General features: G+C 42.5%; 3 protein-coding genes across 10 annotated transcripts in view; 1 reads left to right on the forward strand and 2 right to left on the reverse strand.

Annotated features, from left to right (window-relative positions):
- Positions 1-7,207: 7,207 nt before the first annotated feature.
- On the reverse strand, positions 7,208-116,880 carry EIF4E3 (eukaryotic translation initiation factor 4E family member 3). Of its 7 annotated transcripts, XM_074313293.1 has the most exons (9): positions 116,761-116,880; positions 83,938-84,074; positions 83,346-83,493; positions 64,960-65,032; positions 35,956-36,050; positions 34,389-34,449; positions 32,087-32,153; positions 28,533-28,688; positions 21,454-24,257 (listed from the first exon to the last, which is right to left on the reverse strand). In XM_074313293.1, exons 5-9 carry the CDS (start codon positions 35,979-35,981, stop codon positions 24,211-24,213), a joined length of 357 nt encoding a protein of 118 aa, XP_074169394.1. In that variant the 5' UTR covers positions 35,982-36,050; positions 64,960-65,032; positions 83,346-83,493; positions 83,938-84,074; positions 116,761-116,880; the 3' UTR covers positions 21,454-24,210. The 7 variants fall into 7 exon arrangements, with proteins under 7 accessions (XP_074169389.1, XP_074169394.1, XP_074169395.1 ...); XM_074313294.1 differs by lacking the exons at positions 83,938-84,074; positions 116,761-116,880 and adding an exon at positions 116,563-116,700; XM_074313292.1 differs by lacking the exons at positions 83,938-84,074; positions 116,761-116,880 and adding an exon at positions 115,879-116,017.
- Positions 116,207-118,846, forward strand: GPR27 (G protein-coupled receptor 27). Its single transcript, XM_074313287.2, has one exon. It carries the CDS (start codon positions 116,401-116,403, stop codon positions 117,523-117,525), a length of 1,125 nt encoding a protein of 374 aa, XP_074169388.1. The 5' UTR covers positions 116,207-116,400; the 3' UTR covers positions 117,526-118,846.
- Positions 118,847-138,386: 19,540 nt separating this feature from the next.
- PROK2 (prokineticin 2) overlaps positions 138,387-144,179 on the reverse strand; it is a 14,185-nt gene continuing 8,392 nt past the window's right edge. Inside the window, exon 3 of one of the 2 annotated variants that reach the window (XM_088798544.1) lies at positions 138,387-140,199. In XM_088798544.1, the coding sequence (XP_088654670.1) occupies positions 140,081-140,199 (119 nt within the window). In that variant the 3' untranslated portion in view covers positions 138,387-140,080. The remainder of the gene's footprint in view (positions 140,200-144,179) is intronic. The other variant, XM_019746853.3, reaches the window with a different exon arrangement.

A 144,179-nucleotide genomic window follows, 5' to 3' on the forward strand; every position in this document is an offset into this window, starting at 1 on the left:
CCATGTCTTGGCCACCGTAAACAAAGCTGCAATGAACATTGGAGCACAGTTGTCTTTATGTATAAATGTTTTCAGATTTTTTGGGTAGACACCCAGGAGAGGGATTGCTGGGTCATATGGTGGCTTTCTTTTTTAACTGCTCCATTTTCAGTAATTGTAGGGATCACAGTTTTAACATTCAACGGATTCGGAATTTAAACATTCCTAACACATCATGGTGGGTTTTGTTTGGTGGTTTCTGCTTCCCTTATTCTCTCCTTGAGTTCTCCTTTCCTCCCCACCCCCAAACCTGTTTTACTATCAACTTACCTTTGCTGACCCTCCTCCCTCTCCTGTCTGGGGGCTGTTCTTGCTTCAGTCCCTGTACTTGAAATGTTCTCTCTTCAACTGTCATCCTTAAATCAGCAGGGACACTCCTGGTGCCCACATTTTCCCCATCTTTTGTTGAGTGTGTTTGTGTCTGTTATTGTTTTCCCCTTTAATCAGAAGAACATGATCAGAGACTCCAACACATTCAGCTCAGAGCCTGAACTAGCTGTACCCATTAGGAATTCTTACAGTGCAGAAGGACTCTACAAAGTGACTCTTTACAGATGCAAAAGTGACATCATAAGTGCCTCACCCGCACCCCACCTCCCAACATGGATGGTTTTTCATTGCTGTCCTAATTTAAATTTCTCAGTTTACCAGTCAAAAGAGATGATTTTTCTAATATCTATCCTGCAAACTCCATCTGGGATCCCCCAAACAAGCTGTGTTCTTCTGCTTTTCTCACAGACATGAATTATAAAAAGTCTGTGATGGGCTCAGGGACGAGGTCAGGCCTTCTTGATCCTGAACCATGAGAGTCTCAGTGGCGGAAACACACAGGAACATGGGAGAGGAAGTAATTGCCTTCCTACAAGGGAGTTTTCCCCACCCAGCCTGCTGACCCTGTGCAAATTACCCCGGGGAAGCTGAAGCTAGTCCTCAACAGCCGGACTGAGGAGCGTCTACTATAATCACAATCCCCTGCAATGTTCGCGCACGGCAGGCAGGATATTAGGACCCTTCCAAGCTCTCGGCCTAATGTCTTGTGTGAACAGAGAACCAGATGGAAGTTTGGTGGCTAAAATGGTTACACCAATTATTTATAGATTCGGACTGAAAATCACGTGAACTGCCTTCTGTGGAGTCCCATCTTTCCGGAACAGACTAGAAATAGACATAGTTGTGGAGAGTCTCAGAATCATTTAGAATAATCCTAAACATGATATTGCAAGTAGGGAATGGTGGAGTTAAGCCTAAAGAATGTTAGAAACCCTTTCTTTCATAAAGAAGAGCATCATTTTAGAAATCTCTAGAATGAGACCCAGTGGTTCAAATTTATATCCTGTTGGTTTTAGTAGCATTGCCCCTAGCCATTCCTTCTTGCGGGAAAAATCTTTAAAATTAGACATGACTGCTTGCATAGCTAGGTGTCACCAGCTCTGGCGCAGAAGGAAATTGTTCCTAGTGCCGTCCACATGATAGTCACTCAATCACTATTTACTGAAAGGTGAAAGAATAAAAACAGAACTTCTTTTATTAGTACTAAGTATATAACTATGTATCATTTGAGAAAGCTTCCTTAAGTTCTCCATTTATTTTTTTAACTTTGACACGTATGTAAATTATTTTTATTTCGTTTTTGGGAGGTGGGAAGGGCAACATTTCTTGAAGGATTCCTTTGTGCTAGGTACTGTCCTAAATACTTTACCTGTGTGGCTTTAGTTCAACCTCACGCAATCTACAATCTTTTGCATCTTGCAACGCGAGAATGACTTAGCTGAGGTTAACCAGTGTGCCCGGGGTCGCCCCACCAATCAACTCCAGAGCCCAAGCCCCAACTGCTCCCCAACATGGCCTATTCTGCTATGATTCAGAACTGAGAAATGCTGCTTTCTGTTATTACTCATAAATCTGAAAATCAAGATGGAAGACATTTTTAGAGAATGGCTGAGTCCATTAACATTTTTTGGGGATGCTTACATTTTCATAGCCAAAAACCGTTTAAGGGAATCAGCAAAAGTGTATGCTTTTGTTTCTTTCTTTATTACTTTAATAAAGAGAGTCTGCTGGAAGACATGAGCAAAGGTCAGAGGCAAAGGGCTCCGGGTGCTCGCTCCAGGCTCTCCTACTAGGCTCACTTAGTCCACAAACTACCTAAAAAGCTTAAAAAAAAAAGGAAAATTTCAAAATGAATTTATATCTGGTGACATCAATACCTGAGTTATGGTGCTAATTCTAACCTAAGATATTTGTATTGACTTAATTTTTATTGATATCCATTTGAACATATATAACATTGTTAAACATGTGAGAAATTAATAACTTGAATTACCCTTTACTAGGAAAAGTTCTTGTTCATCAAAAAGTGAAGATTCTGCCACTCTATCAAACTTGCTCAGAATCAAAATAAACTTTTACATTTTCCTGGTTAATTGTAATTCTCAGATTGTTTCTCTGGTGAAAAAAGCCCGACGGTCTTCCAGGTCATCCTGTCCCCACCTCCAACCCCACGTGTACATGTTAACTGGGCTGTGAACAAGGCTCTTGACAAATGATACAATTCCAGGCCCTCTGCTCCATGTGGCTGGAATAATGTCAGTTGGAAAAAATATATTTTATAAAAATTACAATAAAGCAAAAAATTACAATAAAGCATGCATTGAGTTATCAATACTCAGTTTGCATAGGGGAGATTTCCAAGTCAGTCACCTCAAATTAAGGAAACCCCTGTTTTTATGATGCTTGGAAAGTTGCAAATGTGGAAATATATCTTTCCCCTTAGGTTTAAATCACCATATTCCACAATTAATTTTCCCACTGCCATGGCATGGAGTGTCACTGGACTGTGTGTGTGCGTGCGTGCGTGTGTGTGTGTGTGTGTGTGTGTGTGTGTTCTTTGTACTTCAGTTGAACACCACCTTAGATCATCCTCGACAAGAGAGTAAAGGTTACCATTAGCATGTTGAATAATGGATGGCATCCATTGTATTTTCTTGTTTAGGAAAATAAATCATCCTGAAAACTTTTATTATGTTCTGTGTAAAATGGAAGCACATCAGCACTTGTTATGTTTTCCTCTCCTGAGTCGGTTTGGCAGGGTGCCGCAGGCTGGAAAGAACAGCCAGGGGTTGCCAAGCAAGGGCTGGCTTGATTCTGTGCCCATTCCTCTAGGGGATGTAAACATCCTGCCCTGGAATACTTCACCAACCTGTAGCTAGAAAACTGCTATGCACAGCACGCAGCTGGGAGGACTGGAAACCATGACTCACAGCACCACCCAGGCCCTGCTGGGTAATGAGGAGTTCAGAGGTTTAAGCTTTATGCACCCCACCCAGCCTCCAAGACAAGGGGAGCACCGAATTAAGTGGGGAAACATACAAGAATCAAGTGTAAGCAAAGGGCAGAGAAGACTGAGACTTCCTGCGTACCCACCAAGCACAGGCCTGGTACTTTCACATGAATTATCTCATGTCACATTGAGGAGGGCACCACAGTGAGTAAGTCTCCAGGATAAGAGAGCCCTGAGCTACCACTCACTGGCTGTATAGTCCTGGGCAATTTGCTTAATCTGTCTAATTCTCAGTATTGCATTGGCCAAGTGCGGAAGTACCAGTTACAATACTGAAATCCTTTTCATACCACACGGTTGGGAACAGTTGCCTTGAGTCCCCAGAACACACACCCTTCCACTCTCTTGGCTGAACCAGCCCCCTCCCTGGGAACCACCCCACCCATCGTGGGCCACTTTGCAATCCAGGAACTAAAGGGAGAGGAGGGCACAGCAGACCCTCTAGGGCCTGTCCAAAGGCAAGGCCAGGTTTGCTCTCATTGGTTGTACTCATGCCATACCAGTGGTTAGGTAGCTTTATAGGGCTGTCCTACGGACAGGGGTAGATCCTGTAGAGCCTATCACACGGTAAACCCCAAACAAATGATGGCAGTTATGCCCATTGTACAGATGGGGAAAGCTGGGCTAAAGAAAGTTAAATAACATGGTGAAAATCGTGTTATGGAACAAGGATATAAACTTAGTTGATAGAGATTCTCAACTCCCTGTCTATCAACCATGATGTGTCAATAGGGGAATCACAGCCCATTTAATGATGACATAAAAGACCATCCCTTCCAGAGAGCCATCCCATCAGCTAGATCTCAGATGGCCAAGTTCATCTTGAACATCACTCGTGAGGCTTCATTAAACAGTAAGCATGGATCCAGTTGTGATGACACTGTTTTAATTATGTTATCAGACTTCTTATATGGAAATTGCTTTTCTCAAGACCAAGTGGAATTAGCTGGTCTCAGCTGAGAAATGGAGTGTGACAGGTGCACAGTTCGTCTTCTCAAACACGGCTGACGTGATGCCGCTCTTATGTTTGGGTGCTCTGAGTGACTACCAAGTTGTACCTCTGTGTCTCTGACAGTGCGGAAGAATATGTCTAAAAAGATTCAGTACCTAATTTCATATAGTCAATAAAATTACTCTTTTAAAACTTTTATCAAGGATATTGTCAGGATACATGAAAAACAACAATGGCGCATCAATTGGAAATACAATTCTCATGTAAGGTCACAGCACAGATCCTATGCCCTCCTCTCTAAGACAGTCTCCTAACTAACTCTGCTTGTCTGCCAGCTATTAGCACCTGAGTGTGAAATAGTCAGCTGGAGGCTGGAGGGTGAGTCTATAGGAACAGAACATAGGCAGGTGGTTTTAAGAGAAAGCGGAAGGATAGGGACATTCTAGGGGAAGGCCAGACTGGAGATTATTCCAGAAGTAATCTAAGACTTTGCTACTCAATGTGTGGGTAGCCTGTCAGATAATCAGAATCTGAGGCCCACCCCTGTCCCACACAGCAGAGTCTGCATTTTAATCGGCGACCCAGACGGTTTGTACGCACACTGCTGTTTCAGAAGCGCTGCTCTAGGGGTCCAGCCTCTGCTCACTCGGTGGATAGGAATTGGTAGGGGGGGGGGGGGGCGGTGCAGAGCAGAAAATGAAGTTGTAAGAGACGGGAAGGTGCCCAAGTGTTTGCCTAAGACGTTATCCTGTCTGAATTGGCTGGAGGAAAAAAAAAAATCTGTTCTCAGATGATGAGCAGGCCGTGGAGGCAGTTGCACACAGCATGATGGCCATCTGTGTATAAAAAGAAAAGAAACGCTGTGCAGGGTGTGGGATTGCTGCAGAGGCTAAGCACGGCCAGGTGCTTAAGCGGGAAAGCCAGTCGTGAAGATCAAAGGCAAATCGGTTGTAAAAGAGAACATCTTGCCCACCAAACCCAGGCCCTCTGAATGGGGAGAGGGCGACATCTGAGCAGACCAGATGTTAGCAGCCGAGGGATCCTGAGAGCCCAGAATAAACTCGCCGAAATAGCTCTGTGGCATCAAAACCTCATTATCTGCCAGGCCCACCGCTAAATACAAACACAGGTTCTATAAGAAGTGAAAGTCCTTCACGACACTCAGCTGAGGAGGCAGGAATTTTCCGTCCCTGTGTTAGATGGGCAGTCATTAATTATAGGACAGACGCTGAGGCCCCAAAAGCAAGCTCTCTTTTGTGGATAACAAGGGAGTGTGGTTTGGGGAAAGAGCTGTGTGAGCATTTCACATTAGCTAGTCTGGGGTCATGACAGGTGCCGTCTCCTGCAGGCCTGAGATGGGCGACAGTTATTTTTGTACTGAAGAATGGGTGGCTGGGACTGGGAAGCTCCCACCACTTGTGACCGTTCTTCCGATCTGGTACCAAGACACTGTCATGCCAGCAGCAGCCCAGCAGGATCGTAGGGGACTGGCAGGGATATGGGTGTTTCGTCAGGTTGTGAATTTTCCACAAGTACAAGCTGGTCTCTTAATTGCTCCACAGAGATTTTCATAAATACATTATAATAATTATTATTGTTATTTTACTTTGTACTTCTAGATGGCACCTTTCCTTCAAGAAGCTCAAAGAACTATTCTGAAATTATCCAATTAATCTTTGCAAAATTCCTGTGAAGAAGGTGGGTGGCAGCTTCTCTACATTTCTGGAGGAGACAGGAGAAACAGAGGGAGGTCATGGGCCTGGAATAACATGGGGATGGTGCAGGAATGGAAAGCGGACTCCCAAACCCCGTTCTCCCATGCAGTCCCCTCAAGTTCAGCATCCTCCAAGGTGCCCATGTGCAAGGCCAGGGCCTTGCATACAAAGCACATGCATTCACATCCTGGCTTCACCCTCAGTAAGACACAGGGCTTTGTGCAAGCCACCCGGCCTCCCTGGGCTGCAGGCCTCTGTCAGGGTCTCAGTGAGACACCCACGCGATGTGGGATAGCATGGGCAGCTGTAAGTAGGTGCACCACGCTCTTTTCGCACTGGGTGGCACAGCTTCTGGGGCCCACCCCCAAGGGCTCTTTTGCAGTTGTATGCATTGCAGAGTAGACAGCATATTTTGGCATGCAATGGAGCAGGAGGGTCCAAGGTTTGGCTTGGAAGATGGACAGCCTTTTTTAGATCCTGACTCCAGCACTTCCTAAGTCTTAGGACTTTGGGCAGGTCACCTAAAGACATCGACCTCTGTTTCCTCGTCTGGAAAATGGGGATGGCTATCACTCACTGAGGTAGTGCAGATAACAGGTCTGGTATTAGGAGGTGTTTTATAAGTACAGAGAGAGTGGTTATGAGATGAGGGGCTGCCCTCAGACTGCCTGCATTGGAATCCTGGCTCACTACATTCTACCTATGTGGCCTTGGGCAGGTCACCTCACCTCACTGGATAAGGAAGGTTCCTGTGAAGATTAAGGAAGGTCATACACGTAATTTATAACAGAATTGGCAGAGTCTGTGCTTGATCAATGTCATTAATTGTATTATGATCATTGCTTAAGTTTGTAATTCTATTTTATCTGTGGAGACATGAACACTGGCGTCCACCCCAAGGAAAAAAAATGGCTCCACAATCTGAGGGGCACGTGGAAGGGAACGAGCTCAGTATCAGGCCACTCTCCCCCAGTACTTGGAAGTGTGTCTTAGCTGGAAAGTGTTCCCTCTGGAATCAGATGGGCTATGGTCTACCCCTCACTGGCTAAGTGATGCTGGGCAAATATCTGCATCTTTCTCTCAGTCAATACATCTCAAAACTATGGTAACACACTGATCACCTTGATTTGTTACAGCTACAGTACACAAATACACTTGGTAAATTCTTAAATACCACATATATTTTAACAGTTATGAATGCAGAAACACACATGCTTTAAAGGCACACAGAGATCTGAATTTTCATTTGAAGAAGGGGAAACTAAACACTTAGATGTGTGCTTCTATTTTTCATTCCTTTAAATTAAAAAAACAAATTAAAGCTGTTGTCTCAGGTAGGACAAAAATGAAGAGACTTTCATTTCTGGTGGCGCTGGCACCTTTGGTTTGGGGTTCATCCCCACCTACTGTAAAACCAGACCAAACCAACAATACGTCCACCCACCCGGGAAACTCAAAGTAACTCCGGTTTCTCTTTGCTGTCTTTCCTGTGGGTACTTCAAAGCCTGGAGACTCCGCAGATGTCTTGGTGGTGATATCTCTTTAGCAAACACATGGGAAGTACTCCAATAAGACAGACCCCAGCTCCACAAAAGGAAATCTGGGTCCAGGAACAGAGGGAAGGCGGTTTGCAAGCCGAGCCTGAGGAGCAGTTGCCTGGCATTTGTGTCTCAGACAGGCGACACGCATTGGCAGCTGGGGTCCAGGGCTTGAGCTCACCTGCATCATTTACAGCAAGGGAGCATTTCTTGGGTTCTAGGCAGTAAACAGTCAAAACTGAACTCGACTAGACAGAGTTTAATACTTCCCTTTTGCCAAGACCCTCCCTGAAAACGGTCACCTCCATCTGAAGATAAGAACAGTAGGCCCTCCTACTTGAGAACGCGGAGGAGGGGCAGGCAGAGGATGGGCCCAAACGCAAGTTGTGCGATTTTAAAATTTGTGTTTCTTTTACATTTTTGATTCTCCTCCCAGAGCAGATTTCCCTGGACATGTATTCAGGGACATTTTTACCTTGAGCAGCTCTAAAGCTCTAACACAGAAAGTAAATCTTTACTTTCAGGAAAGTTCTTTGGTGGATTAAAATCTGCTTTTTGAATCAAGAAGCAGCTCATTTTGTCAAAATAATAATTTATTACAAAAGTACATTGTCTAAAAGCCTAGACAAGGCGTGTGAAGAGTGCGCAGTCAGCAAAGCAACTGTTGCCATGCCACCTGGCAGGACCACTATGGGGAAGGGTGCCTGGGTGGGGGGGTGCCTGGGTGAGGGGGTGCCTGGGTGGGGGAGTGCCTGGATGGGGGTGCCTGGGTGCGAAGGTGCATGGGTGGGGCATCGCTCTGGGACCAGCACTCCCCCTGGGGTGGCAGGAGGACACTTTGCAGGCAGCGGCCTAGATCGAGGGGTGATGACTGCAGCTGCAGGTCAGAGTGAAGCCACCTCATCCAGTGAGACACCAAACACAGGACTGCCAGGCCTCCAGCTGGCAGGTGCCTGCTGCCATTCGGCGCTGGTTGTTTCATACACTGTGGATCCTTTGACCACCTGCTCTGAGCCAAGCCCTGTGGCCTCCTGAGTAGCCCTAAAGCAATGACGCCTATGGTGACCCTCTCTTACTGTACACCTAGTGGTATAAGCCACTGAAATTGATTCGGTGTGTCCTTAAATTCTTACATTTAAAAAAATAGTGAAAATTTCTAGCATAGAATAAATGGAGCTCTGAAAAGAAAAGCTGAGTCGAGTACAGGGATACGCTATTTAAACAACTGTGAAGTTATAATTGCATAGGAAAAGGGAGCCAGCCGTGGAGTAAGGGGGCTGAAGCACAGCCCCCGCCCTGGGCTCACCAGTTCTGCCACTTCCTCCCTAAGCATTGGTACCTCAGCTATGAAATAAGGGAGTGTCACTGGATGGGCCCTGACTCAAGCTGGTGACTGCTTCCTAGGTTGCTTTTGAATAATCAGATGTTAGCTACCACAGATTTAGGAAGTCCATTCATATCCAAAGGTAAATGGAGATTTATCTTCCCGCCAAGAAAGTCCACACGTGTTTGTGTCTGACAGGTGCCGCTGAGAGAGGCTGGTCACTGGGCTTGTGCCCAGGGACGTGGAATCATGGAACTGCCAAAGCCCAAGGGCCTTCACTTGTGCAGAAGCTTAGAATTGTCAAATGGCAGTCCTGGGAGAGGGTCTCCCAGCTTGCTGTGAGCCCTGCTGTGCTCGAGACGACACTCCACCGCCTGGCTGACAGAGACAGGACTTTCCCAGTTGCTTCTGCACCTTCACGGACTTGCTCACAGCAAAGCCTTCTTGCAGGTCCCCAAGGCGCAGCTGCTCATGGCTGTCTCTTGATGACACCAGCGAGTGAACTGGAAGGCAGCCAGCAGGGAGTCCGTGAAAACCACACAGGTTAGTTTATCAAGGGTGACACTGGCAGATGGCACATGGATGGTGACTGGGAAAAATCTGGTGGGTTGAGTGCTTTATTTACTTATTCCGCTAAAAATTAACCTTAGAATTTCTACAACTTTTAAAAATAGTTTCACCTATTTTGAACTTCATACGATGAAGAAAATATAAGAATTGGAGCTAAGAAGTCTATCACTGTAATAGGTGTTAGCTCAACCTGCCTTTAAAACCTGCATTCCGCCACAGATAAATACATTTTGTTCTCCCACGCTTTGCTCTATGAATTAGGAGGTGTTTTTGTCTGCCACATAAGATTTTAAACTTTGTTTTGTAAAAAATGAAATATACAAATAGATGTGTGAAATGGCTACTGAGATCTGTTAGAACAGGTCACTGGAGGCCCTCGCACAGGCAGAAATCCTGTCCTCAGCCTCAGATCACACCAGCATACTGGCTGGCTCTAAGTCCTGGTGAAGTCCCCATGGGACTTGGACCTTTGCCCTCGAGTTTGAATGACAGTCTAGGGCTGCTGTGTCTGGGGGCTCCACATGGACAGAGAGACCTAACATTCTATTTAGCAGAACAAAAAAAAGAGAACATCAAAGTAAGTCCTATTTTTATACTCTTGGAATTTGATGTATACTCAAATTCTAGCAAAATGTCCAGTAGAAGCTATTAACAGTGCACAACTTTTGTCACAGTGACTATAATTCAGCTACATAAACACAAGAGGCATATGCCATTCTTGAGGACGAGATACAACACTGAAAAGAAAAATAATTAGATTGAAAACCACAAACCTCCACTGAAGTTTCTTCAGGGCCAACAGTCTGCCTCTCGGTGTGGAGATAATATACATTTGTTGATCGAAGTGAGTGATGACTTAATTACCTATAGGAGGTGATTTCTAAACTCTAGAAAAGTCAGAGGCGCTCTTGCGGGTTTTATTTGCCCTCAAACTTCACTTCTAGGTACAGAGTTAAGAAAATCCTATAGGTGTTGGACCCACACAAATACAGCTTAATGGCTACGGTTCCTTTAAACACGGGGAGGAGACAGGTGTTGTTGATAAACTATCACCTGAGGTAAGGTGAGTATCTCTCCACAAGACTCACTGGATTTCTTTGGTCCCTCCTTTTTCCTACTAAATGTTCCTTCCTTCCTTTCTACCGCTGTGCCATACTGCCCTCACCCAATGCTGGCCCTTGGCAGCCCAACTGTCTTGCATATCTTCAGATATCCATAAACACTGTTGTTTACTACTGAGATTATTTAGGAATAAAAATAATGTAGGGGTGGCTATTGTGTGCATTTGTTAAAGTGAGCATGTATTACTTTCATCCTCAAAAAAAGGATTTTTGTAAAAAGAAAAAGTTTCTGGACTCTACAATGTGATTTTAAAACAACTGGCCAAGTACCTAAAATCCGAGGTCTGCTGTGACCAGAATGCTGTAGTACCTACCACAAAGCAGTAACACCGAAACCTATGCTTTGAACAGCACGTCACAGTTTCTGTAGGGCCTTCATCCATATTTTCTCATTGAATCTCAATGCCCACCCAGTGATGGGGCATTCATTAGATCCAGATGAGCGCACTGAGGCTCAGAAAAGTCAGGGAGCTCACTGAAAGTCACAAAACTAGCAGGTTGGGTGCAAGGAGGCAAGAGCTAGTCTTCTCACTTAAAGCGTGGTGCTCTTTCCAACCACAAACGCAGTCCTGCAGGAGTGCAGGGCGGGTTTCTTAAGGACGAGGTCCCTGACAGGCTGTGGCAATGTCACTCCTCCTCCAACAAACAGCAGAGCCTGTGTGTGGGGTGGGGACTCTGAGTGAGGGGTGTGAAAAGGCCTGGGGACTTGCAAGTTAGTGCCACACTCACAGATCACTGGAGTGAGCCTGGGCCATTGGGGGTGGGGAGGGGTTTCGGGGAGGGGGGTACAGGGACATTCAAGTGTCTCCTACGTGGCAAGAAAGGAAGGCTCCTTGCAAGCTTGAAAGCTCAGAACAGACTTCATGGTGGAGGGGACCTTGGCTCACCCTCAGAGACCTGGGAAGTGGGGAGTTGGGAGGGCTAGAGATACCATGGGCTTTCAGCCCACAGCCTGGAGCTGTGTCACAGTGTGGGGAACATAGCATTGGAGCCAGCTCACAGGAGAGGTAGAGTCTTCCACACATTTTGCTCATTTCTGGAATCTAAGATACAGCTTTAAATTATTAAGGGTCCTGGAATGCCACAAACATTTTGAAAACTGCTGTCAGGATCAGGAAGATAATTGGATAAAGAATCTTCAAACCAAGTGTCAGAAACGAAAGGGGCCCATGTGACCCCCCGCCACTGAGGACATCTTGACCAAGCACCCATATCCAGTGGCTCCGCTGCGTGGAAGTGGACCCGACAAACGTATAAAACGGGAACCCACAGTGGGGACATCCACGTGTTTGGCCCACATATTAAAGGGAAAAACCACCCAAGCCTTCTTTCTGAAATTGAAAAATAAAAGTATAAACCCTTCATTTTTCAAAGCCTTTTTGGGAAAGGCATGAGACACGCCCAGGGACAGTCAGGGGACTGTATTTTGTGTAACAGCAATTCTTCTAAATACAGGACACCCAGGAAGGGTGCCAGTGTTGCCCTTGGATGCTGCACAGAACAGGCAGATGAAAGCGCAGCTAAGAAGGCTGGCCCTGAAAGCCTGTGTTCCCCGACTTAGCAGAGGCTCACTTCACTCCCACAAGTGGGCTGCGGGAGCGGGCGCACCGTGGATGCCTTCTGAAACCCCGTCCTTCACCGTGTCCCAGGCCCGCTTTAACAGGCACATAAATCCCCCGGACGCATGGAATTTCCTTGTTAACCAGGTAGAAGTAAATTTCCCTATCCAAACGCGGGCTTCTCTAACGTTTGCCAGATATCATAGGCCGACTTCTTCTTCTTCTTTTTTTAACATCTTCACAGCAGAAACATAAAAGGGGAGATCTATAAACATTTCAGAATCATAATATACTACTTCCTTTAGGTTCTTCTAAGCGGAAACCTTGCTCTTCAGAAAAGGTGAGCATCTACTAAAAAGTAATTTTCTCTGTCAGGAGAGCTCTCCATGCACTCGGTCGCAGCTGAAATGTGTTTTAATAAGGCCTTTCTGCTTTACAAGCCGGCTGGCTTTCAGCCCCAGCCCAGACCGGAGCTGGGAAGAAGCCGGCTCCGAGATATCCTTTTGTTGCTCTAATCAGAGCCAGCAGCGCTGTATTGACTTTCGGGCCTTGGGGAGTTGTAGTTCTTTTGTATCCATCTCATCCAAGAAAATCAAGTTTGATTAATTTGTCATCAACGAAAATGTGTGATCCCTCAGCCCCAGGCCTTTGAAGTAGAAGGAGGAACGTGGGCTGCGAAAGCCCAGGCCAGCGGGCGGAACAGCGGTGCTGCCCAGTTGAACAAGGTCTTCTCTGCACAGCTGCCTGTTCTCATTTACAATAGTCAAGAAAAAAAAATCCTTTTCCCACAAGTGGTCAGAGTTGGAGCACTCCCTCCCCAGGGTCTCCTTTTGTTTACTTTAATTTTGAAAATAGAGTTATCAGGGCTACAAAGCAAGACCCAGAAAACATTTAGCCACGACACAAAGCATGCGGATGGAAGGGTCTGACCTCCTGCCAATCTGAAAAGACCACTGCGAGTGGGAGATGCAGAGCGCTGAGCCCAGTGTCAGCACAGGCTTCTGGAATGAATAATCGGAGAGGTCCCCAGCTGGGTCAGGGGACAGATGCTCACTTTGGAGGTTCTGGTCTCGTTAACCTGCACTTACAAGACTTCCCAAACTGCTGAAAATGCACAAGGCAGTGGCCCTGAGATGCTATTTAATCCTAGAGTTAGTGTCATATTTCTTGTTCAGATGCTATATATACTTTATAGAGAATTACAGGGCTTTAAAAAATTACAGAGTGAGCACTCTTTAGACATTCCACAGTGTAAGAATCCCCATATTTAACATGTTGGTGCACAGGCCTTTGTATGAAGGTTACCCCTCAGGTATATTCATAAAGACGCAGTGAATTACTGAGCAAAAGTCAAGGGCTCGTTTGGCTTTTCAAGATGTTTGAAAAGCACCAACAAATTATAAACAGCTTCTGTGGTTACTGAATTCAGTGTCAAAACTATTATTAGAGAATTTTAAAACAATAATGAGATTAGTGAAAACACTCAGCTTCAGAAATCTAATATGATTTGACTTAAAGAAAACCACTGCTTATGACAACATTCAAACATTCCTTCATGCAAACAAACATGCATTGAGTTCATAGTATATGGGACTCAAAGATGTTTAACATATACTTCCTGCCTTTCTTATTGTCCAGTCATTCAGAAGTTTTAATGACATTTACCAATCGACTACATTGCAAGCTCCATGCAGAAGGGACAATGTCTTGCTTATTTTTGTACCCCCAGCGCCAAGCATATCATAATTGTTCAATAAATACTTACTGAGTGAATGAGACAATATCCCAAACAATCCTCACCTCAGCTCTATTATTGCCTATGAACTTTCCTTCCCGTTAAGGTATCAAGGATTAAAATACATGCAGGTCATGCCGGGAACTCTCAGTGGCGACCTCCAGTGCTCCGCCAATAAGAGCCTACAATCCACAGGGGACAATATGGGACTTAGGCTTCAACAGGAATTTATTCAGCCTGGAAAACATTTGCCTCAAATGAACTTCTTCTTATATTCCTGAGTGATGATGCCAGTAACATCCTTAGAAAATAATTAATTGGAAGGTTCACTCAGGTTTTCAGTTGGTTCACAGCAAATTGACCCAGAAGTCAGGAACAGAGAGCTCAAGTGAAGAAGGCAGATTTCCCCCCAATATGGTTTGATGAGGTAGAAAGATCAGTAGACAAGCAGTTCGCAGACTAGTGGGTTTGGCCAGTGTTACCACCACCAACTTGCAGGACCTCAAATAACGGAAGTTCAGTACCTCACAAGGAAACTGCAAAAGTTGGATCAGTTCGTTCTCTTTACTGTATGGACAAATGGATCCGGTCAACCAATGGAAGCACCATTTACTAACTCTCTACGTGACCAAAGTACTGAGCTGAGTGCCTAAATGTGTTATTTGCTTTGAAGAAACTCCACCTTCTTCACATCTAAATGTAAGGAATTTGGAGCTCAGAGAAGATGAGTAACTTGCTCAAGGCACAAGCTAAAGGGATTTCAACCCAATATAGCAAATTCCAAACTAAGCTCTTTGCATTATGCCAGCTTGTTTCCCTTCTCATGGTTAACATCCGAGGCTCCGTTGGGCATCCCAGAGCGGTCCAACCCCGAGACACTCCCACAGTCCCCACCAAAAGCTCCAATCATTTTACCAGGACACATAACACTCTGCTCAAGAAACAGATCCCATCTTCTCTGCTCTTCTCCCTTCCAATCCCTGGTGGCAGCATTTGTAAACACAAATAGTTAAAGGTCACCAGTGAGAAGGGGAAGAAGGGTGCTGCACAATCCATCTGTGCTGGGAGAATCCAGAATTGGCCATAAATATGTTGAATTGCCCACACTACACCAGTAATTCTTTTTCACCTGCCATCCACACTAGCCAAATGTGTTATTCTCGTACATTCTTTGGAGAAGAGTGTTAGGCATGCGCATAAAGCAAACGTCAACTATAATTTTTTTTTAGTTCCCAGTTAGAACCTTGAGAAAGTAAGCAAGGGGATGGAGTGCCCTAGCTATAAACCGATTTCAGTCAAATCTGCTTTTGTGGAACTGATACAACGAAGCAGTTTAGAAATGTGCACTTTTTCCATGTAAGGGTATGAAATGACGGAAACTCATTGATTTTTAACAGCCAGAAGATTTGGGGATCTGGCTGCAACTTTGCCACCAACTGCTTAAACAAATTATTTATATACTTTCTGGGTCATTTCTTCATTTGCACAAGGAAAAGTTTGAACTAGACCAGTGATTTTTCAGTATTTTTCTTAAAGCTATAGATCCTTTGCTGTAGAAACAAGCTCTTATAAGAAATCTCAAAATTCTCTTCCAGCAGAATCCTTACCTTCCATCAGGGCAGCCTAGCGCTGGGAGAACAGGCTGGGGCGCTACCTTACATGTGTCTTGGTTCTGCGACAGACTGTGCCCTTGGGCAAGTTATTTCACCTCTCTGAACCTTGCTTTCCTCACACAGAAAATGGGGACAACAACAATAGTATCCACCTCATAGGGTTTTAGGGAGAAGTAAATTATCTGTGTGCTTAGATGGCATGGAACTCCATATACGCTAGTTCTTGTCATTGATATGGTAGCTATGAACAGAGCCACACACTACAGCAGAAGCTTGTCAAACTGCCAAATTGCTGATTTATGGGGGTAGCAATTGCTTACAGAGTGTCATTCTGCACTTATCACTTAAGGGGCTTACACATAACCTTTGTGAACCCAACTTTCTTTAGTATAGAAGCTTCTATACAAAATGATAAAAGTGACATTTATCACTTGAGTGATAAAACCAGAAAGAAATGCAAAGACAGACGTGCCTACTGTAAGTCAGGGGAATGGTTATTTTAGGAGGGGAGGCGACTCATGAAGGAGGCTCCTGGGTGATTTGCCAAGATGTATTTCTCAACCTGGGTGTTGTTATAAGAGTATTCTCCTCATAACAATCTACTAAGTTACACATTGGTTTTGGGTGGTTTTTCTGTCTCTTTATTTTATTTTACCATAAGAAGGTTTTAAGAAGTGATGTTTCATAAAATAAAATCAATGACTACATAAATTATGCTTACTGGCTTCCAAAATGTTAACATTTTACCACACAATGCATGTCAGCTTGAGTATGTTATTGTTTTACCACATTTTAGAAATATATATATATATATATATATATATATATATATATATATATATTACAATAGGAGCTTTGTTTTCAGTATCTAAAAGTATTTCTGTAGAATAGCCACCTGGGGAACACTCTTTGAAAGTTAAAAGACTTCTGTTCAATTTTTATTTGTGATTCTATGTTATTTTTTTAAAGATATATTCTGAAAATCAAAGTCCTGTCCTTCCTAACTTGCTATCTTCACGAAACGCCAATTATTTTTGCCTAAAAAAGGAACATGGCTTTAGTGTTTAACTTTCATTTCCATCGTTCTCCAGTAAGAGAGTGAAAAAAAAAACCCAAACTGGCCTAAGACCTGAAATCTTCCTCTAGGTCCATGCTTTGTAGAATTCTATTTGTGCAAAAACAAATGATTTAAGTGTCCTGAGTGCAAGAGAAAATTGGGGAGGAAGAGCTTGTCCACGTCTCTGAGGTTGGGAAGAGCACACACACTTAACCGTACCATCTGTACAAATGGTACCAGAGTTCAACACGCTCATGGACTACAAGGGCTTACGATTTATGTTTGCTAGTTAAATATGCTTATGATTTAAACTTATTTTCTCTGGCAAGAAACAGGCTAGTCAGCACTGCGGCCTAGCCAGGTGCTGGGAAGTAGATGCATATTTCAATGATATACATTTTAACTTGCTGAGCCTTGTCAATGCTACTGTTTTCTAATCTTTCTGTAACAAAAGTCCTATCTTCCTGTAGGACTCCAGAGATTTTTAAAAAATACATTCATTAATGAGAGCAGTTAAAAGTTCTTTAACAGCAGTTACTGCACTAAAAGAATCACTGGCAGGCCCTAAAACGCTACGTCTTATGTGGGAGGGCAGAGCCTATGCTCATAGAAGAGCCAATAACATGCCCCAAAAGTGCAGCGATAACCACTGGATAAGGAGGTCCACACAACATAAGGCAGCGGATGAGAAGGAGACATTAGGAAATCTTAAAGTGTTCACAGTGTTGTGCCCTGCCCCTCAAAGCTTTCATTAAATTCACCACGTTAAAAGCAATTGGGTGTCACATACATCGTCTTGAATTGCTGGCTTCTACAGTGACAGACAGGAAAGTGTGCAGATGAGTGGGAGAAAAAAGTTTGCTGGTATTTTTTGTTTGTTTTTAAAGGGACATACTAGACACCCAGAAAGGAGGAGCAGCTTCACTTTACTCAGCTAAATGGGAACAACTGAATGTTACAGGCCAATTGGAGGACAAAAAGAGAGATAAGAGTACTTGATTCTACAATGAAGGCACTCTTAGTAAAGGGTAAAGAGAGAGAATTAAAATAGGTGAAATGTGCTTTCTAAAAGACCAAGATGAGCCCAGTCGTCGTGAGTGTTCACTAGGGGAGACTAAGAAGCAGACCTCACTGCCCCTGTCAGAGCACCGCAGGCACCGCATGCAAGGGGCGTCACACGCATGAGTTTCGGCATGTGCTGGAATCAGCAGGGTTAGGACTACCACCACACACACACTTGGAACTCCATTAAGATGAAGCAATGTGGTTAATAAAAATGCATGAAACTTTAGACCTGAGGTGGGGAGAACGCCATTTCTATCCTATAGAACACAATCACAGAGTGAGAATTACTAGCAGGAGATTAGAAAAGATCTCAACATAAACTTCTCCAAACCAATGAACACTAAAACACACCCCTCAAAGTTATAACTTGAAAAAGGAAGGAGCACAAATCCATAGCAATACAGTCCCAAATTAGAAAACTGCAAGAACTTTTGCATGAAAATGCTAAACATTTGCATGAAACACATAACTGACTATATTTTCAAGTAAGAAAAGTACAGTCTAGTCTTACCTTATGGCTGCAAAAGGCTGGAATAAAAATTACTGACTTATAGAAGCAACTTTCACATGTATCCGAACATCAAACACAACACACAATATAAAATCAAAAATAACTAGAACAGAAAAGTTTTCAGTGTGACCTTAGAAATCCTGAGCAAATCACTGGATGAAGCCAGATCAAAGGCAGGGCATTACACCAGCTTGGAGCCATATGTGAAGGGCCCAACGGTACAGGGCACAGATGGTATACAATGGGGGTGGGGGCACAAGCAGATCCAAAACATAAGGCAAAGAAAACTGCTTCAACTTACACAGGTAAGACAATTAGAAATAATGAAGAATTTGGAATGCAATTGATAAGATTTTAAATTTGGGACAAATGGTGCTAGATGCCCCACGCTAAAGTACACTCATTAATTTAAGCTCTGAAATCCTTTGTGTGATCATTTAAATGAAACTAAAATTGCAGTGAGTATACACGCAAAGAGATGGTGATTTGTTATTAAACAGTTACTGAGAAGATGGTTAAAACTTTTTTTTTTAAAACCATACAGTAATTATCAGCTATATTACCTGATTAAGGTCTGAGAAATTTGGGGGGCGGGGGAGAGTGGGATTGAATGTAGGCTCACAAAATTAACAGCTCTATTTGAAAACAGAAACCCTGTAAGTTTATTTAAATGCTCAAAGTTCCTTAATATTCTCCATTTGTCATATAATGTAAAGTATTAAAAATTAAAATTTTCGCCTTAAACTTTCAGTAACCATTGCTTCTTCATATGTAAAAAGACGAGAGGTACCATTAATTTTCTACAGAAAACTCAGAAACACTCATTTACTTCATGCTCATTTATATAACACTAAGTTGCCAGCTCAATAATTCCCAAAGAAACACTTACTCCAATATAAAAGTTTAAACATTAGACTTAAATATTAGAAGTTGAAATTTTCATAAAGAAAATTTGCATTTCATTAAGTGAGTTGATAACTTTTTTCAGGCAGCAACCCAAACAAAAACATTTAACACAGATTCCTTCAACCTCATGATTTCTGAAGGACACAAGTGCATAGAATATCCAAGAGGTGATTTTTACTGGATATTCTAGTAAGTTACATCCAACACACACATATGCATGGGACTCTGAAGTTTAGCAGCAATGATGGACAAAACAATGTTGACTTTACAATGACTTTTGCTTATCATTCAGGTAGTTTAGAGAATACTTATTTGATTTTTTGGCACTTGTATTCAAGAATCCCTCCAGTTTAGTAACAGCTTTACTAAACTACATCTAGGAGTGACAATTAATTTTAGTGGAAATTCATTCCCAGGCTACTTTGATAGTGATTTGAACAGTTTTGCGTTATTTTACATGCAATTTTATAGCTCTATAACGTTCATTTAATCTTGTTCAATGATGCTGAACCCCAGATGCCATAAGACATTATAGAAAAGTAGTTACTGTACATATGGAGTAACTACTTTTTCTGAACATTAATTTCTTTTTTTTTAACAGACTGAAATGATATTTAGAAAAAAGCCACCACTCTGTATTAAAGGTTTTATATTATGGACTTGCAGACACGGGCGACCTGTTACTGCTGTGGTCCTAGCCATAAAGTTCTTATTTACAAGCCTCATCTTCTCAAGTCTTCATAATAATGGCTTTCTCCAACCTTCATAAGGTTGTTGGCATTAAACAGTCTCATCGGGTCACCTGAAAGGGCTGGGGGAGGACAGGCTTTGTCATTGTCATATGTGGGGTGGATACAATCAGAGGTTCTCAAAGTGATGTCTGAGGACCATCCACATTAGAATACTGGGGAGCTTGTTAAAAAGGCAGATATTCACACCTCCCCAGCAGACTGAATCAGTGTCCAAGTTTGGGCTGAGAAATCTGCACGTTAAACAAGCACCTAGTGATTCTTTTGCATGCTGAGAGGTGAGAAGCACTGGTAGATGATCTCAAAGGCCCCTTCCACTCCGAAATTCTAAGAGTCTGTGAGTTTTCTTTTAAAAATGATGTCGTGTCAGCAGGATGAAGGTACCTCTACCACACAAAATGGTGACTTTTAGTCTGAATGGGTTAACCTAAATAAGAAGTGTGCTTAGATTTTCATGCATATGAAAAGCCAATAGAAAATAAAAACAGAACAGTATAGTCAGATGTGTAAGGAATCTATCTGGGCTTTGTTCCTCATGGGAGAAGAAGAACCCACGCTAGGTACTACACAGGAGCACAGGTTCATAGCGGCTTTCCACTGCACCTTCGTTCCTCTCTCTTTCCTCTTCACCTTCTGAACTCCTCTCAGCTGTTGAGAAAATTATCCAGGCTTTTTACAATCCTAAGTCACCAAACTCTTGTAATTTTCAATTGATGTGAATACATTCTTTTAAGAAATAAACTACGGCAAGCAGTCTTCTACTTATTCATTTGTAATAAATGAAATCTTACAGAAACATACAATATAGGAAAGGTGAACAGTAGACATATTTTTAAATGGGAGTTCCATATTCAGAAAGCTAAAAAAAAAATCAAACCGTAATTTAACTCCCCCCTTTGGGTACAATATTTGAAGAAATATTTTCTACATGTTACTTTATTTCATTCTTTCTCTTCGTAAGTGCTTTTTAGGCTCAATGAGATCCTAAGATTTGAGAGTTTTTTAAATCAACATCTGGAGAGGTCTGTCTTTGACACATTTTTATTAGGTGTAGGAGAGCTAAACTTCTATTGGTAGAATCTAATTTTTATAAAATTATAAGAGCAAAATGCAGTAGACTCTTAATTACACAAGCAGAGCTCGAGAAATTCCGCTGCGGAGCCAGAACCGCCGGCTTGGAGGGCAGCGCCACCATGTGGCCGCTCCAAACGTTGTCAGCCCTGTGTAAGCTCGAAAGGGTGTTCTCTACCAAGATGATTTTCAAACACCAAACTGCAACACTGCTGTGGTCACTGAGAGTGAGAGGGAGAAATGGGAACTGTTGTAAGGAGGACGTCTGATTCTGTACATTCTTATCAGGGGCCAGACTGGATCAGATAATTAGTGTTTGATTGGGGTGACTTGTTGGGGGGTTAGGCTGACAGACTTTGAGTGTTCTTGGTTTAAGGAAGCCTGGAGGAGGATGTAGCCTGCAGACATTTGTGCCCAGCTAGCCCCATTTCCTTTAACAAAAAACAGATTTGGTGAAGGTCCTGTTGGTAGATATTACACTGTGTCTAGTGGACCTAATTTTTTTCCAAGTTTCTTTAGAATATAAAGTCTTGTGACTAAATAGATACATGATGTAGATATGAGCTAGATTCAAGAAGAAAGCTGAGGTTAGAGTCAAGTTAAACTCATTTAAGGTTTATTAGAGCTGTGTTATTCTTTTCGTGTTTTTTCCCCTGTCAGTTGTACCATGAATTCAATAGCCACATTACGTTAAGTATACATGTTCACTGTAAACTACACTCTCATTTCAGAAATGTGAAAAAGTGGCGGGGGTGTACGGAAATGCAGTCTTCAAACTGAGAAAGTCAGCATTTCAGGAAGTGCTTGCAAAAGCAAATTGAAATACAAGCAAGTTACTTGAAGTGAGTATTGTTCCTCCGCATTTAGCAGCTGTACTTTCTTGATGTAAGAAGCCCCGAGCTCGGACAACCTGGGGAGTAATGGGAGGAGAAAAGCACACTGGTCTCAGAGTCCCTGCCTCTGCATCACAGACCCTGAGGAATTACAGACAAGAAAGCGAGCTCTGGTTTCTGTGTGTCTCTGTGTGGAGAGTATAGGCTGCACCTGCAAGGACTTCGCTGAAAAACAAAAACAAAATAGGATTCTACTGAGACATCTCACTTTCCCCAGCAGCGGTCGAGATGAGTACACTGCCCTAACATAAAAGTCACATGATCCACAAAATATTCCCTGGGATCTTAAAAGAGTATTGGATTCTTTAATCCAAGAAAGTAATGAGAGGGTTTTTTTTTTAACTGATTAAATCAGCTTAGTTCATTCAGCGTCTCTTATGAACTAAAAATTCAATTAGAACAATTTCCAAAGCAAAATCTGACAAAATCCTCTCTTAAAGCAATTTAGATGATAGGTTCTTAACTTAGGCAAATTAAATCCTTCTTACAGTTGGTATTTTCCACAGGGTCAGAAACAGTTGCACGAGTTCTCTGGGACAAAAATCTACTTTGTGTCTTAAGCCATGTTTCATGATCATAAACAACAGAAACTAGAAGACATTAATGTGAGCCTAACATTCCTATTTATTTTATTTTTACTTCAAAGGCTACATACATGCAAAAGTTGAACATGTCATCACAATGCTTTTAAATAAAGTTCAAAAATAAAAATACTTCAAAATCCACTTATTATGGAATATATCTGACAATTATAATGAAGGTAATTCAATTATATCCTTTTTCTAATCTATCAGAAAAATAGTTATATTATAAAAAAGAATTTTAATTCATGTCCAGAATACCTTTTTTCAATCCTCGATGAATAATTTAAAAACAAGTTGGATGTTAGCACAATAAGTTAAATAAGTTAAATAAGTTCCAGCTTTTGGGAAATGGGTCTGACATCCTTATGCCTCATTTTGAAATCACTGAAGAAACTCAAATTTAGAAACAAAGCCTTTTTAAAAAACTGATCGTTGCTATTATGGTTGATGTGCAAGTAGTAATGCAAGTGAAGGGGCACAGCTTTTAAAAATAGATATTATTGAAAGTCCTTTAAAATGTCTGAAAGAAGACTTTTATTTGCACACACAGGCAGGACTTGAAGCAGCCCACCGGTCTCTGCTGGCACTGCAAGAGGAACGTGAGATCCCGGACCCAGGGAGGTCTGAGCGCGGGGCCCTGGCTGCACTGTCTGAGCCGGCGCTGGCTGCGACTCCACAGACACGCCAGCGGGAAGAATCTGCAAGTGGCCCCGCCCTTTCAGATGAAAGCTGGGGGCGCGGGAAGGGGGGTGCACATTCTGAGCATGGCTCCATGCTCCTCAGGGAGGCTTCTGCTTCTTCTCAAACCAGTGTTTCTTTGGCAACATAGTAGGTGATGTATTAACAGTTCCAAAGAATTAAGATGAGCAGAATGCACTCGAAGTTCAACTTTGTGCGTGTTCACTTTCATCCTGGAAATGAGATTGAACTTCCTGCTCTTGAATGGAAGGCAGGCAGTCCCGGGTTGGAGGACTGCCGATTACCGGAAATGACATGCATTGACGTGGAAACCCTTACATGCAGGGTTTTCCTCACAGGAGAAGCTTGATTCAGACAATTAAAATATTGCCTCCTTTTTCAATCAGAAATATAAGGTTTCCTATTTGGAGGAATCCCTTGCTACCCCTTAAACCTTCCTTTGGAAAGGCCAAATGAAATTCTGGTTAGAAATATATTCATAGAATCCAAAACCTAGCGTTTGATTTATATCCTGATTTATCAACTGTGATTATAGTTTACATGTTAGGCAACCCAACTATTATTTTCCTTTTATAGCTAAAAATAAATAAATAAATAAAGTTTTAAAAAGGAAAAATAAAAGATGTGTGTGCCGTCAGTGCAAAATCTGATTAAGTATGTTTTTTCTTTTCCCTGGGACAGAAAAAACAATGCCCAGTGCATAGTACATAGGAATGTGTCACAACAAATAATCAAGACAGGTTCCACCAGCTAGTATTCCTCAAAGTACAGTGTGGTTTCTCAAAAGCAGTATTGTCATGATTATGCATCTTCTCATTAACTAGGTACAGCAGAGCTACTTAAAGGGAAACCCATTTCTTGTGCCTCAATGAAAGGGGAGTGTAGAAAACAATAATTAGACCGAATAAGGAATTTAAAAGGGGAAAAAAAATTGGAGTGAACAGAACATTTAGAAAGCAAATAAAAAAAAAATATGATGGTAGAAACCCACACAATCTCCCACACCCCACCTGCCACTTTGAGCCCTAATTGCCCAATCTGCAAGGACAGAAACCCACTCTAAATTGACCAGCATCGGACTTCGGCAAGTCTTCTCTTCACTGTCCCTCCTGTTAAGACCGTTTCCAAAACCAATCAGCAAAGCACAAAGAATTCTTTACAGAGTGCAATTAGTGTTTTCCACGTCCACCTTCAAAAGCATGATGCTCTTCATGGGCTAAAGGACAGAAAAAAAAAAAAAAAAAGAAAAAAAGGAAAGAAAACTTTAAGCAAAGGATGGGGCAACCCTTCTCTAAGGCATCTCATTCAGTTTTCCCAAATGTTGGCAAGAACTCAAATACCTTTTTGTGCCAGTAACTGTTAGCTAAGGCGAGCATTTCCTGAGAAACGTAATAATGAAAATTAAAACAAGGAATAAACAAGCAATGGGCATGTTGCCTGTTTCTTCTTGCTGTGCTGGAGACGATGAGTAATCCAACAAGCTGATGAACAGAGTATGTTGGGCTCTGAGCAAATGCTGCAGGGAAAAAACGCACCCCACAGAATGCATGGGTAGGCAGGGGCCTCATGTTAACCAAGATGGGCCATTCACAAGCCTATCTTGAAAAATAAAATGGAATAAAAATAAAAACAAAGAACAACACAAGGGTGGTGACAATTATGTCTCCCCACCTTTGAACACCCTCTGTGGGACATGAAGTTTCATAAAATTGATGGGTCTTTTATTTTGCCCAATGATTGTTTTTCCCCAGCTCTATTGTCTGGCTTGCAAAATTACTAATTACAATTAAAACCTCTAGAATAAAAATTATCAAAAATACTTTTCAAAGATTTAAAACTTTAAAAAGTGGAAGTGGGAAATGGGGAGACCTATGAAATACATAACATTTCCTCCAAGGCAAAGGGGCCAAGACTGAAAATCTCCTCTCTGGACCTTGTTTAACTATCACCATGAAGCAAGGGCAGCCTCCCTTCTCTCAAGTGGACAAGTCTCCATTGCTTGGGTCTGACAAGCCAAGGGTGACTCAGGATCCAGTGCTTTGTCCCCGTGACCGGACCAGCAGTAACGGTGTCCTTGGAGGCACACGTTGGGTGGCCCATTTCCTCTTATCCTCTCCCAATTCTCTGGGTTTAATACGGACTAAATTCTTCAGACTAGTGTGGGGTGCGGGGTGGGGCACAGACCATCTTCCCTAAAGGCTCATCCTGGATGTTCACCCCGCCCTGCTCTTCACTAGGATAAAACCTTAGAAGGACACCTGTAACTCCGCAGATCACTTCTGGTTGGCTGAACTCCTAAGGGAGGCCTGTAATCCAAACTGATTTAATTGAACATTTCTCACAAGAAGACCTTTGCAAATATTTCACTTATGTTGGTTTTTTGCTCTCTTTTTGTTTCCTTTTAAGAAAGATTTTCAGGGCAGACACTGAAGAAAATATGGTCTGCTCTGCAATAAAATATACAGTGCTGCTGTGTCAAATGGAGAACCATGAGCTCATGTTGATGCTGAGCTGCATATTACAAAATCAGGACATATGGACTGTCCAAAGATTCGTAATAAGAATGAGGGACACGGTGGGGCGGTCGTAGCTGAGACACTGACGTGCTGCAACTTGGATGGCTCGTGGAGACAGCAGATCAGAGAATTCAGGCCTGGGAGAGCCCTGGGGAGCAGAGGAAGCTCCGTCTACCTCAGGTAAGCCTTGGCAGAAAGGGAAGATAGAAACGCTGGAATCCAGGGCTCAGCAAACTTTTTCTGGAAAGAGGCATGGGGTAAATATTTTAGGCTCTGCCGGCCACAGGGTCTCTGCCAGTCATTAACTCTGCCACTGTCACATGGAGCAGCCACATGCACTAGGCACACAGATAGGCGGTTCTAGTGCCGATACACTTTATACACATGTGGTCACTGAGGTTTAAATTTCATACAATTTTCATGTGTTGTAATTCTTCTTTCGATTTTTTCCCAACCATTTAAAAATGTGAAAATCATTCTTAACTGAAGCCCATACAAAAACAGGCGGTGTGTGTACGCGCTGCAGATTTGGCTTGAGGTTTGTAGTTTGCCAACGTCTGCTCTAAACAATTCTCAGGTCAGAAAAGACATGTCATTCAGCTGCTCTGAATAACCTAACAGCATTTGTGGGGTGGGGGGGGGTCTCTATACACTGGGAGTTTCTCAGTCAAATAACCAATCTTTATCCAATTCACATATAACTTATCGGCAGCCCTCCCCTCACCCACCGTGCTAGAAGCCTCAACAATATGCTAGAGCTCTTTCTACATGGCAATCTGCCATGTCACCCGGCTCTGGTACATGTGCGAATACTTCCACCAAGATCCTATTAACAAGACAGTAAAAGTGTGGAGCTGGCCATTTCTAACTTAACTCACGCTACGACCGTTCTTCACGCTGTGATCAGATTCCTGCCCAAACTTCACTTTTCCAAATCAATTCTGCAGCTCGTGGTATATGACCCGACTGAGAAAAGGACTGCCTGCTTTATGTAAAATAAAGAGAACTGCTTCTTCTTTTCTGACTGAAATTTTTATGTGAATAATCTTTGAGTTTTTAAATGTGAATTTATTCCATTCAACTATGGGTTTCTACTGAGACCGTAGCCAGTTCTGCAGCACCCACAAACCTCACAGTGGCATCTAGCTTTAGGGCGCCTATTCTGCTTGACTCAACTGGCCAAACTGCAACCTCTCCCCAAGTTTGTCTCCTGCCCATCACAACAGCTAAGCAGGGACTCATCCTTTAGTCTCACCTGATGGGATGCCCTAAAATCAGCCCCGCGCTTTGTGGCCTGATTATCGAATTAAACTCTCATGTGTTGAACCTGCTGCCAATCAACACAATACCTAGAAATTTCATCATATAATTTTGAAGTAGAAGGGACCTTGGAGATCATTTCAGACCAAGCTCCTCACCATTTACAGAGAAAATGAAAGGATGATACACTGTGACTTGCTCCAGGTCACACTGTTGAAATGGGACAAAAATCCAGAGTGTCTGACTTAAACGTTCCAAACTGCTCTTCTCTTTTGAGTCACATGTGGAGCTGGTTCAAAAGCAGGAAAGAACTTTTTAGCCCCGTTCATAAATGGCAATGGAACACACTTCCTTCCAGAGTGTCTGCTGCGGTCAGTTTTGTGGAGTAGTAAGAAAAGACCCTCAGTGACCTTTCAATTAATATCTGGAGTGAAAACACAATTAGTGTTCCCTGAGGAATGGAAATGGTATCTACAGATGTGCAGTTGCCACACCACACCGCCAGTAAGCGCCTTCTGCAGTGGCACCATCTGTCTCTTGTATTTAAACTTTCATTTCCAGTTCAGAAGTGGAGGACCTCCTGGACATCTGCAGCGCCTGGTCAGTCTCACTGCTAAAACCTAAATTGTGTGGTCTGTGCTGTGTGGCTCCTTAGAGAGAGCCTTAGTTTTATACCCGCCACCATGCTAAGACAATCATGAAACACAATTGGATTTTTTTTCCCTCTGTTTTGGCAAGGGGTTGAGAAAAGTGAAACAATAAATGAAATGTGTTTTAGCAAGTCTAAGATGTATTCCCCCCACTTCACAGTCCACATCTAAAAACCCCTGGAATCAATACCGTGTCATAGTTTAATTGGGAGCCTTTTATTTTTCTTTCTTAGTAATACTAAAATAATACTTATCATCCAGGGCATCTGATATTCAATGAACTACAGTCATTAAAAAAGTGGGTTACTGACTCTTGGAACAGTTTGGGAAATAGAAAATTTATCATACATGCGTAGGGCTGTCAATCCTTCACTCTAACTTATGTTGAAAGTGTAACCTGAAGTTTGATCTACCAAACATTGGTTTAATAGCACTAAGCTGTTTTCATTATGACAAAAATGACTTTTTCAAGAGAGCACACAAAAGCAATGAACATGAATCATGATGGAAACAATGGGTCCACATACCTGTTCATACTGCTAACATTTCAGCACTGAGCATGACTCCTCTTTTAGGCCTGTGTCCCAGTCACCCGCAATGAGGATGCATTAGCATTTCAGGAGAACAGTCAATCACCCATGCTCAGAACTGTTCCTTCACAAATACAGATGCTACACATTATAAATTCCTGTTCATGAAGGGATGACTGAATATCTACCTGCCAGTCCATACAATAACTTTTGTTGTTGTTATTATTGCTTCAAATAGAAGGTAATTTTTTTTCTGAGAATGACAAACGTAAGGTCAGGTTTAAATGTCTGAAATAATAAATACAATGTGTATCTCCTTTTCTGAGCCATGCATTTAAGAGACAATTAAATCTCATTTTAATTTCTGAGACTGAACTTGCTTTTTAAAAAAACACTTAAATGTATTTTATTTAAATGTTTTCTGGATTATAGAATTTCAAGTGATTCTGCCTTCCCCTCATTTGCAACACAGTTTCTATTTTTAAAAGTATGAAAGAATTATCTAGAAGGAAATAACTGGAAATGAAGCACTTACGTTTATAAAATACTGCTTTAAAAGATATGTGGGGCAGAAGTTCATAGATCTTTTCTAAAACGGTTGCTTCACCCACCAAGGAGGCATTTACATTCCAGACTTGGACGACGTCTTCTCGGTCCCGAACGCTCACGCTCACTCCTACCACTTCATCATCTAAGGGGAAGGCAGGGAAGAAGACATGAGTGAAAGCTTCAAGTTTGCCCGCATTGTTTTTACATACTTATCATTGTATCTGTACGTTATAAACCAAGATTGTAAAAAGGAGGTGGCACAAGAGAACCCATAATAAATACTTGTTTCTAAGGAGAATTATTGGACAAAAAGCAAGTTATTGGGCAAAAGCTGTAGCAATCACATCACATTTAACCAGGGACTTAGATAAACAAAGTGTTCCAGCCAAGCAAATTTTCCAGATAAGTAATTTCGCCTTTTTAACATATTACCAAAGCTTTTTGACTATTTCTTACTGTTTTGATGGGACTTTTTCTCAAATGAGTTGTACAAGACTCTGCCCTCTGGAAGCCAAGTGAACTCAAATGAACTTTCTATCGGTGCTTGACTCTCTTTGTTAAGAACAGCAAGTGTTTCTCTGGACTTCCTGCCAAGCCTTCAGGTGTCTCAGGGTGGTTAGCACCACCTGCCCCAACACTAACTGGGCCCGGACAGTGTGATCCCAGTTGCTCTTTCTGCTTTTTCGGGTTTGCTTGTCTCCTTTCCTATCAATTTTCCTGCTCTCGAGTATTTCTCTGTAGCCTCCACCTTCTGCAACTGGGCTTTAAACTGTGGTCTATGGACCCAAGGACCATCTGTTAGCACTGTGGATAAAGGAAGAGTAAATATGAATACCTTCCCAGTGTGGCTCTGCTCTGACAGCACTTCAGGGAATACCCATTAAAGCATTTACCCACACGAATTCATGTAGATCTTTCTTTTTTTAACTAAATTTGGATTTGTGATCCAGACAATCCTTGTAGATCCTCGGGAATAGTGGTTGGATACGTAAGGTTTGTTTACTAGCACAGGCTCCCAGGCAGCATATGTGCTCTGTGGACACTGATTTGCAGCCAAGTGACAGGAGTAGACTTTGGACTCCTGGTTTACATGGTCAGTACATATTAAAGATGTGGGGTGAGCTCTGTTGTGTGTACTCAGCATCAGTAAGTAGAACGAGAAAGGTAAGCATCAAAATTAGGAAATGTTGCTTTAATGACTATGCTTTGCCTAATTTGCTGTAAATCTGTAAATCTAAATATTTCTGTCATCAGTTCTTCCAACTGTCTTCTGGACGTTGAAACATTCTAATATTTATATACAATTTAGGTAAGCACATCCTATTTACTAAGGGAATTCCTCTGCAGTAAAATAATTCCTTTCTTTCCTCCTTCCTTTCCTTCTCTCCCTCCCTCTGTCCCTTTTCTTTTTAAATGAATTTGATCATGGCTGAATGAGTATGATTTGGCACTAAATGATTCCATTTACATAAATGTTTGAAACTGGCAAAATCAGTCCTATGGTGTTGGAAGTCAACTGGCGGCCACCTTGGGGTGGGGGGGACGAGGCAGGATTCCGGGAGGGCGGTGGGTCATGTGCTGCCCCTTGATCTGGATGCTGGTTACAGGGATCTGTTTCCTTTGTGAATATCTATCAATGTATACATATTACAGCTTGTGTACTTTTTTGTATATATGTCACAATTAAACAAAAAAATTCCACAAAAAATAGTATCTGATCATGGCTATCTGACAGGAACTTATTATTCCATCAAAAAAATTTATTTTATGTACAGGTTTCTCATTTTTTAATTTACACCTTCAAAATATACTTGTTAGAGTTCAATGTTAACTTTTATGTACACATTAAGTCATCAAGTGAAGAGGGAAGGTTTTCAGTTTACTACTTTCAAGAATGGCCATGAAGTCACTAGATGAGACTTTTAGGAAAATCTTGGCCTTCCCAGTCTTTCAGTGTTGTCCACCTCTATGCTTTTGGTCAGAGGGTGCTATAACTGATGGATGCTGAGTATGACCAATTGTCCACATTGCAGTTTGGCTTGGCTTTTGGTAACTTGGCATAGCCTACTATACTAGCATAGCACTTTTAGAAATGGCGTAGTAAAAAGGCTGCCACTCATATGTACAGGCAGATCCACCTGCAAACGTAATATTCATAAGCAGAGTCAACCGAAAAAAGCCTGATTATTTTAGGGTGCTGGCAGCATATGACATTAGAGCTAGGAGGAGCCACTGTTTAAAGATAGAGGAAGTGAAGCCCAGAAAGATTAGCTGACTTGCTTCAAGTGGCAGAGCCAGGTTAATGGAAGAGCTAATGGTTAATGGTGGTGTTCTTGTCTCCTTAGTCAACCACAGAACAAAGGATCTTCTTTACTTAATCCTGGCTATTTATTATTACTTAGATAATTTTCCCTGGTTCTGGAAACAGGAATAATTCATACAGAAAACTTCCTCTCCCAGGGATTTCTGTATTTATAATTATACATAGGACGTATTTTTGGCCACATATTGTGAAGTTGCTAACCACTCCCTATTAAAACAGAAGGAATCTGTGCTTTTAAAACAATTTCATCTTAACCCCAGTTTTGTCTTAAGTAAATAAAAAAGTGGTGTAAGAAGAAACCCAAACAACAGCAGAATTATTGAAACCACTAGTGAGATGAATCTGAAAGTTGCCATCACACGGGCTAGGCTTACAAGGGCTTCTAAAGATAGACCATCCAAGATGTCTGAGGGCAAATTAGTCAATACCAAGTTATTAAAAACAAATATTAACTGGAAGCTGAACAGGAAAAATGTTGTCTAATGTTACCTCAGAAGCATCCAGAAAGAACTACCCAAGAAAAATAAAACTTTAAACAAGCAATTTAATTTCCCTCTTTGAGTGATTTCATGATAAAACAAAAACAAAAACAAAAAACAAAACAAAATAAAAATGCACTCAAAGGGGCTCTCAGAAATTGACTAAATATTTGAAAGTGGTCTCCAAAGTCCTGAAGACCTTATATTTTAGCCTCACTTAGGGGGGTCGGGTTACAGTGCTGGGTGTACCCTGCCTACCTTTATCACTCTTTTTGAGCAGCAGACTCAGAAAGGGACAGGAGAAAGGAGAAAAGGATTGAGAGGGACAGAAAGAGTTGTGTCTTCCTAACTACAAACTTCACTAGACACCAAAGGCACTTTTCCCTTCTGGAAGAACTGGACTAGGAAACCAACCACAGTTCTGTTAAGAGCCCAATTAATACCAAGTTTTCTTTTCTTCTGCGTATTTATTTTGGACAGATGGTCACAGATACTAATAAGATGAATTATGAGGGAAAAATACATATGCATATACACAGACGTATATACATATAATATACACATATAACACTTAAATGCCACAATCACGCACGTAAAAAAAACCTAAGTACCTTCACAGTTACAAAATAGACAACTTCAAAACATGTGAAAAGTCAAACACACAAAAACAGACTTCTGCAAGGAATAAGCACATGCCGAGCACACGTGAGCAGATGGCTGGAGCTGTGGCTTCTTTACCTGCAGCAGCACAATCTGTGAACTGCTCCCCGATAGTCGCTAACAACAACTCTTTCCAAACTGTGGACTGGGATGGGAAAAGAATAAAAAACAAAAAACAGAAACCAAAAAAAAAAAAAGAAGAAAGAAAAAGAAAAAAAAAAGAGAAAACAACACACATATATATTTTTAGACAATTATCTCCAGAACTAAACAAGTCATATTTTCTGCAACTCCACACATACTCCCCATGCCCACACGTGGCGCCCACAGACTTCTCCACATTACAGCTGTGAACATTCACAATAGGGGCAGGTATCGCACTGTTTGACAAATAACTTTCCACATAAGGTACAAGTGATCCAAAGTCACACATCTTGTGTCCAGAAACACAAAGCTAATCTCTAGTGGAAACCTGACGAAGTTCAAGGAATGGGGAAAAATGCTTTCAAATGACTTATAATTTTCTGATTTCTTTACCACTCTTGGATTTATAATGTATCAGCTGGTTACATTTGAGCACAATTAGTAAAAGCCTTCTCTTCAAAACCCTTTCCTTTGTTTTTCTTGTAGTTTATAAGGTACTCCAAAAGTTACACAGTAAAGAACACTGAAGGTTATCAACCTCTCTGAGCATCAGTTTCCATAGGTGAGCAGGGAACGGTAACAGGGCTGACCTCCCAGGGCTGTGACCATGAAATCAGTCACTAAGTGCATTCAAAGGACTGAGCACTGTGATCGCCATCGCAGGACTCAACCATCCCACAAATAGCCATGTGCCAGGGCTCTGTACAAATCCACGGTGCTAATAGTGTTTAGTATTACGTCCTAAGGAGCTGAAAGCAGCATAGCTGAGTTTTTCACCAAGACAACAGCAGTTTTAACCATTGTGACCTCTCCCTCTCAAGGAGGATCTTCTTTTCTCTTTCCTGGCCCCTCCCTTCTGGTCTACTTGTCTCCTATCTCGAAATCATCCCTTCCATTTTTTGTCTGTCCCAATTTCAGTCTCTTACACTGTTTGGAGAGAGAAAGTGAGGGAGTGAGAGGAAGTGTTCTGAATTCAGACGAGGCTGGCCTACCAGACTCCCACTCGTTGACAATTAAGCATGCGCCGAACTGTTTCAGAAGAGGACACATGTACAGACATGAGGAGTTCTTCTCTGTGACTGAATGTGGGCAAGTGGGTTAACAACAGACAGGAAAAATGTGCCTTTCAGCCCGTCTTCACTGAAAGTTGGCATCATGAATGTTTCTACTAGAATTCAAAGTCTAGTGTTAGAAAATAACATGAAAGGAAAACTTGTTCTTACTGAAATTGAAAAAAAAAAACTTACATTCTCTTCTCTTATATTCTCTGCTTTCTCTCCTTTTTAAGGGGGACAGAGCGGATTCATAAGCCTTACTTACATGATCTGTTATTTGCTCCTCTCACATTTTTTATTATGTATGCCAAAAAATAGGACAACGTTGGAGGTACACATCTTGACTGATACTTGTGTCTTTAAGAAATAAATCTGGCAATATCTTCAGGTATGTGCTTATAGGGAAATGACTCCAGCTCAAGCCTATGGGTCTCTGGAGACTTTTCAATGCTTTGAGCTTATCCACATGAAAGAAACCATGAAAAGGTGAGAATGGGTAGCATTTGCCCTTTCATCTATTTTCAAAGAAGACTTTTGGTTTCCCAGGGCTTAGGAACAGATTTGAACATTCATCTTCAGTCAGCATGATGAATCAGAGCCCATCCCTGGGAACCCAGGATTCTGAGTTTTGGCCACTGCAAACCAGGATCCCACGAGGCCATCCTTCCAACTAGGTTCTCATCAGCGCCAGAGCGAGGCTGGCATAGCCTCACGTGAAATCCCAAAGGATGGTGAGATGCGAGGCCACCCCAGCATCCCCTCTCTGTACCATGGTTATTCTCAGAACCACTTAGCCCCCATTGGAGGAGGGATGAGCCTTTGGTGGGAAGAGCCCTGCTTCTCGCTATGTAAACGAACTTCTACATGTTCATTAGGACTTGCTGAGGAAAGGATCCCCATAGAGATAAGGAGCTTTCTGTAAAGGTTACAGGCATCTAGCTCTTCAGACTACAGAACACAGTAAAACCATTCCACCACTTCTATAGAGAAGCACAATAACATAATTTCAAAGGGAGAGCGTAAGTCAGAAAAAATCACCCAAGTCAGAACTGAATTTCTCACCCCCAGTTCTGTTCTGACACCACCAGGCAGACCATCTGAAAAGCACAAAATTAATGCTCATCGTTGCAGTCGACACTTGCAAGCGTAGCCAGGTCTAGGAAAGAACAGGACGAACCTACCGTGCTCTCCTTGGGCACTTTCATCTTCCATACGCCACCCTTTGCATTACTGTCCTCTTCCCTGGATCAAAGACCAACATCTAAAGTTACACTCAAGGATTAAGTGGTTCTACATACATTTACTTTAACAACAGATGACATTGAAAACAAAAAAAAACCCCCAGTATTCTTCAATAAACTCTCTCCTGGTCCTTTGACTAGAAATAGAAGCTGAAGGGGGTTGGGAGGGAAGAAAATGGAATTCAGTGACCAGGAGGGCAGGGGAGGTGATGGGACACTAGGTTCTCTTCCTCAAGGAGGTGGTGAGGAGAGGTTCCCGAGATCATCTGGGGATGGACAGATTAATATAAATGCTCGTGTAAAGGCCTTTACATTTCAGTATCACAATCATGGCATCACCTTGTATGATTCTCGTACCAACCTTGTGTTGTGGGTCTATTAGGAGACCCAGCCCTGTGGTGAGAATTTGCTGTGTTTCCCTGTTTAGCATCTGCTTCCTCTTCTGCTAAGGGCATCCCAATTTCGCTTTACAGAGCTACCTGTACCCTACTCTTATGTCAGACCCGTTGAGAGAGGGATGATTCCACACCCTAGCTTCAAAGGTGGACTTGTGACCCACGTTTGCCAAGAGAACACTGCCTCTTCTAGCATTTGTGACTAGCTACAGATGGAAGGGGTGACCCACGAGAGCCAATGAGAGCCAGCTATGCCATTCTACTGGGGCTAGTGAGTGCTGATGCTGACATCCTTGTAGGGTGTAACACAAGCTGTTATGAGCTATTTTGCCACCACAAATGGGACAGGCTGGAAATTAAACCAATGCAGAGGAAAGCAGAGTAAATCAATGAACAGCATCAGGTTCCTCATAACATTTGAGCACCCAGTTCTGCCAAAAATCAGCCCTGCCCAGTGGACTTCTCCGTTATAAGGGCCAAAAATCTAATTTTCTTTCTCATGTTAGGTTCTTGTCATTTTCTACCAAAGGAGTTGAGGTACATTTTCATTTTATTAATGAATACATAACTTAGAACAGTTGAGGGACATAATACGGATTTATTACTAACTGGGACTCCAGCCTAGGCAAACCACCTTCATCGCTACAACCAGCTACTGAAGGAGGATACCTTCCCTTGGGCCCTGAGCCATGGTCAACTCCACGCTAAGGGGTCCATCCAGAGACGGTCTGAGGTGCTATGGTCGTTGTTCAACCATCAGTAGATGTGGATACCACATCTGTCCCCCTGAGTTCCCACCGGCCTGCAAGCTTTTTCACTCCCCTGCCGGGGTCATTACTGAACAACTGATGCAACACCCTGTAGAGAGCACTGCTGAGGACCTCTTGGTGGAGACACTTCGGGCGCTTGGCAGAGGGGCATTGAGAACCTTCTCATGATCCTGAGCCCAAGGTGAAGGGCTTATTCCATAATTAAGTAATAGCTATAATCACTATCCAGCATCACCTGGAGAAAAGTGCTGTGGCATTCCAAGTCAACACGAAGTAAGTATTTGATGAGGTTTACCATCATTTCCCTCCCACCTTAACCTCAAATTAAGGTGAGACACTTACCAGAGTGGTCGCCTCTCTCCTCTCATTAAATGGTAACTACATCTCAAAGGCAGGCTAGTGACAGGAGGGATATTATTGTACACACTCCAGAATATCTTTAAAAGAAAAACATTTAGTTTAATATACCCAGTTTTGATTTTCACTATGCAACTAGATTATAAATTAATGAAGTAAAGAAAAAAAATCAGATTCTCATTAAGTCCTATCCATTCAAAATACATTTTTCTTGGTGTTCTAATTTTCTGCTAGAAAATGTACCCTAATGTTAAGGAATGTGCCCGCTGAAGTCGGACCAAATTCTGTGCTCCAGGGTGCAGTGGTTATTAAGCAAACATTCCTAGCAGCGTATCTCCACATCAAACTGGGATCTTGCTAATTAGTAAGGATCTTGCTAATGATTCTTCTGACAGGTAGATGGCATCGAACAAAGCCTGTAGTGCTGTACGTGCACTGGTACATAATGCAGACATGCTTCCTATAATGCAGACTGTGTCTTCCATCTAAGCCTGGAAGGAGTCTGTTATGCTTTGGACTGCGGGTCAGGTCTCATGGAAGACACAACGAGGAGTCGAATTAGGTGCTCTGTCCCTTTCCTCTTCCCTCCTAGAAGTAACAGGGAACAGCTCAGTTGCCCAAGATACAGGGTCTTATGGCTACTGTATTCTCCTCAAATTCATATGGTGAAACCCTAACCCCCAATGGCGTAGTATTAGGAGGTGGGGCCTCTGGGAGGTAATTAGATCTTAAGGGTGGCACCTCCATGATGGCACTGGTACCCCTGTAAGAGGGACAGAGCTAGCCCATCTGTGCCCACCATGTGAGATTACACCGAGGAGATGGTTCGCTGCCTATAAACCAGGACCAGGGCTCTCACCAGACTCTGATCATGTTAGCACCTCATCTTGGACTCCCAGCCTCTGCAACTGGAAGGAATCAATGTTTGTAGTTTAAGCCACCTAGTCTATGGCATTCTGTTAGCAGCCAGAACTAAAGAAGACACACACAGTGGTAGACAGAAACAGGTTATATAAAAACAAGAGTAACAGTAACACAGTAATAGTAATAGCAAGAATAGTGCCAGGTTGTGGGCTATGAACTTTTACATGTTTATGTAATTTATCCTACTGATACCCTCATTAGGAGGTACAATTATCCTTTTTTTATTAATGAGAAAATCGAGGCACAGAGACCAACCTGCCCACTGTTTTGTATGACCATCAGGCTTAGGATGAGGAGTAAGTTTACAAAGAAGAAAACCCTTCCCAGTTTGTTTGGACTGGGCCATTGAATCACTCTGTTCTGAATTCCATGCATAGCACTACTACCCAAAGGAGAGATCTCATTCTGTGTGGGGAGGTAAGTGGAGGGTGACTGTCTGTGTCTCCTAGTGGGTCTGAAGACACCTGCACAAGTAACAGAACAATTAGAGCAATGAAGCCCAGGGCATCATGAATGGAGTAGCATTGGTGGAATGACATTTTATCTATGTTGAACGATAATCCTTACTTGTTGTTTGAGCCTGTCTTATGTAAAAATTAAAGCTGAATTAATTGCAAGAGCAGCAACAATAAACTGTAAGATAAAACTGAGGGCAAAACCTACCTGCTAGCAGATTTATTATGTCTTGGATCCCTTGTACTAAAGCAGTGCCAACATGGGGAGTAGCTGAAAACAGATCTGCAGTAACAGGAGGTTCTCAAACACCATAATCCCTAGGGGAGGCTGAGGGGGCCTGGGGTTTCTCACCCCAAAATATGCCTTTCGGGATACTGATTATTCAAGATGGTTATTTTTAAGAGACAAAAGACTCAGAAGGAGCCTTTGCCCCTCCGCCCTCCCTGCCTGAAGGAATCAGGTACCAGAACCTGCCTCAGGAAGGCAACCTTAGCATATTCACTCAGCACACATGAATTAAGTGTGGCCGACAGGGAGCATCCAAGCAAGTGTATGTGTTCCATTCCCCTCTGTGTCCCATTGTTTCTGGGTGGCCCCGCATGAGTTTGTTTACACGTTTGCTCATTCTCGTCTTCCTGAACTGCCTACTTTCTCTTTGAAGTCCCAGACCCCTGCTCCCTCTCCTTAGTCCACAACGGCACACAAGCCTCAACTGTCCCATGAGTCCTCGAGTCTCGTATTCTTTTGGAAACCCCGTATGTACATACATAATGTTAGGTCATTTTCTCCTGTTAGTCTGCCTCATGTTAATTTTCTTAGTCCAGTCAGAAGTTAGAAAGGTGGGAGGAACATTATTTTTCTGCCCCACAGTTCTGGTGAGCCAGACAGAGCTCTCTGGCTGGAATACTGCTAGCTCCCAGAGGCAGCTGCAACTGAGAGATCATGGAAGTCTGACTTATAGCTGGCAGGAGATAAGCATTCTTACCTGTCAACCTCCCAAAGTTACAAGTGGTGAGAATCCTTTTCCTCTCTTCCTAATTTTGATTGGCAGGAGAAAATACGTATTTCTGAAGCTAGCTTCTTGGGCCTAGCAACCACTGGGTCTTTCTTTTTCTATTGATCTTTCCTCTCAGAGATTGTCGTTGTTGTTTTTTGTCTATGTCTCTTGTCTGTGTCCTAAGAGCTTGGCTTGTGACCAGCAAACATCTTTTCTCTGGTCTCCAACATCTGGACAGTGCCCTTACTGGGGTGCATCTGGTGGCCAATTGAACAGATTGGGGTTCCAAGCATCTTTTTTGTCTGACTGTGCCAGCTCTTAGGGAATTTGTCGTGAGAGACCTCAGCCCACAAAGGGTCTTTGAAATCTCAGCCTTTGTCACTTGCGAGTGCTGGAAAAATCCCATTCCAGTAGCACCTGCCCAGTGCCACAAATTAGCAGGTTTGTGGCTGGAGGCATCTCACATTTTTATCAGAGACCAGAAACATGGGACCCACTATGCCATCCTAACCGCCTATGCAACAAAGGTCTTTGCTTTGTCTGTTTTGGGGAGTGAAGTTTTAGCTCACGAGGGCTGCACTGTCTGTGCCCACTGCAGGGACACCTGTAGCGTCTATAGTAAAAATTTACTCTAAGCCTGGCAAGTTATCTCTTTCCAGAAAATGCGTTATTGGTTTGAGTTACTATTGAGATTAATAGATCCTACCATCACTGGCCTGATGATGGCTTCTTTGAATTAGAAAAACTTTTAAATTGGAAATATTTTAGAGAGCTCTCTGTAAACAGCTGTTTTATTGGTATCTATAGACCAAATTTTAAAAGTGGATACAGGAAATATAACGACTAGCCTTACAAACAAAAATAATTAGGGAAGCCTTACTGAATTTGCTGTCTCAGATTCCCTTCATAGGTCTCATAGATACTAATAAAGGTATTAGGTTAATTAACAAGAGAATTGGGAAAAATCAAAGGGAGCATCAAATGCTGCTTCCCAACAAGTTGGAAATTTATAGATGGTTATTGAGAAATGAAGTGAAAAATACCGATGGGGCAAAACAAAGAGGAAACTGTATGGGGAAAGTCACAGGACTTGTCCCAGGAAGGTGGAAATCTTTAGATGGTAATTAATAATGGAACAAATAAAACAGATATTTATGGGGTTAAGACAAAGGTTTTAATACAACACTAGCAAAGGCTGCGCAGGCCAAAGGAACCCGGCTGGTCTTCAACACTAAAGGGCCCTAAATAAGTCTACTCTGTTTATCCCAGTTTGGAAAAATCCCTGGAAGCACAGGTTACAATGAGAAGCGTGACCAGCAATTGCTTGGGGCAGCAGTCAGGCCAGCTAATCAAGTTACTCCTTGGTACAGGGCCTGCATGAACTGTGGTACCAAAGCCTACTGGTGAAGCCCTGATTCAGATGACAGTGAGATTGGCAGAATGTAAAAATGTAATGGTTAAGATTATGAACATGTAGACGGAAAAGGGGGCACAGGTTAAACCTGACAAGCTCAGGAGACTGAAAATAACCACATAGGATGGCATGAACATAAAAATTCCTAACTAAGTTGGGCCAGCGGGAAGTCACATCTTTAGCCTGAAGCTTCCTTGACAAAGGTCAATCTTTACCTTAAGTGAGCATGTCTATTGTCTTTTTGCATCTAGGATAACCTGCCCTTGGAATGTCAGTAATCCCTTTTTTCTCAACCAGAGCAGGAAACTACATAACCCCACATTGTTATTCTTGTCCCACGATTACCATCTCTATATGTGCTGTAAAAAGTCAACTATTAATTATCCTGTACCCACCTATGTGAAAGAAACACCTGTCTCTCCAATTTACCTTTATCTAATCCCAGAGATTTTCCCACTTTGCTTTCTCCCACCCCCTTAATCTACTACCAGTGAATTTCATGTAACACTCCTCCTTGGATTCTAATGTATAAAATAAGCTGCAAACCGCCATTTTGCAGAGCACTTTCTCAATCCGTTGAGATTTTGCTTCCTGGCAATTGTCACTTTGGCTCAAATAAACTCTTACAAGCTTTTTCTTAGGCTGGATGCTTTTTCATCGACAAAAATTATAGTGTTTAAAGAGGACTTATGTAAAGAAGCTATATTAGCTTTACCTGAATGTTTTGTGGACATGAATAGTAATTGTAGCTTAGGAACACTTTTCCCACCCGCATTGTCAAACTGAAACTTGTTTATTAAGCCTTTTTGAAGACTCTAGATAGGCAACATAAAGAGTTGATGAAATTAAGGTAAAAGTTCCTAGGAAAAATAGTATATTTGAATTGGCTTTAAGTGAAGTGATTGTGTCTTCTACCTGATTGTATCATGGAGATGGAATTTTTATCTGATTGGGGAGCATTTCCAGTACCTAGTATTGTAAAGCAGAAGGCCTTCAGCAATATTAATTAGACACACCAAACGGGAATCAGTAAGATGCCTGGAGACATAATGTAAAACAGAAGCTATGGGCTTCTATCAGGGGCTGATAGGAAAAGATTTTCTGAAGCTTGTAACTTGGATACTTTCTCTGTGCCTTTCTGAAGTAGATTTTTCTACCCCCATCTTCTCTAGGACCTAAGAGCCATTCCTTAAGATGCAAATGATTCTTGGAAATTAGGCAAGTGAAAAAAATCTTAAGTCTTCTCTATAAATATTAGTAACTCTGTGTTTGTTGGTCCGTATGTTTTACATATAACATGGTATTTTCTACCTCTGGATGGTAATGCTAATTTCTAAAAGAGCTTTATTTAATTGGCGTAAACAAATAAGCACTTAAAAAGTCTCAAAAAAATAATAATAGAAAGTAATCCAAATGCTTTTCAGGATCACATGATCTGGGAAAATATTTGATATTAAAACTGGTTTAAGTTTGGTTTGGTTAAAAGACACGCCTTTACAGTTATCAATATTAAACATAATATTTTTATTTTACCTGGGTTTACAAAAATAAGTTCACATTATCTATTACAAAATTTGTCAGCAGGAAACATAGCTTGGGATAATAACTGACTTTATCTGATGTCTCATAGAGTTTTCATGAGTAATCTAAATATAATTGTTAAAGAATAAATTAAATATATATAAATAGAAATAAAAGATTATGGGTGAAACTTTTGACAATAACTATATGGTATATGCACTTCAAAACAGTATTCCAAAATCTTTCATAACTTGAAACTTTAGACTTTTGTTAACTTAAATGATGGAAATTATTGAATACATAGATCATTTCCAAATAAGATAAAATACTGAAACATGAATTATTATTAAGTCTAAATTGACCTAATTTTCTTATTACAAAGAAACTAAAAGATAAATTCAGATCTGTTAACGAATATGTTTTATGCTTTGTTGAGGAAGCATGTCTTTCTAAAAATTATGAAATATATTTGCCAGTAAAAGAGCCTGTTTCTTGAAATTATAAAATTTTCCAAACTAAAAAGTACTGATGTAATAGTTCACAATTACATAATTTTCATTATAAATTGAGGTTTTTAGGGGTTAAAAAGTCCAATAAATATAACTGAAACTATTAGGAATAATGAGGGAAACAACTTCGAATGCAAGGACATAATATGTTTTTAGTAATAGAAGGTATAAGGTATGGAAAAGCATTTTGAGGATGTTATAAGAAAATGGTTTTCCCTAAAATAAGTTAGTTATTTCTGAATGGGTAAGAGAACAACAGACAAGGTAAATTGGACAAGGAAAGTTGTACAAGGTTTATAGAAAGGAATCTTGAGAAAGGAAATTTTTTGTGTGGTTAAGCCGAATAAGATTGGAATAAATTTAATTAAGTGAACTTAAATATCAAAAGAAAGCTGATACAGAATTAAGAGTTTGATCCTGTTTCATTCTGTTAAAACGACAGTTATCTTGTACTGTTGGTTTGATGCTGATAAGATATTGTGAAAAGTTTTCCGCCTAGAAAGAAAAGATTTTATGTTTTATAAAAATAATTTTGTGTTTTATGTTGTCTTAATCAGGTCCTTGATAACTTCAGAAAACTGAATCTTCTCAATAGTAAGAGCAAACATTTTGCTAACAATTACGTAAACTTCTGTTTTTCTTTGAAATCTTTTATTGTCACTTTTTAATTTTTTATTTATTAATTTTATTGGGGTGACAATTGTTAGTAAAGTTGCATAAGTTTCAGGTATACAATTCTGTAATACATTATCTACATATCACATTGTGTGTTCACCACCCAGAGTCAGTTCTCCTTCCACCACCGCTTGATGCCGTTTATACTCTTCTACGATCCCCCCACCCCTTACCCTCTGGTAACTACTAAACTGTTGTCTGTGTCTATGAGTTTTTGTTTCTTTGTCTTGTTCGTTTGTTGCTTTCAGTGTTATATCCCACATATAAGTGAAGTCATATGGTTCTTGATTTTTTCTGACTTATTTCGTTTAGCATGATAATCTCAAGATTGATCCATGTTGTCACAAATATCAGTATTTCATCTTTTCTTATGGCCAAGTAATATTCGATTGTGTATATATGTACCACATCTTCTTGTTACATTAATTTTTTCTATTGCCTTTTTTGTTCTTCATTTCATTTAATTCTGCTCTAATTTTTATTATTTCCTTCTTTTTCCTGACTTTGGGTTTCACTTGTTCTTCTTTTTCTAGTTCTTTAAGATGTAATGTTAGGTTGTTTATTTGGCATTTTTCTTGTTTCTTGAGATAGGCCTGTAATGATATAAATTTCCCTCTTAATATTGCTTTTGCTGTATCCCAATAATTTTGATATGATGTATATTCATTCTCATTTGTTTTTATGTATCTTTTGATCTCTCTCTCCCCCTTTTTTTTTTAACAGCTTTTACTAAGTAAGAAGTCTTTTTTTAATTTTTTTTATTTGGGAATATTGGGGAACAGTGTGTTTCTCTGGGGCCCATCAGTTCCAAGTCGTTGTCCTTCAATCCAGCTGTGGAGGGCGCAGCTCAGCTCCAAGTCCAGTCGCCATTTCTTCAATCTTTAGTTGCAAGGGGCACAGCCCACCATCCCTTGTGGGAATTGAACCGGCAACTTTGCTGTTGAGAGCTCGTGCTCTAAACAACTGAGCTGTCCTGCCGCCCCTCCAGAAGCTCAGTGGCAGCTCACTGCCTTCAATCTTGTTGTGGAGGGCGCAGCTCACTGGCCCATGAGGGAATTGAACCAGCAACCCTGTTGTTCAGAGCTCACGCTCTAACCAACTGAGCCATCCGGCCACCCCTTGATCTTTCTTATTATTTCTTCTTGACCCAATTGTTCTTTAATAGCATGTTGTTTAATCTCCACGTATTTGTGGTTTTTCCTGCTTTCTTTTCGCAGTTGATTCCCAGTTTCAAAGCATTGTGGTCGGAGAGTATGCTTGGTATGATTTCAATCTTCTTAAATTTTCTGAGGTTACTTTTGTGTCCCAATATATGGTCTATCCTTGAGAATGTTCCATGTACACTAGAAAAGAATGTATGGTCTGGTGTTCTAGGATGAAATGCTCTGTAAATATCAATTATGTCCATTTGGTCTAACGTGTCATTTAAGGCTGATATTTCCTTACTGATTTTCTGTTTGGATGGTCTATGTATAACTGTCAATGGCATATTTAGGTCTATTGCTATAATTGTGTTTTTGTCAGTTTATCCCTTTAGTTCTGTTAGTAGTTGCTTTGTATATTTTGGTGCACCCTGATTGGGAGCATATATATTGACAAGTGTTATGTCTTCTTATTGTATTTTCCACTTTATCATTGTATAGTCCCCTTTATCATTATGAAATGTCCATCTTTGTCTCTTATTACCTTTTTATCCTGAAGTCTGTTTCATCTGATATAAATATGGCTACACCCACTTTTCTCTGGATGCCATTTGCTTGGAGTATCGTTTTCCACCCTTTAACTTTGAGTCTATATTTGTCCTTGTGACTGAGATATGTCTCTTGAAGGCAGCATATGGTTGGGTTTTGTTTTTTGATCCAATTTGTTATTCTGTGCCTTTTTATTGGTGAGTTCAGTCCATTTATATTTAGGGTGATTACTGATACATGAGGATTTCCTAAAGCCATTCTATCTTTTGTTTTTTTGGTAGCTCAGTGTCTCTATTGTTGCTTTTGTCTGTGTTTCTGTCTGTTATGTTAGTTTAGTGGTATTCTACGATTTTTTCCCTCTGTTTCCTCTTATTTTATGTGTCTCAGTTCTAGATTTTTTTTGTTTGTTTTTTTGAGTGGTTACCATTAAGTTTATGTGAAAGAAAGTTTCATATGTATAGTAGGCCTTTTTCTTCAGCACACATCTTATTTCCATTCCCCTTGGCAAATTCAGACCTTTACCCTCTCTGCTTTTATATTTTTGTCACAAATTATCCCTATTTATGCTGTGAGTTCATTTCTTAGTTGCAGTAGCAAACTGTTTTCTTCTCTTTTTCTTTTTTTGGTTTTTATCTCTTTTACTCTTTATGTTAAGTGCATAGTGCCCTGTTCTGTGTAGGGGTTGCCATTTCCTATTTCTATCTGTTAGTAATCTTGCTCATAGTTTTGTATACTTTTGTCTTTTTGTTTCAGGTCAAATAGCCTTCTTCAGTATTTCCTGTAACACAGGCCTGTGGCAGAAAATTCCCTCAGCTTCTGTATATCTGGAAAAGCCTTTATTCCTCCTTCATATCTAAAGGATAATTTTGCAGGATATATTATTCTTGGCTGGTAATTTCTCTTTTTCAATAGTTTGAATATTTGATGCCATTCCCTCCCGGTTTGTAGAGTTTCTGCTGAAAAGTCTGATAATAATCTAACGGGCTTTCCTTTGTAGGTTACTGTCTTCTTTTCCCTGGCTTCCTTGAGAATTCTTTTTTTTATTTTTTATTTTATTTTTTGTCATTAATTTTTGACAGCTTCAATACAATGTACCTTGGAGAAGGCCTGCTAGGATTGAGGTAATTAGGTGTACTGTTTGCTTCTTGGATTCAGCAGTTCAGTTCTTTCCTTAAGTTTGGGAAGTTCTCGTCAACTATTTGAATAGACTCTCTGTTCCCGTCTTCCTCTCCTCTCCTTCTGGTATACCCATCACTCTTATATTCTTCTCTCTGATGAAGTCAGATAGTTCTTGTAGAGTTCTTTCATTTCTTTTACCCTCAAGTCTCTCTCTCTTCTTACATCTGCGACATTCCTAGATTTCCATCTTTGATATCATTAATTATTTCCTCCATCTGGTCAGTTCTACTTCCTAAGCTGGCTATTTCATTCTTCATCTGTTTTATTGAGTTCTGCAACTCCAGAATTTCTATTTCTTTTTAAAGTTTTAATCTCTTTGGTAAATATTCATTTTGTTTGTTGATTTGATTTGAGTTCATTAAACTGCCCAAATGAGTCTTCTTGCATCTCTGAGTTTTTTCAGAACTGCAATCTTGAATTCTCTGTCATTTAAGTCACGTTTCCATGTCTTTAAGTTTATCTTCTGAAGATTTTTCATTTTCTTTCTGAGCTGCCTTGTTACCTTGGTTATTTATGGTAATTAATGGATTATTTGTCTTCTTGGGCATCTACAGGACTGAATTGTGCACCTTAATATACAGAGGTCTTTTGCTTTCCAGTAGGTAGCACTGGAGTGTTTTATGTTTTCTCGTGCTGAAGCATTTTATTTTCTCTTACGCTGTTCAGGTTTCTCACATGATGGGAGATTTCCTGGGGAGGTGTGCTTCTCCTCTGTGGCGAGGTTGCCTCGGTCTCAGTGCTCCACCCCCATGGGAGGATGTGGTAGGCAATGGGGTTCTGAGCCTCTGAAATCTCAGTGCTGTCCCTGCAGCGAGATGCTGAGCTGTGTGCCTCAGCAGCCTGGGGTGCCCCTGCTGCAATCAGCTGTGAAAGAAGGGGGCGGGGTGGGCTGGGAGAGGCAGCTGATGTGTTTGTGGCTTAGTTCTCTTCCAAGTAATGGTGACTGCCAGACCACAGCTGCATCACTCCTATAGCTCCTCCCTTGTCACTGGGATAAGCCACGCTGTGTGTCTGCTGCTAGGAACTGTCTCTCCAGTTCTCAGGGCTGTAGACATTCTGCTTTTTAATGCAACATTGCTACCATTTTTTTCTGGGGCCCACTGCTAACATTGGGAGGGAGTGGGGGAGGCAAGCTCTGGGATGGTGGGGAGAAGCGACCAGGCTCTATGGCTTTGTTTTCTGCCTGGCAGTGAGGCCTGTTAAACTGAAGCTGTCCCACTTCTGTATTCAGTCTTTTCCCTAAGGCCTCTGCCATATTATATGCTGATCCCTCAGGCAGAATTGCTGTGGCCACAGAGAGTGCACCTGTAGTCTCAATTCTCCCCTCCCAGGACCACAGTGAGTTCCAGGCAGTGGCCTGCAGCCCTCTATCTCTGCACTTCTCCTTTCCTTCCTCCCTTACTTCCCCCTACTCAGCTACCTTCAGCTGTTTCAACGTGTGGAGCTCTCAGATAGGTTTGTGTGTTGTGTAGGGAATCCTTTGTTGAATTACAGCTGTTCAATTTGTTGTAACTTTAAGGGGAGATATCAAGGAGAACCCCTAATGCCACCATGTTTCTTTTATTGTCACTTTTTTTAAAGTGGGTTAATTATTGTTTCATAATGACCTGTGATCTTTTCAGTCAAATTTTATTATGCTTGACAAACTTCCCAAAATTCGAATTTAAATAAAATCTTTTTTCTTAACCTGAAAATAACTTTGAGAGTTTCCAAAAAGGGCCACTGGAACATTTCAAAGAATCTCTTTCTTTATAAAAGAGAAAAATTAAACTAATTAGGCTTATTTGACAACTTAAATTGCATGGGGTGCATTGTGCAATAAGTTTAGACAAACTTCTAAGGTATATTGTATGGGTAAACAAGGGCTGTAAACTAAATGAATAGTTGTGGCTATGGGAAACTCAAGATGGCTGCTTGGTTCTTCTTGGCTCCCTGGGAAACCCCATTTTTTGTTTTTTGCATTCCTTCATCCATCACAGTACATTTAAGTTGGACTTCACTCAACATTTAGTATGGGTTTTCGATATGGTTTTGCTGTTGCATGTATATTTTCTGGATGTGTTGAAGCTTTCCTCTGCTGCAAGGCTGATGCCCTCACAGTGTCAAAGAAACTGTTAGAAAAGATATTTTCCACCTTCTACAATCTCTAGAGATCAAGGAACCCACCTCACTGAGTAAATCATAGAAGCCTTGATGAAGGACTTATAAACTTTTTGGAATTATCACTCCCCATATCAACCTCAATCATCAGGCAAGATCGAGAGAACCAATGGAAAAACTGGATTCAAGCAGAACAAGCCTTATTTTATCCACTGGTGAGGATGATTAATTTTTTGTGACTTTTGTTTGGAACATTGCTGATGTTTTCCAGGTATAAGGAAACTTGTTTCTCTTAAGCTACCTAGGACTTAGAGCAGTTTGGTAAATTATACTTTTGTGAGCAGAATTGAAGCATTTATCTCTTTCTCCATACCTCATTCCTCCAGAATTCAGACACTTTTATTGAGTATTCTTATTTTCATGACAATACTGTTATTTGCATAAGTTCAATAAGAATCTGTTCTCTTTGTAACAGGACATAATTGGAAACATTGGTTATATTACCAAGGCTCTGACAGGAATGTTATATTTGAAAGAGAGATGCATAGACTCAGATATTATGAGAAAATTTTCAGGAACTAGATTGACTATAAAAGCCAATAAAGCCTACTTAGAAATATTGGCTTGGAAACTTGCTTACAGGGTTCCCAGCAACCTACCAGATAAGTAAGGAATGTCACTTCCTGGCAAGTGCAGGAAACTCAAGATATTTTAGGGACTTCAAGAAAACAGGAATTCACCCAAATCTATAGGTATTGCAAGGAAAATCAGATGGAAAGTCTTTGGCTTCATTTTTCTGGCCTTCAGAGGCCTTTTAAAGTCCAATCTAGAGATTCCTTATGAACAATGCCAGTAACGCAGATTGAAAAAAGCCTATATGATCAATTGGTATTCTTGTACTTATAAAAACAAACAGGCCAAGTTTATTGAAACTAGACTTATTTGCAAATGAATTAGTCTTAATTTGGCTATCTTTGGCAAAAATGGAAGGTAATTTTAGAGAAGAAAATTGTGTTTTAGTAGAAAGTATAATACACTTACGGATATTAAATTCTACTCTTGTTAACTTCTTTGAGATTTTTGTTATTTATCTGTAAACTGGATCCTCTAACATTTGGCTGCAACTCTCCAAACTAATATTTCCAATTTCCTCCCATCCTTTTGACTTGGAATCACTGAGAACTAAAACCGCCCCTTTTCCTGAAGCTCTGTGAATGGCAACTAGACAGCTTGATACAAACTTTGGAGAAAGCACCACAACAGCTCATACATGGACAATCTTTGTGCCTGTTGGTGTATAAGCCACTTAGAAAGTTTGCCTGAACACCTGATAACATCATTAGAGACATTTTAAACTGCAAAGATGCTTTGAGCCTGACATCTTGACTCATAGCCTCCAAGCTCAGAAACTGGTTTATAATTTGCTCTAATCATTAACCTTTTTCTTTTGTTTCCATAAAAATGCCTCTTATTAAATACCTGATTGTTTGCCTCCACAATATAGGCCTAACTTTAGGAGACCACCTGCATCACTGCCTCCTGAAATGAGACATGATTTAACTGAACTGAGCTATTCTCAGGACTGAGTAATTGGTTCAATGAAATATGGAGCAATCTACTAATTTAGCTTTTGGACTGAGAGACTTATTCAAAGTTTCAAAGGCAGGACTGAGGGGCCCGGAGTTTCTCACCCCAAAATATGCCTTTCGGGATACCGATTATTCAAGATGGTTATTTTTAAGAGACAAAAGACTCAGAAGGAGCCTTTGCCCCTCCGCCCTCCCTGCCTGAAGGAATCAGGTACCAGAACCTGCCTCAGGAAGGCAACCTTAGCATATTCACTCAGCACACATGAATTAAGTGTGGCCGACAGGGAGCATCCAAGCAAGTGTATGTGTTCCATTCCCCTCTGTGTCCCATTGTTTCTGGGTGGCCCCGCATGAGTTTGTTTACACGTTTGCTCATTCTCGTCTTCCTGAACTGCCTACTTTCTCTTTGAAGTCCCAGACCCCTGCTCCCTCTCCTTAGTCCACAACGGCACACAAGCCTCAACTGTCCCATGAGTCCTCGAGTCTCGTATTCTTTTGGAAACCCCGTATGTACATACATAATGCTAGGTCATTTTCTCCTGTTAGTCTGCCTCATGTTAATTTTCTTAGTCCAGTCAGAAGTTAGAAAGGTGGGAGGAACATTATTTTTCATGCCTACAGTTTCTAGCCTATAAGTGGTTTGCTCTTAATGCAAAGAATAAGATTTCTACAAATTTCACTTTCTGCCTAGTGTGCACATGAAAAGATAGAGCTGGAATTTGAAGTCAGGCAGTTTGATTCCAAAATCTGTGTTCTTAACCCGTAAGCGATTTCTTTTGAAGATATTACTATGTGTTTTCGGCACATCTTTCTCCCATCTTGGAAGCCGTGGACCAGGTCATGCAGTCACAGAATGAGGAAATGTTTAAAGACGTTTTCTCACCAGTAGGTGCCCTTAACCGCATTCAGCATGGTGGCTGCCTTAGCTTTAGCCTGGAAAGCTCACTAGGATATAGTAATAACATGTGTTGAATTTATGGCCAAGATTATGCTAAAATAAAAACCCCTGCCTTAGGTACAACTGAAAGGACTTTGGTACTGACAAACTCCAAGTCTCCGAAAAGGCATCCCACATCAGAGCACCTGCCCTCACGCCCTGTAAAAGTTCTTGAATCCTGACTTTTTACCAAGTGTTTTAAGCACCTTGAAAAAAATGAAATGCTTTCCTGTTCCAAAGGTCAGAAAAACACCCTAAGGATTGTGTAAAGCTAAGACTTGTATCTGTAGAAGCTTCTCTGGAAAACAAAAACGAACAACTGATTTTGTTAGTTTTGATAAATCTGACAGGAGGAGATTACAACTCAAGAAGATACAGCAATAGACTTAACTCTGACTTAGTGTACTTATTAAAGCACATATTTGCATGCTTGTGCACGAAAACAAAAGGAGTAAAATATCTTGTGACATCATGGAAAAGAGATGCATTTGAAAAGTACATGGCATTAAACTGGTCTATTTCCTTGTTACAAACCTCGTCCAATATGTGTAATATTGGTGAGGTTTGTATGATGGTGAAATCGCTCAAGGAAGGCTCCTTAACTGTCCTGCAAAAGTGAAAGAACTGTTTCCCTGGAAGCTTGATAATTTATGATTGTATTTCTTGTAACACATTGTCTTTTAAGTTGAAACACCTACATTTTACTACAGATAGAACCTACTAAATAAATTTCAAAAGCGATCAGGCTTATGATTAGTTCTGTTTGGGCCTGCAAACAGTAGATTGTAGTAAAGCTAAAACTAAGCACCATGGTCAACTGCTTTTTTCAAAAGCCTTAATGATAACTTAAGTACAAGGAGAACTACAAGAGGTGGGTATCATTCATTCAGTCAGCATTTGAGACACTGAGTACTCCTTGAGAAACTGAGTGGAACACACGAGGGGCAGCCTTTGCACACAGAGTCCACTCCTCGGTGGGTCAGTTTTTGAGCATCTGTCGTGCAGGGTGGCCTGCGGGGTCTCTGCTCCCACTCCCCACAAGAGAACGCGGGATATGGTGAGGCTGAAAAGGAAGACCCACGGAGCCATAGGTAGGGGAGTCATACCACTATGGTCTCACTGGAGGCTGGGCCCATCGGACGCTCAACCTGCCGTCCGCCTTTCCGCCAACAGACCGAAGGACGACTCTCCTCCACTCTCCTCGACTCTTCCGCTCTCTTCCGCTCTCTTCAGCTCGCCTCTTCCGCTTTCCTTGGCTCTGCTCGGCTCCTCGGCAATCCTCAGCAGTCCTCGGCTTTCCTCAGTAGCCGCAGCAGTTATACCAGCAGCCAATCAGCCAACTGGCCACAGCCGACGGCCAATCAGCCACAGCTGACGGCCAATCAGCCACAGCCGACGGCCAATCAGCCACAGCCGACGGCCATCCACCACCCGAGCCAGCACCCCTCCACGTGAGGCCGAGAGCCTGTAAACTACTCTCTGGGGCTCTGCCCCCACACTCCACCCCTACAGGTTCTCGCCTCACAATCTACGCGACAAGCGTCTTCCACGAGGGTCCCTGTGTCATATTAGCCTACTGACACCTACGGACGAAAAGAAACGGTAGTCTTAGGAACCAACAATGGCAAATCCCTTCCATCTGGGAGGATACACGCTAGCTTTTTGTCCTAGGAAATGAGGGTCGCTGCCACTGGCACCTTTCCCGGTTTGTGGTACCAGACTTTTATGGCAGTACTTGGGGTCCCTTGCATAGTTTCAACATATAACAGAACAGGGGACCCCATAATAGTCCATAGTGAGAGCACATAGGTTCCCCGCAAAATCACCCCGGTATCAGGACCTCCATATATTAGTCACTTGCGGTGGCCACTCAGCCACCACCCCTGGTGTCACTTGCAAATCATGAGTCAAACCGGCCCCCCATGGGGCTATCAGGCCCAACCACCGACAGTGGGGGCTTTTGACCTGCCAGGGCCAAGTCCATTACATAGTGATATGTCCCCAGGCGGACAGTCAGATGATCCATTAAATCATGAATTGAAGGCACTGCAGCGTGCAAGGGTGGCGTCACCTTATTTAACTCCCTATAGTCCACAGTCATTCGCCAGGTCCCATCTGGCTTCTTGACAGGCCATACTGGGGAGTTAAAGGGACTGTGCGTTGGCCTCACAATATGTGCCTTCTCCAATTCCAATATTGTACGTCCAATCTCCTCCTGTCTTCCTGGCAGGCGGTACTGTCGTACTATAACCACGCGCCAGGGCTGTGGCAACACTTGAGGAGGGTGGTGAGCATGCCCACGTGTCACCGCTTTCACCACCCGGATCCGGAGACGGAACTCTCCTACCGACGTCTGTAAGCTGAGGCCATGTAGCACATCCACCCCTAGAATATACTCCGGAACGGGGGAGACATAAACCTTGTAGGTACGAGGAGGGAGCCTTCCTATACCCAGTGGTAAGGAAACGGCTTTCACAGTCACAGTATTTCCCCCGTAGCCATCAATGCAGACTGCTGGTCCGGGGAACAGTTCTGGGTTCCCATAAACGAGACTGCAGTCGGCGCCAGTGTCAACTAGAGCCAAAACCCTCTGTACATTCGAAGGGGACCAATGTATGGACAGTTCCATGTGGGGCCTCCGGTCCCTGCTCATCCCCTCTGACCGGGTACCTTGGCCCCACCCCTAATCAAGCTGCAAGGGGTCAGCCTCAAGCGGCTGCATGAAGTCCTGGAGGGACACGGGTCGCACTTTCCCAGACTCCTCCTTTATGCTTCTCCAGAATTGTTGTTCCAGACGCAACTGTTTCCAAAGTTCCAGCAGGAGTGCATTGGGTTGTCGGTCTATTTTCTTCCTGTCGACCCCTGCTGCCACGAGATCACACCACATCTGTGTGCGTGTTACTTTCTGAGGCCCACGACCTCGCCCCTTTACCTTTGGTTTGGGCTTCCAGGTTTCAACTGTGCGGACCTCCTGTCTTAACTTCCTTCACCTCCGGCTTTCAACATCCCCTAGGGTGGCCATGGCAGTTGTAACTTCATGGATCCGTCGCCCTACATACGGTGTAAGAATAGCAACCAAGGATCCAAAAGCACTCGCAGGTGCAGTATCCAAAACCAGATCTCTTATGCTGGCAGTAAAAAGCTCGTCATCTGGGCCCTGCATGTTGAGGTTAAAAATAGCATGTCTCATACCCATTTCACGGATTATTTGTGTAAATTCTGTATATGACTGCCATTGACTCACAGTGTCTGGCAGCTCGCCAGCCTGTCCCCATACTGTGCGTACTGCAGCAGTGAGCCACGCCATTAGAGAATGGTTGCCCTGGTCTTGGGCCAACCTATGGCAGTTTTGTAACCTTTGTCGCAGGGACGGATGCACTGTCACGAAGGCTAGCTTTTCCATCTCGCCTGGGGAGCAGAGAATGCTGTCTGCTCCCTCATCCCATAAACGTAATAGCCAAGCCGAGACTGGCTCTCCAGGGCGCTGTCGGCACTGCCTCCTCAGCTCCTGCAACTCAGTGGGAGTGTAAGGGGTGTAGGTTGTGAACTCAGTCACAGCTGGGTTGCTGGCAGCAACGCCCCCGGGGCCCAAAGGTTGCTCACGTTTTACCCTTTGCTTCAAGATTGGCCGGGGTTGGGGATTGGGAGCTACATTGTCTCCACTGGCTTCCTCCGCCTCTGCCTCAGAGTCTCCACCTTGGGGCCCCTGTTCTAACAGGCGGACCCGGGCTTCCAGCACCTCCAACCGGGACACCTGGTTCGGCACCCGGGCCATTTCATTAAGCCCATTTTCTGTGTTGAGACTCAAGGCCGTGAGGAACATCCAGCCCACGCGGCCGGCTGTAGCCTTCTCCTCTTCTGGCAACCGCTCAGCCAGAGCCTGCAGGGCCCTCTCCACACTGGTCGGAGAGCCGTCCATGTCCTCCCACCCCTCCTTGGGGGTCCAACTCCTGAGAACAGTGGCCGCTGAACACCGTACACTGTGTGGGGGCCACACATCCTCCTGCCCAGAGTCAGACGCCATTCCTACCTGGTCGGAATCTTGCTCACCGTGCCAGGTGTCTGAGTGGGTGGAGGCCTCGGTGTAAGATGTCCACCACCCTCGGAACTTAAGGCCGCAGCATATCACCAAAATGAAGGCAATGCCGTCCATGGCCAAGTGGGAGGTGTGCCATCTGGAGGCTCGAGTCTCCCAGGCAGATCGTGCCTCCCGCTCCCGGCGTAGCTCCTCGCGGGCCTCCCGAAGCTGGGCTCTCACACGAACAAACCGCTCCACCATGCTTTGGTAGGTTTTGGCCGGCACCATACTCCGCTTACAAAGCTGAGCTTTTATACATGTAAACTGCTCCAGTATATTCCGGAGAGTTTCAGCCGGCACCATACCCTGCTCGCTGCGCCATTTGTCGTGCAGGGAGGCCTGCGGGGTCTCTGCTCCCGCTCCCCACACAAGAACGCAGGATATGGTGAGGCCGAAAAGGAACACCCACGGAGCCATAGTCATACCACTATGGTCTCACTGGAGGCTGGGTTCACCGGATGCTCGACCTGCCGTCCGCCTTTCCGCCAACCGACCGACGGATGACTCTCCTTCACTCTCCTCGACTCTCTTCCGCTCTCTTCGGCTCTCCTCTTCCACTTTCCTCGGCTCTGCTCGGCTCCTCAGCAATCCTCGGCAGTCCTCGGCTCTCCTCGGTAGCCGCAGCAGTTATACCAGCGGCCAATCGGCTAACCGGCCACATCCGATGGCCAGTCAGCCACAGCCGACTGCCGTCCACCACCCGAGCCAGCACCCTTCCCCGTGAGGCCGAGAGCCTGTAAACTACTCTCTGGGACTCTGTCCCCACAGAGCCATAGTTGGGGAAGTTATACCACTATAGTCTCGCTGGCGGCTGGGTTGGAGAAACAGGAAACAGGAGCCACACAATTCGCAACCCTCACTGCACCAATTCCTAGCTCAGCCACCACCTTCTTGCTAGCCCCCATTTTTTCTGCTAGCGTAGCCACAGCAGTTATATTAGTGGCCAATGGCTCACTGGTTACAGCTGACGGCCAACTAGCCACAGCTGATGGCCATGCAATCACAGTTGATGGCCTTTTACTACCTGAGCCAGCACCTGTCTATGTGAGGCCGAGAGCCTGGAAACTGCTTTCTGGGGCTCTGTCCCCACAGTGTCATTCTGGCACCTCTTAGGTCAGATGGTTATTCAGTGAAGTCTCAAGTCCAATGAAGTCTACCTGGATTTAAGACCCAAGGTCCCAGGGTAACGTTCACAAGCCACACAGCCCTTGACACCAAGTTTCCTTCTCTGGGTAACAGGGCCAATACATTGGATAATCCAATTATCAGATGAGAAGTGCATGGGAGCCTCAGGTAAGGAAGCAGGTGTGCTGAGACCTCTGAGATAGTGATGACCACTTGATAAATCCCCAATTTACTAGATTGGAGCAATTACACCCACCCGACAGTATTCTGCCAAATAGATAATCATTCACTACCAGGAAAACAGACAAATTTCCTCAATTTTCTACTGGAATGTTCTGAAGAAAAAACAAACACACTTGAAAATACTTGAGAAAAAAAGATGCCATGTGGTGACAAACAATAAGCTGTAAAACAAAACAAAAACACCAGCAAATACACCTCTAAAAAAAAAAAAAAAATCCACAAAGTACAGGATTTCTTCTGAGGGTCACAGCAGGAGAGTATTTTGAAAAAGTAAACAAATGTTTCCATTCATTAGTTACTTCTAGTGGTGTGGGGTTTGCTTCCCACCAACTGCATCAATGGTATTTACAGGGAGGACAAACAAAGCCTGGGAACAAAGGAGGTTACTGAAGGGCTTAATGGATGTTTTTAACTCACAGGGGACACAATAGGCTGAAAGCAAAGTGCTTCTGATTTGCCAGAGCTGGTTATTTGAGAGAGAAATGGGTTTTGCTGTGAATTCCAAAAGGGCTTGACTCCAAGTGAGAGCCAAAGTTTTGAGGACTGATCATGGAACAGATAAGATGGAGGATAGGATGCAAGGGAAATTTTCCACCACACAGGAAGTCAATGAATGAAAAACAAAGTCTGAGCTGGGGAGCCAAGTGGAGTTGAAACTGAGAGAAAAGAGAGTGCCCCCCGCACCAACCCCGAAAAGTTTGGGTAAATAGAGTAGAGTAGTGTATATCCTGCTAGAGCCCATAGGTAGATGATTCTTTATTGGTGTTAACATTTTTAAGTATACAGGGGCTTCACAGAAAACCCAAAGAACTGGTTGGATTCAGAAGCTTATATATCATTTTAACAAAAGGTGATAAGCTGTGAAGAAGTGACTAGACAAAGGAAAATGGGGTTTGGGTCCTAGAGGTGGTAAATTGCAGGACATGACTAGGAAACAAATGGCAGATAAGGGTTGTTTAGTAAGGTTTGTTACTGCAGACTCAAGTGATAAGAAGGGGAAAACTTTACCAATGGAAATTCATGTTCCCTTTACAAAGAGAAATTTATGTCCTGCTTTTAGGTAGAAAGCAACTCCTACTGTATTTCCCTGAAAATAAGACCTAACTGGAAAATAAGCCCTAGCAGGATTTTTCAGGATGCTCGTAATATAAGCCCTATCCCCAAAATAAACCCCATCCCAAAAATAAGCCCGTTAAGATCGTCAACCAGACAGACTCATTTAGTACGTCTGTTGCAAGACACGACGAACGTATTGAATTATAAAATAATATTATATATAATTAAATATAAATAAATAATATTATTGACAATAATACTTAAAATAAATGATAATATAAATTATAATTAAGTATTTGTAAATACCCAAGCGGGTGCCTTTGGACGAGAGGTAAACGCCTATGTAAACAGATGAACTCAGGACCTACTGTCGAATGACCAATCGGAGTACAGACACAAGGTACGAATAACATGCGCACTTGATAATGAACAGATGTGACTGTGTCTAATATGAATCCTCATAATTCAATATGTCGTGTGTCGTAACAGACGTACTTAATGCACTCGTGTGAAATAAAGAAACATTTTCTGAATTTTGGTGCCTGCAATTTTTCGTCGCTTTTGTGTGGACCATCATTCTTAACTGTCGTCATTTTTGTTGCCACTCCTGTCTTGTAAGTCTTCGATTAACACTTGATTTAATGGTAAATTTAAAGGGAATAATATTTTGACCCCCAGACGAGTACAAAAAGAAAGAGCTATTCCGTCGAGTACAAGAAAGGAATCATGGAGGACTCCGAGGGCAAGAATCTTATGGCTTTCTGCAAAGAAAAGTTGGATCTCTGAATGGTCTGAAAATGACTAGCAGAGTACGACAACCTCAGTCAACAGGTGGACGAGGGAAATGCTAAGAAGCGCAAGTGTGGATCAGGTCGGCAACCATTATTTCCTGAGCTGGAAGACATCATCTGTGAATGGATTGCTGACAAGAGAGCAAAGGCTTTGGTTGTGTGCAGGTCTGATATTCAAGCATTTGCCCTTGCAATGGCACCACAATTAGAAATATCCCCAGAAGATTTCAAAGCATCACAACACTGGCTGGATGGCTTCCTTCAGCGATATGAACTTTCTAAAGTTGACAACACTTGCATTCAAGTCCTTTGTTGATGGCATCGACTTTTCTAAATACCAAATCTCCAACATGATTTCTGTGGATGAAACTGCAGTGTTTATGGGCCAAGGATATCAAACCACAATTGATCAGAGGGGGGCCTCATCAATCTACATTCCTTCCACTGGTTACAAAAGTGCATGTGTTACCTGTATTTTGGCAATTCGTCTGGATGGAAAGAAAGCCCCACCTCTAATCATCACTAAGGGCAAGAAAGATAAGATTGAATGTGTTTCAGGCATTTATGTTCTTGAACCCGAAAAAGCCTGGTGCACACAGGCAGTTACAAGGAAGTGGGTAGATTTAATGCTGCCACTTGTTTTGCGAGGTGGCCAAAGAGGTCTGCTAGTCTGGGATTCAGACAGCACTCACCGCGCTAAAGACATGAAGAACTTCCTTGCAGAGAGAAGAATAGATCAAATAATGATTCCTGCAGGAATGACTGCCTATCTCCAGACTCTCAACATTGCAATAAACAAGCCATTCAAGGACAATTTGCACATGGAAGTCAATGACTACATTGAAAATAAAATGGAGAGAAATCAGCATGGAGCCTAGCCTGCAAGAGGTCGTGACTTGGGTGAAGAATTCATGGGATAAAATCACTGACAGCTGTGTTGCCAATGCACTACGAGCAGCTACATGGACAAGAAGTGCTCATTTAAGGAGAGCTCTGTTGCTGGACATGAGAGATTGGGGCCAATGGTTGTACAGGAAATGGAGTTGCAAGAAATTCAAGCCGAATTCGGGGATTGGAGAGTTATGACGATGTTCCAGAAGAAGATGACATGACTGTATTTGAATAAATGTAGATTGTTGTACATGAAAAAATAAGACAGCCCCTGAAAATAAGCCCTAATGCGTCTTTTGGAGCAAAAATTAATATAAGACCCAGTCTTATTTTTGGGGAAATATAGTATGTCTGCTGTTTCTCAATTACCTTCAGCCTAAAATAATCCTTTTGTATATAGATGATATATTATAGAATTGTACATCTGAAATCTATGTAACTTTACTAACAATTGTCACCCCAATAAACTTTATTAAAAGAAAATATCCTTTTGGTGAGTGGTAAATTTCAGTCAGCATATTCTGATCTCCTTCAGAAGAGAACAAGTTTTACATTTGAAGTGACTACATTACTTTTACTTTGCAAGACTAATCTCCCCCCTCAACGCCTATCTCACCCACACAAAGGGCCTCCACTGCCAGCATGCCAGCAGACATGGAGTGTCATGGGTAATTTGACTGAAGTTCTACTTCTGCACAAGGTTGTGACTATAAATGTTGATCCCATCATACATACACGTAATAAATGAATTAAATGATAATCAAGAATCCTGTTATACTCCTTATTGTCTGTGCCAGACAGCACTATGAAATACACCTTGCTGCAGGCCTCCCTCTCTCTCTTTGGCGTGGAGCTGCTCTCCATCTTCCCTCAGCGCCTCCTTTCACCCCAATGGTGCAGAGTCCAGGTCATTCTACTGCAGGACACAAACCACCATAGGCTGCCCCTCTGTGCAGGGCAGTGAGCACTTTGAATCAATTTTTCCATCATTCTCCACCAATACAGACCTATAAAACCTCTCCTTCTGAAGGGAGATCCCAGGGATCTGGAAAGCAACCTGTTGTCGTGACTGAAGGACCTGTAACAGTGCCACAACTCGACACCTTCTGATAAGGGATGGTGTCTGATATCACTGGCAGTACAGTTACGGAAGGAACATTTTTTCAATTTTAAATACACATATATATGTATATATACACAAATAACTTCTGTTTATGACAAATGATGCTGGATATCCATTTACAGAAGAAATATGAAGTTTCTGTTGTAAATTTTAAAAAGCAGTCAACTTATGGGAAATACTGGGTAGAACGTAGTAGAATTAGGGACACAGTGTGGAAAAACTTGGAGGTGATAACACAGATAACTGAGGTGGGACAGACAGAATGAGTTTGCAGGGGTGGAAGTTTGGTCTTGTGGTAGCAAGGCTGGAAGATACTGGGAATGGGGGAGCCCTCCCTTGCAAGTCACATCTGGCAGGGAGTTCTTCATTCTCCCACAGGTAAAATCAGGCTCGTTCAGAAGCTGTGTTCTATTCTGTACAGCATCCATTTAGGACATAAAAACACAGGAGAAATGTGGAAAAATTGGAAATGTTTACAAAAGAAATCAATAAACGTCTTGAAAACACATCTACATGAAAAATGGAATTTTCCAAGAAAGGCAGGAAAGTAGGAAACAAATTTCCATACAAGCAGAGAGAATGATACCATTAGCCCTGTCGAGAGCGTCCTCAGCAGAGGTCACTGGGCCATCTGGAAGCACCCATCCCTCCACCTGTTAGTCAGGGCAGAATCAGAAAAAGAACAGAGCCAGAAGGGGAAGGAAGCTACGACCCCGGGGACACAGCACGACTGGCTCTTTCCACTGGATGTTTTGGGCCTCTCACCTCCTAGCCTCAGTCTCCCAGCTAATAAACAGGGATAATTCTTCCCCTACCCCATCAAGATCTCTGATTTGCTGAAGGGCCTCGGACTACAAAAAGATACACTGTCTTTATGTAAAGCGATCATCAACAACACCTGCTTCCTATATTTCATCCAAACATAAATGGGGAGTGGGGAACAGACACGATTAGGGAGGCAGGTGTTTAGTACTGGCAGTGAGAGTTCAAAAACCAACCCATAATCACAGAATAAAAAGACAGTGAAACAAAGCCAGTCCTCAAATGAGTTTACGATGGACACCTAGGCTAGTTTTTAAATACTAAGCACAATTCACAGGTAGTGAGGACACTCATGGGCTGAAATTCTAAAAGTTACTGATAAGTTAGATAAGTTTTCATAAGTTAGCTGTCGTATAACGGCCTGAAATAAATAATCTAGAAGTAGTAGTACAGTTTTCTGACATAAAACATGACTGAGCCAAGTATAAAAAGATGTTCCAACAGAAGCAGGCAAACAATGGCAGATGAGCTGATTAGCACTGGGCACCTACTGCGTGCTTTTAACTTCCTGTGCTGTTCCATTCTCAGCCTCACGATATAATCGGTATGAGTGAGCAGATACAGAGAGCTAAAGCAACTTACCCGAGCTAGTCAAGTAGCAGGCATGGGACATAAACCCAGGCAGTGTGCCCACCCTCCACCCCAGCTGCCATCCTCATCAATCAACTGATAAAATGAGGGGTAGAAGACAGCAACACTTCAGTAAAAGCTGCAACACCTGAGTGCTTCCCAAGGGCCAAGCACTGCTAAGAGCTAGGTGCAATCTCATTTAACCCTCGGTCAACCTGCAGGAGTAGGCACTGTTATCACAGCAGTTTTACAGATAAGGGGCAGAGACATCAGAGCTGTGACAGAACTTCTGGACCACTCAGAGTAGTGTCATCAGTGCCCCTGCACCTGAAGCAGCCCTTTTTCCTAATACTGCCTTGTGAAATTTTAATACCACAGGAGACTGTTATCTGTTTATATACTGCATGTATATCTGCACTTTATACATGAAAAGGGGAAGATGCTTTTCACCCACCAAGAATCAGTTTTTGCCCCCACTGAGAATACATGACCCACAGAATCGTAATACGAGCAGTTTGCTCTGACCCAGGAACACGGTTCATTTACTGATTTCTCATTCTTCATTCAATCCTTCAGTACTTATTGAGTACAAAGGAACCACACATAGTAAGTACTGTGTGATCCCATTTATATGAGGTTCGTTAAAAAACAAAACGAATGTATGGTGAGAGAAATGTGAGTAGCGGTTCCTTCTGGGAGAACAGAACTGAGTGGAAAGGGGTACGAAGGAACTTTCTGGCATGATAGAAATTCTTTACCTTGATCTGGGCGATGGTTACATGTATGCATACCTTTGCCAAAATTTATCACACTTAAGAAATCTTCATTTACTGGATATAAATTACATCCCAATGTAGTTTTAAAGAAAGTTTTTAAGAAAGTATGCTAGTGTACAGCCTGGGTACTTGAAAGCGGCCCCTTGAAGACCCTAAATTGCTACTGATGCCAAATCTCCACCAAATGCTCTGTGTCATCCTGCAGAGTCAGTGTTGTGTGGGAGACCCTGCTCGCGGCGCCATTTGTCATGTGGGAGACCCTGCTCCCTGTGCCATTTGTCGCGCAGGGCGGCCTGTGGGGCTTCCTGTCCCGCTCCCCACATAAGAACGCAGGATATGGTGAGCCCAAAAAGGAACACCCACAGAGCCATAGATAGGGGAGTCATACCACTATAGTCTCACAGGAGACACTATAGTCTCACTGGAGGCAGGATCCACACGAACTGCAACCTGCTGTCCGCTTCTCTGCCTGCCAACCGACCGACCAACCAACGCAGCTGCGGCAGTTATATCAGTGGCTAATTGGCCAACTGGTTACAGCTGATGGTCAATTAGCCACAGCTTGACGGCCACCTACTACCCGAGCCAGCACCTTTCCACGTGAGGCTGAGAGCCTGGAAACTGCTCTCTAGGACTCTGTCCCTACACTCCACCTCTACAGGGTCTCGCCTCACAATCTGCATGACAAGCGTCTTCCGCGAGGGTCCCTGTGCCATATTAGCCTACAGGCATCTATGGACGGAAAGAAAAACAGTGGAAAATCCCTTCCATCTGGGAGGATACATGCTAGCTTTTTGTCCTGGGAAAGGAGGGTCGCTGCCACTGGCACCTTTCCCGGTTTATGATACCAAACCTTTATGGCAGTGCTTGGGGTCCCTTGCGTAGTTTCAACACATAACAGAACAGGGTACCCATAATAGACCATAGTGAGAGCACATAGGTTCCCCGCAAAACCATCCCGGTGTCGGGACCTCCATATACTACAGTCACTTGCGGTGGCCACTCAGCCACCACCCCTGGTGTCACTTGCAAATCAGAGTCAAACCAGTCCCCCATGGGGTTATCAGACCCAACCACCGACAGTAGGGGCTTTTGACCTGCCAGGGCCAGGTCCATTGCTGCTGTTCCCCTGCTTTCAAGCATGTGGGTGCTGGCAGTAAAATGTTTCCATTTCTGCCGTAGCCTGGCTTTAACAGAGTCTCACTTGTGGTAACTTGTAATTGAATGGGAGTGGCATTCGATGTAGCAGAGCTTCTACTGGTGCGGGTCCTCCCTTCCGTGGTCTCTCATTCAGGATTCTCAAGACGTCCCATAGACGCAAGGCCCAGTCACGCATCGTGGGAGGGTGGAGTGTGCGGACAGAGTCCCAGAGAGCAGTTTCCAGGCAGGCTCTCGGCCTCACATGGAAAGGTGCTGGCTGAGGTAGTAGATGGCCATCAGCTGTAACCAGTTAGACAATTAGCCACTGATATAACTGCAACGGCTGCACTGGTTGGTCAGTCAGTAAGTCGAGTCGAGGGAGTCGGTCGATTGACAGGCAGAGAAGTGGACAGCAGGTTGTAGGTCATGTAGAGCCTGCCTCCAGTGAGAGTATAGTGCCGCCAGTGAGACTATAGCGGTATGACTCCCCTACCTATGGCTCTGTGGGTGTTCCTTTTTGGCCTAGCCATATCCTGCATTCTTATGTGGGGAACAGGAGCAGAGATCCCTCAGGCCGCCCCGCATGACAGTCAGGGACACTAGTTGACCCTTACGCTGACTTTACCGTATCTGCCTGTCAGCCCTGGAATCCCAGCCACCACGCTGATGACCAATGTCATGATGAAGAGGAGAAAGTCTAAGTATCTCAAAAAATCAGTAGGACCTAAGAACTTCCATCTGAGGACAGGCTTTCAAATCAAGTGCTCTGAGGTTTATACAAAGCTGCTGGGAAGAGGTGACAAAAATCAAAAGTCACCACAGGGGATAAGTGAGGGGACGCCTTTCCTGGGCTGTGAGAGAGTTTGTCCCTTTGGACATTGGCCCACACGCTGCCTGGTGACGCTGCCTGTACTGGGCCCGGAGAGTATATGCAGCAGCACTGTGATTTTGCTTTCTGTGTGCTTCTGTCATTCTCCCAACTAGGTCAGAAATGGCCTTTTACCGCCCTCCCTGGGATCACACAACTAGGAAAACCAAATTTTCTCAACCAGATATTGGCAGAAGTGTCTGAAAAAAAGGTTCTTTCTGCTACTTCTGCATGTAAAAGGCTGCCTAAGAGACACAATGTAGATGCCAACTATTAGAATTTCTAAGACAGTGAAAGACTTAGGGATGAGAATATATAGTGTTTTTTTGTTTTGTTTTGTTTTCTATAAATGTGGGCAGAAAATTTTATTTAATAGTGGTTTCAAACAATAAGGCTCTTACATTTGTGATCACATAAAAGGTTTTATATTCTAAAACATAAGATTTAGGGGCACAACAGAAAAACTATTTAAATCTGGCCTTCTGGGTGCGGCTGGTTAGCTCAGTTGGTTAGAGTGCGGTGCTCTTAACACCAAGGTTGCTGGTTCGATCCCTGCCTGGCCCACTGTGAGCTGCGCCCTCCACAACTAGATTGGAAACAACTACTTGACTTGGAGCTGATGGGTCCTGGAAAAGCACACTTAAAACAAATGAGAGTTAAAAAATTAAATAAGTAAAATAAATAAACAAATAAATAAATTTGGCCTTCTAGAAAATTCAGGACATACAGTCAATGCAATCATGAAGCAGCCTTATTCTCTCTATAACCAGAAAAGGGGAAACTTGGTAGAATTTGCTTTTGAAGAAAACAGAAATGTAACCAACTAAATAAACCAGTTTTTCTAAAGAAATGTTCATCTTACGAGTTGGACAGAGAAAGAACAGAATTGAGAGTTTATATTTGTTGAGAACCTAGTATGTGTTGGGCATTCAAGCGTGGTATAAATACTGTCTTAATCATCAAAGTAGGTGCTAATCATACTAATTTTACAGAAATTAAAAAGGTTGAGACTTGGCCAATTGAGGACAGTGGAATTTGAACATGAAGTAAGAAACTGCTCTTAGACCTTCCACTTCCATGCTCAAAAGTCCTGCTCTTCCTCTGTGACTGTAACCTTGAATCATCCTGCAGGTGGGTGCCAGAGCCTCTCACAGATGGCAAATCAGAGCTCAGAGAGGGCGTGGCGCAGCCGATGTTTGCATGGGGACAAAGATCCATGTCTTCCAAACCACAGCAGGAGTCTGCTGCTCCTGAGGCTCTGTGAAAGGTTTAGGTAGTAGATAAGTTTTAGCAGGTCACCAAGAAAAGAGCAGGCCACTTGGGCACGTGCTCAGCCACCCTCTGGGGTCCACTCAGTCAAGGGCAGCTGCACCAGAATGGACGTGAGAGCCGTCCCAGAGCAGAATCCTGGGTGGGGGCTGCCAGCACAGCAGCCGTTTTCAGGTTGGATGATTAAATGTCAACATATACACCATATACGAAGTTAATGGGGTGTGCACCTTTTCTGATCTTACCTGTACTGTTTGTACTGTGTAGATTTTCTTCAGATTTGATGCACACTCAGCTGCTGTGGCACCAGGGAGGGATCTAAGCAAACATAGGCAAAAGGGCAGAAAAACAAGTAGTCAATGCTCGCGAACTATTCCACTACAAAGTCTGCAGGTCTGCATGCAGAAGGGTCTAAAATCACAGACCTGCACAATTCAGAGACCTAGTTAGAATTAAAAATGTGCATTCCTACTTTGTGAAGTCTTCGGTTTGCTTCTCCTAAAAATAGGCTTATTTATTCTGTGGGAATTCAGTAGAAAAAATCGGAAATGTAAGTAAGAAAGGCACTGAAAACCTTAAAATCACATTTGAAAAAATACTAAAGCAAACATGTAATAAATAACACGCCTTTTGCCTAGGACTTCGGGTAAAAAACAGTGCCTACTATACAAATGACAATGAAAATGTAGGGTCCTAACCTGGTTTTACGTTTGAAAAACTTGTTAGTTCCCCAGTAGTAAATATTCATGAACTCTTGAGAAACAAAGCAATCTTTTGCCAACTTTAAGAAAACACGATGACTAAAAGTCAACTTTAGTTTCACTTGAATTTGGACGTGTTTCCAAAACATTTGCCTTTAGAAAACACTCAATTATTTTCTCTGGGTGATCTAAACAGCTCTGCTGACCTTTGTGGGCACAATACATTAACTTTTAGTTTGCCATATGTTCCACTAGATGGCAACATAGTACAGGTTTATTTACCAGATAGGCAACCTGCGATAGGACTAGCTTCACTCAACACCATTTCATGTTGGTGACATGACACGGCCTCATCAATCCTTAGAAGTTAAGACTCTCAAATACTGACACCTTTTCTTTCTCCCAATACTGCATTAGCAGTTCTTGCTTATTTACGTTGGGGTCCAACTACAATCAAGCTTAAGGAGAAAATTCATCACTCAAAATAATGCTTGCAAGCCCCATGTCCTTTGGTGAGAAACAAGAGGTTTGCTGAGAGAACGCACTGGTTCATGTCTGATCCACGAGGATCTGGAATCTGTAAAAGGACTGCTCTTTACTAGCCACGGACCCTTAGACACTGTCCCCAGGGAACCTCAAGACGTTAACTTTCTGGATAGTCGATAAACCATTGCACACTGGGGTGTGCACAAAACTCACACACTCAGAGGAAGGGGGTAGGGCAGGGATCACGCCCAGGTGTGTATGTGGGGGGTGAGCACAAGATGGAAGTGACAGGGCTCTACAGGTGACATCCCTGGAACTATGGACCAATGGATGCTCCTAGGGTGTTGAACCCGAATATTAAAAATACATTTCAGAAGTCAGCTCCCTAAGGAAGCACAATTACGGACCTGTCTGGGAGCAAACTAGGGACCCCTGTCGAGCAGGTAAAGTCTGATAAATAAATCTACCTAAAAAGCATGGGTTTACAACCATTCGAGTTGTTTTATAAATAAGCAAACCCACAGTAACCACCACGATTGCAGTTGGATGCCAGACTTGATTTAAGCCTAAAGTACCTGGTGAAGAGCATGGTGGAGAGCGAGGTACTTCCACTGGCTGGTGGTGCCCGGGCCGTGAGGCATCATCACTCCACCCGACTGCTGGGCTGGGCGCTAAAGGAGTGGCTCGGGTAAATATGGACTTGTTCTGTAATGCAGGCTTTTATGCTGGGTTTTTTTTTGGGGGGGGAAGGCAGGGGGGGTTAAATTATGGAAAGACTGTGGGGGGGAATTATTTTTTAAAAGATTGAACTTTTTCTGAAGAGGTTTTCACATAAAAATCTATTGCTTTTATATGAAAATCTATTGACATTTATTTCCTTCCTTTGAAAAGTTTGGCTGACCTCCCTGCTGCATATGCCCAGCACGTACTTCCCCAGCTGGAGGAAGCACAGAGGAGTGTTCCCATGGCAGCAGCGCTGGGCTGCCGCGGGCCACAGGGAGGACATGCACTGTGTACTGCTTCACTTTAAACTGTGTATTTCAAAATTTTACTAATTTTTCAAGTTACACTTCAATTTATTATGGTTTAGAACAAATATAATGTTTTGTATTTCCTCATTTTAAACTGCATATTTCAAAATTTTACTAATATTTAAAGTTACATTTCAATTTATGATGGTTTAGAACAAAAATAATTTGAGTCTTCCTCTCATACAACATTATGTCACCTTAAGCAAATACAATTGCGGATAACACCATTTAAACCTAGAAGAAAATTCAGTGATGAACATCTGCTTTACATGCCTTTTTTAAAATGCCTCTGGTCTCTTTTTCACATTCTAGTGTAGGAGATAATTACACAAAGTCATCTAGGTCCCCTCAGTTTCACTTTTTGGAACTTTATTTCTTCAAAATTTTTTGAAGAAATCTAGTTTCTGGAGTCCAAGAAGGGGCCTTCTAGCAACAAGGACGAGGCAGTGCTTATCGGTGTAAGATAACAAGGTCAGCAGCTAGTATGTACTAGCTACATTTTAGCTAGAGTGCTAAGCGTTTTATCTTCATTACAGTACCGAATCCTCACAAACCTATTTATGTAGCTGTCAATATCATTTCTGTCACAGTGGTGAGCCAGCCAGGGCTTACAGATGTTTGGTAACTTGCCCATGGATACAAAAACCTGATCTGAGTACAGGTGACCTATCTGAGATGTCCCGCTCTTTACCCCTGACTGCTGAACTGTCCGGTCAAGCCATACTTAATTTTTTTAATGGGGTTTTGCAATTGACTCTTGGTGTGTTTTCATCAAGGCCCCAATTTATGCTGAATCCCACCTGCTTTTAATATGAGATAGTGTGTGCACATAACTTTCTTAGGACAGGCTTTCCAATGGAGCAAGGTAGGGAAGGTCCTCACTAAAACCCACAGGCTCACGTTCATCAATAGCCCTCTTCTGATTAACATCTTGTGAAGCTGGTATGGGTGCTTGAAAAGAAATATGGCAGGTTCTACGGAAACTCGTTTTCCTAATTTCTTAATGGAGAGATTGGATTCTGTGATCTTAAAGGTTCTTTCCAGCTGCTAGACAGTTGTATGCATATCCAGGTTTCAAAGTAACAACACAGTGTGGTCAGAACTCCTGATGGCAGTGAATATATGGCTGGGCCAGTGCAAGCCATGCCGCTCTTCCATGAGCCAAATCTGATTTTGATAATCACTGGAAAACACCAAAGTGTCTAAATCTCATGTGTGAACCTCAGACATCTTTAACAAGCAAAACTGGGCCATACCCACAGAATTGATTTTAAAATGGGCAAGCAAGCTGAGATTTTTAAATGATCTGCCTTGTAAACAGGTCAGTGTGTATTAGACTTGATGACTGAAAACAGAACCGAGGAATTGGTCCCAGTTTTCACATTCTCTGAATTATCTCCCACCCTCCCACAGTAGACAGCTGAGCTGAGAACACAGCAATGGATGGAACAGGTTAAGGAGTTTGAATTATTCCACCAGGAGTCTCCCCTCTGGTCTAATGCTATTACTGTAATAATGCTTCCTTTTATTGAGCAGGTATTATGTGACAGTGTTTTGCATATATTATTTCTAACCTATACAGCAGTTCTGCCAACTTGGTATCATCATCCTTACTTTACAGATTAGGAAACTGAGGTTCAGTGAGCATGTTTCTAAGTATCAGATCTTTCTTTGGTTTGCCTGGCTCTGATGTCCATGGTCTTCTCATGGACGAAGACACCTCTCAGTGAAAACCAAGCAGTCATTGTCAGCATGCGTGGTCACACAGAGTTCATCTCATGGCAAATCCCTCCCTCGCCCCTTCTCAGTTACCTGCTCCCTTTCCTTGCCCTCCCCACCTCCCTCCATGATCGGGAGGCGGCAGAAGCAGAGATGCAGGACAGGGGCAGATGCCACCAGAATCCCTGGCAGTAATGATATCCCAACATGTGATACAAGGAACACAATTCAAGAACACATCTTCAGGCCATCATTTTCTGGTGCTGGATATGAGAGGAAGATCATTTACCAAACAAAAGCCATAGATGGGCTGTAGCAGGAAGGCAGGAAGGCAGAGGGATTAAGAGGATGGTCTCTGGAATCAAAGATCTGAGTTCAAGTTCCATCTCTGCCACCTACCAGTTGTGTGACTTACCTGACTCTTCTGTCGTCACTTCCCCTCTCTGAGCACACGGTCCCTACCCCACTGGTCTGCTACTAAGGCGACGTCACCCGGTCCCTAGCCCACTGGTCTGCTACTACACTTAGGCGACATGAGCTAATGCTGTGGAAAGCACTGGCACCACTCCTGGCATCTAATAAGCAGCTGTTGCTGAGGTCATCATCATCATCATCATGGACAGAAGAAAGGGAACAGATGTGAAAGCAATTGGAACTAAGAGACACAAAGCACATTTTCTATATGTGGGACAGAGAGTAAAAATCTCAAGAAGTCTGTGAGGGTTACACACAGAGCTGAGAAACTCCTATACCCATCCTCAGAAAAGCAAGCTCAGGAAGAGCCAGTCTCTCGGGCGTAAGGCCACAGCTACAGTGAGGGCTGCCTCTGCTCAGACTCGGCCAGCAGAGAAGCTTGATGTTAAGGCCAAAGTGGGAAGCGACCCTGCCAAGTCTGCCAAGCAGATGATTAGCATAAAGATGTCAGGGGAGCATTTAATGGTACTTAAGAACAAAACTCCAGCTTTCTATTACTCCTGTGTATCTTCAACTTAATAATGGAATAATAGGAAATGCAGCTTCGGATTCTCTGAGGAAAACTGATTAAAAGTCCTTTTTACTCGTGGAGTTGGTTTTGATAAGACTGCACCAATTGTTCTACTTGAATGGTTCTGAGGTACCTGAGCACCACATACACGCGAACATTTAATGTGCTATTTATAAATCATCTTTCTCTACTCATTAAAGCACATTCCTGAGAATCTCAAGCCAGAACTCTCTGAGCTCAATTTAAGTCTGAAATGCTTCCAAGCATTTCATCCTCCTTCTTACTCAAGAAATACTTTCTGGTCCCTAATAGCGAAAAAGACTACCCATCATGTGCTACATGCATGGTCTCTGTTCATCCTCACGAAATACCACAAGGGAAATAATGGTTGCAACCCCACTGTGACCTGCCCACAGACACACAGCTGGATAGTGGCCGAGCTGGGACTTGGACCAAGATTTCTCTTAGTCACTAGCCTAAACTGATCATTCCCTGCGTGACCACTACTCTGCGTGGTGTCACTAACACAACTCTGAACAAACACAGTCCCAACTCTCTTACAGCTTGCAATCCTCAATCTGATGCTCCAGCAGTCCAAATGTGCCTTCTCCATGAAACCCCTCCTTAAAGATATGGTTGCTGCAAGCTAACCTCGTGAATAGTCCACTAGAACTTTATAAGCACCTAAGGAAATTACCTAGCTAGCTCTCAGCGGGCCACGGCACCACTCACTAGTAACCTGGATACGTGGAGATGCTTCTTACAAAGAAAAGAAGCTGAAAAGTCTTCCCCAAACCCTGCCTCCATTTGTGCCACTCAAAGTGTGCCTCAGCTGACAGCTTCACCTGGGAGCTTGTTAGAGATGCAGAGTTTCCAGGTCCCTCTTGACACCTGCAGAATCCCAGGTGATTTGTGTTTAAAGTTTCACGTGTGCTGGCCTATGTCATTTAAATCAAGTCACCATAAGAAGTGCTAACAATTCAAGAATAAAAGCTAATGAACTATAGATAGCATTGTAAGAAAAAATGTAAACATCGCTACTCTAACAAGAATGTTTTTCATCATTCAAAGAAATCATCAAGACTGTTTTCATTAAATGTGAAGGGCAATCCTAAAAGGCACTTAAATATGGGTTTTAGGCAGGGCTCTTGTCTTTCTCTGCAAATTGTGAAGCAGGAAGTCTTTGGCTTAATTGTCTCTGATGACACGGGCCCCTGGTTTCCTTCTTTGTGAAATTCAGCGGTAGGCCCAGGTGACTTCTCATGTCTCACCCAGCTCCTGTATTTCAGGATATGAAATATGAGAGAATTGTTTCCCGTTCATTGTTCCCACTCACAGGGAGGCACTGTTCAGGGGGTTAGGGAGACCAGGGCGTCACACCGTCCTTCATTCAAATCCTGTTTCTGTTCTGCATTAGCTGTGTGACCTCAGCAAGGGACTTCTCTGGCCCCAATGTTTTCATTTGTAAAATGCTGCTGATATGTCCTACGTCAGTATTGTGGGGATTTGTGGGTAATTCTGTCCAGTACCCAGTCCAGGTCCTAGCACACTGTAGTAGATGGTGATTAATACTAACAAGTTAAAGTGGAAAGGGGTGTTTAAAACTTTGTATGTGGTAGAGTTTATCCAGCTAATGGAGACACATGCCCAGTGCACATGCACACAATAAATGGTTGATGAAAAAAATGAATGATGACAATCCTCAGCCTAATCTGAGAGAGTATCTCATTTCAGAGAAGAGAACCAACTTAAGGGGAAGACTGTGTTTCCTACGTAAGAGCCAGTCTTCCTGTTGCATTTCCTGACATCAGGCTCAGCTGTCCGAGGGAAAATCTGCACAGGCCCAGGTATCTGATGAAGGGCATCCCTTACACACCATTCATTCCCATAGAGACGGTTTCATTTTAATCGCTTTTAGCTAGATGTGTGGCTTGTGGTTATACCAGCTTGCTGTTTGAGAGTCACATACAAAAATGGTCCAGGGCCTATTATTAACATTTAATAACGCGTCCATTAAAACCATCTACATAATCTCGATGCTTTATTTTTGCATGTGTATTTGATTTTGACTTTTTCCTGCTTCCATCTATTGTCACTCCAACCCTATGAGGTCCTTGGTAGTAGCAACTGGGACTCTTTTCATCTTGATATGTAATTAACCTTCAGTCTGTGGAGGTTGGGTAAGCGAGAGGTCTAACCATGTTAGAGCTGACAGAACTAAGGAAGACCAGGTGTGCAGTGCTTATCATGCCAGAACACTAGTCTTGCCAGCTGTCTTAGTTTTGGAAACAAGGAAATGGCATCTGCAATATTAAAAGAAGGAAAACATGTTTCTGAGCAGTTGGTGCTGGGTAAGAACTAGTGACTTCTCTGAATGATCATGCTGAGGGTTGTCAGTGCTGAAAGCCACACCGACAGGCAGGCAGACTGGGGGTCCCTCTTCAGGGCCTTTTCCTGCCTAACCTCCCCAGAAGCCTTGCCCCTTACAGAAGACAAAATCCTGGGCCTTTAAGAGAGCCTGTGGGTTCAGAAAGGTAAGAATGGGGCAAAAAGAGATGGCAACCGCAACCACCCTCCCCTGTCAACCACGGCCTTCATGCAGTCCCTGCCCTCCCTCGTCCCCAGGAGCCAATCTATGGACAAAGAGGGCTTGGGATCCTCTCTGTCAAGCCCAACCCCGCCGTCCCATAGCAGAGCTGTCAGGATGGCGTACAGGACTGGAATGCACCTGAAAGCCTCATGCCCTGCGAGGCAGGTCCCTCTAGAACTCGGCACCTCCCTGAGCTCGTCACTGATGCTACTGAAGCACATGGCCTGGGAGCCAGCCATGCTGGGGCCCAGGTCCAATGCTGTCATCTTTGCCTTCTCAGCACCTAGAATAGTGACTAGCAACTAATATGCTCCATGAATTTGATCAATAAACAGAACAGTAATTCTCAGGTTTTGATCCCTAAAGCATTTGTGACAAATGCCCACTCTACCCCAGGGGTCTAAGTCTGGACAGGGTTGGAGCCTGAACTTGAAATAAGCACTGCCAGGTGATTTGATGTAAGTGAGAGGGAACTACACTTGGAGAGACACTGCCTGGGTGGGGACTAAGCCCTGGTGGGGTGGGCTGGTGGGAGGTGTACAGGATGATCTGCCGTTATGACTGAAAACACTAGAACACAAAAACTCACAAAGCGCCTACTCTGTGCATGTTGATGTGCACTCCTGGGAGTCAGACGTGAGGTAGTTAGAGCTCACAGTCAAGAGGGCTGGACAGAAAAGGAATCAATGCTCCTTACATCAAAGGCGGGGGGCTTAATCCTGGGCCAATGGCAACTGAAGGACAAGGACAGCCTCAGCATTTTAGCAAGGCCTTGAAAGATGCATGGGCAGCTTCTAAGTCAGACAAGGGGAGAAGGGCACTGTCATATGGGGTGTCATGCGGGGTCTCTGGTCCCGCTCCCCACATAAGAACGCAGGATGGGGTGAGGCCAAAAAGGAACACCCACGGAGCCATAGGTAGGGGAGTCATAGCACTATGTTCTCGCTGGCGGCTGGGTTGCTGTGCAGACAGAGCCCCAGAAAGCACTTTCCAGGCTCTTGGCCTCACATAGAAAGTTGCTGGCTCAGGTAGTAAATGGCCATCAGCTGTGGCTGGTTGGCCGTCAGCTGTAACCAATGAGCCATTGGCCACTAATGTAACTGCTGTGGCTACGCTAGCAGAAAATGGCTGGCAAGAAGATGGTGGCAGATCTAGCAAGTGTGGATTGCAGTTAGTATGGTGGATTGCAGCTAGCGAGGGGAGTCGGTCAGTTGGCAGAAAAACGACAGCAGGTTGCACATCGTGTGAATCCAGTCTCCAGTGAGACTATGGTGGTGTGACTCCCCTACCTATGGCTCCGTGGGTGTTCCTTTTTGGCCTCACCATGTCCTGCGTTCTTGTGTGGGGAGCGGGAGCTGACACCCTGTATCACAAATGGCTCAGCGAGCAGGATGTGGTGTCGGCTGAAACCCTCCGGAATGTACTGGAGCAGTTTACACGTATAAAAGCTCAGTTTCGTAAGCAGAGTGCGGTGCCGGCCAAAGCTCCCCAAAGGGCGGTGGAGCAGTTTGTGTGTAAGAACACTCAATCACAAGAAGACCAGGAGGAGCGGCTGCTGGAGAGCTGGATCCCCGTGGAGGGGTGGGAAGACGTGGACGGTTCCCCAACCAGCTTAGGACGGAGAAAGTGAAGGTCGTTGTGGCCTTGTGGGCTGGGAAGTGCTTGCTGAGGCCCTCACCCCCAGGTTGGGGAAGACTTGGAGCCCTTGCCCTGCGGAGGGGGCACAGATTGTGAGGCTCACAGTCCTGGCGAATGACTGTGGACTATGGGGAATGGGCTCCATCCTTAATTTAATGGACCCCTTGACTGTTTGCTTGGGAACACACCACCATGTAGTGGAACTGGCAGATGTTTGCTTTTGTATCTCGACCAGCCACCGTGGAGAATATGTGAGAAAGATTGGCTGTGCCCAGAAAGAGTGGTGGTACCCTGAGAGGCCCTGGCTGTGCCCAGGAAGTCTGGCTGAGTCCAGAGAGAGTGGCAGTGCCCTGAGAGCCCTGGCTGAGTCCAGGAAGTCTGGCTGAGCCCAGAGAGAGTGGCAGTGCCCTGAGAGCCCTGGCTGTGCCCAGGAAGTCTGGCTATGCCCAGGGAGAGTGGCAGTGCCCTGAGAGCCCTGGCTGAGTCCAGGAAGTCTGGCTATGCCCAGAGAGAGTGGCAGTGCCCTGAGAGCCCTGGCTGAGTCCAGGAAGTCTGGCTGTGCCCAGAGAGAGTGGCAGTGCCCTGAGAGGCCCTGGCTGTGCCCGGGGAGACTGATGGTACCTTAAGAAGCCCAGGAAGTCTGGCTGTGCCCAGAAGCACTGGTGGTGCCCGGAGAAACCCTGGCAGTGTCCAGAAAGCCTGGCTGTGTCCAGGATATTGCATTTACCTCCAGGCTCCTTGCACAGGGCCCCTCGCGGAAGACGCTTGTTGCGTAGATTGTGAGGCGAGAGCATGTAGGGGTGGAGTGTGGGGACAGAGTCAGGAGTGCAGTTTCCAGGCTCTCGGCCTCACATGGAAAGCTGCTGGCTCAGGTAGTAAATGGCCATCAACTGTGATTGGATGGCCGTCAGCTGTGGCTAGTTGGCCGTCAGCTGTAACCAACGAGCCATTGGCCACTAATATAACTGCTGTGGCTAGGCTAGCAGAAAAATGGGGGCTAGCAAGAAGATGGTGGCAGATCTAGCAAGTGCGGATTGCAGTTAGTACGGCGGATTGCAGCTAGCGAGGGGAGTCGGTCAGTTGGCAGAAAAGCGGATAGCAAGTTGCACGTCGTGTGAATCCAGCCTCCAGTGAGACTATGGTGGTGTGACTCCCCTACCTATGGCTCCGTGGGTGTTCCTTTTTGGCCTCACCATATCCTGTGTTCTTATGTGGGGAGCGGGAGCTGACACCCTGCATCACAGTTGGAGACACAGGAAGTAGGAGCCACACGATCCACAACCTGCCGTCCACTTCTCTCTGCCAACCAACCCCACTTGCTAGCTGCAATCCGCCGTGCTAACTGCAATCCACTCTTGCTAGCTCAGCCACCACCTTCTTGCTAGCCCCCATTTGCTGCTAGCGTAGCCACAGCAGTTATATTAGTGGCCAATGGCTCACTGGTTACAGCTGACGGCCAACTAGCCACAGCTGATGGCCATCCAATCACAGCTGACGGCCATCTACAGCCGAGCCAGCACCTTTCCACGTGAGGGCGAGAACCTAGAAAGTGCACTCCTGGCTGTCCCCACAGGCACCAAGCAGGAGAAACCAATCTCAGAGGCTGGCAAGTCCATGGTTTATCCAGGAAAAGGGCCGTAGTCTGCTGTTACAAGGGAGAATAGACAAACCAAGTGATAGTTTGGAGCTGGGGAGAGGTAGGTGACGAGGCCAAAAAGGAAGTGGGTATCGTATTAAATATAGCAGTACAGAAGTTTGTACCATAATTTGTAAGTCTATGGTTTTCACTTTTTTTTAAAGCTGGGACATGCTTTTCTCAAATTAAAGCAGCCCATTTCTAAATACAAACAAAAACAACAAAACTGATCAGAATTGCTGTGGTGAAAGTCAGCTGGAGATGCAGAATCCCACCTGTCTGGTCCACACAACTTGATGATAGAGGCACCATTAGGTGGTGAGAGACGAGCAGTAAAAATCCACTGCTATGGCAGAGAGGGGCAGGGGAGTTTGTGAATGACAAAATCAGGTGTCTCTTAGAAGGCTTCCCCTGCTAGCTCAGATGGGGATGCTTGGAGGAAGGGAAGAGTGTGGGAGCAAGCAGGTCAGTGAGTAACTGGGGCCTCTGCAGGGCGGGATGTGGAGAGGAGGGGCTGACTTAGGCTTGGAGCAGCTTCTCCAACAGTGAACCAACAATATGAAGCTCAGAACTGGATGAGGAGAGTATTTTAGAGAGAAGAGCATTCAAGGAATAAATGGAAGTCTCAACTTTGAGAAACTTGGAAGGGTGTTAATGTTACTCAGCACGTGGTAGGTAGTGGGTGTCCCGGACTTGGGAGAGAGCTTAGCGCCAGAGATGCAGATTTGCTAGTGGTCATCAGAGCAGCAAGCCGCCCTGGGGAAGGGAAAGTCACTGTGGGTAGCATTCAACACCCCCCAAAACATTTAGCGTGGACTTGTGCTAGGTGCTGATCTAGGAGCGGAAGGCAGAGCACTGGGAAAGAACCCTGCGAGCTTACACCGTAGTGAGAGAAGACAGGCAGGTGGGGCTAATCCCATGAGGAAACAAAGCCAGGTCACACCGGGAGTGTGCTGCATGTGTGTGCCATTTTGTGTCAGTGGTCGAGGAGGGCCTCCCTGAGAAGATGGCATTTGAGCAGAAACCAGAAAAAGAAAAAAGCACAAGCACATAGCAGATCACTGAGGGAAGTGCGCTCCAGGCAGAGGCACTGATGGTGGCAAAGGCCCGTGCTTGCCATGATGGAGACAGAGCAAACAGCCAGTGAGCTAGATGGGCATGGGCAGGAGGGAGAGTGACAGGGAGAGACAGAAGGAGAAAGGTGTCCTGGGCGGGGGCAGGGATTGCTGCAGAGTCTCAGGGGCTATTAAAGCACTTGGGCTTTTGCTCTAAGGGAAACAGGGAAGAGAGAAGTGACATGCTTTAACTTAGGTATTGAAGGGACCACTTTGGCTGCTGTGGTGGGAATGGACTGTAAGCGGTCAAGGGGAGAAGGAGAGAGAGCAGCCAGCATGCTCTTGCACTCATCCAGGTGAGAAGGCGGTGTGGTCCAAGGTCTAGGGTGCAGGAGGTGACTATGAATTGGATTCTGGATATACTTTAATGGTAGAATCAATGGCATTTGTTGAAATGGATGCAGGGGAGAAGGACAGGAAAGAAATGGGGGAGATGAGGAGGAGAGTCACAGATGACTCCCAGATTTGGGAGCTGAGCAGACAGAGGATGGAGTTGCTGTTAACGGCTCATATCTGAGATGGGTCAGATAGCAGGGGGTGAGGTTGGGAGGGAATTTGAGGAGGTGGTTTGGCACCTGTTGAGTTTGGATGTGTGTCAGACATCTACATAGAGACAGAAGGAGGAGCCCAATGCACAGTGCAGAGTTTTGGGAATCACCAGCACACAGATGGAACTGAATGCCTTGTGACTGGATGAGATCACTGGTGTCTCTCAGGACAAGCAGAGGGCTGACGACTGTGGATAAAACTCAGAGGAAAGGGGTTACCATGAGATGAAAACAAAGCAGTCAGAGACACAAACAACCAAGAGTGCCCTCCAAGAATCAAGACAGGGCAGGGTGTTAAAGATCCAGAAAATGGAAGGAAAACTCTTCATTCTATACCCTCAACCCAAATCACCTCCCAAATGCTTAAATCCTTGGCCAGTCTTCCTAAAATAACAGTAATAATGAATTACTGGAGTTTACTATTGAAAATGCAAATAATGCTCCTGAGGGCTCTCCAACTCATCCATGAGGGGAATGAATGAGGTTGCTGGCTTCTTAACACTGAATTCAGATAAGCTGCTCCAGGAACTGTGTGTGGTGGTTGTGTGTGGTGGGGCGGGGGATTTGTAATATGGGAGCGTCCAATACTGGTATTAGAAATAACATTTATTAAGCATTTATGTGTTGGTGTTTTACATTCATTGCTCTCATTTAATCCTCAGCACAGCCCTGGGAGATATATCTTATGATTATCTCACTTTTGCAAACAATGAAAGTGAGGTTTAGGAAGACTACATCCCTTGTCCATCATCACACAGTGGGCTGGGTGGTAGGACAGGGCAGGAGATCGGTACCAAAGGAGAGTTTTAAGTAGCAGGAGGCTGTTAGATGCTGTGGGGCTCAAAACTGACGTCTTGGGCGGCAGGCGTCAGCTATGCTGGGGTGAACGCTGCCTTGGAGGGCTCTCCTGAGACCCTTACTACCCTCTTTAGAATCTTGTTTCTCTAGGGAACAAAGTTACAAATGAACCTCTAGAAGTCACTGTGTTCATAACCCCAAGAGGAAGGGGCAGCCTACATAAATGTAATGGACTCCTGAAGTGGAGAAAGTGCAATAAAAGCATGGGGTTACTGACCATGCAAAATGAATTCATATGTGCAAAGTTGGAATTAATTATCATTTTAAATTAAAAGAGTCATTGCTATTAAAGATTTGGACACTGTGACAATCCTATATTTCATTTTATTTCTGGCTCTCAGAGAACAAAAATGTGCAAATACATAGGAAAGTAGTTTGTCTTCCTCGAAGTTACCGTGTTCTTATCTTAAAAAGATACTAGATATTCTTAAAAAGCAATGTGTTATGTAGTATTAATATCTTAGACCATTCTTAAAATGTTGTGCCTGTAAGTAGACTAATTTTGACCTGTTTTAAAAGAAACTCTTGATACTGTTTCTACCAGTGACCAGAATCCAGAAACCAGTGTCCAGGTTTCACACCTTGGAAACAGACACCAATTAACAATGGACAGTTATAGCACACCTCTAAAAACAAGTCACACGTTTTCATTCTGATAAAGTTGGCCCAAACCACTCTTGTTTTGACAGTAAAATGCTCTCTTAGCATCCCATAATGAAAGTGAAAATGCTTTGAGAAGCGAGACTTGCTGTATCTCTCCCACCCCCAACTTCTTTGGGTCCCTGGGAAAAGACAGTGCTCCAAGTGTCAATTCTTATAGATGGGTGCTAATTCCAATAGGAAGAAAGGAATGAGCTTGTCTTCCTAAAAAAGATGAGTATTATTTTTAAAAAGTCTTGCAGACATTATATACAAGGCCTTTTAAGACCAGATTTGTGTCTGTTTAGTACATTTCACAGAAAACTGTTGCATACACTTCCTCCTAACACTTAACCATAGTAGACACAGTCATCAAAATTTCCATAAGCTCTTGGGACAACCCTGAGGTGTCATGTTGGGCACCCACCGTGTGACAGATACTAAAGGGCTTTACATTCGCCAATTTATTCATTTGTCTAAAATTTCTCGTGCTCCTACCATGTGTGAGGCACAGTTCTAGGTACTGGGATATGCAAGTGTCAAAAAAAAAAAAAAAAAAAGTCCCTGCTCTTTGGCTGTCACAGAGGAAGTGTTGAGGGGTTGAGACAGATTGAAAGTAAACAGATAACACAATGCGGTAGCATTATGCATCATGAAGAAAAACGGAGGGCAGGAGGATACAGAATGGTTGGAGGGCGGGCAAGGGTGCGCTAATGTAGACGCGGTAGTCAGGCAGGCATTTCTGACATGGCACCTGAGCTGTCCTGTGAGGAAGCTCATCATCGTCCCACGTTACTGACAGGGTGAGGTATTGCTCACCATCGAACCCCAGCATGTGGCTTCACGTAAGTGCTTGAAATGTACCTGACCCGTGGATGAGAGAGAATTCAAAGAGGTGTACAGGGCGGCCCCCGCTGTGCGGTAATAATGCCCCCACGCACACTTCCCCAGGGCTGGTCAACTTTGCCCGCGCTGTCACAGCGTAGGTCGTATCCTGCGCTCCCCAGGAGCCCCGTGGGGTAACCAGGACGGTATCGTCCTCCCTACTTTGCAACGAGGACAGGAACCCCGGCTGGCCCACCACCCCACCGCCCAGCCAGGACGCCCGCCCGGGGGCATTGTTCTAAACGGAAGAAAGGGGAAAGTGCTGCCCAACTTCTGAGGCTGCGCCTGTCCTCGGCCAGCTGCGAGGCGAGGCCGCCAAACAGCCGCTCGCGGGCCCAAACCTCGGCTTCTGACCCGGCTCTGCGCGCGTCCCGGGGCCGGGCCGGGTCTGAGCACCGCGGGGCGGGCCGGGCCGGGCCGGGGCGCCCGATACAAAGCGGCCGCGCAGCGCAGCGGGCCTGGCCGGGCGGGACGCGGCGGGCCCCGTGCCCCCTCACCTGTCGAGCCAGAAGGTCCAGGGCGACTGCAGCGGGACCTCGCCCGGCTCGGGCCGCAGCGCCGACAGCTGCCGAAGGCCGAGCGGCGGCGCAGGGGCGGCGGCGGCGTGGGGCCTCCGCGGCTCCCGGGCCCCGGCGGGGGGCGCGGCGGCCGGGGGCATCGCCATTTTCTCCGCCCCGCCCGACAGCCAGCGGACGCGCGGACCGCGGGGCGAGCGGCGGCTGAGTCACCCCGGCCGCCGCCCCGCCCCGGCCGCCCCGCCCCAGCCCACGCGCCCCGCCCCGAGCCGCGCTGCGTGGGGCACCGCCCGGCAGGCGCCGCCAGACAAAAGCGGGCCTGACCCGGGCGACGTGGGAGGCCGGTTGCTCACAGCACGGAGCACGACAGTGCAAGGGCAGTGCCGTGGCCGGGGACGTCTTCGCGGGCTATGGGGTCGGGAAACAGAGGACTGGTCAAGCGGCTGATTTTGCGGCCAGACAGGGGGTCGGCGAATTGGATGGACAGGCTACAGAAAGATGGAGGAATAGCTGGATGGACCAGTGGATGGATCTCGGACTCACACGGTGGGAGGGGAGGAGGACTAGACAGACGTGTCAGCACTCTAAGGATGGGTGGGAAAGTTGGCAGAGGATTGGAGTAGGAGTGGAGGGATGAAAGGGCAAATGGAAGCATAGTTGGATGTGACAGACAGATGCAAGGGGAACCTCTGGCCAAATGGATAAATAGACTGGAATGAATGCCCAAGAGTGCGGGAAGAAAGGGCCAGACAGACAGAAGCCAGGAACCACTGACTCCACATGAAGTTGTAATAGTTCAGCCTTGCGTTCCTCCTGGTGACAGCATGTTAATGAATTCAGCGGATTTGAATGGACTAGAGTCCCCATCCCACCCTCTCTGGGGCCACCATGTGCCCATAGTGAGGGGCCCAATCCTGGCCCAAAGTATGGCCAACTCTAAAGAAAGGTTCCTAAAGTCGGTTTAAGTTCTCCAGGCTTGTCCCAAAGCAGCTGCAAGGAGGGAGGAGGAAACCAGGCAGTCCTGAACACAGAGCCCTCTACTTTCTGCTTCCCAATACAGAGGAAGTCCCTATGGCCATGAGATTCCTGAGGATCTTCCTAGCACAGCCTCTTCCCAGGTCTCTGTCACTCTCTCAAAAGGAGCGAGGCATGAGGGCATGTGAATACATTATAACCAGCATGGGCATAGGCCCTCCTGGCCTAACAACTATGGCTGTACATCTCTTCACAGATTTGCCACCTGGCCTAACATACATTCTGCTCTTAGCTTGAGCATTCACTGGGATGGCCCAGAGCAGAAGCTGCAAAACCAGATGCATTCAGTCTTCACAGGCATCATGAACACCTATTATGAATCCCAGGGTACATGCTTTCCCTAAAAAGTATTCAAATCCAGATAAAATTACAACAAAAACAAGACCACTGCTTTTCAATCCCTGCTTCAAATATAATATTTATACAACTTATGATGCTGGAAGCAGTGACTTATATATAAAGTCCTTCCAGCTCTGAGATATTGGAGGTCCTCTTGACTACATGCATTTTTAAAAGTTCACCTTTTATTTTTTTAAGAAAATACATATATGGCACTGTTTAGGCTGTTCTGAGCACTTCATGCTTATTAACTCATTTAATCCTCACAACAATCCAGTGAGGAAGGTGCTATTATTGGCCCATTTTGTGGATGAGAAATGGAGAACTTAAATTAACTCCAAAGCCACACTGCTAGTAAGTGATAGAGCCAGGATTTGAATACACATATTCAAACTCCAGAGTCTAGGCTTTTAACTGCCAGACTCTATTGCCTCTTATAATATAAAACCCGATCTTATTTTACTATAATATAAGACTTGGTAATATAATATATATGATACAATACTGGGTCTTATATTAATTTTTGCTGCAGAAGATGCATTAGAGCTGATTGTCCGGCTAGGTCTTATTTTCGGGGAAACATGGTAGTAAAAACAAGGCAATGAAGAGTAAGTATCAATCTTCCTGCCTAGAGGAAACCACTGTTAACAGTTACCTTCCACAAAAATCCAAGTATATACATAAAAGCATATATCTAGACATATAAATTACATGCCTATCTATATCTTTTATAACAGAAATAAAAGCATTTTATACCATTGATGCACCTCCTTATCTTACTGAACATTATATATTTGAAGATTTATTTCCATATCAAAACATATAGATCTACTTTTTAAGAGCTGCAAAGCTAGCCATTCTAAGAAGTAATATAATTTAATTCAGTAGCTCTCAAGATTTCTGTGGTTTCTAGTCATTTTCTTTTTTTGTGGTCATATTCTTTTATAAATAATGCTACCATACGCAATTTTGTATTTAATGTCTTTCTTCATCTGCACAAGTTTGTTTCAGAACAAATTTGGAAAAGTAGAATTTTTGCCTGTGTTTAAAAATTTGATACATATCGTTAAATTACTGTGCAGAGTGGTTACATGAATTTATATATAATTTATTTGTAAATAGTAGATTCTGAAAATTTGTATTTACTAAGTGACAACTGTCTTTATACAATTTTTAGACATTGGTTTTTGGGAGTCTTTGCCTTCTAATGATGAGAACTAATCAAAATGTCAAGGTTAGCTTCTTCCTTGTGTCCTTTAACAACGTCCTCAGCAAGAAAGGCTTATTTTAAAAGTTTCATTTGGAGTTTCTAAAAGACAGTATGCACCACATGATAAATTACTTTCAGAATTTAGAACTAAAAATAGTCTGGAAATTTTTCTTTATTGAATAACAATTCTCTCTCTCTCTCTCTCTCTGCTTTGGCTTCCAGGATGCTCAATACTACATGTGATGCTCAATCACAACATCAGTACTAACTAATCACTATTTTTATATTATTTTATTGCTATTTTTATTTGCATGACCTATTGATAATTTCACATATGCATCTTATACAACCCTGTCAAATATTTTGGAAGTAGGTGATATAAAAAAAACAACTGTAAATGACCTTTAGATTAATAAAAAAGGTCAAGCAAGTGAGTAAGGTGAGCAGCAAGGAGAGAACAGTGAGCATAACTTCCATTCTCTTCCTGTTTGAAATGTAAAAGAGACTTAACCACTGTTTTTGCTCTTCAGAGTCATCCGTAGAAGATAACAAATTAGGAGAATACCCCTCATCTTCCCCACTTTGTAACTGGACAGCAGGAATTAGAATTTCAGGGCAGAAAGGGAACTTGGAGATTATCTAAGCAAACCCATCATTTTACAAATGGAGAAACTGAGGCCCAGAGAGGTAAAGTGACTTACCTGAGGCCACAGCGCTAGGAAATGACAGAGCAGGACTAGAACGTGGGTAGCTTGAGATCCAGGCCAACGTGCTCTACCAGTGAGTAAACACGAAACTCAGACGACTTGGGGTGGCAGGAGGGAGGAAGAGGAGGTAACCCCATAGCCCCTAGCAACGAAAACAACAAAAAGGACTTGAGGCACTCATAAATAATTAAGCAATTAGCTGCAGCAGCTACTCCCCTCCCCCCTCCCCTCCAGCATCCAGTCACCAAGGCAACTTGGGCAGGGTGCCTGCTGGTTGCCTAGTAACAGTGTGGTTGGCTCCCTTGACATGCTCCCTAGGCATCAAAGGATTTGAGAGCTGGGAAGAGCCTTAGACAGTGATCACTATTCCAACACTTCCATTTTCCAAATGGAGAAATGGAGGCCCAGAGAAGCCAAGTAATTGTGCAATGTCACACAGCTACTCAGAGACACAGCCAGGCTCCATTTCCAGTTGCTTTCCATTGCAATAGGGCTGCCTTCAGGACACTGCAGATGGGGGAGATCTCTTCACAGTTCCTAGGAGAATGAGAAAGTAAGACCGAGCAAGCAAGAAAGAGACAGAGACCTTGAGCTCTCATATGCAATTAGCAGGAGCTGGTAATCCCATCAGCCCAACTTTCATCATCACCATGGCAACATGGGTGAGGTGGGTGCTTGTTGCCTAGTAACAAGTGGTTCTCTCTTCCACTCACATCAGGCTCCCTGGGAATCACAGGAACAGCAGAATGTTGGAGCTGGAAGGGAAGGCAGGCATCCTAACTCAGCCTCTTCCTTTGACCAATGGAGAAATTGAGGTTTGAGGACACTTCAAGGTCACACATTCACAGAGCTAGCAAGTGATAGGGACTCATTGTTGGCCAGCCAGCCTTTTCTGAATTCCCTCCATTATTGACTGCCACAGCACTGTGGGAAGGGAAACTCACTCAATAGGGTTAAAACATTGAAAGGGAATGGAGGTATTACCACTTGTCTAAATGGTGGCTATGCCACACACAAAGCCTGGCACACAGTAGATATATATGGAGGCACCATTCATAGTAGTTAAATCCAGGCTCTCTAAAGTCAGAAAACCTGAGTCAAAAGCCAGCTCTCCCCAAACCTGGAAAGCTTCGTAGCCCTCTGTGCCTCGGTCTCCACATCTGAGAAATGGGCATCTGATAGTACCTACTTCTCAAGCCGTCACTAAGATTAAATGAAAAAAAGGTATCTGTCAAGTGACTGGTATATAGTAAGGTGCAGTAAATGTTAGGTATTTATTAATTCTGCATTCATAAATATTTGTTGCATGTCTGCTATGCAAATGCCTCTGTCCTACGCTCTTGAGATTCACTAGTGAACAATACAGAATACACCCGTCTCAGGGAACTTACTTTCCAGTGGAATGACTGTGTCTGTGTGGGGGGGGATGCATGCGTGCGCACGTTTTTAATGTTTGTTGAATGGGCGTAGGAACTCATTGGCAATATCCTATGTTTATGTTACAGGGCCTAAGTCTGAGAAGATTCCTGTTTACAGGGTGTGATGCTATAAATATGCAGGCCTGTCTTATATGTGGGAACTGCATTTTCCTTTCTTTTAAAAGCTCAGGAGACACAGAAAGGCAGTGACCACCAGATGGCAGACCTCAGTTTCCTAGATACAGGGCACAGGGAGGCACCGGCCTGGGGCACAGGCCTGGACTGAAGCTTCCAGCAAAGTCAGGTGTTGCAGTTGGACAGTCCTAGGGTGATGGCTTGGTGGCGGGGTGGGGTGGGGGGGGGGGAGGGTAGACTTGAAACTCCTTCAGGATGCTAGGGGCCTCGGGGGAGGCTGTAGTGTGGTTGAAGAGTGATTGCTTTAGTGACACTGAGCCCACTCTAAGATCCTGCTGTGTGACTTCAGGAAGTTATTAACCTTGCTGAGCTCCAGATTCCTTATCTGGAACACGGAGAAACTGACAAGAGCTCCCTCAAGGGGCTGCTTTGAGGCATGTATGAGAAAATACGTCTAATGCACCTTGCAAGGTACACACAGAAGCACCTCAACCAATGTTACTTGTCTAGAATTTACAAGATCCCTGCAGGTCTGCTTCAGAGTAGCCGGTGGAAGGAAAAAGGGTGAAGGAGATAACATTTGTTCAGCATTTGCAGTGAGGAGACTGAGGGCCTCCCAGTCACGAAGCCTGAAAAGGGGACGCTGGGATTCGGCTGTCCCACCCTTCACACCCCAATGCACCCACCAGCCACAGAGCCCCCTTCTGTCCTTCCCGCAACCCTGAGTCGCTCTTCCTTTTCTAGTCCCAGTCATCCCTCCCACCCCGGTCCTGAATTCCTGAGTTCCTGTCAAACACAATACCCTCCTCACTTGTCTCCCTGTTCCCAGCACTGGCTCCTTCAATTGCCTGCCAGACAGTAGCCTAAGCAGTTGTTCCCAAACACCGATCTGATCACGTCTAAAGCACTTTCCTGGCTTCCTATCGCTCTCAGAACAAAGCCCAAACTCTGCAGTGGCCCACAGGGCTTGGCACCTTCTGGATCTTTCCTGCCTTCCCAGCCACAGGGTTGTGCTCTTCCTCTGGGCAGCCCTGGGCACCTGCACAGGCCTGTCTCAAACCTCCCTCTTCCCTGCTCTGCAGGGCTGCCCTTCTCCTCCCACTCAGCCTGGGGAGAGATCTGCCCCCACCTACAGCTCCGCGTAGCCCCACCTCCCACCCTAATGATTTCCTTTACCGCATGTGTCACAATCTGCATGGATCTACTGCCTGTCCCCCCCCCCCCCCCCGCCGAATATCCTGTCCAAGAGCACTGGGCCCCCTGTATAGCGCTGTGCCCCTGATGCCAGCATAGGGCGGGCCACACTGATGTCACACCACCAAGACTCGTTAATGAAATGAGTTGGGCATACAACACTATTGATTGAAAGGAACAGTCTGTGAATTCCTCTCCCAATTTCTAGTCTTTCTCCTCTGCCAGTTTCTCCTTTTCATGGATGGCAGATAAGATTTCCTAAAATGCATTTTTCCCTGTTACTTCTTTGCCCTACTTCAAAAGCCCTAAATGGCTGACTATCTCTCAGGCTGAGTTCTGAAATCTCTAGTCTAGCATTTGAAATCCTCCCCACCTAAACCACCTTTTTAAAGGCATTTGCAAGTATATTTCCTTATATATTTGATTATGTATATGTATATGGGTCGGACACTTAAGTTCGCGAACTTTCCATTGTGTAAGCATGTATATTTACACATACTTGAAAATATATACAGATATATTAAGTATATGTCTTTGTAAATATATATATCTGGAAGCACGCTCTTCCCCTCGGTGTGTCTTCAGCTCTGTGACAGCATGAGCTCCCGAGGGCTGGTCTGTGACACTCTCCCCGCTTCCTACTCAGCTTCTGAACATGGAGATTCAACTTCACTAAACCGGTGACCCATCTGAAGCCCACTCAGTAAACACACTGTGGGCACCCACATCTCCACACTTTTTCCTGATACCTTTCTTTTCTTCTTTGCCCATCCACATTCTCCACCCATCCTCAAGGGCCAGGGCAAGTTCCAGCAGAGATCAGTCACCAAACACAACCCTGAAAGGAGCACGAGATCCAGAGCTCCAAAGCAACAGCTGAGCAGGGCCCAAACCACTTTCCTCAGAAACCTTTTGCCCTGGCAAAGAAACCATGCTTTTCCTTGGTTAAGAAGCAGTCACAATGATTTCAGAAACATTGGCTCTGCAGCCAATCTAAGAAGTCAGATGAAGGGACTTTTGTTGTGGCCGCACAGGAGTTTTTACTGATTGGAGGACTAGTGATTCATATAACCAACTCTTAGCGCTGGGCATTCAGACTGTTACCAAAGTTTGTCTCCATGATATGCAACCCTGCAATGAGATACTCTGCAAATCCCAGGCTCCTGATCAAAGCGTAGTTATTAATGTTCCCCCAGGCCAATGAACCCAACCTGTGAGCACCGCACAGATCAGAAACCGGATCCGAAGAGGCCAGTAGGCCTCCACTAGAGCTTTGGCGTGTTTAAAAGCAAGGGAAAGATGGACAGTCGAGAGGCAACGTGACCTAAAGAAAGTCCAGAAATGTCTGCTGGAGCCCACACTTAGCAGCTATGTGATTTGGGACAAATCATTCAACTTCTCTGAGTCTCCTTTTTTCCCAGTTGAAAACTGAGTGTGCTAATGCTGCCCGCTTCACAGTGCTGTCAGGAGGGGGGACCCTGCCTCAGCCACAAGATGCCACAGGGTGGACTGCTACGTCCTGTCTGAATCTGAGTACCAGAAGTCCTGGAAAACCCTTCCTCAGTCCTGGCAAATAGAAGGGCCGGTCATGCTAACAGCACATCCACAGAGCACCGCCTGTTTCACTCAGTTTTCTGCATCCACGGTGGGCCTCCAACCCCCACTTCCGCTGACAAGTGCTCGCAGAGGGATAATTCAGCATCAAGCTGGTTACTTCTTCACAGCTAAGAAGCTGCTTTAGGGATCAGATTTTGTTTTGAGCTTTCAGTTATCACTCAGACATGATTTAGGGGAACATTTTGCGAGCCAGCACTGAGGCAGGCACTGTGCTTTCTAAGCTTAAATAAGTGCTTCATATACATAATCACATCAATAATACTGTAAGTACTGTAAGAAATCCTGATACAAAAAATACCAACTTACAAGGAAAAATATAGAGGGCGCCAAAAAAATGTATACACATTTTAAGGAAAAAATCTGTATTAAAATTATAATAATATATATTGATAACCAAAGATGAATATGTCTGACAATTAAGTCCACAAACTTGCCACCGTGCGCTTACATTGGCAGCGCTGTACAAACAGCTCAGTAAGGTTCATAACCTTGGTCTATCAGTGTCTCACAGCTGTGTTTGTGTCGACGTGTGGTGGTGTCTTGCTGAGTGGCGTTCATTAGTGTTGTTGCATGTTTTTGTGTGCTGTCATGAGAATGTCTGAGCTTGATTTAGAGCAATGAAGAAACATTAAATTTCTTATTAAACATGGCAAGAATAGAAACGAAGTCAGGGACCTGTTACTCCAAGTTTATGGGGATAATGCCATGAGGAAAATGGCAGTGTACAAATGGATTAAACGTTTTTCTGAGGCGAGAGAATGTGTCACTGATGAAGAGAGGTCAGGGCGGCCAGTAACAAGCAGAAATAATGAAAACATTGCAAAAGTTTGTCGAATTGTGCATCAAAATCATTGGCTGACTGTGAGAAGCATAGCAGACCAAGTAAACATCGATAGGGGAATAGTTAGGAAAATCTTAACTGAAAATCTTGGCATGAGAAAGGTGTGTGCAAAAAAATGGTCCCGAAGGAGCTCATCGATGAACAAAGCAAAGGAGAGTTGAGGTTTGCCAAGACCTTTTGGAGAGGCCAGACGATGTTTCGGGCCATGTTATCACTGGTGATGAAATATGAGTGTACCAATACAACATTCAAACAAAGCATCAAAGTGCACAATGGAAGTCAGCCAATTCTCCACGATCAAAAAAGTTGCGTCAGTCCAAATCAAGTGTCAAAACGGTGTTGCTAAACTTTTTTGATATCAGAGGGATTATTCATTATGAATTTGTACCAAATGGACAAACAGTTAACCAAGTTTACTATTTGGAAGTGCTGGAAAGACTGTGTGAAAAAGTTAGACGACCTGAACTTTTTGCCAACCGTTCATGGCTCTTGCATCACAACAATACACCAGCTCACACGGCACTGTCTGTGAGGGAGTTTTTAGCCAGTAAACAAATACCTGTATTGGAACACCCTCCCTACTCACCTGATCTGGCCCCCAATGACTTCTTTCTTTACCCGAAGATAAAGGAAATATTGAAAGGAAGACACTTTGATGACATTCAGGACATGAAGGGTAATACGACGACAGCTCTGATGGCCATTCCAGAAAAAGAGTTCCAAAATGGCTTTGAAGGGTGGACTAGGCACTGGCATCAGTGCATAGCTTCCAAAGGGGAGTACTTTGAAGGTGACCCTAGTGATATTCAGCAATGAGGTATGTAGCACTTTTTCTAGGATGAGTTCGTGAACTTACTTGTCGGGCAAGTAATTGTCGGGCAAGTCGTGAACTTAATTGTCGGGCAAGTGTATACATTTTTTTGGCAGCCCCAGTCCTAGGAAGTGATGAGTCACGTAAAAAGTGACCACCTGCACCTGTTTCCCACATTGGTCTAAGCTCCCTTAGGGTGAGTGAGGATCTCACTTCTGTAGTCCTCACAGAATATTATAAAGATTGTTGTATAGTGGATACTTACTAAGTATCTAAATAATGAATCCTTCTATGATTAAAACATTCATTATTAAAATGTATATTGAAATATATATATTTTTAAAGAATATTGGGGAAGGGGAACAGGACTTTATTGGGGAACAATGTGTGCTTCCAGGACTTTTTTCCAAGTCAAGTTGTTGTCCTTTCAATCTTAGTTGTGGAGGGTTCTGTTCAGCTTCAAGTTGTTGTCCTTGCAGTCTTAGTTGTGGAGGGCGTAGCTCAGCTCCAGGTCCAGTTGCCGTTGCTAGTTGCAGGGGGCACAGCCCACCATCCCTTGCGGGAGTTGAACTGGCAACCTTGTGGTTGAGAGGACGCCCTCCAACCAACTGAGCCATCCGGGAGCTCAGCAGCAGCTCAGCTCAAGGTGCCGTATTCAATCTTAGTTGCAGGGGGCAGAGCCCACCATCCCTTGTGGGACTCGAGGAATTGAACTGGCAACCTTGTGGTTGAGAGCCCACTGGCCAATATGGGAATTGAACCGGCAGCCTTCAGAGTTAGGAGCACGGAGCTCTAACCGCCTGAGCCACCGGACCGGCCCTATATTGAAATATTTTATGTCATTTTACTTTTTAAGAGTTGAGTACTCTAAAATTTGAGAAGCCATTATCAATTGATGGGTAATGAGAAAAAGAAAACAATTTTTGAAATGGAGCCACATTATTTGTTTTCAAAAAACACTGTAACTGCATAAAATTTTCAGAACTATAACCACTGTGCAGAGCACGACTTTAGCATCATGAAGACACTTTCAAACAGTGTTTCAAGCCAGCGAAACCACAGCAGTCAATCTCTTTCCTTTTACAATCAGCTGGAACTGCACACTCTTAATACAGAATGATATTATCAATGTCTTACTCCTTTCCTGTTGGTTTTCACATCACTTATTATTATGCACATAATGTTAAGTTGCACAGTATGCAACTTATATTTCTTTAAAAGTATCTTAGTTTTTATGGTAAGATACTGTCGTTTTCTGGGAAGTGAAAAATGTGCATATGATCATACTTGGTCCATTACAAAATGTGGTCTCTAATGGGGGTTATGATAAATATAGTATCCCACAGATCACTTTGCATGTGTGTTTTGTGTCACAAATATTTAATGTCATTGACAATGATCTTGGAGATAGCTAAGAATCATTTTTGCCCTTTCAACAACTTCCAGATCCCTTAAAACTAAACTCTGAATTATTATAACTTTGAGTGGGCTCTCTATCATTCCTAAAATGCCCCAGGGTCATGTTTTCTTGTCTTATTGGACTAAAGTATATTACATTTATCTTGTCAATAAAATACAGTAGCATCTTTTTCATATTTTACAAAGCCATAGTTAATGATGCAAATAATTTCCTATATTTCATTCTGAAGGAAAACCATTAATAAAACCATAGTCCTTGCAAAAATTGAAATTCAGAGTAAGCAGGCACAAACCACCGTAAAAGCAAGATCAGCAGTGAGGAAACAAGCCTAATGATTAGAATGTCCAGATGGAAATGAATAACTGAACCATTCTTTGCCAAATGAAATAGCACCTTAATAAGTTGTTGAATCATCTCTGTTGATTTAATTTAACTGGAAGATATCAGAAAATGATTACAACCTGCAAACATATCTTCATTTCCTATGCTTATTAGCATTTGGCCACGAATCCTCTCCTTTCATTTTGAAGGTGAAGTTACCCTAAAATGGTCTTTAGGTTTCTTTCCCTCAAAAGTAACCATGATAAAAAGAGAAATAGTCCCAAACTGGAATTAAAAAACTAGAACTCCAGTGTTTGGTCAAATCTTTTATCAAAGAAAGAATTCAAACATTTATTTTACCGTGCAAGCTGGTAAGTACAAGTTGCCATGGAAACAGGCTGTTTTCAAAGTATATAAGGAATGACGTTCTTCTAACTAGGTGTTCATTTCTTCTAAGTGGGGAGAAATTGTTGTAACTGAAATCCATTATGTTCATTTCAAGTCTGCATTAAAAACAATAATTTCCTTTATTTTATATAGGAACACATAGACACAGTGTCTCACCCTCATAAAAGGGAGAATTAAAATTATTTGCAAAAGAATTGGTGCGCAAGTAAAAAGACATAAAATGAATCCCATGATGTAAATCCACTAATGTATAATGAAGGGGTAGGAGAATGGAAATCTGAGACCATAATACCTCCTTCACCTACAATGGGACATATTTTTCTTCAGTAGAGTTAGTGACATTTTTTACAGAATGATCTAGGCCAGAACAGTTCTCGGGCAGTTGGGGTGACTTGCTAAGAGGTGTACTGTTACCACTGCCAGTCCCTTGTTAACTCAGACCTCTAAGAAAGGTAATGCAGTATTGAACAGGCTTTCCCACCACTCAAAACAGCAATTGTTAGCAAACACACGGCATAAGCTAATATTGTGTGTGTTTGGGGGGGGGGGGGTACTTATAGCATGGAGGATGCTTGTACCTAAGAGGCAGCCTTAAATTCTTTTTAGATCAAAGTAATTGTAGGGGAACATCTGTTTTTGTTTTTTTGTTTTTTTCTTTTTCAGATGAAGATAATTTCTCTGACTACCTCCAAACAAAAGAAAGAAAAAAATGACTTTCCAAGTTTTGAAGCCTAGAATGCTGAGGTCTCAGTGAAGCCCTTTTTCTAGCACATAAGATAACAATGATTCAAGTGAAAATTCCAACAGCTCCAAAATATACAAATAACTCTTAAAATCAACATTAAGAAAATGAAAAGCCTGATTTCAAAATGGGCAAAAGCTCTGAACAGACACCTCATCAAAGAAAATAAACAGATGGCAAATAAGCATATGAAAAGATGTTCTACATCCTATGGCACCAAGGAACAGCAAATTAACGCCAAAATGAGATACCACTACACACTGATTAGAATGGTCAAAATCCAAAACACTGATAACAACAAATGCTGACATAGCTGTGGGGCGACAGGAATCCTCAGACATTGCTGGTGGGAATGCAGAATGCAAAATGGTACAGCCACTGAGGAAGACAATTTGACAGTTTCTTACCCAAACTGAACATACTCTTACCATGGGATCCAGGAATTGTGCTCCTTGGTATTTACCCAAAGAAGTTGGAAACATGTTCACACACAAACCTCCACACAAATGTTTACAGCAGCTTTTTTTCGTAATTGCCAAAACTTGGAAGCAAGTAAGATGTCCTTCAGTAGGTGAATGGATAAATAAACTGGGTACATCTAAGCGATGAAATAGTAATCAGCGATAAAAAGAAATCAGCTATCAAACCATGAAAAGACATGGAGAACACTTAAGAGTATATTACCAAAATGAAAGAAGCCAATCTGAAAAGGATATATACCATTATTCCAAAAACACTCTAGAAAAGGCAAAACTATGGAGACAGTAAAAGGATCAGTGGTTGCCAGAGGTTAGGAAGCAGGGAGAGGTAAACAGACAGAGCAAAGAGTATTTTTAGGGCAGTGAAACTATCCTGTATGATCCTATAATGGTGGATACATGTCATTATACATTTGTGCAAACCCACAGAATGTATAGCACCTAGAATGAACCCCAATGGAAACTATGGACTCTGGGTGACGATGACATGTCAGTGTAGGTTTATTGGTTGTAACACATGTACCCTTTGTCGGAATGCTGATGGTGGGGGAGGCTGTGGGTCTGTGGAGACAGGGGGTATTAGGGAAAATTCTGTACCTTTAGCTCAATTTTACTGTCACCTAAAACTGTTCTACCAAATAAAAGCTATTAAAAAAATAAAACCAACAGTAGTAATAGCTACCATTTCATGAGTGTTCAACCATGTTCCACATTTACTTTTCTCAGCTATTCCACATATCAACTTTATGAGGTAGGTATAATTATCATCCCCATTTTATACATTAGAGGCTCAAAATGGTGAAATAACATTCCTACAATTACACAGCAAGAGGTACAGAGTCCAAACCCAAGTTGGCCTGGTTCCAAGCCTGTGCTCCTAACAGCTGCAAACTCTCCTCTGAGGACAAGTTTCACCTCCATGAAGGCATCTACATGTCATCTGGAAAATAAGGTAGACCTTTGACTTAGGGAAGTATTCAAATTAGGTCCCCAAATGTTCAAAGCAGAACACTGGAAACCATGCTTGTGTGTCTGGTCTACAAAGCATATGTATGTCTACTAAATAAATAATATGGGCCCTAGTAAATATCAGAGTGTAACTACAAAATCACAACAGTTTAGCATTTGCCATAAGTCTGGTTGAGCCATCTACTTTTTTTTTTTTATTAATTAGTTTCAGGTGCACAAGACAAAGCAAAACTTAGACATTTATCATTTATATCCCTCACACTGTGTGAACCCCCCTCCCCCCATCCACTATCCCTCTGTACGTTCCCAAAACCTCTCACCTTCCCCTTATCCCCACCCCCCTGCCCATCTAGCAACCCTCAGTTTTTCCTCCATTTTTCCAAAACTGTTTCTGATTAGTTCATTCACTTATTCTTTTCTTTAGATTCCACATATAAGTGAGATCATAGAGCCATCTACTTTTGTAGAGGGACTATTTATGAGATATAAACCCAAAGATCCAAGATTCTCAATGAACTCCAAACACACACATACACACACACACACACACACACACATACACATGAAGAAAAATCACACCAAGGCAGAGCATAATCAAATTGTTCAATACCGGAAAAACATAGAAACAAAAATGAGAATTAGAGATGACTTTTCATAGGAAATAATACAAACCACAAGATATTCAAGCAAACTCTTCAAAGCACTGAAAAAAAGAAAACTTTCAACTGAGAATTCTATACCCAGTGAAATAGCTTTTCAGAAACAATGGGGAATAATTTTGCTTCTAGAAAGATGGAGTAGACATGCTTTTCCTAATTCCTCCTGCTAAGTACAGTGAAAAACCTTGAACATTATATGTAAAGCAAACATAAGATGACTCTGAAAGGTGACAAGAAGGTGGTATATCAGCTAGGAACCTTAGAACGCAAGGAATGACATGGTGATGAGTTCACTGGGTTTTCTTTTTGCTCATATATCTTAGACTTGGAGCTGGAGAAGCTGGCAACCTGGAAATGCCAATGAGCAGAGGCAAAAAACAAACAAACAAACAAACAAACAAACACAAAACCCAAGAAAAGTCTTCTTTCTCTACCAAGCAGAACAAGAAAAGGAGCAGCCTACCAAGACAGAAAACTTTAAGACAATAACTGCTCTACACCAGCCAAACACCATGGAAAAAACTGTGACCCAACCTCTACCCAAGCCAGCAAGGCCAAGAAGAGCACTAAGGCTTCTACCTTCACCAGGCAGAGTGGATTAAAACAACAAACAATGACAAGAACAACAAATCCCATGCTCCAACAATATGTTATCTACAAAAAACTCACTTCAAATACAACAACATGAGTAGATTGAAAGAAAAAGGATAGAAAAGATATATGTCATGTAAAAATTAATCTTAAAAAAGTAAGAGTAGCTATAGTAATACTAGATAAAGTAGGTTTCGGAGCAAAGTTTAGTAGAGACAAAGAAGGACATCATATAATGATGAAAGTAGGATTTCCGAGCAGGAATTCCCACCCATTCCCAGGAATTTTTTTCACTTTCCCATTCCCGAATCCAGAGAAAGGTTGGTCGAGATATCGGGAAAATTGGTTCCTTGAACCCAGGTGGTTGGTAGTATCGGCTGTCACTTTGTGGAAATGATTCATCTTGGAGAACAGAAAACAGTTTATATTTCAGGATTTGGGAAAGGGAAAGCGAAAAAATTTCCTGAGAATGGGCGGGAATTCCCGCTTGGAAACCCTAGATGAAAGGATCAACCCACCAGGAAGACATAACAAACCCAAATATGTGCATTAAAAATCAGAGCCTCAAAACATACCAAAGCAAACCCTGATAGGGTGAAAGGGAGATAGGTGATCCACATTTATAGTTGGGAACTTCAATACCTCACTGTTAGCAACTGATAGAACTACTAGACAGAAAATCAGCAAGGGTATATATAGAAGAAATGAAAAGCAAAATCAACCAACAGTAACTAACACACTCTCTCTCTTTTCTCTCTCCCCCACACACACACAGTTTAGAAAGGAAAATACTCAATATATACTGATAATACTCAATATATACTGATAACAAAAGATGAATACAAGTCACGTTTAACTTCTGCAATTATGAGAGACACTCAAAGTGGTTACCATCAGCATAATTTTAATCCAGTTTTTTTTGTTTCTTAAAATGTGTACAGTTGGAGTCAACCAAGATGGCGCAGTAGGTAAATGCTGTGTTTACCTTCCTCACAACCACATCAAAATTACAACTGATCTACAAAATGACCATTATTGAAAATTGCCTAAAATCAAGCTGAGCTGAAGCCTCTCAATTAAGGACATACAGAAGAAGCCACCTCCAGAATGGTAGGAAGGTCAGAGACGCGGCACGGGCTGGTCCCACACCTGTGTGTGACCATTAAAGATCAGGAGGGATATTTTGGATGTGGGGGTCCCCCCATTCCTTAAAGGAGAGAGAGATACCAGCCTCACCCCAGCCCAGGGTACCAGTGCCGGGGAGAGAAGTCCCCATAATTTCTGGTTGTGAAAACCAGCGCAGATTGTGACTGAGAGAGACTGAATGCAGCTGCACTCACAGCGCTACTCTTGAAGGGACTGCATGCAGACTTACCTACCAGTGGTCACTTGCTCTGAGTTCCAGCACTGGGGCAGGGGAACTGAGTTGTCTGGCTTGGGCCGGGGCTGGAGAGGCAGCTTTCTCCTGGAGGGCGGAGCTGGTGGAGGCCATTATTTCTTTGTTGAGCCCTCCCCCTTCCCGGCGTGTGAACACAGGCAGCCTTGATTTCTGAGTCTCTGCTGTTCGATCGCCCTGCCCTGGTGATTTGAGACCTGGCCCCGACCAACTTTTGGGCACACCCAGGCTGCTTCCAGTGGCTTTTTCATGCAGACCGTGGGCCTTGGCTCAAGCTGCAGACTTTCCTAGGGTCTCTCAAAGGTTCGCGGAACCGAGGCAAGAAGCATCTGGTGTGAGCATGTCCTGTACCTCTGGCTGAGCAGCCCTAAGCCAGCACTAGTGGCAGCCAGCCTTGGTTCGTGTCTTGGCCTCTCAAAGGCATTTCCAAACACAGCATGGGCAGCAGACATCTGCGGATTTCTTTCTGGCTCCCACTAGGTGGCCCCGGGTGGGGCACGGGCTGTGGCTGGAGACCTGCAGTGGATCCCCTCCAAGGTGGTCCTGGGGCTGGCGCCCCCAGTGGCCAGCTTCAAAATGACCTGGAGCATCACCTAGCCATCTCCAAGTATGACACACCCATGGGGCGCATTGGGCAGGCACCAGAGTCCTGCTGAGGCAGATCCTGCTCTGTAGGATCAGCCCCTGCCCAACAACTTTTCCACTGTAGTCAAGGCCAGTCCTTACAACCAGTGAGCCCAAGGGTCAGTCCCTCACATTGATGTGCAATTATCAACCGAGGCTAAACTGCAAGAAGAAGGCACACACAACCCACACAAGGGATACACCTGGAGCGTGTGGCTCAGGTGACCAGAAAGACTGCGCCACTGAAACCCACAGCACACCTACTGCATAAGGCCACTCTAATAAGGCCGGAAGACATAGCAGCCCTAACTAATACATAGAAACAAACACAGGGAGGCAGCCAAAATGGGGAGACAAAGAAACATGTTTCAAATGAAAGAACAGAACAAAGCTCCAGAAAAAGAACTAAGTGAAATGGAGATAGGCAATCTATCAGATGCAGAGTTCCAAACATTGGGTATAAGAATGCTCAATGATCTCATTAAAATGGAGATGAAACCATGAAAAAGAACCAGTCAGACATAAAGGATACAATAATGGAAATGAAGATATAGTACAGGGAATCAACAGTAGATTAGATGAAGCAGAGGATCCAACTAGTGATGCAGAAGATAAGGTAGCAGAAAACACCCAACCAGAACAGCAAAAAGAAAAAAGAATCCAAAAAATTGAGGAGAGTTTAAGGGGCCTCTGGAACAACATCAAGTGTATCAGCATTTGCATCATAGGGGTATGAGAAGGAGAAGAGAGAGAGCAAGTAATTAAAAACCTATTTGAAGAAATAATGACAGAAAACTTCCTTAACCTGGTAAAAGAAATGGACAGACAAGCCCAGGAAGCACAGACCGTCCCAAATAAGATGAACCCAAAGAGGCCCACACCAAGACACATCATATTTAAAATGCCAAAGGTTCAATACAAAGAGAGAATCTTAAAAGCAGCAAGAGAAAAGCAGTTAGTTACCTACAAGGGAGCTCCCATAAGACTGTCAGCTGATTTCTCAACAGAAACTTTGCAGGCAAGAAAGGAGTGGCAGGGAATATTCCAAGTGATGGAAAGCAATGACATAAAACCAACATTGCTCTACCCAGCAAGGCTGTCACTTAGAATTGAAAGACAAATAAGGAGCTACCCAGACAAGAAAAAGCTGAAGGAGTTCATCACCACCAAACTAGTATTACAAGGACTCTTAGAGGGACTTCTTTAAGATGGAAGGGGGATAAGGACGGGTGAAAGGGAAAGGGATTAAGAAATACAAGTTGGGTGTTATACAGTAGTCATGGGGATGTAGGTTATAGCGTAAGGAATATAGTCAACAATATTGTAATAACTAGGTATGGTGCCAGATAGGTACTAGATCTATCAGGGTGATAGATGGGAATGGAGTTGGGGTCAGGGTGAAAAAGGTGAAGGCATTAAGAAATATAAATTGATAGTTAATACAGTATGGGGAATATAATCAACAATGTTGTAAAGATCATGTAAGGTGCCAGATGGGCACGGGACTTGTCAGGGGGCTCACATCATAGATTGTGTAGATAGATGTCTGACCAATGTGCTATACACCTGAAGCTGAATAATACATTCAGTAGAATAGTACCGAATGTCAACTATAGCTAAATATATAGGTATATATAGTCACGGGATGTGGAGTACAACATAGGGAAGATAGTCAATGGTATTGTAACAGCTGTGTAAGGTGTCAGAGGGGTAGTAGCTTGGAGGGTAGGTTATCATTTTATGAGGGGTTTAAATGTCTATTAGGTTGCTTTGTACACCTGAAACTAATAAAAAAAAGAGTAAACAGTGTCTGTGCTATGCAAATGCAAAAAAAATGTGTACACATTTTTTGGCATCCTTTGTGTGTGTGTGTGTGTGTGTGTGTGTGTGTGTGTGTGTGTGTATACACACATATGCACACAGCACTTTAGCAGAGCACACATTTTTGTCAAATGCTCCTGTAACATTCACCAATATAGATTAAATCTTGAACATAAAACAAACCTTAACAAATTTAAAAGAAACCAATAACAGAAGGACAATAACCAAGACAACAGGAAAATTTCCAAACACTTGAAAATTGAATAGTACAAATAGTACATAAGTATATAGTCCATAAGCTAAAGAGGAGTCTCAAAGAAAATTTAAATATACATAGAACTGAATGAAAATAAAAATATAACATATTAAAATATGTCAGATGCAGCTAACACACTGCTGAGAAGGAAATTTATAGCTCACGCTAGAAAATAAGAAAGTTTTCAAATCAATAATCTAAGTCCTGCATTAATAAACTAGAAAGAGAACAGCAAAGTAAACCCAAAGCAAGAAAAAGGAAGAGAAAATATAAAGATTAAGAACAGAAATCAATGGAAATTGGAAAAAATACCTAATATCAATAAAACAAACAAAAAATAAAGACACTCTTCGACATGCCAAAGCTGAAAGTATCCATCGCCAGCAGACCCGTGATACAAGAAACGTCACATGAAGTCCTTCAAGAAGGAGGAAAATGAAAGTCAAAGGGAATTGAGATCTATGGAAAGGAAAGAAGAGTACTGCAAATGGTAATCACATGGGTAAATATATGAGAACTTTTCTTATATTCAAAATAATCTCTTTCAAAGACAATGAACTGTTTAAATAAAAATAATAACAATGTTGTATGTGGTTTATAGCATAAAGAAAAGAAAAATGTGTGACAATAATAGCACAAAGGTTGAGAGGGAGAAACGAAAGCAAGCTAACATGTTTTTATACTATTCGAGTATGTGAAGAGGCATAATATCCACTGAAGGTAGACTGTGGTAAATTAAAGATTATTCTTTAAACCCTATGTAAAGCCCTAAAACAACACAGCAAAGAATTATAGCTAATAATCCAACAAAGCAAATAAAAAGAAATCATAAGAAACATTTCATTAATCCAAAAGAAGACAAAAAAATAGGGAAGAAGGAATAAGAAGGAGGTGGGACAATTAAAAAAACAAATAGCAAAATGATAGACTTAAATCTTACCATATTAATATTCACATTAAAAGTAAACCATCTACTCTAATTAAAAGTTAGGGATTGTGAGACTGGATAAAATAGCAAGACCCAAAAATAATGCTACCTACAAGAAAAACACTTTAAATATAAAGTAGAAATAGAGTAAAAGTAAAAGGATAGAATGTCTATTTGTCTTTCAGCAGGTACTATATAAAAGTTTAATTTAAAAAATATGTACTGAGTATCTACTATGACCAGGAATATATGAGAAAAACTGTTAAGAGAACCAAAAAATTGTGAGAAATCATTTAAACCCACACACCCGTGTAAGTGCACACACACACACATGCACACACGCACACACACACACACACACACACACACTGAAATCCCAGGCTTAGGTTGTAAGCAAAATTAGAAGTTACATTGATCCTTAGGTTGGTTTTATGAGCATATCCTACCATAACATAATTTTTTAAATAAAAGTAGAAAAAGATATACTGTGCTACTTCTAATCCAAAGAAAGTTCAAGTAGCTACATTAATATGACACTTAGTAAATTTCAGAGCAAACAATATTACCAGAAATGAAGTTCAATTAGTAATATTAATATAAAGGAGTCAATTCACCAAGAGGACTCAACAATTTTAAACATTTTTGCTCCTGATAACATATCTCCAAAACACATGAAGCAAAAACTGTTAGAACTACACAGAGAAATAAATAAACCCATAGTTATACTCAGAAATTTCAACATTCTTCTCTCAATAATTGATAGAACAAGTAGACAGAAAATCAGTAAGACTATAAAATCAGTAAGACTATAAAAACAACTCTATCAATCAACTTGACCTGATTGACATTTGTAAAACATTCTACCCAAAAACTAAACAATACACATTCTTTTCAAGTGCACATGGAACATTTAGCAAGGTAAACCATATTCTGGCCTGTAAGACAAGTTTCAATACATTTAATAAACTCAAGTCATACAAGTATGTTCTCAACTCACATCTCACATCATTTATAAGAATTAACTCAAGATGGAACATAAAACTAAATGTAAAACCTAAAACAATAAAACTTCTAGAAGAAAACATAGGTTTAGGCAAGAATTTCTTGGATGTGATACTAAATGCATGATTCATAAAATAATCCAAATTAATAAGCCAGACTTGAAAATTAAAATCTTCTGCCCTTCAAAAGACACTATTAAAATAATAAAAAGACAAGCCAGAAACTAGGAGAAAGTATTTGCAAATCATGTATCTGAAAAAGACCTGATTTTTAGAATATATAAAGAATTCTTAAAAATTAATAAGCAAATAAATGACTTAATGAAAAAATATGGACAAAAATTTGAACAGATTCATCAGCAAATAAGACATGGCAAAAAAAAGCACATGAAAAGATACTCAACATCATTAGTCACTATTTCCGATGTAGTAGAAATTCTATTCCCAAACTATCAATGAAATATGAAGGCAATATAATGGCATTGCCAGCTATGTAAAATTTTCAAATATTTAGCTCCAAAGCACCTTTCTCAGGAAGCCACCGATGTATACACACTACCTAAAAATGAAATGAAAGAATAAAGCAAGAAAGAGAAAAATGTGGGCTCCAAGATACAAGAGACCTGACAGAGGAAAGGAGAGAAGAGACAAACATGATGGTGAAGGGAAGTGTCCAGATCAGACTGAAGTAAGAGAATAAAGGTTCCAGGAAAGATGTCTCCAAGGACAAAAACACAACCAATAGAATGGATGATGAATTTGGCTGTACTGAGTGAAATTGTATGATTCTACAAGAAAATTTGAGGTCGAGTTAGATACATGTCACTTTAAGGGGGGGGGGGAAAGGAAATCATTAGTTTTAAGGAAAATTAAAAAGTTGTATAATTTACAAAATGTAGTTATAATACACAATTCAGCTGTGAACTATACCATGCAGTGCGGAATTTTACAATCCCAACCTCACTGATGCTAAATACTCCAAACAACTTTACTTATTAAACCAGTTCTATGCCTTTTAGGGTGGCAGCAGGGGGTGTCTGAGAAAAATAGCTGTTTAATAAAAACGTCTGTGACACTGAACTCGGACCTTCTCGAGGAATTATGGAAATCTAAGGAGAAATGTGCCAAAGTCATGCCTTTTATGTTACTTGTTTCACCACAAAAATCTGTCTGGCTTGTCTCTAAGGTAAGACCTATTTTATTCTTACAGATACTCTTCCCAACAATTGTAATAATTCTGCCCAATGAAAGAGTCTCAACTTCATGTAAATCAAAATCCAATGCAAAACTTGGTGGTAGGGGGAAAAGGGAGAATTTATACGTGTGTGGGATATGTCGGTGTGTAGAGGGTGGGTGTTTTAGAATCAAACTTTTATTTTTTTGTTACAAGAAAGTCATTGGCTAATAGGTAAAACAGAAAATGAAAAAATAGTGGTACATCTCTAAAAATGTGTCTTGTGGACCTCAGTTCCACAGCTTAGAGCATTTAAAAAGGATGTGCCGCCCACCACAAATCTGTATTTTAAAAAACAGTCTCTGTCATTCTCTAACAGAAAGTAACAACAGTCAATGCACTATTTGACTTTTGTGAAAGAGACGAGGGAGGTGGAGAAGATTTTTGCTAGACTGAAGTATTATATATTATATATCAGTAGCAGCTCTGATATACAATATTCACACCATTATTCCATACACAGAATAGAACATTTAAGAAACAGGTTTGATCCTATAATCTTCTGCATTGAAGGTAGCACCCTCATCCTGATGGTAGCATTCAATCTTTAAAAGAGTAATTTAGAAAACAACAACAAAAAGAATAATTTAGGATCACAACAGGATTTAACCACTAGAGGGAGTTTAAACAGCTATTAAATACAACGGAAAAGAGAGTGACCACATAAAACAAGGCTTTTTCTCACTTGGAGTCATGACTATAACTCTTTGAAAAATTATATTACAGAAATATAAAAAAGGTGGAACTGGATCAAAATGGCGGCATGAGGTGAGCCTCTGTAAAGCTCCCCTGGAATTTACAACTAATCAAACAACAAAAACTCCACAAAGGACTCCCTGAACAGCAGACAGGCAAGACGAAAAGGCCCACTACCAAAGTCACCTCCAGATGGGCGAATCACGCGAGTGGGGGAGGAGGAAAGGGAGAAGTAAGGAGACGGAGCCACGCGGGCGCAGGACGCAGACCTAGCTCAGTGCGCCGAGCTCGCTGCTTCCCGGAACTACCGCAGCTGCGGGAGATCGGAATGCTAGGGCTCCGCTTATGGCCCACAGGGCTGAGGGGGCAGCATACAACACGGCTGAACACAACACTCACGACAGAGACCTCGGAGAAAAGACTGAGGGAAAAAGGCTGAAACCGGTGGTTTAAGCCCTCACTGCCAAGCAGAGAACGGAGCCTTAGGCACTGAGACTAGCCGCCCCCTCCCTCCCCTCCCAGAGCTCGCCCTGCCCCCACCTGCCCGGTGCTAGAAGCGAAACAGTAGCAGTGTCAGATCAAAACAACAGAAAATTTGCTGTTTTGAGAACTGTGGACCGCAAACACAAATTCACAGCCCAACTAGTTCCAGCAAAGGGGAGAGAGCTGTGGAAGCAGGACCGGCTGTGGTGGTGGTTGCCGCCATTGCTCTGGGCCACCTCTCACAACTCACCCCGCCCCTGACCACACCTATCTGGGCGGATCCCTGCAGGAGTAAACAGAACTGCTGAAACATACGGGCTCTGAATCTGGTGCAGGAAGAGCTTTGGAACTTCAAAAACTCTCCGCATACCCACCGGGACACTGCGCCCTGTGACCTAGATGAACTATTAACAGAGGAGAAGCCCGTCTCCCAGGGAATCCCCCCATTCTGTGAGAAGCTGGAATAGTGCAGAGAAAACATAGCACTACCGTGTGAGAGAGAGAAAAAAGGCTGCAGTCGGAGAGAAAATAAAACATTCTACCAACAAGTACTGGAAAACAAAAGAAAGACCACTTCCTATCAACCTGTTGCAGAAGCCACTCCTGTAGATGTCTAGGAAGAGAAACAGTAAATCAGTAATTGCCATGAATAACCAAGACAACAAGATAGCTCAGAAAGAAAGTGAAAAATCTCCAGAAAAGGAACTTAAAGATACAGAAATATGTGACTTAAATGACAGAGAATTCAAGATTGCAGTTCTGAAAAAACTCAACGAGATGCAAGAAAACACAGAAAGGCAGTATAATGAACTCAGAAACACAATCAAAGAACAACATGAGCATTTTACGAAAGAGATTGAAATTTTAAAAAAGAACCAAATAGAATTTCTGGAGATTAAGAACTCAATAGAAGAAATTAAGAATGAAATAACCAGCTTAGGTAGTAGAGTTGACCAGATGGAGGAAAGAATCAGTGATATCAAAGATAGAAACCTGGAAATTACACAAATGGAAGAAGAAAGAGACTTGAGACTTAAAAGAAATGAAAGAACTCTACAAGAACTTTCTGACTCCATCAGAAAGAGCAATATAAGAATAATGGGCATACCAGAAGGAGAAGAAAGAGAGAAGGGAACAGAGAATATATTCAAACAGATTGTTGATGAGAACTTCCCAAACTTGTGGACAGAACTGGACCCTCGAATCCAAGAAGCAAATAGAACACCTAATTACCTCAATCCCAACAGGCCTTCTCCAAGGCACATTGTATTGAAGCTGTTTAAAATCAACGACAAAGAAAGAATCCAGAAGACAGCCAGCGAAAAGAAGACGGTAACCTACAAAGGAAAGCCCATTAGAGAATCATCAGATTTTTCAGCAAAAACTCTACAAGCCAGGAGAGAGTGGAACCAAATATTCAAACTATTGAAAGAGAGAAATCATGAGCCAAAAATAATATATCCAGCAAAGATATCCTTTAGATATGAAGGAGGAATGAAGACCTTTCCAGACATACAGAAGCTGAGGGAATTTTCTAATACATGACCTGCACTACAAGAAATACTAAAGGAGGCTATTCGACCACAATCAACAGGGACAATCTGTGGCAACCAAAACATAAAAAGGGGGAGAGTAGAGGCCTGAACCAGAATATGGGATCGGAGAAAGTAAGCGTGCTGAAGAAAATGGAATACTCTAAATATCCAACTTTCGTTTACATAAACTTAAGGGTAACCACTCAAAAAACATCCAGAAGTGAAATAGATACTGTAATAAAAAAAGAAACAGAGGGAAACATCATAGAATACCACCACACAGAAATAATAGACAACAACAAAAAGGCAAAGAAACAATGGAGACACAGCCTTACCAGAAAACTAAAGATAGAATGACAGGAAATTCTCACATATCAATAATCACCCTAAATGTAAATGGACTGAACTCACCAATAAAAAGGCACAGAGTAGCAGATTGGATCAAAAAATTAAACCCAACCATATGCTGTCTCCAAGAGACACATCTCAGCTACAAGGACAAGCACAGACTCAAAGTGAAAGGGTGGAAATTGACACTCCAAGCAAATGGTACCCAGAGAAAATCAGGTGTAGCCATAATGATATCAGATGAAACAGACTTCAGGGTGAAAAAGGTAACAAGAGACAAAGATGGACATTTCATAATGGTAAAGGGGACTATACAATAAGAAGACATAACAGTCATCAATATTTATGCCCCAATCAGGGGGCACCGAAATATACCAAGCAACTATTAACAGAACTAAAGGGAGAAACTGACCAAACACAATTAGAGTAGGGGACCTAAATACATCATTGACAGCTATAGATAGATCATCTAAACACAAAATAAATAACGAAATAGCAGCCCTAAATGACACATTAGATGAAATGGACATAATTGACATATATAGAGCACTTCATCCTAAAACATCAGACATTCTTTTCTAGTGTACATGGAACATTCTCAAGGATAGACCATATATTGGGACATAAAATCAGCCTCAGCAAATTTAAGAAGATTGAAATCATACCAAGCATATTCTCTGATCACAAGGCTTTGAAATTGGATATCAACTACAAAAAGAAAGCAGGAAAAACACAAATACATGGAGATTAAACAACATATTTTTAAAGAACAACTGGGTCAAAGAAGAAATTAGAGGAGAGATCGAAAGATACATAGAAACAAATGACAATGAAAATACATCCTACCAAAATTTTTGGGATGCAGCAAAAGCAGTTTTAAGAGGGAAATTTGTATCATTACAGGCCTATGTCAAGAAACAAGAAAAATCCCAAATAAATAACCTCATGTTACACTTTAGAGAACTAGAAAAAGAAGAGCAAGTGAAAACCAAGGTCAGCAGAAGAAAGGAAAAACAAAAATCAGAGCAGAACTAAATGAAATAGAGAACAAAAAGACAACAGAAAAAATTAATGTGACAAAGAGCTGGTTCTTTGAAAAGATTGACAAAATTGACAAACCCTTGGCTAGACTCACTAAGATGAAAAGAGAGAAGACACTAATTAACAAAATCCTAAATGAAAAAGGGGACGTTATCACAGACAACACAGAAATACAAATGATCATCCAAGAATACTATGAAGGACTATATGCCACCAAATTCAATAACCTAGAAGAAATGGACAAGTTCTTAGAAACATGTAGCCTTCCAAGGCTGAACCATTGAAAACTGGAAAATATAAACAGACCAATCACCAGTAACGAAATTGAATCAGTCATCCAAAACCTTCCCAAAAGCAAAAGTCTGGGACCAGATGGCTTCACTAGTGAATTCTACCAAACCTTCAAAGAGGATCTAATACCAATCCTGCTCAAACTCTTCCAAAAAATTGAAGAAGAGACAGCACTCCCTAACTCATTTTATGAGGCCAACATTACCCTGCTACCAAAACCTGGTAAGGACAGCACAAAAAAAGAAAACTACAGACCAATATCTCTGATGAATACAGATGCAAAAATCCTAAACAAAATTCTAGCAAATCGAATACAACAATGCATTAAAAAGATTATTCATCACGACCAAGTGGGGTTCATCCTCAGGGCACAAGGATGGTTCAACATACTCAAATCCATCAATGTGATACATCACATAAACAAAATAAAGGACAAAAATCATATGATTATATCAATTAATGCAGAAAGAGCATTTGACAAGATACAACATCCATTTATGATTAAAACACTTAATAAAATAGGTATAGAAGAAATATACCTTAACATAATAAAGGCCATATATGACAAGCCCTCTGCTAATCTCATAATTAATGGTGAAAAACTGAAGCCCTTTGCTCTATGTTTAGGAACACGACAGGGCTGTCCCCTATCACCTCTGCTTTTCAACATAGTGTTGGAAGTCCTTGCCAGAGCAATCAGGCAAGAGAAAGAAATAAAAGGCATCCAAATTGGGAATGAAGAAGTTAAATTATCACTCTTTGCAGATGACATGATGCTATGTATAGAAAACCCTAAAGACTCCACCAAAAACCTATTAGAAACAATCAACAAATACAGTAAACTTGCTGGCTACACAATCAACGTACAAAAGTCCATTGCTTTCCTATATACTAACAATGAAATCTCAGAAAAAGAAATACAAAAAACAACTCCTTTTGCAATTGCAGCAAAAAGAATAAAATACCTAGGAATAAACTTAACCAAGGATGTGAAGGATCTATATGGTGAAAACTGTAAGATATTTTTGAAAGAAACTAAAGAAGACACAAAGAAATGGAAAGACACTCCATGCTCGTGGATTGGAAGAATCAACATAGTTAAAATGGCCATATTACCTAAAGCAATATACAAATTTAATGCAATCCCCATCAAAATCCCAATGACATTTTTTAAAGAAATAGAACAAAAAATCATCAGATTTGTTTGGAACCACAAAAGACCCCAAATAGCCAAAGCAATCTTAAGAAAAAAGAACAATACTGGGGTTATCACACTCCCTGACTTTAGCTTGTACTACAGGGCTACAATAATCAAAACAGCATGGTATTTGCAGAAAAACAGACACAGACAAATGGAATAGAATTGCGAACACAGAAATAAAACCACATAACTATGGACAGATAATTTTTGACAAAGAAGCTAAAAACATACAATGGAGGAAAGACAGCCTCTTCAATAAATGGTGCTGGAAGAATTGGATAGCCACGTGCAAAACAATGAAACTGGACTGCTATCTGTCACCATGTACAAAAACTAATTCAAAATGGATCAAAGACTTAAGCATAAGACCTGACACAATAAACTGCATAGAAGAAAACATAGGTACTAAACTTATGGACCTTAGGTTCAATGAGCATTTTATGAATTTGACTCCAAAGGCAATGGAAGTAAAAGCTAAAGTAAATGAATGGGAGGGACTATATGAAACTTAAAAGCTTCTGCACAGCAAAAGAAACCATCAACAAAATAAAGAGGCAACCAACTGAATGGGAGAAGATTTTTGCAAACAGTGCCTCCGGTAAGGGGCTAATATCCAAAATACACAAGGAACTCATGAAACTCAACAACAAAAAAACAAACAACCCAACTGAAAAATGAGCAGAGGACCTGAAGAGACATTTCTCCAAAGAGGACATACAAATGGTAAATAGACATATGAAAAGAAAAATGCTCAACATCACTAATCATCAGAGAAATGCAAATAAAAACCACAATATATCACTGGGGTGATATCACCTCACCCCAGTCAGAATGGCTATCATCAACAAGACAAATAGTAACAAGTGTTGGAGAAGCTGTGGAGAAAAAGGAACCCTCATACACTGTTGGTGGCAATGCAGACTGGTGCAGCCGTTATGGAAGGCAGTGTGGAGGTTCCTCAAAAAATTACGAATAGAATTACCATATGACCCAGCAATCCCTTTCCTGGGTATCTACCCAAAAAATCTGAAAACATTTATACATAAAGACACGTATGCTCCAATGTTCATTGCAGCTTTGTTTACGGTGGCCAAGACATGGAAACAACCAAAATGTGCTTCGATAGATGAATGGATAAAGAAGTTGTGGTATATATACACTATGGAATACTATTCGGCGGTAAGAAAAGATGATATAGGAACATTTGTGACAACATGGATGGATCTTGAGAGTATAATGCTAAGCCAAATAATTCAGACAGAGAAAGCAGAGAACCATATGATTTCACTGATATGTGGTATATAAACCAAAAACAACAAAAGAACAAGACAAATGAGAAACAAAAACTCATAGACACAGACAATAGTTTAGTGGTTACCAGAGGGTAAGAGGGATGGGGGGTGGGAGATGAGGGTAAGGGGGATCAAATATATGGTGATGGAAGGAGAACTGACTCTGGGTGGTGAACACACAATGGGATTTATAGATGATGTATTACAGAATTGTACACCTGAAATCAATGTAATTTTACTATCAATTATCACCCCAATAAATTAAAAAAAAAAGAAAAAAAAATGAGGGTAAATTTAAAAAATACATAAAAAAAAGATTTTAAAATGGTGATAACATACTACTGTAGATTTTTGTTTCTTTTCTATTATATATTGGAAGTATTCATAGTCAGGTGGTTAAAAAACTGCCTACAGCACAATGGTTTTTCTCAATTCTGCATCAGATGATACAACCCCCAGGTTAATATTTACAAGATATTGATGGGTTTTCCCTCTATTATGTATTAGTCAACACAGCCCTATATGTATTTATTAAGAATTCAGACTTTCAGGCCGGACAGACTAAATTTTTAACCTTGCTTTGTCACTTTATGCTATGTAACCACAGACTACGTAATTAACTGCTCTAATTAACATAAGACTCAAGGTTCCTAATCTGTGAAATGGGGGTACAGGGTTCTGAAGGAGTAAATCAGATAATGCATGCAAAGCCCCTCGGTATACTACTGGATCCAAAAAAGCGCCAGTTTTTCTAGCAGACAGACATTGCAATACCCCTATAAAGCTACTGACTGAATAAGAATTTCTTAATCCCTTCCCCCAAGTTCTCTTCAGCATCAAAGCATGACAAGCAGAACAAAGGTGCTAGTAAGACCGGGTCTTATATTAACTTTTGCTCCAAACAAAGCATTAGAGCTGATGGTCCGGCTGGGTCTCATTTCCAGGGAAACGGTGCTACTAATCTACTTTCTGTCTGCAAGGATTTGCCTATTCTGGGCATTTAAGATAAATGGGATCGTATAGTACATGGTCTTTTGTGTTTCGGTTCTTTCACTTAGCACATTTTCAAGGTTCACCCATGTTTTATCATGTAACAGTACTTCATGCTGTCTGATGAGTGAATAATATTCCATTGTATGGATTTTATGGATTTATCACATTTTGTTTATCCATTCATCCGTTGATGGACATTTGGATTGCTTTCTCCTTTGGGCTATTATGAAAAACGCTGCTATGAACATTTGTGTACAATTTTTTAAAAAAAATTTTATTGGGGAATAGTATGTTTTTCCAGGGCCCATCAGCTCCAGTCGTTGTCCTTCAATCTAGTTGTGGAGGGCGCAGCTCACTGGCCCAAGTGGGAATCGAACTGGCAACCCTGTTGTTCAGAGCTTGTGCTCTAACCAACTGATCCATCTGGCTGCCCAGTGTATAAATTTTTATGTGGACATGTTTTCATTTCTCTTGGATACATATCTAGGAGTGGAACTGCAGTGTCATAGGTAACTCCATTTTAACTTTTTGAGGAACTGCCAAACTATTTTCCAAAGTAGCTGCATCATTTTACATTCCAACTAGCATTGTATGTGAGTTCCAATTTCTCCACATCATCACCAACATCTGTAATTCTGTCTTTTTGATAACGGCCATCCTACTAGGTGTGAAGTGATACCTTTGATTTGCATTTTCCTAATGACCAATGATGTTAAGCATCTTTCCTTGAGTTTACTGGCCATTTGTAAGTCTTTTCAGAGAAATGCCCATTCAAATCCTTTGGCCAATTTTCAATTGGGTTATTTGTCTTTATATTGTTGAGTTATAAGAGTTCTTTATATATCCTGGATAGAAGTCCCTCATCAGATCTGTAACCTGAATATATTTTCCCCCATTCTATAGATTGTCTTTTCACTTTCTTGAAGGTGTTCTTTGAATTACAAACTTTTAAACTTTTAATAAAATCCAATTTATCTATTTTTGTTTTGTTACTTATCTTTTGGGTGTCTTACCTAAGAAACTACTGCCTAATCTAAAGTCATGAAGATTTACTCCTATGTTTTCTTCTAAGAAATATATGGTTTTGCTCTAACTCTTAGGTCTATGATCCATTTTGACTTGAGTTTTGTATATGGTGCGAGGGAGAGGTCCAACTTCATTCTTTTGCATGTGGAAAAAAATCAACTGTTAAAAGAATTTTTACTAAAATAACAATATGCCATGCACATACAAATAAAGATATTAAATGAATTGGTCAACAAATATATGCAGTGAAAACAATATTTTAAGGTATGCACTCATAATTTTTCTTCCTCTATTTTTCTCTTTCCTTCCCAATATTCAAGCAGATAGCAGGCTCAAGGCTTCCTTGCCTAGGAGAGGTTTATAGCAAAGTAGCTGCCCGGCTTTTGTTCTCCCAAACACCTAAATTCTAGGACCAGGGGAATTGGCCAATTATATTTTCTAGAAAAACAAGGAAGAAGTGGTTTCCCCCTCTGCCAGAGTAGTTAGGGAGTCCCCAGAAAGGGAGGCAGAAGGAAGGAGAAAGAAAGGGCACCAAGAGATAAAGGATCTGCACCCCATTTCCCAGACACACTGCTGCGAGGCATGGCTGTGGTGTATCTGTATCATATATATCTTCAGCCCCAAAATTCTCAACCCTAAGTTTGGCACAAGGCAACTAAGGATCACTAAACCACAATGGCTTGTAAGGACAAGAATAGTAAGGTAAGAACCGACCAAACATTAGATGAGATTACCCCCCCCACACACACACACACACACACACAGGCATGTCTTGAACGACTGTGTCTGTGCAATCTAGGCACTACCCTGAAATTATGTCATGTCCTGAAGAAGCAAGGGGCCATGATGAAACCCAAGAAGCACTAAGGTTACATTTTTTTTCCCTACATTTTTTCCCCCCTCCAGCAAGACAAAATGGTTAACTCAGAGTGAGAAATTAGGTTTCTAGAAAGCAGTTATATATTTCTTGCATGCTTGATTTTATGGACTGACACTCATACCTGCCACACAAATATTGAGAACCCTCTATGTATAGGACCTCCTGATAGGCTAATTTGGGGTAAGAAATACAAAAGTCAATCAAGACATGATTAGCCAAGGCATTTATAGTCTGGTAAGAGCAAACGTGAGTAACTGTAGCTGCCATTCATTACATACCACTGTGTGACACCTGTGCCACACTCTGTACATGGGTCACATTTAATGGAGTCTTCCTCACAACACGGCTTTGAGGTTCAGAGGTTCAGAGGACACACGGGACTTGGCTAAGATGCACACCAGTAATTGGTGGGACTTGGGTATGAACCAAGGTACACGTAACTCCAAGTCCACTTTCATTCCTGAAGTAATGACTCCCTGCCATGAGAGGCCAGTCTGAGAGCTGTCCTTTGAGAACCCAGCATCCACTGGACATAGACTGTGGCTCATGTTTTCTAAGAGCTGGGATGGGGTTAAGTCAAACCAACCTTTTCTAACTTTCTGTGCAATGCACCTATTGGCAGATGACTGGCCAGGAGACATCGGCCACACTGGCTCCCATGATGGTGGGACTCATGGCCTTGCTGCATCTGTCAAGGTGTGTCAATCAGTTCCTATGAACAGTCTGGGTTTTTATTATCATTCTCACATTCTATATGTTCAGCAAAGAAGTGACATATCTGATTCAGGGGAAAATCGCAACTTTTCCATCTATGTGCAAAAGGAAAAATTTGGTTATAAGCAAAATGGAAAATGTTATAGGAAAAAATATCATAGAGCTGTTATGCTTTGAGGTGCAAGCACTTAACTTGGAGCCTACGAAACTATTTAAATTCTTGTCTGAAGCTTCCTAGAAACAATAAAAGGAAAATAAGTTGATTCTGGCAATGAAATAAACGTTAATAGTTTTTCCTTAAGTACTAATCTACTGAACAAATGTTAAGCATGAAAGAAGCAGACATATAAATGCTGTGAGAGCCATGATTTATACATTTTCTATTGCTGCTTCTGCTATTTGATCCTGGGTAAATGACTAAACCAAATCTCATATACCAAAGAGAAACATATTGAGCCATAGAGAGAAGTAGAAATCATAGAGAAGTCTAAATGATAAGGGCCTACCGCTTCTCTGTGTCCTTGTCTGAAGAATCTCTCTTCATATGGGGTTATAGAACCATTCAACTTGCATTTTCTCATACACAGTCTGAACTTCAGAGCTGAGGACATTCAGAAATCATTTGGTCCAAGGCCCCATTTTATAAATGGGAACATTTCAGATTCCAAGTGGTTAAATGACTTGTCCAATGTCATGTGTGCATTAGAACAAATAATATTATTATTTCAACTAAGTGGGAAGGGTACTGACCTCAGAGTGAGAAAACGTGGCTTCTACTTCCCACTCAACCAATAATGAATTGCTCTGTTTATAAAAGGGTTAGATTAGATGGTTTTTGAAAATCCTTCCCTCTCTGAAAGGACTATAATTCTGTGCACATAAACATCAGTAGTTTTTGTTTGTTTGTTGTTTTTAGAAACTCAGTAACTTTCTTTTCAGTTATGAAAAAGAGGCACTCTGTATGGTAATCATGAGTGTGGGCTCTAGGACCAGACTTTCTGCCTTGCAATCCCAGCTCTCATATTTACTTGTGGTGAAGTGAAAGTCTGCACAAATTACTTAACCTATGTGCCTCATCTGCAAAACAGAGATTGTGACAGAACCTACTACAGACGGCCCTTACAATGATGAAATAACACGTCAGGGACTCAGCACAGAACATAGCACACAGGAAGTACTTAGTAACTGGTGGGTACCACTCATATTATCACACAGGAACTGGAGTTGCGGTCTTTGTGTGGGTCATTAGAAGGCATCCCTTCCCTGGGCAGAAGCAGGTCAAGTGCTAAGGTCCACATCAAGGCAGGATCTCATTCTCTACTGCTAAATGTCTGTCTTTCTAAAAAAAGAAACCATTTCCCAACTTCCCTTCCTGATAGTGGTAGCCAATGACATATAACTGCTTGTTATAATGTAGGACTTCTTAAAATCTCTTCAGAGGGGCCTATTTGGCTGGAAGGAACACTTCTGCTCTTCCCTCATTTCCTTCTTTCTGCCTGGAATGCATAAGCAATGGCTGAGGTGTCAGCAGGCTGTTGATCATGAGGGAAGGGCTAAAAGGCTTTCAGAGACTCAGTCATAAGCCAATAATTCAATGTCGGCAATCACTGACATCCAGACATCTTATTGCAGGAGGAAAATAAATTTATGTATATTTTTAGTTACTATTATCAAAATGCAATCCTAACCAAAGTACCCTCTTTTCTGTCAATAAACACTTGCAGACCTGTCTGGTCAGCCACTTGCCCCTGGCCACTTAGGGGTGCTAAGTCAGATCTTTATTGGCTGTCACTTAGATTTTTGCAAGATGTCCACACTGTCTTCAAGGTCCTTGCTCAAAGTGTGGTCTGTGGACCACCACCATTAGTGTCACCTAGGAACTTGCTAAACATGCAGAATCTTCGCGTCCCTTCCAGATTACTGAACCAGAATCTGCATTTCCACAGACCCCCAGTGATTTGCATGCACAGTGAAGTCTGACGCTCGAGGCTACACTTCCAGGCTCTGCTGTGAGTCCTCTCAAACACAACTGCCAAAACAATCTTCCCAGTCTTCCCGGAGCACAGCTCGCATCACGTCTTTCTCCTCCAAAACCTTCAGGGGCTCTTCACTGCCTACAGACTCAAGTTTACATTCCTGATGATTCAGCCTTTCTATGATCTTGTGTTGCCCTGGAAATGCCCACCAAAGTGTCCTCTATGCACATAGTAGGTAGGCAATAAATAAAGTTCTGCATAAAATAAAAAAAGTGAGTGTACCTGGAAACAACATATTTCTTAATTCTGGCTTTACTATGCTAGGCATTTGGCATAGCGGTACAAAAAACTGACACGGTTCCTTGCCGACATGGAGCTTAGAGACTAGTTGGAAGGATCAGATTTTTAAAATAAATTAAAATATGTAATGGTAAATAATAAGTACTAGGAGGTAAATGAATGGACAGTAAAGTAGAAGGATGGTCAGTAGGATGGCCCAAAGGCTGGAGAGCCTGCTGTGAGGCTGGGCCAGGCAGAGGGAACAGCAGGTGCAAAGACTTAAGAGATCTTAGTGTGTCTGAGGCTCAGAATAGGGGCTGCCCTTTCAGGCTTACCCAGAAAATGGACACGGTGGGAAGAAGGTGTCACGGGGTTCACCTTCCAAGTCACTTAAGAGAAAACGCTAAATTTCTTTTCCCGACATATGTCTTCCCTGGGACCACGGCGAGGCGGGAATCAGAGCCTGCTGTACAGTCGCTGAGAACCCAGCCTTGGATATCAGACCCAGAGAGATGTGAATCCTAGCTCTGCCGTTTACCGGTTCTCAACTCCCTTGACCTCCAAGCTCTGCCTCCTCGGGTACAAACGGGTTAAGATTAAAACCAACTTCGCAGTTACTGTGAACGCTGAGCAAAATAACGCTTCTAAAACTCCCAGGACACTGCCACCCATCAGTGCTCACCTGAGCATTAGCGGTTACAGGACTGTGACGAAGGTGATTACTGTTAATTATTATTAGCTTCCGGGCAGAAGGCTCATCCCAGATATTCCTATCCCCTGAGGCCTCCCGACCCTGCTATCCCAAGCAACCCTCCTTCCCCTCCTTCCGCCCCTCCACCCCCACCCCAGCGTACGGCCTTCGTGACCCTAGCGCGGGCGCCGGGCGCCGCTGCCGGACCCCCGTTACCTGGGGCCAAACGCGACTTGTCACCACCTCGCGTCCTGGGCCCTGCATCCCTCCCGGCCGCCTCCCAGCCCCGCAGCTGCCGCGGCGGCGCCCCAGCCCAGCCCGGCACGGGAGGCGGCCGCGCTGCGCGCTCCGGCGGAGGGGAGGGGGCTCCTCGGAGGCGGCGGCGCCGGCGGCGGCGGGCCCGGCGGGGGCAGAGCCAAGAGGCGCGGCGGCATTGGCGGAGGGGAGGAGGAGAATGCAGGGGGCTGCTGGCGGCCGCACGGCCCTGTCCGCAGTGAAGCCCGCGGCGCCCAGGGCGCAGGGAGTGGCCGTCGCCTCCTGCGCGCATCATTGCTGAGATGGCGGCGGCGGCGCGGTGGCGCGGGGAGCCCGAGAGGAGCCAGCCGGGCGCAGGCTGAGCCCCGCCGGCCCGGGAGCTCGCGCAGGGCCCGTGCAGCGGCGGAGCCTGGGCCGGGCGGCGCGCGGAGCGGCGAGGCCGGGAGCGGCCCCGGAGCAGAGCGTCGGGCCGGGGAGGCCGCGATGGCGAACGCCAGCGAGCCGGGTGGCGGTGGCGGCGAGGCGGCCGCGCTGGGCCTCAAGCTGGCCACGCTCAGCCTGCTGCTGTGCGTGAGCCTGGCCGGCAACGTGCTTTTCGCGCTGCTCATCGTGCGGGAGCGCAGCCTGCACCGCGCCCCGTACTACCTGCTGCTCGACCTGTGCCTGGCCGACGGGCTGCGCGCGCTCGCCTGCCTCCCGGCCGTCATGCTGGCGGCGCGGCGCGCGGCGGCCGCGGCGGGAACCCCGCCGGGCGCCCTGGGCTGCAAGCTGTTGGCCTTCCTGGCCGCGCTCTTCTGCTTCCACGCCGCCTTCCTGCTGCTCGGCGTGGGCGTCACTCGCTACCTGGCCATCGCGCACCACCGCTTCTACGCCGAGCGTCTGGCCGGCTGGCCGTGCGCCGCCATGCTGGTGTGCGCCGCCTGGGCGCTGGCGCTGGCCGCGGCCTTCCCGCCCGTGCTGGATGGCGGCGGCGACGACGAGGACGCGCCGTGCGCCCTGGAGCAGCGGCCCGACGGCGCCCCCGGCGCGCTCGGCTTCCTGCTGCTGCTCGCGGTGGTCGTGGGCGCCACGCACCTCGTCTACCTCCGCCTGCTGTTCTTTATCCACGACCGCCGCAAGATGAGGCCCGCGCGCCTCGTGCCAGCCGTCAGCCACGACTGGACTTTCCACGGCCCAGGCGCCACCGGCCAGGCGGCCGCCAACTGGACGGCGGGCTTCGGCCGCGGGCCCACGCCACCGGCGCTCGTGGGCATCCGGCCCGCCGGGCCCGGCCGTGGCGCGCGCCGCCTCCTCGTGCTGGAGGAGTTCAAGACGGAGAAGAGGCTGTGCAAGATGTTTTACGCCATCACGCTGCTCTTCCTGCTGCTCTGGGGGCCATATGTCGTGGCCAGTTACCTGCGGGTCTTGGTGCGCCCTGGCGCCGTCCCCCAGGCCTACTTGACGGCCTCCGTGTGGCTGACCTTCGCACAGGCCGGCATCAACCCAGTCGTGTGCTTCCTCTTCAACAGGGAGCTGAGGGACTGCTTCCGGGCCCAGTTCCCCTGCTGCCAGAGCCCCCAGACCACCCAGGCCACCCTCCCCTGCGACTTGAAAGGCATCGGTTTATAAAGGGCTCTCCTGCCACCTATACCCCAACCCGACCTTCCCTTTTGGCTTGGACAACGACTTTCTTTCTCCCCTTCTGCCCCCTTTTTAATGGTCTAAGCTGCCTTCAAAATGACAAAGTGGATAAGCACTTGGATTGTACAGATTGCTTTTAATGAAGGGGTGGGTGTGGATGTCCAGCACCACCCCAACTCCGCTCATTGTCCTCCCAAATATATTTTCATCCTGAAAATAGGCCTGGAGTCTTTGTATTGGTACTGATGTCTTTTATTCCATGTTATTACCTTTTCTTTCTTTTCTTTTTTTTTTAAATAAAGGCTAAAGTAATTTCCTTCATGCAGCGTTTCCTAAAGACCATGGCCAGTTTTCTACAGAAGCTATTTTTGACAACCTCAAGTGGCATTACATTTTGCAGTGAAGTAGAGGAACCGAGGAGGTCTTCACAAGTCGGATTTCTTGAACATCTTCTGCTGGAAGGAGAAGGGCAGGGGGGGAATTGTCTTAAGTTCCCACTGAATTGCCGCCCACGGAGTCGGTTGTGTTGCTTTGGTTCTTTGAAAGTGTTGAGAACTTTGTTCAGTATTGATACTGAATTTAAAGAGCAGCTATGGGAGTGACTAACAAGGCAGTAGTTTTTTAAGCAGTAACAAGTTTTGTTTCCTATGTTACTTTACACTACCAGATACTACTCGTCAGCAACAACTGCTCTCTGCAGTATACCAATCTTGACTGGAAACATTTCTGTAAAATTGTAACTTTTAAAAGAGTTAAAAAGTGTTTTGGTTAGTAATGGTGTGGAGAAAATACAGTATTGCATGTTTTTGTATGTACTCATCTCGGTTCGTGGATTGGGAGGCTCTGAGAAGCAGAGTACTAAATCAGAATTGTTTAGCTATTTTTTTGCCAATAAAAATTAAAATAATTTTATGGAAACAACTTGTGCTTTGAGGAGCCCAGCTTTATTCTGTTTTATGAAACTAATTTCCACTTTGAAAATTGTTCTTCTTTTGTTCATGGTATAAATAAATGAATGGCATATAATGATACTTTACTTCTAGGAAACAAAGCATTTCCTTAAAATGTTTGCTAGGTTAAGCTGTGCTATTCTACTGATGGTTATTTTAAATTAATAATGAGAACTGTAATTTTAAATAATGTTTCTTTGTTAGACACATGGTAATCTTAAATTGAAAGACTAAATTCTGCAAGTACTGTATCATTTTTCCTTATAATGCTACATTTTTATTAATGTACCTTCTGTTTTGAAGATTTATATCTGTATTTCTCTTGCATTATACAAATATACCAGTATTTTCACTCTGGAGTAGTGTTTTTTGTTTGTTTTGTTATTGTTGTATGAGGCAGTGTGTATTAGTACTAGGCTGTGACTGGTACTAATAGGTGTCTAAGCATGGTACTCATGTTCTATTATCCTTTTAGTGCATGTTGTTTAGTTGATCGTCAGCATATCTAAGATATTTGGAGGCTTTTCAACTTAAAATGCAAGATAAAAACCTGCAAATCTCTTTTAAGGGGAAGAAGCTGTAGACATATACACTGCTTTAAAACTATTTTTTATGAACATATGAAACCTGAGTATGAGCAAAGTAATCATTTTGATAAAATAATTAAAAATGGGTGCATTAAATAGATTGAAATTTATTTTAGTTGAACATAATATAAACAACTCTTCAGTCCAAGAGGAATATAATAGTAAGATGGTGTGGCCAATTTAATTTAGCTCTGGTAAATGGTCAGCATTATTTTATTTTTCAAAAGTCAATCAGTCTGTGCAGACAGGTCTCATGCTCGGAAAATATGCATAACTATTACCCTATTTCTTCCAGGTCATAAGGCCAGGTAGATGTCGATTATCCCAGGGCCATTCATGAGAAATCTCAGGTAACCTAAAGACAGGCCCAGGAAGAAGTCTCTCATCATCTAACCCTCCACCCACCCACGTGATCCAAGTTAAAAAAACAGAAGTCGCTAAGCCCAGGTGCTATTCAGAACGTTTAGTGCAGGCGCGGCACAGGAACCAGTCCACGAGGGCCAGCCCTGACCAGCGCCAGCCTTCCTTGGCAGCCCCACTGCAGAGATACCCTTTTGGCGTTAGATGGCCTTGAGTTCATGGACGTTTTTTCATGGATGAATCCATAAGCCAGTGATTGTCAAATTTTTACATTTATAAGAATTACCTGAAGAGCTTGCGAGGTTCAGGAATTCTTATTAGGAGGGGTTGAGGTGGGGTGGGACCCAGGAAAGAGCATTTTTTAACAAGTTCCCCAGGTAGTTGGAGGCCTAACTCCAGGCTTTTTTTCAGACATAATTTACTGTAGACAACTTGTATACAAACTTGGTTATCTGGTTTTATCTTGTTTTATTCTGATTAGATGGATGATTTCTAATGAGAGTTGAGGTAAAGAGTAATGAGAAATGACAGCTAACTGCACAGGAAAAGGAAAGAAGAACCACAAGAGGCAGAGGAAACAAGCTGTCCAGGAAAATAGAAGGTGTGTGTGGGGTGGGGGTGGGGGTGGGGGTGGGGGGGAGGGTGGGCACAAAAAGCCCCTCATACTTCAACAGCTTCTTGGATCAATGAATCTATTAACGTGTACTTTGTTAATTATATTAATAAGAAAATCATCCAGAAAAGGTTACTTGTGTTTCTGAATACTCTGTTCATTGTGCCAGGACAGATACAATGTACTGGAGAAGACTTCCATTAAAATAACTCACTTTGTTTATTTGGGAAGTTACTTTAGCACTCCCTCAATCCCAACCAGGGTGAGAAAAACAATTGTCAGTATACTTGAGGCAATGAAAATAGATTTCTTGTATATAAATCATGCATGTCCTGGCATGAAATTATTAGGTCAAAAATGAGCATTTGGGGATCTTTTGATATCTTACATTAAATATCTTTTTGAAAAGATCATATCTACTTATATTTCCACCTGACCATGTTCATTTTTTTAAAAATGAAATATCTCAAGCAAAGTGGAGAAGCATATAACAAATCAATAACCATAGTGAGAAGTAAAAATCTCTGTATGCACTATTCAGCCTTGCCAAATCTTGTCAGTTTTGCCATATTGGTTTCTCCTTTCCCCTTTCTCCTTTTTCCTTTTCTTTCTTTGCTCCCTCTCTTATTGTCTCCTTCCCTTCCTCCCATTACTTTTTTCATTTCCTTCCTCCCTGACCTTCTCTCTTTTTAAAAAAAGAAATAAAATGACACCACTATTTCTGTCAAGTCTTGGTCTCACCATCAGGCTTCTTCATTCTCAAGGGCCCTACGCCTAAGAGGTGACAGGGCCCCGGGTTCTAGGGCTGAATCAGGGTTTAGCTTGACAAACCCTGTAAAGCTGTTTGAGTTGGAGAGGTTGGGTCTACTCTTCACTGTCTTTCCAAGGTCTACAGGAAGAGTGGAACATTCCTAGCCTGCCAGGCTTGCTTTCAGATTGGGCCCCTCCACCACCTTGGCCTCAGGCTCCCCTTGTGCTTCCCTCTCTCTCTTACCTGATTGCCTTTGTATTAGCTCTCCCTGGAAAGCCCACACCCCCTACTCTGCCAGGGAACCCTCACTAACCCCTTTAGGGCAGAGGCAACATTCACAATATTGAATAACTGGGATAGCATGGACGTGCTAGTCTGTACAACCATACCCCTGGGTCGTGGCCGAACAGTGTATCTGTGCTGGACTCACATCCAAGATTTCTGGAAACCCTTCTTGGCCCAGTCACCCCTCCTCTGGGCTCTCATGAGGCATTGTGTTTGCCTCCATGAATCCTGGTGAAGCCCTGGCTCCAGGCTCCCTCTGCAATCCCACCACCTCCCATGTCTTTCTCAGGTCATGTACTCCAGCCTCCGAGACACAGGTCAGACTGTGTCATGCAACATACCTTTGCGTGTGTTGTTTCTCGTGTCCAAAGTCCTCACTCCCTTTTCCCAACTCGACATCTGTTAAGCATCTGGGGTGATCTCCTAGACATAAAGGGTGAACTAGCCTTTACAGAGAGGGAGGATTGTCCCAGTGAAGGCCCTGCGAAATTTTCAAGGCTCCAAACTTAGTCATTAGATCCAAGTGTCATGGTGGACTGAGTAGCAGACTAATTGTCCTAGCAGCATTTTAAGTGGTGCACTGAAGTGGCTGGGGTTATAAAGTGCAGTGGACCCTAAACAGTGTTCTCCAGTCACTACTCACATGTGTCACTCTGTGTGACCTGAACTTCAGGGCTCCCTCTGTGAAGGGCAAAGGAGGTAATAGGAAACTGTCTTCACCCACCCACATTTTACCCCCATATCAATATCTTTGGACTGTTTATTAGCTGCTACTGGAGTAAATAGGGTAAAAGCAAACTTGATCTGAGTCCAAGGGGTTCTTTATATTTTTTTCCAACTTGGACAAGACTTTTGGGGTCTAAGCCAGCCCACGAAGAGATATCTTTGCCCCCTCCTCTTCCTTCCTTTTGGGATGTTTTTGGTGAGGATGTGATGGTTGGAGCCACAGCGGCTGTCTTGCAAATATGAGAAGAGATACCGTCAACACAGTGAAGATAACAGACCAGAAAGAGAAAAAGAGTAGACACCTACTTTAACATTGTTGAACTGCTTAACCAAACATGCAACCCCATATCTCTAGACTTCTGGTCTTGAAATAAAAACTACTGTTGCTTCAGGAACTAGTATTCATGGAAACTGCTATTTAAAGCAACAATTAACCACAACATTACTTAAAACTACTCCATCCCTTGCACTTTTTGATAGGTATGCTTGATATCCTGTAACTATTCACAAATGTTTAAAAGTTAGAATTAATTTACTTTTTCTAACTATCAGATCATTCAGCCTGCTGTTAACTGTTAAATTAACCCACCTCTGGAAAAATAATAAGACAGATTTGACTTGATTTCTTAGAAATAAGTCTAGAAGATTAAAAAGATACCCAGTACTAGGCCAGTTCTGTTTAAATGCACTTTATAAAAGCTTTTTGATCAGTGTTTGCTTAAGCTTTTTGCTATCATAAATCTAGTTACAGTAATCTGGAAACCTACCCAATGAATCCATTTAATCAATAGATACCGTGAGCTAAGAAGCAGTGGGTTCCTGTGTTGGGCGGTGCAGGGTGACACAGGGAGAGGAAGGTCCAGTTATCTTGCTAACTAGTTACCAAACTAATCAGAGAAACTTGGCAACTGTGCCCAACACCATAAAGCAAGGAAGAACATGACAGATGCCAAAAGAGGGAGCTAGATAAAGAGCTGGGGATAACGAGATCAGACGTCATATAATAACAGATTGTCTGAAAAGACCCCTTGGAATTCTCTCTCTGCTTACCCAGCTGAAGGAAGCCGCAAACCAGGTAAGTTCCCATCTCCCCCTCCTCCTGGTTTTACATCTCTTTCTGACTTCCCCACTGTCCTCACTCCAGAGTCCGTATTGAAATAAACTCCTCTAAATGAAATAAGACCACATCATTTTCTCTTCAAAGTTTCTGTTCTAATTCTCTCTGAATGTCCAAGTGCCAGAAAGAAATGTGGTCATTTTAATGGAGGAAGTTTGCTCTGTACAGTCTTGTTCAAGAAGAGCCAGCGAAGACACTATTGATGAGAAATGTCAGAACTGCATAGAAACCAAATAGGGACTCCTCATGAAGACCACTCCCTCCCCTCCCAAAGGAAAGAGGAGTAGCAGATTTACACTGCAGAAGATGGTATTTTGTGCTTCAGGTCAAGGTAGAAGAGGGGGAAAGACTCAACTTCCAGTGTGTCCTTGTGGTTGCAGGCATTCACAATAAATATTATATTATAAACAGCTTGAAACTTGTATCTGAAAGCCTGAAGCCTTGAAGTTACTTTCAATTACACAGAGAAAACATGCAAAAATGTTTTAAATTGCAATGTCAAGGCATAAATGCAATACTCTTTTTTCTCAGTAACATTAAGGAGACAGGTAAATTAAAGGTATTATTACTTGGCTTCTAGGAGGAATAATTTAGTCATTTATAAATTAAGTTCTAAGTGGCCAGCCTACTCTAGGTGGAGAACAGGTAAACTGTTGGAAAAGAATACATATTTAAATTTTTCCCTGATGCATTTATATAACTTGAATTGTGCCAGTCTGTGTAGCTTTCTAGGATGGAAATCTTATTTTCTTCCAGGGTATGATATCTAAGTACACATTGTTTTTTGGTTAGAACCTATATTAAAACCTGGAGAGTGTCATAATTGGTTTCATTTTCTTGAAGACACAGATGTGCTATAATTTCAAAAGGCTTTGAAAAATTATTAAAGTTTCAATGCTGGCTTAATACATGTCTTATTAAAATATTCTCTAGAGATCACAAAATTTTAAATACGTAAGAAGAAACTTTTCCTTGCCTTTCTCATTTAACATTTTTCCCCCTTTTACTCTTCCATATATTTTCTCCACATATTTCCTGAGTAGTGACCAGTTTGCGTCGCAATGTGCTTGGTAGAAGAAGATGGAGAAGAGAGAGAGGAAAAAAAAACCACCCCGTCACAGGTTTTTATTCTGCAGAGTGATATAAAGAGTGTAACTGTACAGTGTGTAATTCTTTTAACCCACGGTCATGATCAATTTAATTTGCATATCTATCTTGAGGAATTATGGGATACACAGAGCTATTTCTAGAATTTGATTTCCATAATTGTTCTAATCCTTTCTGAGTATGGTGACATGTAGTCTGACAAAAGACTTTTTTTTTAATTTGTAAGTTACCTTGTAAGTTTTCTAAGGATATTAGAATTAAACACCTTTAGATATATATTTAATAATTTGCCTCTATTGAAAGGAACACAATTATACAAAGGCATGATTAGTCTTCTGCTAATGGCATATTACTTTACTTTTTGCGAGTTTGAAAGGCAGCTTTGTTCACTGAAAGTTTGCCACTGAAAGTTTATCCCCTTCTTTTCTGGCTTCTCTTGGTGAGATTAAAATTCATTTAAACATTATAAGACAATTTACCATTGTAATGGATCTCAGTGATTTTGCTGTCTCGAAACTTTCTTAATCCCTGGGTAGATGACATTTTTCAGATTTTGAAACAGTGACAGCAAGAAATGGATTTACACATTTCTTCATGTTTGGAATGTCAATGTTGCCATGATCAAAGTGTGACCATTTCTGATTTGAAGATTATGCTTCCATTTTGTTATCAGCTTCCATTATTTCAGGACTGTGATTAAGAGGAAAACACTTTGGATGTTTGAACACTGACAGCTCTCAAGGTTCACCTCCCCTTTCCTTTTTTCCCTACACCTGGGCTAGCCCCTGCAGGTAGGAATTCTCACTCCAGGCCCTGCCTCCTGGCCACAAAAAAGCTAAAACCAACCAAACTACCTCACTATTGCCATTTGGACTGACTTATACCTGCTCTGTTCTCACCAGAAAATCCCATGATATGAGTCACATCTAAACCAATTTTGGGTGGGGGTTGATCCCACCCTTTGCAGGACAACCACTAAACGAGAACCCCAAAACAATGTTTGAAAGATATAAGAATGAAGTTTGAAGTATAACAAAATTATGTACTTTTGGAAAGAAGGATTCCATTGGCATTGGTTAGGGTAGAGGTGGAAGTGCTTTAATAGAGACCCAAAATAAGAGTGGCTTACTTGTTTCTCTGGGATCCTAGATGACCGCTCTAGGAGGCCATCCAGCAACTCTCTTCCCAGGTGCCTTCACTCTCTGGTTTGAAGTAGCTAGAGTTATTGTTGCATCTTCCCCTTTCTCTCTCTCTCTCTCTCTCTCTCTCTCTCTCTCTCTCTCTCTCTCTCTCTTTCTCTCTCTCTCTCTCTTTAATGTTGGGGTGACAGTAGTAATGGAAAGGAAGCGCCCTGTGAGATTTGCTCTGCTTTGGAATAGCCATAATTAAAGCAAGTAGGCACTAATTAGTTGAATGTGACTAACACCTGCTCAGATTGAGGTATCAGCGAGGTGGGAGAGATGTGTTACATATTAGTTCAGCATCCTCATATTGAGTGCTTGCGACCCATGTGGCCACGGCAGAGGTGGGGCCAGCTAGACAGCCACTCTCCTATCTATCTCTAACTCCTTCCATTACATCATCTGCTTCTTTTCCCTCCTGCCTCAAATTTTTTTATTTTTTTATTTTTTATGTTTTTTAATTAAAGTTTATTGGGATGACAATTGTTAGTAAAGTTACATAGGTTTCAGGTGTACACTTCTATAATACACCATCTATATATCACATTGTGTGTTCACCACCCAGAGTCTGTTCTCCTTTCATCACCATATATTTGATCCCTTTTACCCTCATCTACCCCCCTCTCCCCTTACCCTCTGGTTACCACTAAAGTATTGTCTGTGTCTATATCCATAAAGATACATGTACCCCGATGTTCATTGCAGCTTTATTTACAGTGGTCAAGACATGGAAACAACCAAAGTGTCCTTCTATAGATGACTGGATAAAGAAGATGTGGTAGGGGAAAATTGGGTGAGCAGGGGAAGAGGAAAGGGAGCAGAGTGCAGACGCAGCCCGCACCTGTGGCTGTGGGGACATGGCCCGCACCTTCTGCTGTGGAAACACGCCCGCAAGTGCGGCGGTGGAAACGCGGCCTGCATCCACAGCTGCAGAGATGCAGGGGATCCCAGGATGGAACAGAGAACACAAAAGCCAGGAGGTGGGCTCTTTTCCTGCGTCCCACAGCTGATCTCTCCAGCCGAGGGGGAAGCATATACAGCATTTGAGGCAATAACCTCAGCTGATACCTACAGTTGGGCCCTAGGCCGGACAAAGGACACAAACTCCATACCTCGGTCCTTCTACCCGCTCTTCCAATCCTATCCCTGCCCTTCCAGAGACTTAAACTGGCCCCTGAACTGAGGAGTAGTGTCAGATTTCAGAGGAGTCTTAGAGCTCAGGCTCTGGGAAGACTGGCGTGCAGCTCTGACCCAGGGAAGAGGCTGGGAAGAGTGTGATTTTTGCTGGGCTAGGAGACAAGAGACTCCTCCACCCCCAGCCACCACCTTTTCTGGCCCGCAGGAAGAGTGTGACATGGCTGGGCTGGGAGAGAGAAGACCCCTCCATCCCCAGCCCCCACCCTTTCTGGCCTGCCTAGGGCGAGGCAATTACATCTGCGGAGGTACTCCCAGGGATCAGCAGTAAGTGGCAGACTCAGCTCCCAGCTTTCAGCAGCTCAGAAATCTCCCACCCGCCACACACACACACACACACACACACACACACACACACACACACGGAAGAAGTGCCCTAAGACTCAGGAGAACTGGACACAGGGCTGGTGGTGTTACTTTCAGTGCGCATATGTGCAAGTAAGGGCAGAAACTGCACTGACTTTGTAAAAACTACCGTCCAGACCCCTCAGCCCCATGCATCTAAATCTGCAGTCCCAACGTCACTCTGGGTACCAGGGGACCGGCTCTGCCTGCACAATACGCAGGGGACTCTTTGGTACAGCAGAGGACAACCTGGAGATTACTCGGTGGGCTTAAGCCAAGACTGGCGCTGCTTTTTGTTTTGTTTTGTTTTGTCTTTATATCTTTGATATCTTTGCTTGTGTTGAGTGGGGGTTGTCAATTGTTTTTACATGGGAATGTATTTGATTTTTTCTGTGTTGTTTTTGTTGTGTTTGGTGATTCGCTTCGTTCTGAAATTGCCCTACCAGGGCCCAGCTTAAGAGGCACAAGATTCAACATACCCAGAGGCCAACTCCAGACCAAACCAGAATACTACTGGGTTTGACCTACAAGTGACACACCCAGAGGGAATTCTCTCCAGGCACAAGAGCCCATTAGGGGCCACACCTCATTTAAGTGGTCAATCCTCATGCAGCACAATACCCTTCAGTGGGCAGAGCCAAGTCTCACAACTAGTCAGACTAGGAGTTAACCCCACCTACTCACAAGTGAAAAGCAATTAAAGATCTTCTTTAACAGGACAATATACACAACACAAGAGTCACCTTTGGAGCACACTCCAAGTATAAGAACGAATTAGTGCAAGTCAAATATAAAGGACACATACTACATAAGATAACCCAGCAAGAGCTAAGAACTCTAGGGGATGTACCTAATACATCGAAGCAAACACAGAGAGGCAGCCAGAATGGGGAAACAAAGAAACATGTCCCAAATAAAAGAACAGAAGAAACCTCCAGAAATGGAACCAAATGAAACAGAGGTAACCAACCTATCAGAGACAGAGTTCAGAACACTGATGATAAGAATGTTTAAGGAGCTTAGAGATGACATAAAGAAAGATGTAGAAATCATAATGAACAACCAGTTATAACTAAAGAACACAATTACCGAAACAAAGAACTCACTTGAAGGAATTAACAGCAGGTTAGATGAAGCAGAGGATCGAATCAGCGACTTAGAAGACAAGTTAGCAGAGATCACCCAAACTGAACAACAGAAAGAAAAGAGAATAAAAAACAATGAAGATGGTTTAAGAGACCTATGGAATAACATCAAGCGCAACAACATGCGCATCATAGGAATACCAGAAGGTAAAGAGAGGAAGCAAGGGATCTGAACATATTTGACGTAATAATGACCAAAAACTTCCCTAATCTGGTAAAGGAAACCAACATACAAGCCCAGGACGTGCAGAGAGTTCCAACCAGGATAAACCCAAACAGGCCCACACCAAGACATGTTATGGTGAAAATGGCAAAGGTTAAAGACAAAGAGAGAATCTTAAAAGCAGCAAGAAAAAGACAGAGGGTTACATACAAGGGAACTCCCATAAGGCTATCAAATGACTTTTCTGCAGAAACATTGAAGGCCAGGAGGGAGTGGCAAGAGATACTCAAAGTGATGGAAAGCAAAGGCCTACAACTTAGATTGCTTTATCCAGCAAGGCTATTATTTCAAGTTGATGGAGAGATAAAGAATAAGCTAAAGGAATTTCCTTCCCAGAAAAGAATAAGCTAAAGGAATTTATTACCACCAAGCCAGCATTGCAAGAAATACTAAAAGGACTTCTGTAAATAGAAGAAAGATGAAAACAATCTAACTACAAATTTTAAAATGGCAATAACTATGTACCTATCAATAATCACTTTAAATGTAAACGGATTAAATGCTCCAATCAAGAGACATAGGGTGGCTGAGTGGATAAGAAAGCAAGATCCTTGTATATGCTGTATACAAGAGACTCACCTTAGATCAAAAGACACACACAGGCTGAAAGTGAAGGGTTGGAGTAAGATATTTCATGCAAATGGAAATGAGAAAAAAGCTTATATCTGACAAAATAAAGACTTTAAAATGAAGACTATATTAAAAGACAAAGATGGGCACTATATAATAATAAAGGGATCAATTCGACAAGAGGACATAACCCTAGTAAACATCTATGCACCCAACATAGGAGCACCTAAATATATAAAACAGATATTGACTGATATAAAGACAGAGATCAACAGTAACACTATCATAGTAGGGGACTTCAACACACCCCTGACAACAAGGGACAGGTCTTCCAGACAGAAAATCAATATGGAAACAACAGCCTTAAATGACGCATTGGACCACGTGGATTTAATCGATATTTTCAGAGCATTTAACCCCAAAGTTGCACAATGCAGGTTCTTCTCAAGTGCACATGGAACATTTTCAAAGCTAGACCATATGTTAGGCCACAACACAAGTCTTGATAAATTTAAGAAAATTGAAATCATACCAATTGTCTTCTCTGACCACAGTGCTATGAAATTAGAAATGAACTACAGGAAAAAGACTGGAAGACACACACATTCATGGAGGCTGAATAATATGTTACTAAATAATGAATGGGTCAAGCAGGAGATCAAGGTAGAAATCAAAAGATATCTCGAAACAAACAAAAATGAAAACTCGACAACCCCAAATCTATGGGACGCCACGAAAGCAGTCTTAAAAGGGAAGTTCATAGCATTGCAGGCCTACCTTAAAACAAGAAACATCACTACTCAACAGTTTATCTTCACACTTAAGGGATCTGGAAAAAGAACAGCAAAATAAGCCCAAAGGGAGTACAAGGAAGGAGATAATAAAGATCAGAGCGGAAATAAATGAAATAGAAAACAGAAAACAATACAAAAGATCAATGTATCCAAGAGGTGGTTCTTAGAGAAGATAAACAAAATTGACAAACCTTTAACCAGACTCATTAAAAAAAAGAGAGAGAGGACCCAAATTAATAAAATCAGTAATGAAAGAGGAGAAGTGACAACAGACACTGCAGAGATACAAAAAAATTTTAAGAAATTACTATGAGCAACTGTATGCCAACAAATTTGACAATCTGGAAGAAATGTACAATTTTCTAGAGGCGTACAACCTTCCAAGGCTAACTCAAGAAGAAACAGAAAACCTGAATAGACTGATTACCACTAGGGAAATTGAATCAGTAATCAACAATCTCCCAACAAATAAAAGCCCTGGACCAGATGGCTTTACAGGTGAATTTTACAAAACGTTCAAAAAAGAATTATCACCTATTCTCCTCAAGCGCTTCCAAAAAATCCAGAATGAGGGAAGACTCCCAAACACTTTTTAACGAAGCCACTATCACCCTGATCCCAAAATCAGACAAAGACACCACAAAAAAAGAAAACTCAGGCCGATATCACTAATGAACATAGATGCAAAAATCCTCAACAAAATATTAGCGAACAGAATTCAGCAATACATTAAAAAGGTCATACGCCATGATCAAGTGGGATTCATCCTTGGTATGCAAGGGTGGTTCAACATCCGCAAATCAATTAATGTGATACACCACATTAACAAAATGAAAAATAAAAATCACATGATCATATCAATAGACGCAGAAAAAACATTTGATAAAATCCAGCAGCCATTTATGATAAAAACCCTTAAGAAAGTGGGAATAGAGGGATCATATGTCAACATAATAAAGGCCATATATGATAAACCCACAGCTAACATCATACTCAATGGGGAAAAGCTAAAACCATTCCCCTTAAGATCAGGAACAAGGCAAGGTTGCCCACTTTCTCCACTTCTATTCAACATAGTGCTGGAAGTTCTAGCCACAGCAATCAGACAAGAAAAAGAAATAAAAGGCATCCAAATCGGTAAGGAGGAAGTAAAACTGTCATTATATGCAGATGATATGATACTATATACAGAGAACCCTAAAGACTCCATCAAGAAACTATTAGAGCTGAGTGATGAATTTAGTAAAGTAGCAGGATACAAAATTAATATTCAGAAATCAGTTGCATTTGTATATGCCAATAATAAAACATCAGAAGGAGAAATTAAAAAAGCAATCCCATTTACAATTGCTCCAAAGACTATAAAATACCTGGGAATAAATTTAACCAAAGAAGTAAAAGATCTGTACTCAGAAAATTATAAGACACTGAAGAGAGAAATGAAAGAAGATACAAATAGATGGAGACACATACCATGTTCATGGATAGGAAGAATTAATATCCTCAAAATGTCCATACTGCCTAAGGCAATATACATATTCAACACAATTCCTATCAAACTACCAACGACGTTTTTCACAGAAATAGAACATATAATCCTGAAATTTATATGGGACCATAAAAGACCCCAGATAGCCTCGGCAATCTTGAGAAATAAGAACAAAGTGGGAGGTATAACAATACGTGACATCAAATTATACTACAAGGCTACAGTAATCAAAACAGCATGGTACTAGCATAAAAACAGACACATAGATCAATGGAACAGAATAGAGAGTCCAGAAATAAATCCATGCCTATGTGGCCATTTAATCTACGACAATGGAAGCAAGAATATATGGTGGGGTAAAGACAGTCTTTTCAATAAATGGTGCTGGGAAACCTGGACAGACACATGCAAAAAAATGAAGCTGGACCACCTCCTTACACCATGTACAAAAATAAATTCAAAATGACTTAAAGACTTAAATGTAAGATCTGAAACCATTAAATTCCTAGAAGAAAATATAGGAAGAAACTTCACAGACATTACCCAGAGTAAGATTTTTACTGATATATCCCCTCGCGCAAGGGAAATAAAAGAAAAAATAAACATGTGGGATTACATCAAACGAAAATGTTTTCACAGCAAAGGAAATCATCAATAAAACAAAAAGGGATCCTACTGAATGGGAAAATATATTTGCCAATGATATATCTGATAAGGGGTTAATATCACAAATTTATTAAAAAACTCACTCAACTCAACTCCAAAAAAAACAAACAACCCAATTAAAAAATGGGCAGAGGACATGAAGAGACATTTTTCTAAAAAGGACACACAGATGGGAAACAGACATATGAAGAAATGCTCAACCTCACTAACCATCAGAGAAATGCAAATAAAAACCACAATGAGATACCACCTCACCCCAGTCAAGATGGCTATCATCAATAAATCAACAAACAACAAGTGCTGGCGCGGATGTGGAGAAAAGGGAACCCTTGTGCACTGTTGGTGGGAGTGAGATTGGTGCAGCCACTATGGAAAACAGTATGGAGGTATCTCAAAAATCTGAAAATGGAACTACCTTATGATCCAGCAATTCCACTCCTAGGTGTCTATCTGGAGAAATCCAAAACACTAATTCAAAAATCTTTATGCACTCCTATGTTTAATGCAGCACTATACACAATAGCCACGACATGGAAACAACTGAAATGCCCATCGGTAGATGACTGGATTAAGAAACAGTGGTAAATTTATACAATGGAACATTACGCAGCCATAAAGAAGAAAGAAATCTCACCATTTGCAACAACATGGATGGACCTAGGGAACATTATGTTAAGTGAAATAAGTCAGACAGAGAAAGACAAATACCATATGATCTCACTTATATGTGGAATCTAAAGAAAAGAATAAGTTAATGAACTAATAAGAAACAGTTTTGGAGACATAGAGGAAAAACTGAGGGTTGCTAGATGGGGGGGTGGGGATAAGGAGGAAGGTAAGGGGATTAGAAAACAATTAGTAACCACAAGATGGCCACGGGGTTTTGAAAATCAATTTGGGGAATGTAATCAATAATGTTATAAAGATTTTGTAGGGTATCCGATGGACACTAGTCCCATTTGGGAGACCACCTCAGGGATGATGTAGATGCCTGATCACTGCACTGTACACCTAAAGCTGAAGCTGAACAATAATGAATGCCAACTATAACTTATATATATATATATATATATATATATATATATATATATATATATATATATATATATATGGTTACAGGAAGCGGAGTACAGCATTAGGAATAGAGACAGTGGAAATGTAACGGCTCTGTGCGATGTCAGAGGGATAGTGGATGGGGGAGGGGGGTTCACACAGTGTGAGGGATATAAATGATAAATGTCTAAGTATTACTTTGTCTTGTGCACCTGAAAATAATTTTTAAAAAAAAGAAAAAAAAAGAAGATGTGGTACATGTATACAATGGAATACTACTCTGCCATAAGAAAAGATGAAATAGTGCCATTTGCAACAACATGAATGGATTTTGAGATTATCATGCTAAGCGAAATAAGTCAGAAAAATAGAGAACCATATGATTTCACTGATATGTGCTACATAAAACTGAAAACAACGAAGGAACAAATGAAGAAACAAAAACTCATGGAGAGACAATTTTCTTTTAAGTAGATTAGGCAGAGGGCTTCTGAGCACAGTCCATTGCTAAGAACTTAGTCATGTGGCCATACGTAGCCAAGGCTGCTGGTAAATGCATTCTCTAGATGTCTAGATGTGTGGTCATGTGCCCAGCTAAAACTACTGAGAGGGGAGAAGGGGGAGGAGAGAAGAGGAAGGTCAGGGGAGAGAGAGAGGGAATGAATAAATATGAGAAGACGAGAATGAGTGAGTTGTGGAAAACAATTGGAATCTACCAGCCATGTCTTCCATTCAATGATTTTTCCTTCTCTTAACTGAATCCAGGAATTAACAGAATATTAACATTTGCTGCCCAATGGTCTAATGACTGCCGACCGACAACATTCAAATCCCCATAACCACGTCACAACACCATAGTTAGCAATATTCTTCTTTAAGTTTTTTAATATCAACATTCTGGGCCTGAAATATTTTGCTCCTCTATTTCAACTTGAGATTAAAAAAAAAATATCTCAAGAGTAAATGTTTAAAAGTTCAGGTTGATCAGTGAAAGGACTGTGGCAACATCTGAGCAGAGCTATCCTTAAAAGAAAAAAAGTTTGGTGTTTTGCTCACACACAGCATGTGGCTGTCTTTCTCATAGTAGAGAAAGACTAGTGGACCCTATCAAAAAGAGACCAAAGTGATTTGCTTCAAGACAATAAGGAGACATGGAGGTTTGGGTGGGGATTGTACAGTAGAGATGGAACAAGACTGGCATGGAGATGATAACTGTTGATAAAATACTGGATGATGGATATATGAGATTCCTTATAAACTGTTTACTTTTATGTATAAAAAATGTCATAATAAAAGGTTTTTATTGTTTTGCGTATTTATTTTTAAGAATGATTCAAGTATACTCAGGCCAACCAGCATCAATCTCATCTATAGGGAACAGGTCTGTTCTTAGATACATTGAGAAAATTCAATTTATGAAACTTCTCAAGAGTTATTCAAATCTAATTTAATAAAACAATTTTCTCCAATTTTTCTTATAAAGCTTTTGAGTTTCTGTAACAGAAATATTTTTCATAAATTAGATATTTTAATCAAGCTGATGAAAATTTGGATTTAAACCATGTGAAAATTTGTTTAGAAGTGCACTCTAAAGATGTGAAGTCTTTCATTTATGATTCAAGTTATTTATCTGAGCCCTTTGCCTTCAGCTTTAAAGAGTGACTTAATATAAAAATTCTTCCTTGAAACATAGTAAACTAGAGTGAACATATATTTCTTTGATTAACCATGTAAAGTTTACCATCAATTGTTTACCTTTCCACTACTTTGAATGCAAAGTGGTAGTTTAAATATTTTTTTAGGATACTGATTTTGTAAAACCCCATTTTGATGTTTCTTTTTAATGCTGTTGTTTCAAATTTTGTTTGATACTGAAACAAATATGTATCATTAATAATGCCAAGCAGACACAAAGTAGCTTCAGGCTAAACCCGTGGTTCTCACAGGGGGACAATTTACCTCACCTGCTCTTCCAAGGGACATTTGGCGATGTCTAGAGACATTTTTGGTTATCCAACTTGGGGGAACTACTTGAATTTACTGGGAAGGGGCCAGAGGTGGTGCTAAAATCCAATACAGTCCCCCCACAACAAAATTATGTGGTCCAGGAAGTCAGTAGTTTTGAGATGGAGAAACCCTAAACTAACAAATGAAAGAGAGAATGCCTGGGGTTGGTCACCACAGTTGCCCTGCCATGGAGCAGACGTCGTTTTGCCTAGCTGGCCCATGTGAGGGAAAAGCCCATGCGTGGGAAAAGCTGGCATGGACACAGGGGTGCATACTTGGTATGGATGTACTCTAAGTTAGCCTGTACATTTTATCATCAGAAATCATGCTCACACCATGCTATTCCACTTTCTTGCTTTTACTCTTTTGTGACATGCACATGTTTTATTGAAATGCTTACTGGGTTATTCAGTTATAATCTGCTGCAATATTGGACTTTCTAAAGCATTTTGATAATTTGTGTCCCAGTAAATTAGAATATAATCCTAAAATGTAGGGGAAAGAGGGATTGCGAGAGGGGAGCATCTGAACGGGTGTTGGGAAGCTGAGTCACCTGGGCACCTGGAAGGAGAGGTTCTGAAACTGAGGCAGCTGGGGCTCCATGCCCCGCCACAGGGCCAGCAGGAGACCCAAGGGACCAGCTAGGCTGCACAATAGGCCTACTCCCCTCATCTAAGTCTAAGGAACGTTGAATAGGCTTCTCACAGAGCTGCATGACTGCCACTAAAATTCTCAAGTGGGACCCTCCATCAGCTTCCCATGAGGAGTGGTGGTGGTAGAAAGAGAGGATTCATTATGCCTGAAAGTTGTGGAAACTTTAGAGAGTGGCAAGAAAAGACAGACATTTAGCTACACTCTTGACTTCAATTTTAACTAGAAAGTAGTGTCACAGGAAAACAGTAGCCTTTCTATAGAAGTGTATTCCTTTATTCTTTCTTAGTGGCTCTCAACCATGGGTGCACATTAGAACTAAATGTGTAGCTTAAAAAAAATCCCAACACCCAGGCCTTACCCTAGACAAATCCAGTCAGAATCTCTAGGGTAGTAGATGATGGGAAAAAATGGGAATGGTACGTCAAGGACAGCATATTAATAGAACCTCTAATTTTGGGAAATGTGTGCTCTGAAAGTACCAATTTTCTTTATTTTTTGCGGGGAGAGGTGGGAGATATTACAGTTTATTTATAGATTATGTTAAGAATTGTCATCTCTGAGATACATTTAAAAATGCAGTTCTCTTTAATACAGAAGGGAGTACTAAGGATTAACAAATTAGAGGGAAGATATCAGAGAGTGAAAGCAATATTAATTTTGAGGATATGACCTGAAATACATGGCAACATGTTGAAACAGAAAGATCATAAAAGGTTGCCAGTGAATTTTAGACAGTGACCCTCACTGAATACCAAAAATGTCCTGTTTTTAAAATTAAAATGGTCCCCAACTTTAATCTTCTGAAAAATGAAGATAGAAATAAATGGGATGAGATTTCTGGTGTGAAAATTAATGAAGAAGAAAATTGGTTTATGTGATTGATCACTGGACTGACGTCATCAAGTCCAATGAAAGAACAACAAAGAAATGCTGGGAGGAATGAAGTTCTTCAGCTAGATAGGAGAGGTTGTAAGAAAATCGTTTGGACTCCAAAGGCAATGGAAGTAAAAGCTAAAATAAACGAATGGGATTATATGAAACTTAAAAGCTTCTGCACAGCAAAAGAAACCATCGACAAAATAAAGAGGCAACCAACCGAATGGGATAATATTTTTGTAAACAGTGCCTCTGATAAGGGGCTAATATCCAAAATATACAAGGAACTCATGCAACTCAACAACAAAAAAACAAACAACCCGATTGAAAAATGGGCAGAGGACCTGAAGAGACATTTCTCCAAAGAGGACATACAAATGGCAAATAGACATATGAAAAAATGCTCAACATCACTAATCATCAGAGAAATGCAAATCAAAACCACAATGAGATATCACCTCACCCCAGTCAGAATGGTAATCATCAACAAGACAAATAGTAACAAGTGTTGGAGAGGCTGTGGAGAAAAAGGAACCCTCATACACTGTTGGTGGGAATGCAGACTGGTGCAGCCGTTATGGAAGGCAGTGTGGAGGTTCCTCAAAAAATTACGAATAGAATTACCATATGACCCAGCAATCCCTCTCCTGGGTATCTACCCAAAAAATCTGAAAACATTTAGAGATAAAGACACGTGTGTTCCAATGTTCATTGCAGCTTTGTTTACAGTGGCCAAGACATGGAAACAACCAAAATGTCCTTTGATAGATGAATGGATAAAGAAGTTGTGGTATATATACACAATGGAATACTATTCGGCGGTAAGAAAAGATGATATAGGAACATTTGTGACAACATGGATGGATCTTGAGAGTGTAATGCTGAGCGAAATAAGTCAGACAGAGAAAGCAGAGAACCATGTGATTTCACTGATATGTGGTATATAAACCAAAAACAACAAAAGAACAAGACAAACAAATGAGAAACAGAAACTCATAGACACAGACAATAGTTTAGTGGTTACCAGAGGGTAAGGGGGGTGGGGGGTGGGAGATGAGGGTAAGGGGGATCAAATATATGGTGATGGAAGGAGAACTGACTCTGGGTGGTGAACACACAATGGGATTTATAGATGATGTAATACAGAATTGTACACCTGAAATCTATGTAATTTTACTAACAATTGTCACCCCAATAAATTTAAAAAATAAATTAAAAAAAAGAAAAGAAAATTGTTTGGGCACAAACTTTTCTATGGGTTAAAAAAAAAAAGCTTTGTAAAAAAGGTTGAAGGCAAAAATTACAGTTTTCATGAAAGTCAGTTTTCATGTTTGCCAAGAAACCCATTGGCCAGTAGCTTCTGGCAGAAGATCCATTTCTACCTTAGAATGGTTTCCATCCATTTACAATATTTACACCAAAGTACATTGTTGCCTTTGTTTTTCTTGTGTAAATTCTCACTTTGCCTTACCTTGTAGAAATTCTGGCCTAGGAAGTCCCACCTTCAGTGCGAGACCATCCTCCTCATCCTCCAGCCTGGAAGAAACAGCACCGCAGTCTTTGTAGTGATGACTTTGTATACTCTGCACAGAATTGTTTTAAAGAATCGCCATGAAGTACAATTACAAGTTTCTTTGGAAACATTTGAAAAGTGCTAACTTTGGCAACACGTTAAAAAATAGTAACCAAACAGAACTGTACACTAAAAAAGGGAGTATTATTCCTCAATAAAAATAATAACCAAGGGGAGAGGTAACAAAAACCAAAGTTCTGTTTTTCTTTGGGTGGTAGTGAGTCAGTAGGTACAATTCTAAATTTTCTACAGAAACTTCTCTTCGTTCTCTTGGCTATATTCATACAGTTTACCACTTTAGTGATTTTTTTTTTTAAATTGAGTTGGTATATGTAAAATAAATTTTCTAAAACATTGGTTATATGTTTTTCAACATGGGTGAAAATGGATGATTGAACCAATTAAGTTTTCACTGCTTATTGAAAAGGATGTATTGAACATTATCTGAAAACAACATTTAGCAAAATTGCTGAAGTGCCTGTTTCTTTACCCACAATTTCATTGGCTGAAGTCTATTTTTTCCCCCAACAAACTCACTAAGGAATGTTTCTTCAGCACAGACTAAACTGAACCAAAAATACACGTATTTCTACAACCAAGTACACTAATTAGTATAGCAAAATCCCATGCATTTATGGGACATGTTAACTCCGGGGTAAAGTTATACACAATGTTCAGTTGTAAAGCCTGGATGAGTAAGTAACTACAAAATGAACTTTTATTTTTTAAATGGTTAGTAGGTTGGCATGGTCAAGTTTAGTCAGTTAAACACATTTCATAAATTGTTTATTTGTGACGCTGAATCCATTTACAATACTTGGTGGGTTTTTCAAGGTCAGGCTCTACTGGTGTCACCGCACTTGCAGTGGGCTCCTGGCACCCTGCCTACCCACCCACGATGGACACAGTCCATTACTGTTTGGTGAACCAGTACAGTGAGGTCCCATGAGTCCATTCCTGATTCCAACCAGTTTTGCGTGTCCTAATTTTCCTTCATGCTCCAATACCTTACTGATTTACACGCTGTTTTTTTTTCATACTACCTTAAAATTCACGCAAACAGAACTTTCCCACATGTAAAATGAAAATGCACATATTGTCAGTGCTATTTTACCAGCTGAAGAGTCTTTACGCATTTTAGGATGTGGGCTATATAAAAATCTGCTTGTAATAAAAATTGAAGACAACTGTGACAAAAATAAGGATATATTAAAATAAACCAAATGATATACAATACTGTCATTATTCTGATACAGAATTTTTACACAGTAATATTGATACAGGTACAGATGGCAGGATGTCAAGCAATCCATTACAATAAATCTTTTGGTTACAAATAAAACCAATTACAACTTAATACCAATTTAAAAAATGGTAGTGTCATACCAGATTAAAATCAATACTTCCTCTTCAAGTGACATTTTCTGGAACATCTCTAACTATGAGCCTTTTTTAAAAAAATTAACTTTATAAAGAGAAACAAATGTAATATTGCATTGGAAAGTCTTTTTGTAAAAAAAAACACCCAAATCTACAAATCTGCACTAAGTTAGTTTGACTTTCCATTCTTTCTGTCCTCACACCAAACAGCAGACCTGAAGTCCACTTGCACAGATTAAATGAAAGTTTAGCAGCCCTCCAGCCTCCATTCCCTACAAAAGAAGTTTGGAGCGTCAAGTTCAACTACACACTCTTTTCACTGTTTAAGAATCAGGCAAAAAACTTGACTCTCATCAGTGATTCTGCCAGCAAGCTAAAGGATATGGATGACACCCCCCTCAAATCCCCCCCACTTTAAAATGGCAGAGGAACAGGGAGAGAAATGGCAAAGAATAAAGTGAGGTCCTTAAAATTCTTTGATGAGAGACAGGAGACCAAAGGGTGAATAGATTATGTGTGTGGTGGAGCAGGGATGGGAGGAAGACGGTTTAAGAAAAAAAAAAAAAGTTTCTGTAACAAATGTTAAATTCTTATTCTCCTAATTTTTGTGAAAATGGTTGAGTTATTGGCAAAAAAAACAAAACAAAACAAAAAAACAACAAATCAAAACACAAACAAGGAAATGAGAACCGGTTCCATAATGCCTTGCACGTTATGTTTCTATCCTAAATGAAAATCCTCTTTCAATAAAAAGAGGTCATTTGAAAATCAAAGATAGTAATGTTACTTAGAAAGCTGAGGAAGCAATAACATTTCTTTCTGGCATATTATTTGTTTGGCACAATCACAAGTAAATAGACTTGACAGACATCATGTGGCTGTTCACATTTAAAAATTCTACTCTAAAGTGATTACTTGCGGGCTAAACAAACAAATCGGTTGAATGAAGCCCGTAAACAGGCCAAGCCCGGCATACATGGACACGTGTGATGCATTCTCCGCCCTAGAAAGGGAACCTAAAATACAAAAGAAAACCAAGTCAGAGCAGGAAATGTAAAAAACAAAAACAAAACTATTCTTGGGAAATCTGTGAATGGTTAGCATTTGAGTATTAACTATTCATCAAGCATATCACTTTTAGGTATTATCCTTAAAACCACACTTAAAACGCAAATACTTTAATTATACCCATTTTGCAGGTGAGAAACAGGGGCAGAGGGATTCCTAACTTGCCCAAAGTCACATATCCAGAACTTCAAGTTTGGCTGGCAGTTGGACCAGACAGACTAAGCTTTTAAGCATCAAGCTATATACTGCCTTTCACTTTTTCACATTTTAATTTTTTTAATGGTGTCTGGATTCTGAAGCTCCTTAAACCCTTTTGTTGTGATGGTCAGATATATCTGAATGAATATATTTGAAGTTTGTATACATAAAAATAATGTCATTTATATACAAAGCTGCTCAAATTGTTATTATGAAATGCACAAAATAGTCAAAATATCAACTTTTATTTTTTGTGGATTTCTGACACATTTTGAAAAACAAACACAAAAAACAAACGTGAAACCAATTAGCGCAGCAAAAGAGTTAAGAAGAGCAAAACATTATGGACATGCCCACCTCTAGATAATAAGCAAAGATAAATTCACTGACAATGAGCAACATATCAATTCCCACATTTGCACACAGATGTCAAAGGAATCAAAATCCCAGGGGGTGGGCGGAGTGGCGGGGGGTCGGGTGGTGCCAGGGGGTGGGGAACAAGAGGAAAATTAGTGAAGGAGGCAAGCTCGATTTGCTGAAATGGAACAAAGCAAACCGCAGCGCAGGAGAGCCAGCAGTGAGAGGACAGCTTCATTCTGAGAGTCGCTCCACTGGTATTTCTAAGAGCTTGCCCATGCCACCAGGGAAGTAGGTGGGCAGCTCACCAGCAGCAGGCGGGGCAAATGGGGCACACTCCAAATACGTACGCTTTCCAGTGGCAAAGAGCAAAAAGCACCCTTCCTCCCCTGGGAATGGTGCCATCTTGAGAGTTTGCCTGCTCTGCCAGTCATGTGGACAAAGTTTAACACCAGGCTTGAAGACGGTGATAGTCAGTGGGTTGGAATGGCAAATCACTCGGGGCCGGGTAACGTGAGAGGCAAGCCAGGACACTCATGCCTCAGGGATCGTTCTCAGGGACAGTTTACACATGGCAGGAAAATGCGTCCTTCTAGTCTCCCAGCTCAAATGCTTTCTTTGGTGTCACCCTAGTTATTCCTCATGCTATTCCACCAAGAGGCCAGCCCACACCCGTGATCTGTCCTTGTAAGAAATCTGAGGCTGCATCTTCCAGATTCCATCTGAACAATTACTTCATACATAAAGAAAAAGGAAAGAAAGAAAGTCTGTCTGTCAACAATGGCAGAACCATTTCTAACCGTATTTTTGGGTTGAACTGATAGAACGGACTCAACTCCATCACAGCCCAGCAATGGTCTAGGCTAATTATTCTGGGTGTTAACTTTGAGTGGTACCATGCTCATGTTCTTCTTACCTCCTCTTTCCTTTTTCTTCTCTTCCTTTTTTTTTTTTTCTCCCTGCCTTCCATTTCCAAAATGGTTCTGGAAGGGCCAGGGATATGACTCAGATCAATCAAGACAAAGGGAAGGGACACAGTGGAAGGGCAGGGATGCGTGTGGCCAACAGGCAGAGCCACCCCCTGAAAGGCACGACTTTCAAGGCGCTAAGGGCAGTGTCCACACATAGGTACCACGCCATCGGCTCCAGGAAAACTTGGGCTCAGGATGGTTCTCTCACTGTGTGTGTCAAAACATGCATGTACGGCTGCCTCATTTGTTGTCACTGAAATATGTCAGAAAAGGTGGGCGCGGCTGGACAGGCTTGGACAATTACAAGTGGACAGTATGAGAAGTTATAACCCATGAACAAACCTATATGATTTGTTCTGAGACTTCAAGGCTTCCTTTTCGCCAAGCCTAAAAATACTGCATGGGCCCCTGGTTCTCACCTGGGGGTGGATGCTTCCCCCATGCCCCCAGGGGACATCTGGCAATGTCCAGAGTCACAACTGAGGAGGCAGTACTATTGACATCTGTGGGTAGAGACCAAGGCTATTGCTAAACATGCTGCAATGCACAGGGCAGCCCTCCCAGCAAAGAATTATCCAGTCCAAAATGTCAATAGCATTGAGGTTGAGAAAAACTAACACAGGCAGCAATCTCCAAGGAAAAGGAGACTGAAATAAGCGAACTAAACCTGTAGAGAACATGTTAAACTGTTACGCATAGAAAATACCAAGTATGTTTCTTTTATTCATTCATTCAACAGACACTGAGTATCCCCAGCATATCTCTAGTCTAGGCTCTGCGGACACAGTGCTGAGCAAAACTAAGGACGGCGCTGCCCATCATAGAGCTTAAAATTTAATTATGAAAGGTAACCAGTAAGATAGTTCCAGCTACTACTAAGTGCCCTCCTGGGCCTTACGGTCCTGTGCATTGAGACACTGTGGTAACTCTTTGGCCTGTCACATGGGCTGACAGCATCAAAAGTAGATGGAAAAGAAAACTAACACTGGCGGCCTGCCATGGGCCAGGCCTCCTACTGCATTGTGTATGAACGTCACATCACACCCATTGGCCAGATTTTCTCCTCATTTTGTCTCAAGTGAAGTGGCTTCCTCTTAAGATGAAGTAATGCCCCTGACTGAGGTCACACCCAGCTAGAAAGGAAAAATGTCATAGTCAAGCCCAGTGCCACTTTCTCCCAAATTTTGCTCTCTTCTCAAACTGCACTATGCCCAGACTCCAGGCTCTTTGAAGAAGAAGTCTGTTTTATTTCTGAGCACAAAGCAAGCACTCAATGAGGTACATAGGAGACACTCAAGAAAATATTTGTCAAATGCCTCTCTCCTTCCTCACCCCTGCCCTGACCATAGGCTGTGAAGGACAACCACCTCAGGTGCTGCGGCTTCCCTCACCCTGCACACCACCTCCTGGCGTGGAGTAGGCCCAGCATGATTCACGCCATTGAACCAGAGATGGAGTTAGTGTGAAACGAGAGAAGCTGGAGGCCCTTGCTCCCATGGGCCCCTGCAGGGACTTAGAAGGGACCCCAGTGATGTGTTCACAGGTCATATGCTTTTGTGAGACTTTGAAAATATCTCTATATTCTTCTCTCTCTTACTGAGGGCTCCAAGACTGTGATGCTTCAACCTGGATCTCTGCGACGGACCTCAACACAACGACCAGACTGTAGGGCAGGTCCCTCCTTAACTGGGTACCCTTTTCTTACTTGAATCAAACCCAGCTCCCTTTTCCAAGGCCTCCCTCATGCCCTCATTGGCTGTACCAGCCGGGAGCAGCTTCCCTCCTACCCTTCTGTCCGAGAGCTCCTGGTGACGAAGAGCACTATCCTGAGATGACATGCTCGAGACCTACTTGCCAATTTCTTGACTGACCCATTCTCTTCGAGGTGTACTCACACTGTGTGACAAACCTAACAGGGTTGACAGCCCCCAGTGCATGAGCACATGCTCACAGGAGATGCACATTCAGAGGCAGACAGGCAGCTGACAGTTCAGTCCTGATGTGATGGTTTACTTTAGATGCAGCTACACACTCAACCTATTGTCTCTATTAGTCTAGAACTCCAGACAGCAAATTCTAGAAGTTACCAAGGCAGAACATCCAGCCCTTGGGAGAAGGACTTATTCTTAGGCATTTGTGGCACTTTTTAAAAGAGGAAATAGCACTAACATGAAACAGAAGTATTATCCGTGATTCCTCTCAAAACAGAGTCAATTATGTTAAAGAAGGAAATATAATGGGATATGTGAACAAAAGCCTCGTCATGTAACATTAAAATAATTGGTCCTACTATAAATTTATTTATAATAAAACCGGCTTTGTTAAAACTTTTTTTCAATAGAGGTACATAGTTTTTAAAAAATCAAATGGTAAAATAGTGCATAAAATAAAAACTAAAAGTC

The sequence above is a fragment of the Rhinolophus sinicus genome, chromosome 5 (genome assembly GCF_057876585.1).
Source record: "Rhinolophus sinicus isolate RSI-liver-muscle chromosome 5, RSI-T2T, whole genome shotgun sequence".
NCBI classification, from domain to species: Eukaryota; Metazoa; Chordata; class Mammalia; order Chiroptera; family Rhinolophidae; genus Rhinolophus; species Rhinolophus sinicus.

Bases quoted from the DNA above. Each gene is read 5' to 3' on its own strand.
- EIF4E3 (XM_074313288.2), bottom strand. From the start codon at position 80,209: ATGGCGATGCCCCCGGCCGCCGCGCCCCCCGCCGGGGCCCGGGAGCCG. The intron at 65,033-80,042 runs GTGAGGGGGCAC...ATGTTTGCTTAG, and splicing joins TGGACCTTCTGGCTCGACAG to ATCCCTCCCTGGTGCCACAG. The intron at 32,154-34,388 runs GTAGGTTCGTCC...TTCCCATCCCAG, and splicing joins AAGTGCCCAAGGAGAGCACG to TCCACAGTTTGGAAAGAGTT.
- GPR27 (XM_074313287.2), top strand. From the start codon at position 116,401: ATGGCGAACGCCAGCGAGCCGGGTGGCGGTGGCGGCGAGGCGGCCGCG.